General features: G+C 47.2%; 1 long non-coding RNA gene across 1 annotated transcript; it reads right to left on the reverse strand.

Annotated features, from left to right (window-relative positions):
- Positions 1 to 50838: 50838 nt before the first annotated feature.
- On the reverse strand, positions 50839 to 118724 carry LOC140458762 (uncharacterized). Its single transcript, XR_011953663.1, has 3 exons — positions 118642 to 118724; positions 56842 to 57008; positions 50839 to 53625 (listed from the first exon to the last, which is right to left on the reverse strand). It is a non-coding gene; the product is annotated as an uncharacterized lncRNA (long non-coding RNA).
- Positions 118725 to 144179: the final 25455 nt, after the last annotated feature.

Consider the following 144179-nt stretch of genomic DNA (forward strand, 5'->3'; position numbering starts at 1 on the left):
GAGAGTGTCATAGTGTGTCGCAGAGCGTGTCACGGTGTGTCTGAGAGTGTCAGAGAGAGCCAGAGAGTGTCACAGTGTGTCTAAGAGTTTTGGAGAGTCAGAGAGTGTCAGATTGTGCCTCAGTGAGTGTCACAGTGTGTCTCAGAGAGTCAGAGAGAGAGAGACAGAAAGGGTCACAATCTGTCTTGAGAGTGTCTCAGTGTGACACAGTCTGTCAGAGAGTGTCACAGTGTGTCTGAGAGTTTCAGAGAGAGTCAGAGAGTGTCAGATTGTGCCTCAGTGAGTGTCACATTGTGTCTCAGAGAGTCAGAGAGAGAGAGACAGAAAGGGTCACAATCTGTCTTGAGAGTGTCTCAGTGTGACACAGTCTGTCAGAGAGTGTCACAGTGTGTCTGAGAGTTTCAGAGAGAGTCAGAGAGTGTCAGATTGTGCCTCAGTGAGTGTCACATTGTGTCTCAGAGAGTCAGAGAGAGAGAGACAGAAAGGGTCACAATCTGTCTTGAGAGTGTCTCAGTGTGACACAGTCTGTCAGAGAGTGTCACAGTGCATCTAAGAGAGTGTCACAGTGCATCTAAGAGAGGATGACAGTGTGTTTCAGATAGTCAGAGAGAGTCAGAAAGTGTCACAGTTTGCCTCAGAGAGTGTCAAATAGGATCAGAGAGTGTCACAGTGTGTTTGAGAAAGTGCCAGAGTGTCACAGTGTGAGTCAGCGTGTGTCAGAGAGTGTCACAGAGAGTTTCAGAGAGAGTCAGATGGTGTCACAGTGTGTCTCAGAGATTCAGGGAGAGTCAGAAAGTGTCACAGTCTGTCAGCGAGTGTCACATTGTGTTTCAGAGAGAGTCAGAGAGTGTCACAGTGTGTCTCAGAGAGTGTAAGATAGGATCAGAGAGTGTCAAATTGTGTCTCAAAGTGTTAGAGAAAGTCAGAGAGTGTCACGGTGTGTCTGAGAGTGTCACAGTGAGTCAGAGAGTGTCTCAGTGTGTCTGAGAGTTTCAGAGAGTGTCAGAGAGTGTCAGATTGTGTCTCAGTGAGTGTCACAGTGTGTCTCACAGAGTCAGAGAGAGAGAGACAGAAAGGGTCACAATCTGTCTTGAGAGTGTCTCAGTGTGACACGGTCTGTCAGAGTGTGTCACAGTGTGTCTCAGAGAGTGTCACAGTGCATCTAAGAGAGGATGAGAGTGTGTTTCAGAGAGTCAGAGAGAGTCAGAAAGTGTCACAGTTTGTCTCAGAGAGTGTCACATTGTGACAGTCTGTCAGAGAATGTTACATTGTATTTCAGAGTGTGTCAGAACGTGTCACAGTGTGTCATACTGTGTCTCAGAGAGTGCCAGAGAGTGTCAGCATTTGGCTCAGAGAGAGTCACAGTCTATGAGAGAGTGTCACAGTGTGTCTCAGAGAGTGTCACAGTGTCGCAGAAAATGTCACCGTGTGTCAGAGAGTGTCACAGTAGGTCAGTGAGTGTCATCGTGTGTCTCATAAATTGTCACAGTCTGTCACAGTCTGTCAGAGAGTGTCACAGTGTTTCTCAGAGAGAGTCAGAAAGTGACACAGTGTGTCTCAGAGAGTGTGAGAGAGAGTCAAAAATTGTCACAGAGAGAGACAAAGAGGGTCTCAGTGTCTCTCAGAGAGTGTCACAGTGTGTCTTAGAGAGTGTCACAGTGTCACAGAGAATTTCACCATGTGTCAGAGAGTGTTTTTGTGTGTCAGGGAGTGTCACAGTGTGTCACAGTCGGTCAGAGAGTGCCACATTGTGTTTCAGAAAGTGACCGAGAGAGTCACAGAGTGTCACAGTGCATCTCAAAGAGTGTCAGAGAGAGGCACAGAGTGTCACAGCGTGTCTCAGAGTGTCAGAGAGAGAGAGAGACAGAGAGTATCACAGTGTGTCTCAGAGTGTCACAGTGTCACAGAGAATTTCACCATGTGTCAGAGTGTGTCAGAGCCAGTCAGAGAGTGTTACAGTGTGTCAGGGAGTGTCACAGTCTGTCCCTGTCTGTCAGAGAGTGCCACATTGTATTTTGGAGAGTGTCAGAGAGAGAGTCACAGTGTATCACAGTGTGTCTCAGAGTGTCAGAGAGAGACAGAGAGTGTCACAGTGTGTCCCAGTGCATCTCAGAGAGTGTCACAGTGTGTCCCAGAGAGTCAGAGAGAGTCAGAGAGTGTCACATTGTGTTTCAGAGAGTGTCACAATGTCTCAGAGAATGTCATAGTGTGTCCGGGAGTGTCACAGTCAGTCAGTGTCACAATGTGTCAGAGAGTGTCGAAGTGTGTCTCAGGGAATCAGAGAGAGATGGAACGTGTCACAGTGTCACAGAGAGCATCACAGTATCTCAGAATATGTCACCATGTGTCAGAGAGTGTCACAGTGTGTCTCAGAGAGTGTCAGGGAGAGTCAGAGCGTGTCACCGTGTGTCTAAGAGAGTGTCAGAGAGTGTCACAGTGTATTACAGTCTGTCAGAGAGTTTCACAGTGTGTTTCAGAGAGAGTTAGAGAGTGTGACAGTGTGTCTAAGAGAGTGTCAGAGAGTGTCACAGTGTGTCACAGAGAGTCTCACACTGTGTATCAGAGAGCGTCAGAGTGTGTCATTGTGTGTCACAGTCTGTCAGAGAGTGCCACAGTGTGTCATAGTCTGTTAGAGAGAATTATAGGGTGACTCAGAGATAGTCAGAGAGTGTCACAGTGTGTCTTAAAGAGTGTCACAGCGAATTTCACCATGTGTCAGAGTGTGTCACAGTCAGTCAGAGAGTGTTATAGTGTGTCAGGGAGTGCCACAGTCTGTCACAGTCTGTCAGAGAATGTCATATTGTGTTTCGGGGAGTGTCAGAGAGAGTCAGAGAGTGTCACAGTGTGTATCAGAGAGTGTCAGATAGAATCAGAGAGTGTCATAGTGTGTCTATGAGAGTGTCTCAGTGTGTCACAGTCTGGCAGAGATGGTTACAGTATATTTGGGAGTGGGTCAGAGAGTGTCACAGTTTGTCACAATCTGTCAGAGAGGGTCACAGATGTCGTGCTGTGCCTCAGAGAGTGTCAGGGAGAGTCAGAGAGTGTCACAGTCGGTCTCAGAGAGGGTCAGAGTGTGTCACAGTGTGTCATAGTCTGTCAGAGAGTGTCACAGTCTGTGAGAGAGTGCCACAGTGTGTTTCAGAGAGTGTCTCAGTCTGCCTCAGAGAGTGTCAGGGAGAGTCAGAGAGTGCCACAGTGTGTTTCAGAGAGTGTCTCAGTCTGCCTCAGAGAGTGTCAGGGAGAGTCAGAGAGTGTCACAGTCGGTCTCAGAGAGGGTCAGAGAATGTCACAGTGTGTCACAGTCTGTCAGAGCGTGTCACAGTGTGCCGCAGAGAGTGTCAGAGAGAGTCACAGTGTGTTTAAGAGAGACTCACAGCGTGTCTCAGATTCAGAGAGAGTCGGAACGTGTCACAGTCTGTCTCTGAGAGTGTCACAGTGTGTCACAGTCTGTCAGAGAAGGTTACAGTATATTTCAGAGTGAGTCAGAGAGGTTCAGAAGTGTTACAGTCTGTCAGAGAGTGTCACAGTGTGCCTCAGAGACTGCCAGAGAGAGTCAGAGAGTGTCACAGTATGTCATACTGTGCCTCACAGAGTGTCAGAGTGAGTCGACGAGTGTCAAAGTGCGTCTCAGAAAGAGTCAGAGAGTCAGAGCAGATCAGAGAGTGTCACAGTGTGTCTCAAAGAGTGTTACAGTGTGTCTAAGAGAGTGTCAGAGAGAGTCAGAGAGTGTCACAGTCTGTCACAGTCTGTCAGAGAGTGTCACAGTGTACCTCAGAGAGAGTCACAGTGTGTCTCAGAGAGAGAGACAGAGAGTGTCACAGTGTGTCTCAAATAGTGTTACAGTGTGTCTAAGAGAGTGTCAGAGAGAGTCAGAGAGTGTCACAGTCTGTCACAGTCTGTCAGAGAGTGTCACAGTGTGTCTCAGAGAGAGTCAGAGCGGGTCAGAGCGATTCAGAGAGTCTCACAGTATGTCTCAGGGAGTCAGAGAGAGACAGAAAGTGTCACAGTGTGTCTCAAGGAGTGTCACAGTGTCTCAGAAAATGTCACCCCAGTGTCAGAGAGTGTCACCGTCCGTGAGAGAGTGTTATTGTGTGTCACAGAAAGTGTCACAGTCTGTCAGAGTCTGTCAGAGAGCATTACCGTGTTTCTCAGAGAGTGTGAGTGCGCGTCACAGGGTATCACAGAGAGAGTCAGAGAGTGTCACAGTGTGTCTCAGAGAGAGTCAGAGAGTGTCACAGTGTGTCTCAGAGCGAGTCAGTGAGTGTCACAGTGTGTCTCAAAGAGTGTGAGAGCGGGTCAAAAATGTCACAGTGTGTCTCAGAGAGTGTCAGAGAGGGACAGAGAGAGTCACAGAGTGTCACAGTGTGTCTCAGAGAGTCAGAGAGTGTCACAGTGTGTCTACAAAAGTATAAGAGACAGTCATAGAGTGTCACAGTCTGTGAGAGAGTGTCACAGTGTGTCTCAGAGAGTTTCAGTGATGGTTAGAGTTTGTTTCAGAGAGGGTCACAGTCTGTGAGAGAGTGTCACAGTTTGTCTCAGAGAGTGTCAGAGTGAGTCAGAGAGTGTCGTAGTGTGTCATACAGTGCCTCATAGAGTGTCACAGAGAGTCAGACTGTATCACAGTGTATCTCAGGGAGTCAGAGTGTGTCACAGTCTGTCTCAGAGAGTGGCACCGGGGGTCATGCTCTGTCAGAGAAGGCTACAGTATATTTTAGAGTGAGTCAGAGGGAGTCAGAAAGTATCACAGTCTGTCTTTGAGAGTGACACAGTGTGTCACAGTCTGTCAGAGAGTGTCACAGTGTGTCACAGATAGGATCAGAGAGTGTCACAGTGCATCTCAAATTGTCAGAGAGAGTCAGAGAGTGTCCCAGTGTGTCTCAGCGAGTGTCAGAGTGTGTCGCAGTGTGTCACAGTCTGAGAGGGCGTGTCACAGTGTATTTGAGAGAGTGTCACAGTGTGTCTCAAAGTGTCAGAGAGTGTCACAGTGTGTCACAGCCTGTCAGAGAGTGTCACGGTGTGTCTCAGCGAGTGTCAGAGAGAGTCGAAGTGTGTCACAGTGTGTCTCTGGGAATGTCAGATAGGATCAGAGAGTGTCACAGTGTGTCACAGAGAGTCAGAGAGAGTCAGAAAATGTCACAGTCTGTCTCAGAGAGTGTCACAGTGTGTCTCAAAGAGTATCACAGTGTGTCTCAGAGAGTCAGAGGAAGTCAGAAAGTGTCACAGTTTGCCTCAGAGAGAGTCAGAGAGTGTCACAGTGTGTCACAGAGAGTGTCTTTGAGAATCAGAGAGTGCACAGTCTGTCTTAGAGAGTGTCAGTGTGTCAGAGAGTGTCACAGTGTGCCTCAGAGAGTGTCACAGTGTGTCTCAGAGAGAGTCAGAGAGTATCACAGTGTGTCTCAGAGAGTCAGAAAGTATCACAGTCTGTCTTTGAGAGTGTCTAAGTGTGTCACAGTCTATCAGAGAGTATCACAGTGTTCCTTAGAGAGAGTCAGAGAGAGTCAGAGAATGTCACAATGTGTTTAAGAGAGTGTCAGAGAGGGTCACAGTGTGTCTAAGAGAGTGACACAGTGTGTCTCAGAGACTCAGAAAGAGTCCGAAAGTGTCACAGTATTTCTCAGAGAGTGTCACTGTGAGACACAATCTGTCAGAGAATCTTAAAGTGTATTGCAGAGTGTCTCAGAGAGAGTCAGAAAGTGTCACAGTGTGTCATACTGTGTCTCAGAGAGTGTCAGAGAGTGTCAGCATTTGGCTCAGAGAGAGTCACAGTCTGTGAGAGAATGTCACAGTGTGTCTCAGAGAGTGTCAGATAGGATCAGAGAGTGTTGCAGTGCGTCTCAGAAAGTGTTAGATAAGAACAGTACGTGTCAGTGTGTCTAAGAGAGTGTCACAGTGTGTTACAGGCTGTCAGAGAGTGTCACAGTGCACCTCAGAGAGTGTCCGATAGGATCAGAGATTTTCACAATGTGTGTCAGAGACACAGGGAGAGTCAGAGAGTGTCACAGTCTGTCTCTGAGAGTGTCACAGTGTGTCACAGTGTGTCAGAGAGTGTCACAGTTAGTTTCAGAGAGAGTCAGAGAGTGTCACAGCATGTCACAGTCTGTCACAGAATGTTACACTGTGTCTCAGAGAGTGTCAGGCAGTGCCACAGTGGGTCTCAGAGATTCAGAGAGTCAGAAATTGTCACAGTCTGTCCCAGAGAGTGTCACACTCTGTCACAGTGTGTCAGAGAGTGTCATAGTGTGTCTCAGAGAGTGTCACACTCTGTCACAGTGTGTCACCGTCTGTAAGAGCATGGCACAGTGTGCCTCAGAGAGTGTCACAGTGTGTCTAAGATAGTATCAGAGAGAGTCAGAGAGTGTCACAGTGTCTCAGAAAATGTCACCCAGAGTCAGAGAGTGTCACCATCCATCAGAGAGTGTCATTATGAGTCACAGAAAGTGTTACAGTCTGTCACAGTCTGTCAGAGAGTGTTAAAGTGTTTCTCAGAGAGTGTGGGAGAGTGCCGCAGACTATCTCAGAGTGTCAGAGAGTTTCACAGTGTGTCTGAGAGAGTGTGAGAGAGAGAGTCATAAATGTCACAGTGTGTCTCAGAGCGTGTCAGAGTGGGACAGAGAGTGTCACAGAGTTTTCCAGAGTATCAGAGAGAGTCACAGAGTGTCACAGTGTGTCTCAGAGAGTCAGAGAGTGTCACAGTGTTTCTCAGAGAATGTCAAAACGTGTCACAGTATGTCTCAGAGAGTCAGAAAGTGTCACAGTCTGTCTCAGAGAGTGTCAGAGCGTGTCACAGTGAGTCACAGTCTGTCAGAGTGTGTCACAGTGTGTTTCAGAGAGAGTCAGAGTGTGTCGCAGTTTGACTAAGTAAATGTCAGAGAGAGTCGGAGTGTGTCACAGTCTCTCAGAGAGTGTCACAGTGTGTCTTAGAGAGTGTCAGAGTGAGTCAGAGAGTGTCTTAGTGTGTCATACTGTGCCTCATAGAGTGTCAGAGAGAGTCAGACTGTATCACAGTGTATCTCAGAGTGTGTCAAAGTCTGTCTCAGGGAGTGTCATAGTGGGTCACAGTCTGTCAGGGAAGGTTACAGTATATTTCAGAGTGAGTCAGAGGGAGTCAGAAAGTGTCACAGCCTGTTTTTGAGAGTGACACAGTGTGTCACAGTCTGTCAGAGAGTGTTACAGTGTGTCTCAGAGAGTGTCAGATAGGATCAGAGAGTGTCACAGTGTGTCTCAAATTGTCAGAGGGAGTCAGAGAGTGTCCCAGTGTGTCTCAGCGAGTGTCAGTGTGTGTCAGAGTGTGTCACAGTCTGTCAGAGTGTGTCACAGTGTGTTTCAGAGAGTGTCACAGTATGTCTCAGAGAGTGTCAGATAGGCTCAGAGAGTGTCCCAGTGCGTCTCAAAGTGTCAGAGAGAGTCAGAGAGAGTCACAGTGTGTCTCAGAGAGTGTCAGATAGAATCAGAGACTGTCACAGTGTGTCTCAGTGAGTGTCACAGCCTGTCTCAGAAAGTGTCATAATGTGTCTCAGAGAGTGTCACAGTGTGTCTCAGAGGGTCAGAGGGAGTCAGAGAGTGTCACAGTGTGTCTCAGAGAGTGTCAGATAGGATCAGAGACTGTCACAGTGTGTCTCAGAGAGTGTCACAGTCTGTCTCAGAGAGTGTCACAGTCTGTCTCAGAGAGTCAGAGAAGGTTACAGTACATTTCAGCGAGAGTCAGAGAGAGTTAGAACATGTCACAGTCTGTCTTTGAAAGTGCCTCAGTGTGTCACAGTCTGTCAGAGAGTGTCACAGTGTGTCACAGTCAGAGTTAGAACGTGTCACAGCCTGTCTCAGAGAGTGTCACAGTGTTTAGATTACATTACAGATTAGATTACATTACAATGTGGAAACAGGCCCTTCGGCCCAACAAGCCCACACCGACCCGCCGAAGCGCAACCCACCCATACCCCTACATTTACCCCTTAGCTAACACTACGGGCAATTTAGCATGGCCAATTCACCTAACCTGCACATCTTTGGACTGTGGGAGGAAAGCAGAGCACCCGGAGGTAACCCACGCAGACACGGGGAGAATGTGCAAACTCCACACAGTCAGTCGCCTGAGGCGGGAATTGAACCCTGGTCTCAGGCGCTGTGAGGCAGCAGTGCTAACCACTGTGCCACCGTGCCGACCACAGTGAGTCACGGTCTGTCAGAGAAGGCTACAGTATATTTCAGAGTGAGTCAGAGAGAGTCAGAAAGTGTCACAGTCTGTCTTTGAGAGTGTCTCAGTGTGTCACAGTCTGTCAGAGAGAGTCACAGTGTGTCACAGAGAGTGTCAGAGAGAGTCAGAAAGTGTCACAGTCTGTCAGAGAGTGTCACAGTGTAACACAGAGAGTGTCAGAGAGTGTCACAGTGTGACACAGAGAGTGTCACAGTGTGTCACAGAAATTCTCACAGTCTGTCAGAGCGTGACACAGTGTGTCTCAGAGAGTGACACAGTGTGTCTCAGAGAGTGTCAGAGAGAGTCACAGTGTGTCACAGTCTGTCAGAGAGTGTCACAGTGTGACACAGAGAGTGTCAGAGAGTGTCACAGTATGTCACAGAAATTCTCACAGTCTGTCAGAGAGTGACACAGTGTGTCTCAGAGAGTGTCACAGTGTGTCTCAGAGAGTCAGACAGAATCAAAAAGTGTCACAGTCTGTCTCAGAGAGTGTCACAGTGTGTCTCAGAGAGTCAGACAGAATCAGAAAGTGTCTCAGTCGGTCTCAGAGAGTGTCACAGTGTGCCAGAGAGTGTGACAGAGTGTCAGGCAGTGCCACACTGTGTCTCAGAGAGTCAAAGTGGAGTCAGAAAGTGTCACTGTGTGCCTCAGAGAGTCCGAGAGTGTCACAGTGTGTCTTAGAGAGTGTCAGATAGAATCAGAGAGTGTCACAGTGTGTCTATGAGGGTGTCAGAGAGTGTCACAGTCTGTCAGAGAGTGTCACAGTGTGTCTCAGTGAGTGTCACAGCGTGTCTCAGAGAGTCAGAGAGAGTCAGAAAGTGTCACAGACTGTCTCAAAGAGTGTCACAGTGTGTCAGCGTGTTACGGTGTGTCTCAGAGAGTGTCACAGTCTGTCTCAGAGAGTGTCACAGTGTGTCTCAGAGAGTCAGAGAAGGTTACAGTATGTTTCAGCGAGAGTCAGAGAGAGTTAGAACATGTCACAGTCTGTCTTTGAGAGTGCCTCATTGTGTCACAGTCTGTCAGAGAGTGTCACAGTGTGTCTCAAAGAGTGTCAGAGAGAGTCAGAAAATGTCACAGTCTGTCTTTGAGAGTGTCACAGTGTGTCACAGTCTGTCAGAGAGTGTCACAGTGTGTCACAGTCTGTCAGAGAGTGTCACAGTGTGTCTCAGAGAGTGTCAGATAGGATCAGAGAGTGTCGCAGTGCATCTCAGAGAGCGTTAGGTAGGAACAGTGCGTGTCACAGTGTGCCTAAGGAAGTGTCAGAGAGTGTCACAGTGTGTCACAGTCTGTCACAGAGTGTCACAGTGTTTCTCAGAGAATGTCAAAACGTGTCACAGTGTGTCTCAGAGAGTGTCCAATAGGATCAGAGATTTTCACAGTGTGTGTCAGAGTCAGAGTCAGAAAATGTCACAGTCTGTCTCTGAGAGTGTCACAATGTGTCACAGTCTGTCAGAGAGTGTCACAGTGTGTGTAAGAGTCTCAGAGAGAGTCTGAGTGTGTCACAGTCTGTCTCAGAGAGTGTCACAGTGTGTCTCAGAGAGTCAGACAGAATCAAAAAGTGTCACAGTCTGTCTCAGAGAGTGTCACACTGTGTCTCAGAGAGTCAGACAGAATCAGAAAGTGTCTCAGTCGGTCTCAGAGAGTGTCACAGTGTGCCAGAGAGTGTGACAGAGTGTCAGGCAGTGCCACACTGTGTCTCAGAGAGTCAAAGTGGAGTCAGAAAGTGTCACTGTGTGCCTCAGAGAGTCCGAGAGTGTCACAGTGTGTCTTAGAGAGTGTCAGATAGAATCAGAGAGTGTCACAGTGTGTCTATGAGGGTGTCAGAGAGTGTCACAGTCTGTCAGAGAGTGTCACAGTGTGTCTCAGTGAGTGTCACAGCGTGTCTCAGAGAGTCAGAGAGAGTCAGAAAGTGTCACAGACTGTCTCAAAGAGTGTCACAGTGTGTCAGCGTGTTACGGTGTGTCTCAGAGAGTGTCACAGTCTGTCTCAGAGAGTGTCACAGTGTGTCTCAGAGAGTCAGAGAAGGTTACAGTACGTTTCAGCGAGAGTCAGAGAGAGTTAGAACATGTCACAGTCTGTCTTTGAGAGTGCCTCAGTGTGTCACAGTCTGTCAGAGAGTGTCACAGTGTGTCTCAAAGAGTGTCAGAGAGAGTCAGAAAATGTCACAGTCTGTCTTTGAGAGTGTCACAGTGTGTCACAGTCTGTCAGAGAGTGTCACAGTGTGTCACAGTCTGTCAGAGAGTGTCACAGTGTGTCTCAGAGAGTGTCAGATAGGATCAGAGAGTGTCGCAGTGCATCTCAGAGAGCGTTAGGTAGGAACAGTGCGTGTCACAGTGTGCCTAAGGAAGTGTCAGAGAGTGTCACAGTGTGTCACAGTCTGTCACAGAGTGTCACAGTGTTTCTCAGAGAATGTCAAAACGTGTCACAGTGTGTCTCAGAGAGTGTCCAATAGGATCAGAGATTTTCACAGTGTGTGTCAGAGTCAGAGTCAGAAAATGTCACAGTCTGTCTCTGAGAGTGTCACAATGTGTCACAGTCTGTCAGAGAGTGTCACAGTGTGTGTAAGAGTCTCAGAGAGAGTCTGAGTGTGTCACAGTCTGTCTCAGAGAGTGTCACAGTGTGTCACAGTCTGTCAGAGAAGGCTACAGTCTATTTCAGAGTGAGTCAGATAGAGTCAGAAAGTGTCACAGTCTGTCTTTGAGAGTGTCTCAGTGTGTCACAGTCTGTCAGAGAGTGTCACAAAGAGTCACAGTGAGTCTAAGAGAGTTTCACTGTGTGTCCCAGAGTGTCAGAGAGAGTCAGAAAGTGTCATGGTTTTTCTCAGAGATTGTCACAGTGTGACACAATCTGTCAGAGAATTTTACAGTGTATTGCAGAGTGTCTCAGAGAGAGTCAGAAAGTGTCACAGTGTGTGATACTGTGTCTCAGAGAGTGTCAGCATTTGGCTCAGAGACAGTCACAGTCTGTGAGAGAGTGTTACAGTGTGTCTCAGAGAGTGTCAGAGAGTGTCACAGTGTGTCATACTGTGTCTCAGAGAGTGTCAGAGAGTGTCACAGTGTGTCATACTGTGTCTCAGAGAGTGTCAGAGTGTCAGCATTTGGCTCAGAGATGGTCACAGTCTGTGAGAGAGTGTCACAGTGTGTCTCAGAAATGTCAGAGTGAGTCAGAGAGTGTCACAGTATGTCAAACTGTGCCTCAGAGAGTGTCATAGAGAGTCAAACTGTATTCCATTATGTCTGCGAGAGCATCAGATAAAATCAGAGAGTGTCACAGTCCATCTCAGAGAGTGTCACAGTGTGTCACAGTCTGTCAGAGAGTGTCACAGTGCTTCTCAGAGAGTGTCAGAGAGTGTCACAGTGTGTCTGAAATTGTCAGAGAGGGTCCCAGTGTGTCGCAGACAGTGTCAGAGTGTGTCACAGTGTGTCACAGTCTGTCAGAGAGGGTCACAGTGTGTCTCAAATTGTCAGAGAGGGTCCCAGTGTGTCTCAAATTGTCAGAGAGGGTCCCAGTGTGTCTCGGACAGTGTCACAGTGTGTCACAGTGTGTCACAATCTCTCAGAGAGTGTCACAGTGTCTTTCAGAGAGAGTCAGAAAGTGTCACAGTCTTTCAGAGAGTGTCTCAGTGTGCCTCAGAGAGTCCCAGAGAGTCAGAAAGTGTCACAGTCTGTCTTTGAGAGTGTCTCAGTGTGTCACAATCTTTCAGAGAGTGTCACAGAGTGTCACAGTGTGCCTCAGAGAGTGTCAGAGAGAGTCAGAAAATGTCAGTGTGTCTTTGAGAGTGTCTCAGTGTGTCACAGTCTTTCAGAAAGTGTCACAGAGGGTCACAGTGAGTCTAAAAGAGTTTCAAAGTGTGTCTCAGAGTGTTAGAGAGAGTCAGAAAGTGTCACAGTTTTTCTCCGAGAGTGTCACTGTGAGACACAATCTGTTAGAGAATCTTACAGTGTATTGCAGAGTGTCTTAGAGAGAGTCAGAAAGTGTCACAGTGTGTCATACTGTGTCTCAGAGAGTGTCAGAGAGTGTCAGCATTTGCTCAGAGCATGTCACAGTCAGTGAGACAGAGTCACAGTGTGTCTCAGAGAGTGTCAGAGTGAGTCAGATAGTGTCACAGTATGTCATACTGTGCCTCAGAGAGTGTCAGATAGAGTCAGAGTGTATCACAGTGTGTCTCAGAGAAAGTCAGAAAGTGTCACAGTGTGTCTCAGAGAGTGTCAGAGCGGGTCAGAGAGTGTCACAGTCGTTCAGAGAGTGTCATAGTGTGTCACAGAAATTGTCACAGTTTGTCAAGCGTGACACAGTGTTTCTCAGAGAGTGACAGAGAGCGTCAGAGTGTGTCACAGTGTGATGTGCTGTGCTTCAGAGGGTACCAGAGAGAGTCAGAGCGTGTCACAGTCTGTCTTAGAGAGTGTCAGAGAGAGTCAGCGTGTGTCTCAGAGAGTCAGAAAGTGTCACAATGTGTCACAGTCTGTCACAGAGTGTCACAGTGTGTCTCAGAGAGTGACAGAGAGCATCACAGTGTGTCTCAGAGAGTGTCAGGTAGGATCAGAGGGTGTCAGACTGGATAAGAGAGTGTCACAGTGTGTCTCAGAGAGTGTCAGGTAGGATCACAGTGTGTCTCAGAGAGTGTCAGGTAGGATCAGAGAGTGTTACAATGCATCTCAAAATATCAGACAGGATAAGAGAGTGTCACAGTGTGTCTAAGAGAGTTCAGAGAGTGTCACAGTGTGTCTCAGAGATTGTCAGGTAGGATAAGAGAGTGTCACAGTGTGTCTAAGAGAGTTCAGAGAGTGTCACAGTGAGTCACAGTCTTTGAGAGAGTGTCACAGTGTATTTCAGAGAGAGTCAGAGTGTCACAATGTGTCTATGAGATTGTTAGAGAGTGTCACAGTCTGTCAGAGAATGTCACAATTTGTCTCAGTGAGTTTCACCGTGTGTCTCAGAGAGTCAGAGAGAGTCATAAGGTGTCACAGTCTGTCTCAGAGAGTATCACAGTGTGTCACAGTCTGTCAGAAAGTGTTATAGTGTGTCTCAGTGAGTTTCACTGTGTGTCTCAGAGCGACAGAGAGAGTCAGAAAACGTCACAGTCTGTCTCAGAGAGTGTCACAGTGTGTCAGAGGGTGGCACAGTGTGCCTCAGAGAGTGTCAGAGAGTGTCACAGTGTGTCAGAGAGTGTCACAGAGAATCAGAGAGTGGTCAGCGTGTGTCTCAGAGAGTCAGAAAGTGTCACAATGTGTCACAGTCTGTCACAGAGTGTCACAGTGTGTCTCAGAGAGTGTCAGGTAGGATCAGAGAGTGTCACAATGCATCTCAAAGTATCAGACAGGATAAGAGAGTGTCACAGTGTGTCTAAGAGAGTTCAGAGAGTGTCACAGTGAGTCACAGTCTTTCAGAGAGTGTCACAGTGTATTTCAGAGAGAGTCAGCGTGTGTCTCAGAGAGTCAGAAAGTGTCACAATGTGTCACAGTCTGTCACAGAGTGTCACAGTGTGTCTCAGAGAGTGTCAGGTGGGATCAGAGAGTGTCACAATGAATCTCAAAGTGTCAGACAGGATAAGAGAGTGTCACAGTGTGTCTAAGAGAGTTCAGAGAGTGTCACAGTGAGTCACAGTCTTTCAGAGAGTGTCAAAGTGTATTTCAGAGAGAGTCAGAGACTGTCACAGTGTGTCAGAGAATGTCACATTGTGTCTCAGTGAGTTTCACCGTGTGTCTCAGAGTCAGAGAGAGTCATAAGGTGTCACAGTCTGTCTCAGAGAATATCACAGTGTGTCTCAGAGAGTATCACAGTGTGTCACAGTCTGTCAGAGAGTGTCATAGTGTGTCTCAGTGAGTTTCACCGTGTGTCTCAGAGCGACAGAGAGAGTCAGAAAATGTCACAGTCTGTCTCAGAGAGTGTCACAGTGTGTCAGAGCGTGGCACAGTGTGCCTCAGAGTGTGTCACAGTGTGTCACAGTCTGCCAGAGACGTTTACAGTATATGTAAGAGTGAGTCAGAGAGAGTCAGAAAGCGTCACAGTCTGTCTCAGAGAGTGTCTCAGTGTGTCACATTCTGTCAGAGAGCGTCACAGTGTGCGTCAGAGAGTGTCAGAGAGAGTGGGAAAGTGTCACAAACTCTCTAAGAGATGTCACAGTGTGTCTCCGAGAGTCAGAAAGTGTCACAGTGTGTCTATGAAAGTGTCAGAGAGTGTCACAGTGTGTCACAGACTGTCAGAGTGTCACAGTGTGTCTCAGAGATAGTCCGATAGGATCAGAGAGCTTCACAGTGTGTGTCAGAGAGACAGGGAGTGTCAAAAAGTGTCACAGTCTGTCTCTGAGAGTGTCACAGTGTGTTTCAGAGAGAGTCAGCGAGTGTCACAGTGTGTGTCAGAGAGTGGCACAGTGCCATTCAGAGGGAGTCAGAGAGTGTCACAGTGTGTCTCAGAGAGTGTCACAGTGTGTCTCAGAGAGTGTCAGATAGGATCAGAGAGTGTCACAGTGCGTCTCAAGGTGCCACAGTGTGTCACAGTCTGTTAGAGAGTGTGACAGTGTGTCTCAAGTGTGTCTCAGTGTGTCTAAGAGAGTGTCAGAGACTCTCACACTCTCACAGTCTGTCAGAGAATGTCACATTGTGTCTCAGAGAGTGTCGCAGTGTGTCACAGTCCGTCAGAGAGTGTCACAGTGTCTTTCAGAGAGTGTCAGAGAGTGTCACAGTCTGTCAGCGAGTATCACAGTGTTTCTCAAAGAGTGTCAGAGAGAGTCAGAAAATGTCACAGTCTGTCTTTGAGAGTGTCACAGTGTGTCACAGTCTGTCAGAGAGTGTCACAGTGCTTTTCAGAGAGTGTCAGTGAGTGTCACAGTGTGTCTCAGAGAGTGTTGGATAGGATCAGAGAGTGTCCCAGTGCATGTCAAATTGTCAGAGAGGGTCCCAGTGTGTCGCAGAGTGTGTCAGAGTGTGTCACAGTCTCTCAGAGATTGTCACAGTGTGTTTCAAAGAATGTCAGAGAGTGTCACAGTGTGTCTTATGGAGTGTCAGAGTGTCACAGTTCATCTCAAAATCTCAGAGAGTGTCCCAGCATGTCTCAGAGAGTCTCAGAAAGTGTTACAGTGTGTCACAGACTTTCAGAGAGTGTAACAGTGTGTTTCAGAGAGTGTCAGAAAGCATCACAGTGTGTCTCAGAGCGTGTCATAGTGCATCTCAAAGTGTCAGTGAGAGTCAGAGAGTGTCACAGTGCGTCTAAGAGAGTGTCAGAGAGAGTCAGAGAGTGTTACAGTGTGTCTAAGAGAGTGTCCGAGAGTGTCAGAGAGTGTCACAGTGTGTTTCAGTGTGTCACAGTCTGACAGAGAAGTTTACAGTATATTTTAGAGTGAGTCAGAGAGAGTGTGTCACAGTCTGTCTTTGAGACTGTCTCAGTGTGTCACAGTCGGTCATAGAGTGTCATAGTGTGTCTCAGAGAGTGTCACAGTGTGTCTCAGAGAGTGTCAGATAGGATCAGAGAGTGTCACAGTGCGTCTCAAGGTGCCACAGTGTGTCACAGTCTGTTAGAGAGTGTGACAGTGTGTCTCAGAGTGTGTCTCAGTGTGTCTAAGAGAGTGTCAGAGACTCTCACACTCTCACAGTCTGTCAGAGAGTGTCACATTGTGTCTCAGAGAGTGTCACAGTCTGTCAGAGAGTGTCACAGTGCTTTTCAGAGAGTGTTAGAGAGTGTCATAGTGTGTCTCAGAGAGTGTTGGATAGGATCAGAGAGTGTCCCAGTGCATGTCAAATTGTCAGAGAATGTCCCGCTGTGTCACAGAGTTTATCAGAGTGTGTCACAGTCTGTCAGAGATTGTCACAGTGTGTGTCACTTTCTGTCAGAGTGTCACAGTGCATCTCAAAATCTCAGAGTGTCCCAGCATGTCTCAGAGAGTCTCAGAGAGTGTTACAGTGTGTCACAGACTTTCAGAGAGTGTAACAGTGTGTTTCAGAGAGAGTCAGAGAGTGTCACAGTGTGTCTCAGAGAGTGTCAGATTGGATTAGAGAGTACCACAGTGTGTCTCAGAGCATGTCATAGTGCATCTCAAAGTGTCAGCGAGAGTCAGAGAGTGTCACAGTGCGTCTAAGAGAGTGTCAGAGAGAGTCAGAGTGTGTCACAGTGTGTCTAAGAGAGTGTCAGAGAGAGTCACAGTGTGTTTCAGTGTGTCACAGTCTGACAGAGAAGTTTACAGTATATTTTAGAGTGAGTCAGGGAGAGTGTGTCACAGTCTGTCTTTGAGACTGTCTCAGTGTGTCACAGTCGGTCATAGAGTGTCACAGTGTGTCTCAGAGAGTGTCACAGTGTGTCTCAGAGAGTGTCACAGTGTGTCTCAGAGAGTGTCAGAGAGAGTCAGAGAGTGTCACAGTGCGTCTAAGAGAGTGTCAGAGAGAGTCAGAGTGTGTCACAGTGTGTCTAAGAGAGTGTCAGAGAGAGTCACAGTGTGTTTCAGTGTGTCACAGTCTGACAGAGAAGTTTACAGTATATTTTAGAGTGAGTCAGGGAGAGTGTGTCACAGTCTGTCTTTGAGACTGTCTCAGTGTGTCACAGTCGGTCATAGAGTGTCACAGTGTGTCTCAGAGAGTGTCACAGTGTGTCTCAGAGAGTGTCACAGTGTGTCTCAGAGAGTGTCAGAGAGAGTCAGAGAGTGTCACAGTGCGTCTAAGAGAGTGTCAGAGAGAGTCAGAGTGTGTCACAGTGTGTCTAAGAGAGTGTCAGAGAGAGTCAGAGTGTGTTTCAGTGTGTCACAGTCTGACAGAGAAGTTTACAGTATATTTTAGAGTGCGTCAGAGAAAGTGTGTCACAGTCTGTCTTTGAGACTGTCTCAGTGTGTCACAGTCGGTCATAGAGTGTCACAGTGTGCCTCAGAGAGTGTCAGAGAGAGTCAAAAAGTGTCACAAACTGTCTAAGAAAGTATCACAGTGTGTCTCAGAGAGTCAGAGAGAGTCCAAAAGTGTCGCAGTGTGTCTACAAAAGTGTCAGAGAGTGTCACAGTGTGTCACAGTCTGTCAGAGTGTGTCACAGTGTGCCTCAGAGAGTGTGCGATAGGATCAGAGAGTTTCACAAGAGAGACAGGGAGTGTCAGAAAGTGCCACAGTCTGTCTCTGAGAGTGTCACAGTGTGTCACAGTCTGTCAGAGAGTGTAACAGTGTGTCACAGTCTGTCAGAGAGGGTAGCATTGTGTTTTAGAGAAAGTCAGCGAGTGTCATAGTGTGTCTCAGAGACTGTCACAGTGTGTTTCAGAGAGAGTCAGAGAGTGTTACAGTCTGTTTCAGAGAGTGTCACAGTGTGTTTCAGAGAGAGTCAGCAAGTGTCACAGTGAGTCTCAGAGATTGTCAGATAAGATCAGAGAGTGTCACAGTTCGTCTCAGTGAGTGTAACAGAGTCTTAGAGAGAGTCAGAGTGTCACAGTCTGTCACAGAGTATCACATTGTGTCTCAGAGCGTGGCACAATGTGTCACAGTCTGTCAGAGAGTGTCACAGTGTGTTTCAGAGAGTCTCAGAGAGTGTCATAGTGTGTCACAGTCTGTCAGACAGTGTCACAGTGTGTTTCAGAGAGTGTCAAAGAGTGTCATAGTGTGTCTCAGAGAGAGTCAGAGAGTGTCACAGTGTGTCTCAGAGAGTGTCAGAGAGAGTCATAGAGTGTCACAGTGTGCCTCAGAGAGTGTCAGAGAGAGTCAAAAAGTGTCACAAACTGTCTAAGAAAGTATCACAGTGTGTCTCAGAGAGTCAGAGAGAGTCCAAAAGTGTCGCAGTGTGTCTACAAAAGTGTCAGAGAGTGTCACAGTCTGTCAGAGAGTGTCACAGTGTGTCTCAGAGAGTGTCAGATTGGATTAGAGAGTACCACAGTGTGTCTCAGAGCGTGTCATAGTGCATCTAAAAGTGTCAGCGAGAGTCAGAGAGTGTCACAGTGCGTCTAAGAGAGTGTCAGAGAGAGTCACAGTGTGTTTCAGTGTGTCACAGTCTGACAGAGAAGTTTAAAGTATATTTTAGAGTGAGTCAGAGAGAGTGTGTCACAGTCTGTCTTTGAGACTGTCTCAGTGTGTCACAGTCGGTCATAGAGTGTCATAGTGTGCCTCAGAGAGTGTCAGAGAGAGTCAGAGAGTGTCACAGTGCGTCTCAGTGAGTGTAACAGAGTCTTAGAGAGAGTCAGAGTGTCACAGTCTCTCACAGAGTATCACATTGTGTCTCAGAGCGTGTCACAGTGTGTCACAGTCTGTCAGAGAGTGTCACAGTGTGTTTCAGAGAGAGTCTGTCTCAGAGAGTGTCACAGTGTGTTTCAGAGAGAGTCAGAGAGTGTCACAGTGTGTCACAGTCTGTCAGAGAGTGTCACAGTGCTTTTCAGAGTGTGTCAGAGAGTGTCACAGTGTGTCTCAGAGTGTGTTGGATAGGATCAGAGAGTGTCCTAGTGCGTGTCAAATTGTCAGAGAGAGTCCCGCTGTGTCGCAGAGTGTGTCAGAATGTGTGACAGTCTGTCAGAGAGTGTCACAGTGTGTATCAAAGAAGGTCAGAGAGTGTCACAGTGTGTCTTATACAGTGTCAGAGTGTGTCTCAGTGTGTCACTTTCTGTCAGAGAGTGTCACAGTGCATCTCAAAATCTCCGAGAGTGTCCAGCATGTCTCAGAGAGTCTCAGAGAGTGTCACAGTTTGTCACATTTTCTCAGAGACTGTCACAGTGTGTTTCAGAGAGAGCCAGAGAGTGTCACAGTGTGTCTAAGAGAGTGTCAGAGAGAGTCAGAGTGTGTTTCAGTGTGTCACAGTCTGTCAGAGAGTGTCTAGTGTGCCTCAGGGAGAGTCAGAGAGTGTCACAGTGTGTCATTCTGTGTCTCAGAGAGTGGCAGAGAGTGTCAGCATTTGGCTCAGAGATGGCTACTGTCTGAGAGAGTGTCACAGTGTGTCTCAGAGATGTCAGAGTGAGTCAGAGAGTGTCAAAGTACGTCATACTGTGCCTCAGAGAGTGACAGATAGAGTCAGACTGTATCCCAGTGTGTCTCCGAAAGCGTCAGATAGGATCAGAGAGTGTCACAGTGCATCTCAAAGTGCCAGAGAGTGTCAGATAGCGTCACAGTGTGTCACAGTCTGTCAGCGAGTGTCACAGTGTGTGTCAGAGAGTGTCACAGTGTGTCACAGTCTGTCTGAGAGTGTCACAGTGCTTTTCAGAGAGTGTCAGATAAGATCAGAGAGTGTCACAGTGCTTCTCAAAGAGTGTCTCAGAGTGTCACAGTCTGTCAGAGAGTGTCACATTGTGTCTCAGAGAGTGACAGACAGTTTCACAGCATGTGTCAGAGATTCTGAGAGAATCTGAAAGTGTTACTATCTGTGAGAGAGTCACAGTGTGTCACAGTCTGTCAGAGAGTGTCACAGTGCTTTTCAGAGAGTTTTAGAGAGTGTCACAGTGTGTCTCAGAGAGTGTCGGATAGGATCAGAGAGTGTCCCAGTGCGTCTGAAACTGTCAGAGAGGGTCCCAGTGCGTCTGAAACTGTCAGAGAGGGTCCCAGTGTGTCTTAGAGAGTGTCAGAGTGTATCACAGTCTGTCAGAGAGTGTCACAGTGCTTCTCAAATTGTCAGAGAGGGTCCCAGTGTGTCTCTGAGACTCTCACAGAATTTCACAGTGTGTCTCAGACAGTGTCAGTTAGGACCAGAGAGTGTCACAGTGCGTCTCAAAGTGTCAGTGAGAGGCAGAGAGTGTCAAAGTGTGTCTCAGAGTGTGTTGGATAGGATCAGAGAGTATCCCAGTGCGTGTCAAATTGTCAGAGAGGGTCCCGCTGTGTCACACAGTATGTCAGAGTGTGTCACAGTCTGTCAGAGAGTGTCACAGTGTGTTTCAGAGATTTTCAGAGAGTGTCACAGTGTGTTTCAAAGATTGTCAGAGAGTGTCACAGTGTGTGTCAGACTCTGTCAGAGAGTGTCACAGTGTGTGTCAGAGTGTGTCACAGTGTGTCACAGTCTATCAGAGAGTGTCACAGAGCATCTCAAATTGTCAGAGAGGGTCCCAGTGTGTCGCAGATAGTGTCAGAGTGTGTCACAGTCTGTCAGCGATTGTCACAGTGTGTTTCAAATAATGTCAGAGAGTGTCACAGTGTGTGTCAGAGAGTGTCACAGTGCGTGTCAAATTGTCAGAGAGGGTCCCAGCGTGTCACAGAGTGTGTCGGAGTGTGTCACAGTCAGTCAGAGAGCATGACAGTTTGTTTCAAAGAATGTCAGAGAGTGTCACAGTATGTCTTATAGAGTGTCAGAGTGTGTCACAGTGTGTCACTTTCTGTCAGAGAGTGTCACAGTGCATCTCAAAATCTCAGAGAGTGTCACAGCGTGTCTCAGAGAGTCTCAGAGAGTGTTACAGTTTGACACAGTTTCTCAGAGACTGTCACAGTGTGTTTCACCCTCTCTCTCTCAGCCTGTCTCTCTCTCACCCCCCTCTCTTTCTCACCTGCTCACTCTTCCACTCCGATCTCTCTCACACCCTCTCTCTCTCTAACCCCTCTCTCTCTCACCCTTCTCTCTTTCTAACACTCTCTCTCACACCTCTCTCTCACCCCTTCTCTCACACAGTCTGTCAGAGAGTGTCACTGTGTGTCTCAGATAGGATAAGAGAGTGTCACAGTGCATCTCAAATTGTCAGAGGGAGTCAGAGAGTGTCCCAGTGTGTCTCAGCGAGTGTCAGAGTGTGTCGCAGTGTGTCACAGTCTGAGAGGGCATGTCTCAGTGTGTTTGAGAGAGTGTCACAGTGCCTTTCGGAGAGAGTCAGAGAGTGTCACAGTGTGTCTCAAAGTGTCAGAGAGTGTCACAGTGTGTCACAGCCTGTCAGAGAGTGTCACGGTGTGTCTCAGCGAGTGTCAGAGACAGTCGAAGTGTGTCACAGTGTGTCTCTGAGAATGTCAGATAGGATCAGAGAGTGTCACAGTGTGTCACAGAGAGTCAGAGAGAGTCAGAAAATGTCACAGTCTGTCTCAGAGAGTGTCACAGTGTGTCACTGTCTGTCAGAGAGTGTCACAGTGTGTCACTGTCTGTCAGAGAAGGTTACAGTATATTTCAGAGAGAGTCAGAGAGAGTCAGAAAGTGTCACAGTCTGTCTTTGAGAGTGTCTCAGTGTGTCACAGTCTGTCAGAGAGTATCACAGTGTGTTTCAGAGAGTGTCAGAGAATGTCACAGTGTATTTAAGAGAGTGTCAGAGAGGGTCACAGTGTGTCTAAGAGAGTGACACAGTGTGTCTCAGAGAGTCAGAAAGAGTCAACAAGTGTCACAGGATTTCTCAGAGAGTGTCACTGTGAGACACAATCTGTCAGACAATCTTACAGTGTATTGCACAGTGTCTCAGAGAGAGTCAGAAAGTGTCACAGTGTGTCATTCTGTGTCTCAGAGAGTGTCAGAGAGTGTCAACATTTGGCTCAGAGAGTGTCATAGTCTGTGAGAGAATGTCACAGTGTGTCTCAGAGAGTGTCAGAGTGAGTCAGAGAGTGTTGCAGTGCGTCTCAGAGAGTGTTAGATAAGAACAGTGCGTGTCAGTGTGTCTAAGAGAGTGTCAGAGAGTGTCACAGTGTGTAACAGTCTGTCAGAGAGTGTCACAGTGTGCCTCAGAGAGTGCCTCAGCATGTGTCAGAGAGTGTCACAGTGTGTTTTAGAGAGTGTCACAGAGTGTCACAGTGTGTTCCAGAGAGTGTCACAGTCTCTCAGAGAGTGTTTCAGTGTATCACAGTCTGTATGAGAGTTTCACAGTGTGTCTCAACATGTCTCAGTGAGTGTTACAGTGTGTTTCAGAGAGTGTCACAGTGCCTTTCAGTGAGAGTCAGAGAGTGTCACAGTGTGTTACAGTCTGTCAGAGAGTGTCACAGTGTGCCTCAGAGAGTGTCCGATAGGATCAGAGATTTTCACAGTGTGTGTCAGAGACACAGGGAGAGTCAGAAAGTGTCACAGTCTGTCTCTGAGAGTGTCACAGTGTGTCACAGTCGGTCAGAGAGTGCAACAGTTAGTATCAGAGAGAGTCAGAGAGTATCACAGCGTGTCACAGTCTGTCACAGAATGTCACACTGTGTCTCAGAGAGTGTCAGGCTGTGCCAAAGTGTGTCTCAGAGATTCAGAGAGTCAGAAATTGTCACAGTCTGTCCCAGAGAGTGTCACACTCTGTCACAGTGTGTCAGAGAGTGTCATAGTGTGTCTCAAAGTGTCAGAAAGTGTCACAGTGTCTCACCGTCTGTAAGAGCGTGGCACAGTGTGCCTCAGAGAATGTCACAGTGTGTCTCAGAGAGTGTCACAGTGTCTCAGAAAATGTCACCCAGAGTCAGAGAGTGTCACCATCCATCAGAGAGTGTCATTGTGAGACACAGAAAGTGTTACAGTCTGTCACAGTCTGTCAGAGAGTGTTAAAGTGTTTCTCAGAGAGTGTGGGAGAGTGCCGCAGACTATCTCAGAGTGTCAGAGAGTTTCACAGTGTGTCTGAGAGAGTGTGAGAGAGAGAGTCATAAATGTCACAGTGTGTCTCAGAGAGTCAGAGAGTGTCACAGTGTGTCACAGTCTGTCACAGAGTGTCACAGTGTGTCTCAGAGAGTGTCCAATAGGATCAGAGATTTCCACAGCGTGTGTCAGAGTCAGAGTCAGAAAATGCCACAGTCTATCTCTGAGAGTGTCACAATGTGTCACAGTCTGTCAGAGAGTGTAACAGGGTGTTTCAGAGAGAGTACGAGAGTGTCACAGTGTGTCACAGTCTGTCAGAGAGTGTCACAGGGTGTTTCAGAGAGAGTACGAGAGTGTCACAGTGTGTCACAGTCTGTCAGAGAGTGTCACAGAGAGTTTCAGATAGTGTCAGAGAGTGTCATATTGTGTCACAGAAATTGTCTCAGTCTGTCAGAGCGTGACACAGTGTGTCTCAGAGAGTGACCAGAGAGAGTCAGAGAGTGTCACAGTGTGTCTGAGAGATTGTCAGAGAATGTCACTGTTTGTCACAACCTGTCAGTGAGTGTCACAGTGTGTCGTGCTGTGCCTCAGAGAGTATCAGAGAGTGTCACATTCTGTCTCAGAGAGTGTCAGAGAGAATCAGCATGTGTCTCAGAGAGTCAGTGATTGTCGCAGTGTGTCACAGTGCCCCACTGTGTCTCAGCGAGTGTCAGAGTGTGTCCGATAGGATCAGAGATTTTCACAGCGTGTGTCAGAGTCAGAGGCAGAAAATGTCACAGTCTGTCTCTGAGATTGTCACAATGTGTCACAGTCTGTCAGAGAGTGTCGCAGTGTGTTTCAGAGAGAGTAAGAGAGTGTCACTGTGTGTCACAGTCTGTCAGAGAGTGTCACACTGTGTCTCAGAGAGTGTCACGCAGTGTCACAGTGTGTCTCAGAGATTCAGAGAGAGTCAGAAAGTGTTACAGTCTGTCTCAGAGAGTCGCACAGTGTGTCAGAGAGCGTCATAGTGTGTCTCAGAGAATATCAGAAAGTGTCACAGTGTGTCACCGACTGTAAGAGCGTGTCACAGTGTGTCTCAGAGATTTAGAGGGAGTCAGAAAGTGTCACAGTCTGTCTTTGAGAGTGTCACAGCGTGTCACAGCCTGTCAGAGAGTGTCACAGTGTATTTCAGAGAGAGTCAGAGAGAGTCGAAGTGTGTCACAGTGTGTCTCAAAGTGTCAGAGAGTGTCACAGTGTGTCACAGCCTTCTCAGAGAGTGTCACGGTGTGTCTCAGAGAGTGTCAGAGAGAGTCGAAGTGTGTCACAGTGTGTCTCTGAGAATGTCAGATAGGATCAGAGAGTGTCACAGTGTGTCTATGAGGGTATCAAAGTGTGTCACAGAGAGGCGGAGAGAGTCAGAACGTGTCACAGACTGTCTCAGAGAGTGTCACAGTGTGTCACAATCTGTCAGAGAAGGTTACAGTATATTTCAGAGAGAGTTAGAGAGAGTCAGAGAGTGTCAAGTCTGTCTCAGAGGGTGTCACATTGTGTCAGAGAGTGTCACAGTGTGTCTCTGAGAGTTTCACAGTGTGTCTCAGAGAGTCAGAGTGAGTCTGAAAGTGTCACAGTATGCCGCAGAGAGAGTCAGAGAGAGTTATAACGTGTCACAGTCAGTCTCAGAGAGTGTCACGGTGTGTCACAGTCTGTCTGAGAGTGTCACATTGTGCGTCAGAGAGTATCAGAGAGTGTCACAGTGTGTCACAGTCTGTCAGAGAGTGTCACAGTGCTTTTCAGAGAGTGTCAGAGAGTGTCATAGTGTGTCTCAGAGAGTGTTGGATAGGATCAGAGAGTGTCCCAGTGCATGTCAAATTGTCAGAGAGGGTCCCGCTGTGTCACAGAGTGTGTCAGAGTGTGTCACAGTCTGTCAGAGAGTGTCACAGTGTGTTTCAAAGAATGTCAGAGAGTGTCACAGTGTGTCTTATAGAGTGTCAGAGTGTGTCACAGTTCATCTCAAAGTCTCAGAGAGGGTCCCAGTGTGTCTCAGAGAGTGTCACAGTTTGTCACAGTTTCTCAGAGAGTGTCACAGTGTATTTCAGATAGAGTCAGACTGTATCCCAGTGTGTCTCCGAGAGTGTCAGATAGGATTAGAGAGCATCACAGTGTGTCTCAAATTGTCAGAGAGTGTCAGAGAATGTCGCAGTGTGTCACAGTCTGTCAGAGAGTGTCACAGTGTGTCTCAGAGAGTGTCAGATAAGATCAGAGAGTGTCACAGTGTGTCTCAGAGAGTGTCTCAGTGCGTCACAGTCTGTCAGAGAGTGTCACAGTGTGTCACAGTCTGTCAGAGAGTGTCACAGTGCTTTTCAGAGAGTTTCAGACACTGTCACAGTGCATCTCAAATTGTCAGAGAGGGTCCTGGTGTGCCGCAGATAGTGTCAGAGTGTGTCACAGTGTGTTTCAATGAATGTCAGTGAGTGTCACAGTGTGTGTCAGAGTGAATGTCAGAGTGTGTCACAGTGTGTCACAGTCTGTCAGAGAGGGTCACAGTGCATCTAAAAGTGTCATATAGGGTCCCAGTGTGTCTCAGAGAGTCTCAGAGTGTGTCACAATGTATCACAGTCTCTCAGAGAGTGTCGCAGTGGGTTTCAGACAGAGTCACAGAGTCTCACAGTGTGTCTCAGAGAGTGTCACAGTATGTCATACTGTGCCTCAGTGTGTCTCAGAGAGAGTGAGAGAGTGGCACAGTGTGTCTCAGAGAGCGGCACAGTGTGTCCCATTCTCTTAGAGAGTGTAACAGTGTGTTTCAGAGACAGTCAGAGAGTGTCACAGTGTGCCTCAGAGAGTCAGAGAGTGTCACAGTGTGTCTCAGAGAGTGTCATAGTTTGTCTCAGAGAGTCAGAGAGAGTCAGATAGTGTTTCAGTGAGTCAGAGTCTGTCAGAGAGTGTCACAGTGTGCCTCAGAGAGTCAGAGAGTGTCACAGTGAGTGTCACAGTGTGTCTCAGAGAGTCAGGGCGAGTCAGAAAGTGTCACAGTGTGTCTAAGAAAGGATGACAGTGTGTCTCAGAGAGTCAGAGAGAGTCAGAACTTGTCACAGTGTGTCTCAGAGAGTGTCACATTGTGACAATCTGTCAGAGAATGTTACATTGTATTTCAGAGTGTGTCAGAGAGAGTCAGAAAGTGTCACAGTGTGTCATACTGTGTCTCAGAGAGTGTCAGAGAGTGTCGGCATTTGGCTCAGAGAGGGTCACAGTCAGTGAGAGAGTGTCACAGTGTGTCTCAGAGAGTGTCAGAGTGAGTCAGAGAGTGTCACAATATGTCATACTGTGCCTCAGAGAGTGCCATATGGAGTCAGACTGTATCACAGTGTGTCTCAGAGAGTGTCAGAGATTTTCACAGTGTGTCTCAGAGTGTCAGAGTTAGTCAGTGAGTGTCACAGTGTGTCTCAGAGAGTCAGAGAGAGACGGAAAGTGTCACATTGTGTCTCAGAGAGTGTTGCAGTGTCGCAGAAAGTATCACCGTGTGTCAGAGAGTGTCACAGTAGGTCAGAGAGTGTCATCGTGTGTCTCAGAAATTGTCACAGTCTGTCAGAGAGTGTCACAGTGTTTCTCAGAGAGTGTCAGAGAGCATCGCAGTGTATCTCAGTGTGTCAGAGAGAGTCACATTGTGTCTCAGAGAGAGTCAGAGAGTGACACAGTGTGTCTCAGAGCGTGTGAGAGAGAGTCAAAAAATGTTACAGTGTGTCTCAGAGAGTGACCGAGTGTCTCAGAGTCAGAAAGAGACAGCAAGTCTCACAGTGTGTCTCAGAGAGTGTCTCAGTGTCTCAGAAGATGTCACCATCTGTCAGAGAGTGTCACAGTGTGTCAGAGAGTGTCTCAGTGTGTCCCAGAGAGTGTCGCAGTCTGTCAGAGTGTGTCACTGTGTCTCAGAGAGGGACAGAGAGTGTCATAGTGTGTTCCAGTGTGGCAGATAGAGACACAGAGTGTCACTATGTGTCACAGTCTGTCTCAGAGAGAGTCAGAGAGTGTCACAGTGTGTCTCAGACAGTGTCAGAGAGTGTCACAGTGTGTCTAAGAAAGGATGAGAGTGTGTCTCAGAGAGTGAGAGAGAGTCAGAGAGTGTCACAGTGTTTCTCAGAGAGTACAGAGAGCATCACAGTGTATCTCAGTGTGTCAGAGAGAGTCACATTGTGTCTCAGAGAGAGTCAGAGAGTGACACAGTGTGTCTCAGAGAGTGTGAGAGAGAGTCAAAAAATGTTACAGTGTGTCTCAGAGCGTGACCGAGTGTCTCAGAGTCAGAAAGAGACAGCAAGTCTCAGTGTGTCTCAGAGCGGGACAGAGAGTGCCATAGTGTGTTCCAGTGTGGCAGATAGAGTCACAGAGTGTCACTATGTGTCACAGTCTGTCTCAGAGAGAGTCAGAGAGTGTCACAGTGTGTCTCAGACAGTGTCAGAGAGAGTCAGAGAGTGTCACAGTGTGTCATACTGTGTCTCAGAGAGGGTCAGAGAGTGTCAGCATTTGGCTCAGAGAGGGACCCAGTCTGTCAGAGAATGTTACATTGTATTTCAGAGTGTGTCAGAGAGACACAGTAAGTGTCACAGTGCATCATACTGTGTCTCAGAGAGTGTCAGAGAGTGTCAGAGTCATTGAGTGTCACAGTGTGTCTCAGAGAGAGTCAGGGAGTGTCACAGTGTGTTTCAGAGAATGTCAGAGAGTGTCACAGTGTGTCTCAGAGAGAGTCAGGGAGTGTCACAGTGTGTTTCAGAGAATGTCAGAGAGTGTCACAGTGTGTCTCACAGAGTGTCACAGTCTCTCAGAGAGTGCTTCAGTGTATCACAGTCTGTCAGAGAGTGTCACAGTGCGCCTCAGAGAGAGTCAGAGTGTGTCACCGTGTGTCTCAGTGAGTGTCGCAGTGTGTCTCAGAGAGTCAGAGAAAGAGTCAGAAAGTGTCACAATCTGTCTTGAGAGTGTCTCAGTGTGACACGGTCTGTCAGAGAGTGTCACAGTGTGTCTCAGAGAGTCAGAGAGAGTCAGAAAGTGTCACAGTTTATCTCAGAGAGTGCGATATTGTGATAGTCTGTTAGAGAATGTTACATTGTATTTCAGAGTGTGTCAGAGAGAGTCAGAAAGTGTCACAGTGTGTCATACTGTGTCTCAGAGAGTGTCAGAGCATGTCAGCATTTGGTTCAGAGAGAGTCACAGTCAGTGAGAGAGTGCCACAGTGTGTCTCAGAGTGTGTCAGAGTGAGTCAGAAATGTGTCACAGTATGTCATACTGTGCCTCAGAGAGTGCCATAGAGAGTCAGACTATATCACAGTGTGTCTCAGAGCGTGTCAGAGAGTGTCACAGTGTGTCTCAGAGAGTGTCAGAGTGAGTCAGTGAGTGTCACAGTGTATCTCAGAGAGAGTCAGAGATTATCACAGTCTATCTCAGAGAGTGTCTCAGTGTGTCTCAGAGGGTCAGAGAGAGACGGAAAGTGTCACAGTGTGTCTCAGAGTGTGTCGCAATGTCGTAGAAAATGTCACCGTATGTCAGAGAGTGTCACAGTAGGTCAGAGAGTGTCATCGTGTGTCTCATAAATTGTCAGAGTCTGTCAGAGAGTGTCACAGTGTTTCTCAGAGAGTGTCAGAGAGCATAACAGTGTATCTCAGTGTGTCAGAGAGAGTCACATTGTGTCTCAGAGAGAGTCAGAGAGTGACACAGTGTGTCTCAGAGAGTGTGAGAGAGAGTCAAAAAATGTTACAGTGTGTCCCTGAGAGTGACAGAGTGTCTCAGAGTCAGAATGAGACAGCAAGTGTCACAGTGTGTCTCAGAGAGTGTCACAGTTTTTCAGAAAATGTCACCATCTTTCAGAGAGTGTCAGAGAGTGTCACATTGTGTCCCAGAGAGTCAGAGAGTGTCATAGAGTGTCTCAGAGAGTGTCACAGTGTGTGTGAGATTTTCAGAGAGAGTCAGAGAGTGTCACATTGTGTCTCAGTGAGTGTCGCAGTGTGTCTCAGAGGGTCAGAGAGAGAGACAGAAAGTGTCACAATCTGTCTTTGAGAGTGTCTTAGTGTGACACAGTCTGTCAGAGAGTGTCACAGTGTGTCTGAGAGTTTCAGGGAGAGTCAGAAAGTGTCACAGTCTGTCAGAGAGTGTCACAGTGTGTCTCAGATAGGATCAGAGAGTATCAACATGCGTCTCAAAGTATCAGAGAAAGTCAGAGAGCGTCACGGTGTGTCTGAGAGTGTCAGAGAGAGTCAGAGAGTGTCACAGTGTGTCTGAGAGTTTCAGAGAGAGTCAGAGAGAGGCAGAGAGAGTCAGAGAGAGTCAGAGAGTGTCAGATTGTGTCTCAGTGAGTGTCACAGTGTGTCTCAGAGAGTCAGAGAGAGAGAGACAGAAAGGGTCACAATCTGTCTTGAGAGTGTCTCAGTGTGTCACAGTCTGTCAGAGAGTGACAAAGTGTGCCTCAGAGAGTGCCACAGTGCGTCTAAGAGAGGATGATTTTGTGTTTCAGAGAGTCAGAAAGTGTCACAGTTTGTCACAGAGAGTGTCACATTGTGACAGTCTGTCAGACAATGTTACATTGTATTTCAGAGTGTGTCAGAGAGAGTCAGCATTTGTCTCAGAGAGGGTCACAGTCTGTGAGAGAGTGTCACAGTGTGTCTCAGAAAGTTTCAGCGTGAGTCTGAGAATGTCACAGTATGTCATACTGTACCTCAGAGAGAGCCAGAGAGAGTCAGACTGTATCACAGTGTGTCTCAGAGAGTGTCAGAGATTGTCACAGTGTGTAACAGAGAGAGTTAGAGAATGTCAGTGAGTCTCACAGTCTGTCTCAGAGAGTGTCAGAACGGGTCAGAGTGTCACAGTGTTTCTCAGAGAGAGTCAGAGAGAGACAGAAAGTGTCACAGTGTCTTTCAGAGAGTGTCAAATTTTGTCACAGTCTGTCAGAGTGTGTCACAGTGTGTTTCTGTGAGTGTCACAGTGTGTCTCAGAGAGTCAGAAAGTGTCACAGTCTGTCTTTGAGGGTGTCACAGTCTGTCAGAGAGTGTCACATTGTGTCTCAGAGAGTGTCGCAGTATGTTTGAGAGAGTGTCAGAGAGTGTCATAATGTGTCTCAGAGAGTGTCGCAGTGTGTTTGAGAGAGCGTCAGAGAGTGTCACAGTGTGTTTGAGACAGTGTCAGAAAGTGTCACACTGTGTCTCAGCGTGTGTCAGAGAGTGTCGCAGTGTGATTCAGAGAGTATCAGAGAGTGTCACAGCCTATCATGAGAGTGTCACAGTGTGTTTCAGAGTGTGTCACAGTGTGTCTCAGAGTGTCAGAGAGAGTCAGAGAGTGTTTCACTGTGTTACAGTCTGTCAGAGAATGTCACAGTGTGCCTCAGAGAGAGTTAGAGAGTGTCACAGTGTGTCTAAGAGAGTGTCTCAGTGTGTCTCAGAGAGTGTCGCAGTGTGTTTGAGAGAGTGTCAGAGAGTGTCACAATGTGTCACAGAGAGTGTCACAGTGTGTGTGAGAGTTTCAGAGAGAGTCAGAGAGTGTCACAGTGTGTCTCTGTGAGTGTCACAGTGTGTCTCAGAGAGTCAGAAAGTGACACAGTCTGTCTTTGAGGGTGTCACAGTCTGTCACAGTCTGTCAGAGAGTGTCACAATGTGTCTCAAGGAGTGTCACAGTGTGTTTGAGAGAATGTCAGAGAGTGTCACATTGTGTCTCAGAGAGTGTCAGAGAGTGTCATAGTGTGTCTCAGAGAGTGTCACAGTGTGTTTGAGAGAGTGTCAGAAAGTGTCACAGTGTGTCTCAGCATGTGTCAGAGAGTGTCGCAGTGTGATTCAGAGAGTATCAGAGAGTGTCGCAGCCTATCATGAGAGTGTCACAGTGTGTCTCAGAGAATCAGAGAGAGTCAGAGAGTGTTTCACTGTGTTACAGTGTGTCAGAGAGTGTCACAGTGTGCCTCAGAGAGAGTCAGAGAGTGTCACAGTGTGTCTAAGAGAGGATGACAGTGTGTCTCGGAGAGTCAGAGAGAGTCAGAACGTGTCACAGTTTGTCTCAGAGAGTGTCACAGTGTGTCTAAGAGAGGATGACAGTGTGTCTCGGAGAGTCAGAGAGAGTCAGAACATGTCACAGTTTGTCTCAGAGAGAGTCAGAGAGTGTCACAGTGTGTCTAAGAGAGGATGACAGTGTGTCTCGGAGAGTCAGAGAGAGTCAGAACGTGTCACAGTGTGCCTCAGAGAGAGTCAGAGAGTGTCACAGTGTGTCTAAGAGAGGATGACAGTGTGTCTCGGAGAGTCAGAGAGAGTCAGAACGTGTCACAGTTTGTCTCAGAGAGTGTCAGATAGGATCAGAGAGTGTCACAGTGTGTTTGAGAAAGTGGTGTCTCGAACGTATGTGGGGAGTTCCTGGACGAGGGGGGATAGGACAGTGTCAAGGTAGGTAGAGATGAGTTCAGTGGGGCAGGAGCATGCTGAGACAATGGGTCGGCCAGGGTGGTCAGGCTTGTGGATCTTGGGAAGGAGGTAGAACCGGGCAGTGCGGGGTTCCCGGACTATGAGGTTGGAAGCTGTGGGTGGGAGATCTTCTGAGGTGATGAGGTTCTGTATGGTCTGGGAGATGATGGTTTGGTGATGGGGGGTGGGGTCATGGTCGAGGGAGCAGTAGGAAGAGGTGTCCTCGAGTTGGTGTTTGGCTTCAGCGGTGTAGAGGTCAGTGCGCCAGACTACCGCTGCGCCCCCTTTATCCGCTGGCTTGACGGTGAGGTTGGGATTGGAGCAGAGGGATTGGAGGGCTGCGCGTTGTGAGGGTGAGAGGTTGGAGTGGGGGAGGGGGGACGACAGGTTGAGGCGGTTAATGTCCCGGCGGCAGTTGGAAATGAAGAGGTCAAGGGCAGGTAATAGGCCAGCGCGGGGTGTCCAGGTGGATGCAGTGTGTTGGAGGTGGGCGAAGGGGTCCTCGGAAGGTGGGCGGGAGTCCTGATTGTGAAAGTAAGCTCGGAGGCGGAGGCGACGGAAGAATTGTTCGATGTCACGTCGTGTATTAAATTCATTGATGCGTGGACGGAGGGGGATGAAGGTGAGTCCTTTGCTGAGGACTGATCGTTCGTCCTCAGTGAGTGGGAGGTCTGGAGGGATGGTGAAAACTCGGCAGAGCCGGGGGCTGGGATCTGGTGTGGGTGTGGAGCTGGGAGTGGGGTCGGAGCCAGTACCTGCTCCCGCGAGGAGGTTGAGCAATTCATCAACTTCACCAACACATTCCACCCTGACCTTAAATTTACCTGGACTATCTCTGACACCTCGCTCCCCTTCCTGGACCTCTCCATCTCCATTAATGACGACCGACTTGACACGGACATTTTTTACAAACCCACTGACTCCCATAGCTACCTGGATTACACCTCTTCCCACCCAATCTCTTGCAAAAATGCCATCCCGTATTCCCAATTTCTCCGCCTCCGCCGTATCTGCTCCCAGGAGGACCAGTTCCACCATAGGACACACCAGATGGCCTCCTTCTTTAGAGACCGCAATTTCCCTTCCCATGTGGTTAAAGATGCCCTCCAACGCATCTCATCCACATCCCGCACCTCCGCCCTCAGACCCCACCCCTCCAACCGTAACAAGGACAGAACGCCCCTGGTGCTCACCTTCCACCCTACAAACCTTCGCATCAACCAAATCATCCACCGACATTTCCGCCACCTCCAAACAGACCCCACCACCAGGGATATATTTCCCTCCCCACCCCTTTCTGCCTTCCGCAAAGACCGTTCCCTTCGTGACTACCTGGTCAGGTCCACACCCCCCTACGACCCACCCTCCCATTCTGGCACTTTCCCCTGCCACCGCAGGAACTGTAAAACCTGTGCCCATACCTCCTCCCTCACCTCTATCCAAGGCCTTAAAGGAGCCTTCCACATCCATCAAAGTTTCACCTGCGCATCCACCAATATCATTTATTGTATCCGTTGCTCCCGATGTGGTCTCCTCTACATTGGGGAGACTGGACGCCTCCTAGCAGAGCGCTTTAGGGAACATCTCCGAGACACCCGCACCAATCAAACAAACCGCCCCGTGGCCCAACATTTCAACTCCCACTCCCACTCTGCCGAGGACATGGAGGTCCTGGGCCTCCTTCACCGCCGCTCCCTCACCACCAGACGCCTGGAGGAAGAACGCCTCATCTTCCCCCTCGGAACACTTCAACCCCAGGGCATCAATGTGGACTTCAACAGCTTCCTCATTTCCCCTTCCCCCACCTCATCCTAGTTTCAAACTTCCAGCTCAGTTACTGCCTCCTTGACTTGTCCGACCTGCCTATCTTCTTTTCCACCTATCCACTCCACCCTCTCCTCCTTGACCTATCACCTTCATCTCCTCCCCCACTCACCCATTGTACTCTATGCTACTCTCTCCCCACCCCCACCCTCCTCTAGCTTATCTCTCCATGCTTCAGGCTCACTGCCTTTATTCCTGATGAAGGGCTTTTGCCCGAAACGTTGATTTCGCTGCTCGTTGGATGCTGCCTGAACTGCTATGATACTCTCTGACAGACTGTGACACACTGTGACATTCTGACTTTCTCTGACACTCTCTGAGGTACACTGTGACACTCTTTGACAGACTGTGATAAACTGTGACTCTCTCTGACTTTCTCTGACACTCTCTGAGACACATTGTGACATTCTCTGACTTTAACTGACAATCTCTGAGGAACACTGTGACACACTCTGACAGACTGTGACACACTCTGACCCGCTCTGAGACAGACTGTGACACTCGCTGATGCTCTGTGACACTCTCTTAGACATGCCGTGACACTCTGTGACTCTTTCTGACACACTGAGACACACTGTGACACTCTCTGACAGACTTTTACACACTGTGAGACTCTCTGACTCTATCTGACTCACTCTGAGACACACTGTGACACTTGTTGACACACTGTGATGCTCTCCGAGACACACTGTGGACTCTCTGACACTCTCTAAGACAGACTGTGACACTCTCTGACTCTCTCTGACAATCTCTGAAACACACTATGACACACTATGAAACTCTCTGACACACTATGACACACTCCAACACACTGTGACACTCTCAGACACACGGTGACATTCTCTGAGACACTGTGACACTCTTGGAGACATACTGCGACACTTTTGACTCTCTCTGAGACACACAGTAACACCCTCTGACAGACTGTGACCCTCTTTGAGACAAATGCTGACGCTCTCTGACAATGTCTGATACACTCTAAAAATAAACTGTAACCTTCTCGGACAGACTGTGACACACTGTGACACTCTCTGAGACAAACTGTGACACTTTCTAGCACTCTCTGACCCTCTGAGACACACTATGAAACACTCTGACCCTCGCTGACCCTCTCTGAGACACAGTGTAACAGTCTCCGACTCTCTCTGACACTCTCTGAGACACACTGTGACACTCTCTGACCCTCTCTGTCACGCTCTGAGACACAGTGTAACACTCTCAGACTCTCTCTCTGACACTCTCTGAAGCACAATGTGACTCTGAGACACACGGTGATAGTCTCTGACTGGTTCTTAGACACACTGTGACACACTATGACGCTCTCTTAGACATGCTGTGACACTCTCTGACAGACTGTGACAATTTCTGAGACACACGATGACACTCTCTGACCTACTGAGACACTCTCTGACACACGGTGACATTCTCTGAGACACTGTGACACTCTCTGCGACACACTGTGACACTTTCTGTCTCTCTCTGACACTCTCTGAGACAGACTGTGACACTCTCTGACATGAGGCACAATGTGACACTCTCTGACTTTTTCTGTCAATTTCTGAGACACACTGTGAGACTCTCTCATGGACTGTGACACTCTCTGAGACAAACACTGACACTCTGACACTCTCTGAGACACAGTAGGACACACTTTGACACTTTCTGACTCTCTCTGACTCACTCTGAAATACACTGCAACCTTCTCTGACAGACTGTGACATACTGTGACACTCTCGGAGACACACTGCGACACTTTCTGACTCTCTCTGACGCTCTGAGACAAACTGTGACATTTTTTGACAGTCTATGACACACTGTGACATTCGCTGACTTTCTCTGACACTCTCTGAGGCACACTGTGACAATCCCTGACAGACTGTGACACACTGTAAAACTCTCTGACCCTCTCTGCGACACACTATAACACTCTATGACACTCTCTGACAGACTGTGAAACACTGTGACACATTCTGACCATCTCTGAGACACACGGTGACACTCTGTGACTCTCTCTGACGCTCTCTGAGACACACTGTGATACTCACTGACTCTCTCTGACACTCTCTGAGACATACTGTGAAACTCTCTGACAGACTATGACAATCTCTGTGACACTTTCTGTCTCTCTCTGACTCTGAGACACACTGTGACACTCTCTGCCTCTCTCTGAGACACTCAGTCACTCTCTCAGACACACTGTGACACACTATGACATCTTTTGACTCTCTCTCACACTGTCTGAGACACATTGTAACACTCTCAGACAATCTCTGAGACACACCGTGACACTCTCTGAGGCACACTGTGACACTCTCTGACAGATTGTGACAAACTGTCACACTCTCTGACTCTCTCCGACACTCTCTTAGACAAACTGTGACATGCTCGGTCTCTCTCTGACATTCTCTGAAACTCAGTGTGACAGTTGCTGACTCTCTCTGACTCTCCCTGACACCCTATGAGACACACTGTGACACTTTCTGACTCTTTCTGTCACTCCCTGAGACACACTGTAACACAGTCTTACAGACTGCAACTCTCTCTGGGACAAACGCTGACCCTCTCTGACAGTCTCTGAGACACAGTACGACTCAATGTGACACTCACTGACTTTCTCTGACACACTTTGAAATACACTGTAACCTTCTCGGACAGACTGTGACACTCCCTGAGACACACTGTGACACTTTCTGACTCACTCTGCCACTATGAGGCACAACCTAACGCTCTCAGAGACACACTGTGAAACTCACTGCCCTCTCTGACTCTGTCTGAGACACACTATGAGACTCTCTGACTCTCTCTGACACTCTGAGACACACTGTGTCACTCTGTGACTCTCTCTGACACTCTGAGACACACTATAATACTGTTTGACTTGCTTCGACACTCTCTGAGACACACTGTGACACCCTCTGAGACACACTGTGACACTCTCTGGCACACGGTGATGTTCTCTGAGACACTGTGACACTCTCTGAGACACACTGTGACACTCTCTGAGACACACTGTGACACTCTCCGACACACGGTGATGTTCTCTGAGGCACTGTGACACTCTCTGAGACACACTGTGACACTCTCTGAGACACACTGTGACACTCTCTGGCACACGGTGATGTTCTCTGAGACACTGTGACACTCTCTGAGACACACTGTGACACTCTCTGAGACACACTGTGACACTCTCCGACACACGGTGATGTTCTCTGAGGCACTGTGACACTCTCTGAGATGCACTGAGACACATTCTGTCTCTCTCGCTGACCCTCAGAGACACACTGTGACACTCTCTGAGACACACTGTGACACTCCCTGCCTCTCTCTGAGACACTCAGTCACTCTCTGAGACACAGTGTGACACACTGTCACATTTTCTGACTCTCTCTCACACTCTCTGAGATGCACTGTAACTCTCTCTGACAGATTGTGACACACTGTGACACTCTCTGACTCACTCTGAGACACACTGTGACACTTTCTGACTCTCTCTGACACTCTCATACATAGTGAGACACTCTCTGACTCTCTCTAACACTCTCTGAGATATAGTATGACACACTATGACATTCTCAGACTCTCTCTGACACACTCTGAAACACATGTGACACACTACAACACTCTCTGACACACGGTGACATTTTCAGAGACACTATGTCACTCTCTGTCCCTCTCTGACACTCTCTGAGTCACACTATGACACTCTCTGAATCTCTCTGTCATTCTCTGAGACGCACTGCAACACTCTGTGACAAACGGCGACCCTCTCTTAGACAAATGCTGACCCTCTCTGCCACTCTCTGAGACACACTGTAACACTCTCTGACAGACTGTGACATTCTCTGAGACAAACACTGACACTCTCTGAGACTCTCTGAGACACTCTGAAATACACTGTAACCTTCTCTGAAAGACTGTGACACACTGTGAAACTCTCTGAGACACACTGTAACACTTTCTGACTCTCTCTGATTCTCTGAAATACACTGTGACTCTCTCTGAGACATACTATGACACCCTTTGACAGGTTGTGACACACTGTGACACACTCTGACCCGCTTTGAGATAGACTGATACTCTCTGACACTCTCTGATGCACTCTGTAACAAAATGTGACACTCTCTGACAGACTGTGACAAACTGTGACACTCTCTGTCTTTCTCTGACACTCTCTGAGGCAGACTGTGACACTCTTTGACAGGCTGTGACACACTGTGACACTCTCTGACCCTCTCTGAGACCGACTGTGACAATCTCTGACACTCTCTGAAACACACTGTGACACTCTCTGACAGACTGTGACACACTGTGACACTCTCTGAGACACACGGTGACACTCTCTGACTCTCTCTGACACTCTCTGAGACACACTGACTCTCTCTGACAGACTGTGACACACTGAGACACTCTCTGAAAATCTCCGAGTAACACTGTGACACTCTCTGGCAGACTGTGACACTATCTGACTCTCACTGACACTGTCTGAGACACACTGGGATACTCTCTGACTCTCTCTGACACTCTCTGACCGACTGTGAGACACTGTGACAATCTCTGATGCACTGTGACACTCTCTGAAACACACTGTGGTTCTCTCTGACAGACTGAGACACACTGTGACAAGTTTTGACTGTCTCTGACTCTCTCTGACACTCTCTGAAACGTACGGTGACACTCTCGGACAGGCTGTGACACACTGTGACACGTTTTGACTCTCTCTGACACTCTCTGACTATCTCTGACATTCTCTGAAACGTACCGTGACACTCTCTGACAGGCTGTGACACACTGTGACACGTTTTGACTCTCTCTGACACTCTCTGAAACACACTGTGCCACTCTCCAACTCTCTCTGTCACTCTCTGAGAAACACTGTGACATTCTCTGACAGACTGTGACACACTGTGATACTGTTTGACTCTGTATGAAGCACTCTCTGACTCTCTCTGAGACACACTATGACACTCTGACACACTGTGACACTCTCTGACTCTCTCTGAGACACACTATGACACTCTGACACACTGTGACACTCTCTGACTCTCTCTGAGACACACTATGACACTCTGACACACTGTGACACTCTCTGACTCTCTCTCTCTGACACACTGTGACAATCCCTGACACACAGTGACACCCACTGAGACGCTGTGGCACTCTCTGACACACTGTGACACTCTCTGAATCTATCTGACACACTATGACAATCTCTGACACACTGTGACACTCTCTAAGACACTGTGACACTTTCTGACACTCTCAGAGACATACTGTATCCCTCTCTAAGGCACTGTGATAATCTCTGACGGTCTCTGAGACATACTGCGACACTCTCTAACAGACTGTGACACACTGTGACACTCCCTGACTCTCTCTGACACTCCCTGAGACACACTGTGACACTCTCTGGGACACACTGCTACACTGTCTGACCCTCTTTGACACTCTCTGGGACACACTGTGACACTCTCTGACACACGGTGAAGTTCTCCGAGACACTGTGACACTCTCTGAGACGCACTGTGACACATTCTTATCTCTCTGTCTGACCCTCAGAAACACACTGTGACACTCTCTGAGACACACTGTGACACTCCCTGCCTCTCTCTCTGAGACACTCGATCACTTTCTGAGACAGAGTGTGAAACACTATGGCATCTTCTGACTCTCTCTCACACTCTCTGAGACACACTGTGACTCTCTCTGACAGATTGTGACACACTGTGACACTCTCTGACTCACTCTGAGACACACTGTGACACTTTCTGACACACTGTGACATTCTTTGAGACACTGTGACACTCTCTGAGACACACTGTAACACTCTCTGACTCTCTCTGACACACTCTGAGACCTACTATGACACTCTTTGACATGTTGTGACACACTGTGACACATTCTGACCTGCATTGAGATAGACTGTGACACTCTCTGACACTCTCTGATGCACTCTGTAACACACTGTGACACTCTCTGACAGACTGTGACAAACTGTGACACTCTCTGTCTTTCTCTGACACTCTCTGAGGCAGACTGTGACACTCTCTGAAACACACTGTGACATTCTCTGACAGACTGTGACACTGTGACACTTTCTAAGACATACTATGACTCTCTTTGAATAACTGTGACACACTGTGACACACTCTGACCCTCTCTGAGACGACTGCGACACTCTGACACTTTCTGAAACAGACTGTGACACTGTGACTCTCTCTGAGACACATAGTGACACTATCTGACTCTATCTGAGACAGACTGTGACACTCTCTGACTCTCTCTGACCCTCTCTGAGGAACAACACAACACACTGTGACACTCTCTGACAGATTGTGACAAACTGTGACACTTTCTGACACTCTCTGATGCACGCTGTAACACTACCTAACAGACTGGTACACACTGTGACACTCTCTGACTCGCTCTGACACTCTCAGAGACATACTATGCCACTCTCTGACTCTCTCTGACACTCTCTGAGATACACTGACTCTCGCTGACAGACTGTGACACACTGAGACACTCCCTGAAAATCTCCGAGACACACTGTGACACTCTCTGGCAGACTGTGACACTATCTGACTCTCACTGACACTCTCTGAGACACACTGGGATACTCTCTGACTCTCTCTGACACTCTCTGACCGACTGTGAGACACTGTGACAATCTCTGATGCACTGTGACACTCTCTGAAACACACTGTGGCTCTCTCTGACAGACTGAGACACACTGTGACAAGTTTTGACTGTCTCTGACTCTCTCTGACACTCTCTGAAACGTACGGTGACACTCTCAGACAGGCTGTGACACACTGTGACACGTTTTGACTCTCTCTGACACTCTCTGACTATCTCTGACATTCTCTGAAACGTACTGTGACACTCTCTGACAGGCTGTGACACACTGTGACACGTTTTGACTCTCTCTGACACTCTCTGAAACACACTGTGCCACTCTCCAACTCTCTCTGTCACTCTCTGAGAAACACTGTGACATTCTCTGACAGACTGTGACACACTGTGATACTGTTTGACTCTGTATGAAGCACTCTCTGACTCTCTCTGAGACACACTATGACACTCTGACACACTGTGACACTCTCTGACTCTCTCTGAGACACACTATGACACTCTGACACACTGTGACACTCTCTGACTCTCTCTGAGACACACTATGACACTCTGACACACTGTGACACTCTCTGACTCTCTCTCTCTGACACACTGTGACAATCCCTGACACACAGTGACACCCACTGAGACGCTGTGGCACTCTCTGACACACTGTGACACTCTCTGAATCTATCTGACACACTATGACAATCTCTGACACACTGTGACACTCTCTAAGACACTGTGACACTTTCTGACACTCTCAGAGACATCCTGTATCCCTCTCTAAGACACTGTGATAATCTCTGACGGTCTCTGAGACACACTGCGACACTCTCTAACAGACTGTGACACACTGTGACACTCCCTGACTCTCTCTGACACTCCCTGAGACACACTGTGACACTCTCTGGGACACACTGTTACACTGTCTGACCCTCTTTGACACTCTCTATAGCACACTGTGACACTCTCTGGGACACACTGTGGCTCTCTCTGACACACGATGAAGTTCTCTGAGATGCTCTGACACTCTCTGATACACACTGTGACACATTCTGTCTCTCTGTCTGACCCTCAGAAACACACTGTGACACTCTCTGACACACGGTGACGTTCTCTGAGACACTGTGACACTCTCTGAGACACACTGTGACACTCTCTGAAACACACTGTGGCACTCTCTGACTCTCTCTGACACTCTCTGAGACATACTGTGACACTCTCTAACAGACTGTGATACACTGTGACACTCCCTGACTCTCTCTGACACTCCCTAAGACACTCTCTGAGACACACTGTTACACTGTCTGACCCTCTTTGACACTCTCTGTAACGAACTGTGACACTCTCTGACTCTCTCTGACAATCTCTGAGTCCCACTGTGACACTCTCTGGCATTGTCTGGGACATACTGTGCCTCTCTCTGATATACTTTGACACTCTCTGACTGTCTTTGAGACACGCTGTGCCTCTCTCTGATACACTGTGACACTCTCTGAGACACAATGGGACACACTGAGACCCTCTCTAAGACACACCCTGAGACACACTATGACACTCTGACTCACTGTGACTCTCTCTGAGACACATTGTGACACCCTATGACTCTCTGAACACACTGTGACTATAATAGAAAACTCCATTTACTGTGAAATTAATTATCCATTTACTGTAAAGTTTAAAGAGAATGCTTTGTTTAAATCAATGCTGTGTTGAGCTTTGTAAACGATGCTTTGATGATGGGTTGCAGTTAGCTTATCTCTGTTTGATTTCTGTAAGCATTCAACTCGACCTTGCGATAGTCGAACTCAGCGAAAGCTGAATAACTGTTATGTCTAGCACCAGGGGATGAGAGGATAACAACTTGAGTTTCCCCAGTCTCTGCCCTTGAGAGTGTGGTAAGGAACTCTATAAGGCAGGTGTCTGTGTAAATGTTTGGGTACTTATTGCATTGAGGCACCTGACTTAGTGTAATGGGTCAATCTTGTAAAATTTTTAATAAAGACCTTTGCTTTGCTCTTGCTAATTATTGAGACAAGTCGATTTAATTTCCATGCCAGTAAACTTGGGGGCTCGTCCCAGGACTCCGCGACTGGATGAGATTCTGAAGATTCCCAGGAAGCGCAGGTGCCAGCACCTTGAAGGTCTTTCACTTCATCTCGAGCGCTGAATTGGCCCTTTTGAGTGAGAGGATTGGGAATCTGTGGATTGCCCTAGCGCCGGGGTTTCAAATCAAATAAGGTTGGGTAATAGTTGTGGTTTATATAATCCTACATAGAGAGTCATTCTTAGAGAATAAATACAGCAGGAAAAAGGGTTCAGTGAACTCTCACGTGGTATCATAGTAAAACCCCAAGGGGAAGGGGATTGTTGTCTGAAGAGTGTTTAGGAGACAGCAAGGTTAAGGCTGGTTTTAGACTTGGAACCACCACTGGCTGAGTTGGACTCGCCGAAGGCGTACCAGGTACGTGGTTTCTTGGTTTACGAAAACCAAGGCCTTGAGGCGGACGTGCTCAATGTGAGAGGGGACCTCCGGAGGGAAAAGAAAGTATAAAGGGAAAAGATAACTGTACCACGAGAGCGAGAGAGAGAGAGAGAGAGTGAGAGAGAGAGAGCTGAACACTTTTGATGTTACACTAAAAATGGGTTCTGGCAAGAGCGAACAAAGGGGGAGTCCACACAAAATTTGGAATGGCCAACCAAAAATACAATACATGCTAAATAAGTACGGCCCAGAATGTGTAAAGCAGTTAGAATTGTGGATTAAGGAATGTGGTTTTCCGAAGGGAGGAAGTTTTAGTAAAAAACAACTGGAAATATGAAGGTTGAGATAGGAGGAGAGAGAGAAGGAGAAAAGGAACGGAAAGATCGAAGCTATGAATTGGAGTGCTTCTTGTTTGTGGAAGGCTGAGGCTGATATCAGAGAAAGGAATTCTCAAGTAAAGGATCGATCAAATACACGTACAGCCACCAGTGCACATGTGGGAAACAACCTAACGAAGCTGTACAGTGTCTTAAATCTGTTTCAGACCCTGACCTTGATGACTGCCCTCCGAGACCTGCAGCCCCCCTACGGGATCTGCCTGGTGAAAGTTCCACGTCAGCGACCACCACCTCAGGGCCTGCTAGATCACCGATAGCACACCATACCCACAACAGACCGAAGGAAGAAGGCCAAAAGAAGGACGACCACTCCAAGGTGGAAAGGCATCCAAGGCCTGTCCGTGATCACTCCCCGATGGATGATGAGTCACACGGTGAGGGTACTGGTGTACGATCATCTAACCAGGTCGTTCTGCAAGCCCCAATGGTTGAAGTTGCAGGTCCAGAAGGGCGCCCAGTGTTGGCCCACCAGCCATGGACCATGACGGATCTGGAAAGTGCCTTTGGGCAGTTGCCTGACCCACACGAGGTTGGAGCTAATAAGAAGTGACAAAGTTCTGTACTGAGTTCCGTCCCACGTCACAAGAGATGAGAGGTCTCCTGGGATGAAAACTAGGTGCCAATGTCACCAAACACAAGGATACCTGGCCAGCTGCAAACGTCCATGCCAGAGCAGCCAACCCACAAGTGGAAGAGAAGGGAGACTTTAATGCTTTTGTTACAGTGCTGGGAACCGCCTGTAGGGAGGCATTCCCAGTGTGAATGGACATGACCAAAACAGCAATGTGAAAACAATGGGAATGTGAGAGAGTGTCCCAGTACCTCACTGAAGTCCATAACATCCATAGTGCACTGAGACGGCATGAGGACATAACGACGGCAGAAATCACACTGTATGAGGCACACCTGAGGAACAGCTTCATCAATGGAAAGAAGGCAGAAATAGTGAAAAGGGTAAAAGACCTGGGACACGGGAAAGCTGAATGTGATAGAACAACATGCAATACATGCTGAAATATTGCTTACCCAAGAGAAGGATAATCAGAAACTAAAGATGGAACAGCAAACACATAAAGCTCAGCTTACTCTGATGTAAATGGTCACCCAGCTGTTGGAGGGAGGTGCTGCAGGAAGAGAGAGAGGCAGAGGAGGAGGTCACGGAAGAGGAAGACGTCACAAAAGAGGCACTGATAGAGGGAGATCTGGTGGGTAATTTGTTTGCAGAGCAATGGACCACTGGGTGAGACGGTGCCCACACAGACAGCCTCACTCGGCCCTCGAGGTGGGACATGAGGGTGACTAACAGGGGAAGGCTGAGGTGGAGGTGGGTAGACCACAAGGTACAGGTAAGCCTCTTTCCTTTATGCTTGGCAACGAAGACTCACTTTTGCTAATCTCTTCTACTAACCTTTCACACACTGAGACATATCACACCTCAATGTTCAGCACTGAGATTGCAAAGTGTGGACGGTATGTCCAATATCACAATGATGTGTATAAGTTGATGCACACCTCTATATCATATGTGAAAGTACATCAGTTCCCTTTTTGGTAGATACAGGGCCACATACTCAGTCCTTACATTAGGCCCGTTTAGACAATCGACACAAATAAAGATTAGTGAAAGGTTCCTGAACACAATGGGTGCATCAGGAGTCATGGTGCGGGAGAGATTTTCTGCACCTCTACTGAAAGGGAAACATTCCAATTCTCCTTCTTGTTATCGGAATTTTGTCCTTTAAATTTGATGGGCCGGGATCTCATACGGAGACTGGGATTGGATTTGATCAGTACTCCGACGGGCTTGTAGATAATTCAAAGAAACGATTTACCCAGTGCAGGCTGTAAAATATGACCTACGACCCCTGATGTATGTCTATGAGTGGCTATTAATCCAGAGAGAGATAAGTTCAGTCAGCAATTCCCTCGCCCTGGAAGCAAGTAACTATGTTAATCCTACTAACACCGATTTCCTTGCTGGAGACATGCTGCACTGCACAGCACACATACATCACGTTGGCCCTGACGAACCATATGAGAAGGATTGGTTCAGGAGATTGGTGAAACCAGATCAGTTGTTATTGTGTGAATTTTATTGGAACTTATCTAAAGTATCTGTGACGGCAAGTAGACCCTATCTTGTTGATGTGGAAGGTTCTGCTCTCACGTGTCACTGGTGAAGGTGTCTAGTGACAGGTGGTAGGATTTAGGAGCATGGGTGCTAAAGGCACAAAGAATGAAAGGTTGGGTCTTCAGGGATGATGTGGGTATCTGGTTAAATGCAGATAGTGGACATATAAGAAGAAACTAACTTGGCTAACTCAGGCAGATAGGACAGTCTAGGTAATGCCCGCTAGCCCTGAGAAGCCTAGGGGGATAGCCTAACGTTTTCCTAAGATAGAAGTCTTAAACCCAAGATTAAAAATGGTCCCTACTGAGTTGTGGACAAAGGGAAAACATGATGTGGGGCTCATATGGGGCTGTGAGCCCATAAGGATAACCCCGAAGTCTGAGTATCGTCCTTGCAGAGCACAATACCTGTTAAAACCCGAAGCCACAGAAGGAATTACTGCAGTCTTTGAATCCCTCCTAAAGGCTGGAGTGATAATCCCCTGTGAAAACTCACCGGTGAGGACCCCCATTTATCCGTTCAAAAAGACAAACATTCCCGGTGAACCAGAGGAATGGAGGTTTGTTCAAGACCTGTTGTCAATGACACTGTTATTCCTCGTGCCCCAAATGTTCCCAATTCCTATACTATATTGGCTCAAATTCCACCGGACAGGAAATGGTTCTCTGTTGTGGATTTAGCAAATGCCTTCTTTACTGTAATGTTAGGCGACTCCAATAACACAGTATTGTATCAGAGCCAACGTGCTGCTATCTGGTGCACCCAGATCGTCAATTCTGGTTCGCTTTTTCATTCAAAGGGAAATCATATACCTTCATGCGAGGTTACTGTGAGTCTCCCACCATATATAATGGGGCTCTACGCAGGAGTCTGGAGACTCTTGTTCAAACCCCGGGGTCAGTGCTGCTGCAGGATGGAGATGATTGCTTGACCGCGGCACCAACAAAGGAACAATGAGGAAGGAGACCTTTGCATTGCTCTGCCATCTAGTGCGGAAAGGGTACAAAGCCAGTCTCACAAAGCTACAATTTGTGCAACAACAGGTGAAGTTCTTAGGTCACCTAATATCTGAATAAGGGAAGGCTATTGGTCAAGACAGAGTTCAAGCAATCCAGCAAATTCCAAAGCCTCATACGAAGAGACAATTGCTATCCTTTTTGGGTAAGTGCTCCTACTGTAGGATGTTTATCGCACATTACACAACCCTTGAGGCCCCAAAAGTGACATAGCCCATGGAAAAGGGTTGCAGAACCAGAGTCCATTACAGTGGACCCCAGAGGCCGAGAGTGCCTTTGTTGAATTAAAAAGGGGCGCTCCAAACTACACCTACACTGGGGATTCTGAACCCAAACCAGCCTTTTGTACAAACGGTAGATGATTAACGTGGCTGCATGACATCTGTGCTGTTCCAGGATCATTGGGGAAGATTGAGGCCGGTAGCATATTTTTCAGCTAAACCTGACCCCGTAGTGGCAGGATTGTCTCAATGCCTGTGAGCTGTGGCTGTAGCTGAAAAGGCTGTTGGAGCATCCAGGGATATAGTCGGCTGTGGTGAATTAACCCTTCTGGTCCCACATGCAGGATCCTGACTGCTTTATGAGTAAACGACCGCACACATGTCAGCAGCACGTTGGCTCCAATACAATACTGTGTTATTGGAGATGCCTAACATTATAATAAAGCGATGTAACGCCCTTAACCCTGCTAGCCTTCTCCCCACAGAAGGAGACAGAGACCCACACGATTGTGTTGCTGTAACTAATGAAATTTGTAGCCCCAGACCAGATTTGCAGGATTGACCATGTCAGAATCCAGACATGGAGTTTTTTGTGGATGGGTCAGCATTCAGGAGCAAGGGGACAGGCCAGAATTGTGTTGGTTACGATGCAGTGACTATCTACGAGGTAGTCAAAGTGGGATCACTCCCTTCTCATCTGTCAGGGCCAGCAGCGGAGCTGATTGCCTTGACTGAGGCCTATACGTTGGCTGAGGGAAGGACAGTGAATATTTACACCGATAGCAGATATGCCTTTGGGGTTGTACATGATTTTAGAACCCTGTGGAATAACAGGGGATTCTTGGCCTCCACCAGAATGCCCATCACACACCGCGACCTGATTTCCGACCTCCTGGAAGCAGTCCTGTTGCCTAAATCAATCGCTGTGTGTAAGTGTGAAGCTCAGACAAAAAATAATGATCTTATTTCCCAAGGCAATGCAAGGGCAGACTCAGCAGCAAGAACAGCAGCCCAGCAGCCGCCAACTGAACAGATTGACATGTGTATGGCGAAGAGGTGGCTTGGACCGTTTCAAGTGCTCCTCCCAACACAGACAGCAGGTAAGATCGCAGAAAGCCAAGTGGATACACACCAGCCTTTACAAGTGTGTAGCTGAGCCCGAGGAGATATCGGACAGCACCAGAACCAATTAAGTGCAAGTAGTGATTAGAAGCCTCATACGGTTATGGGGCTGCCGCAGCTCACACATGGGCTGTGTACAGGGCACACCAGAGCAAGGGAAGATACCACCACAAAGCTGTGTTTCGGGGAGGTGGTATCTGAGGAATGGCCTGGTGTTTCCTAAACTTTTTTTAATGTATAGCTATTACGGCTCTGTATTTCTTTGTAGTTGTTGCTGTAGTTGGGCTTGATGTCATAAAATGACAAAAAGGGGGAAAATGAAATGGGAAATTATCCATTTACTGTGAAATTTAAAGAGAATGCTTTTCTTTAATTCAATGCTGTACTGATCTTTGTAAACGATGCTTTGATGAAGGGTTGCAGTCAGCTTAACTCTGTGTGAATTCTGTAAACATTCTACTTGACCTTGCGATAGTCGAACTCAGCGAAGGCTGAAGAACCATTATGTCTGAAAGACCAGGGAGTTGCCCTTGAGAGTGTGATAAGGAACACTATATGGCAAGCATCTGTACAATGTTTCAGTGCTCTTTGTATTAAGGCATCTGGCGTAGCGTAGTGAGTCAATCCTGCAGGATTCAAAATAAAGACCTTTCTTTGCTCCTGCTAATAGTTGAGTAGATTTAATTTCCACGACAATGACCCTTGATTTTATTTTAGTTGAGAAAATCTACAGCACCATCTTCATTGATCTGCTCTGATACTAGCTTAATAAACTGTCCTTTCTTGTCGATACATGTGTTTTCCATTTGCGTCGCTATTCTAGTTGCTTCTTGTAAATCCAATGTATCTGAGGAACAAATTATTCTCCCCAAATGGTGGACTCTAGAAGTCTCCTCAATATTTTAATTATATTATATTGGCTTTTCTTTATTACAGGGTTTGCCTCTTCTTTTATGAAAAGAGATGGTAATTGAAAACTCTTCAGTCCTCTGACCACACTTCCATATCTATGGAGCATTAAATAGTTAAGATCAATCACTTTGCTGTTGTGTCCATTCCTCAGAAACACTCAGTCATCCCATCCAGACTGAGCAAATGTATTAATTTACCATGGTATAAAACAAATTGGTTTGAATGGGGTTAAGTGAACCTGCTCGTTCAGTGATTGTAGTTAATGTCAGTCTCCATGCATCAAATTATTTCACTAAAAGGTTTACTTCCTATTAATAAGGGGGGGGGGTCTTACAATATTATCACATAGTATCAGTAGGAACTTCACTTGCAGCACTAACCAGGATCAACAGTTCAAGAGTGAGGGAGAGAAGAGATCAGAGTCTGAGAACAATGCACTGACGTGTTCCAACAATGGACCAGAATATGGGAACAATAGACTGGAATGTTCCAATACTGACCAGGGGTTTACATTTGGGTCTTCACAATCTTCCTCAAGATTGGGTGGATCTTAAGTGTGCTTTGGCTGATTCAAGCTGATTTCTATCCTCTCCTCACTATTATTCCTGGTAAGTCTTTCCATCTGACTATGAATTCAATAAACTTTGTTGAACTAACTTACTGTCCTCATAATTTAAATACTGAAAAAAAAGGAAGCTGTTGCCATGACTTCTGTTCACAAACTCCATTCCTAACCAAACAATTTTAATGCCAATATCTGAAGTGGAATCAAACTGCGTATAACTCCAACATGTACTTCGGCTCTAAGCTGATATCTATTTCCACATTCTCTCCAGCACCAATCCTGTTCACTATCAACTCCGCAATATCTCAGGTCTCCCATTTTGTCTCAGTCTAGCTGCTGAATAAACCATCATCTGCACCTTTGTTATATCCAGATTCAACTGTTCCTATTCTCTTCCTGCCACAAATAATTTGACTAGAAATGTTGAGTGTTCTCCCTGAAAGGTTCTGACTTCAGCAGAGTCAGTGGGATTGTGATAATATCATTACACTTGCAATCAGAGCCCCAGGCTATTACTGTGGATAGTCAGAGCCATTTCCCCAGGATACTAATCTCAATTACAAGGGGACATAGTTTTAAGGTAAGAAGGGAAAGTTTAAAGGAGATGTGAGACAGCTTTTTTACACCGATGGTGACAGCTACCTGAAATGTGCTTCTGAAAGGTAATGGTGGAGGTGGATACAATAGCAATTTCTTGAATAGGTAGGGAATCGAGGGATATGGACTATGAAAAGATAAAAGGTTTTTCATTTGGAAAGGCATCACGTGTGAGCACAGTCTTGGTGGGCCGAAGGGCCTGTTCCTGTGCTGTACTGTTCGTTATTCATTACTCTCTGTTTCCTCTATAGTTTAGATTAGATTAGATTACTTACAGTGTGGAAACAGGCCCTTCGGCCCAACAAGTCCACACTGACCCATTCTCCTACATTTACCCCTTCACCTGTTTGAGGTTTGGGGGTTCTTTAAAGACGAGCAACAACTGCCAATTTCCGAGCACCATCCGACAACTCATCCGCTTTATCCTCAATTACAATGTCTTCACCTTTGACAACAGGTTCTTCATCCAGACACATGGTTCAACCACGGGGACCAAATTTGCACCCCAATATGCCAACATCTTTAGGCACGTGTCTGAACAAGACTTCTTCTCTACGCAGGACCTCCAACCAACACTATACACCAGGTACATCAACGACATTTTCTTCCTCTGGACCCATGGCGAGGAGTCACTGATAAAACTACACAGTGATATCAACAAGTTTTATCCCACCATCACACTCACAATGGACTACTCTCTACTGTCTCATTTTGGACACATGTATCTCCATCAAGGATGGGCACCTCACTCTACCGCAAACCCACAGATAACCTCACAATGCTACACTTCTCCAGCCTCCACCCAAAACATATTAAAACAGCCAGCCCCTATGGACAAGCCCTACACAGACACAGAATCTGGTCAGATGAGGAGGAGTTGTTTAAAAGAGTTAAATCATCTCCTTGGTACACTGTGCAGTACGTTCTAAGTGCTGAATACAAGTTACTATGCAACTCTTTAGAGGGGCTGAATGGTTTATTCCTGTGCCTCAGTAATAGCCCTGAGAAATTCTGTCAGAGACGTGTTGTGTGACATTACACGGGAGGTAGGAGCACCAGTTGGCCATTCGGTCTGTGCTACACCATTCAGACAGATCAGAGCTGGTCTGACTGTGGCTGAACTCCCTGTCCATCTCTGCTCCCAATAAACATGGGCTTCCTCGACCATCAAGGAGCTACTGAGCTCAGCCTTGAATATCTTCACTGCTCCCTGCAGATGAGAATGCCACAGTTAGCACATCCCTCAGGACAAAGGAGCATCCTCATCTCAATCTGAAATGGGAGCACCCTTGCATTTAAAGTGATTGTCCTTGCACCAAATCACCTCCTACTTATGACATGATGCACAACAAATCAGAACATACGTAGACCATTCCACCCCCTCAAACCTGACCCACATAAGCACTGGCTGTCTAGTTGATCAAATATCTATCAGATTCAGCCTTCACTGCTCTCTGCGCAACACATTATCAGATCCATCCTTATCTCAGTCTGAAATGGAAGAGATCACATTTTCAAACATTCTCCAGTTCCCCTAGTTCGACACACCCAACGTGGGGATCCATCCTCTCAGCATCCACCCTGTCAATTCCCCTCAGGGTCAGTTATGTCTCAATATGATCATGCCTATTTCTGCTGAACTTCAAAGGGTATACATCCAAACTGCGCAACATTTCCACATGGGATGAACCGGTCATCCCAGGAATCAACTGTGTGAGCTGTGTCCGTACACCTTCTCATATAATTAAATTCTTTCTGTGGTAAAGAGATTTTAAAAAGCCCGATACAGTCCTCCAGCTGTGATCTCAGTAAAACTGGGAACAGCTGCAGCAACGCTTCCTTCATGGGTGACTCCTTGTAAGAAACATTAAAATTGAGACAAGAGCCGGAAGACACTTGATTTCTTAAGTCTTAAATAAGGCAACTTTGATTGGTTAAGATTCAGAGATGCCGGTGTTGGACTGGGGTGTACAAAGTTAAAAATCACACAATACCACGTTATAGTCTAACAGGTTTAATTGGAAGCACACTAGCTTTCGGAGCGACGCTCCTTCATCAGGTGATTGTGGAGGGCTCGATCGTAACACAGAATTTATAGCAAAAATTTACAGTGTGATGTAACTGAAATTATACATTGAAAAATTGATTGTCTGTTAAGCCTTTCATCTGTTAGAATACAGTGATAGTTTCACTTCTTTCATGGGTAAATCATAAAACCCTTTTTTTAAAAGTTGCATTCTCGGATTAGCTGTTAACAATGGTGATAGCTAGACAATATGTTGAAGGTGTTGTCCCCCTGTGTTCTCTGTCCATGACCTGATGTTTAGATTGATTCTAATCTAAAAAGTGAGATAACAGAGTTTTACATAAATTCATGCAGTTTTGAGCTCAGAGTTCTACATGAATGTATGTAGCTTTTGAGCAAACTACATGTAGTATATGTGTGCATGTGGGTCTTTGTGCGTGTGCCTGTCTGGGGTGGGGGTTGTGAGTGTGAGAAAGTGTGTTGTGTGTGTGTAGTGAGTGCAGAGTGTCTTAAGTCTGTGAGGGTGTGCAGGTTTGGGAGTATGTGTGTCTATTAGGGTGTGTGTGGGTGTCTGTGTGCGCGTCTGTGTGTACGTGTGTCCGTGTGCATGTGAGGGTGTGTGTGTAGGAATATCTGTGTGTGTGTGTGTGTGTGTGTGTGTGTGTGTGTGTGTGTGTCTGTGTGTGTGTGTGTGTACTGTAATGGTGGTCACCTGTAATGTGACATGAACCCAAGGTCCCGGTTGAGGCCCTCCCTATGGGTACCGAACTTAGCTATCAGCCTCTGCTCGGCCACATTCCTCTGCTGCCTGTCCCGAAGTTCACCTTGGAGGATGGTCACCCGAAGGTCCGAGGCTGAATGTCCTGGACCACTGAAGCGTTCCCCAACTGGGAGGGAACCCTCCTGTCTGTTGATTGTTGTGTGGTGCCCATTCATCCGTGAATAAAATTTGATTAATTTTAAAGTAGCAATGGTTTTTTGTGTGGGAAATCATGTCACACGAACTTGACTGATTTTTTTGAAGAAGTAACAAAGAGGATTGATGAGGGCAGAGCGGTGAACGGGATCCGTGTGGACTCCGTACGGGATCCGTAAGGTGCTTGACAAGGTTCCCCATGGAATACTGGTTAGCAAGGTTACATCATATGGAATACAGGGAGAATGAGCCATTTGAATTGACTCAAAGGCAAGAGGTGGTGGTGTAAGGTTGCTTTTCAGACTGGAGGCCTATGCCCAGTGGTGTGCTCCAAGGATCGGTGTTGAGTCCACTGCTTTTCATCATTTATATAAATGATTTGGATGCAAACGTAGGAGGTATAGTTAGTAAGTTTGCAGGGGGCAACAAAATTGGAGGTGCAGTGGACAGTGAAGAAAGTTTCCTCAGAGTATAATGGGATCTTGATCAAATGGGCCAATGGGCCTAGCAGTGGCTGTTGGAGTTTAATTTAGATAAATACGAGGTGCTGCATTTTGGAAAAGCAAATCAGAGCACATCATATCCACTTAATGGTAAGGGTGTGTTGCCGAACAAAGAGACCTTGGAGTGCAGGTTCGTAGTTCTTTGTAAGTAGAGTTGCAGGCAGATAGGATAATGAAGAAGACATTTGGCATGCTTTCCTTCAATGGTCAGATGATTGAGTATCAGAATTAGGAGGTCATGTTGTGACTGTACAGGACATTGGTTAGGCCACGTGCAATTCTGGTCTCCTTCCAATCGAAGAATGTTGTGAATCTTGAAAGCGTTCAAAAAATATTTCCAAAGATATTGCCAGGATGGAGGATTTGAGCTATAGCGAGAGGCTGAAATAGGCTGGGGCTGTTTTCCCTGGAGCATCAGAGGCTTCTCAAGTTTCATAAAATCACGAGGTGCATGGATCGGACGAAGTCTTTTCCCTGGGGTGAGAGAGTCCCAAATTGGAGGGCATAGGCTTAGAGTAAGAGGGAAAGATATAAAATGGACCTAAGGAGACAACTTTTTCACATAGAGGATGGTGTGTGTATGGAATGAGCTACCAGAGGAAGTAGTGGAGATTGGTACAATTACAGCATTTAAAAGGCATCTGGACGGTTATATGAATAGTAAGGTTTAGAGGGATACAGGCCAGGTGCTGGCAATAGAGACGAGATTAGGTTAGGATATCTGGTTGGCATGAATGTGGTGGACCGAAGGGTTTGTATCCATGCTGTACATCTCTATGACTAAGTGCAGTGTAACAGAGCATTTAGGGCTCCCTTAGTGACAACAAGGGTGTGTTTGCACTGTGGTGATATTTACACTCTAAATCTACACATCTGTACATGACAAACACCTCAACATACAGAGACCAGGAGGGCAATCTGTCAAGACTTGAATTCTTTAACCAGAGACTGTGAGAACGAGAACATTTCTGGGGGACATGGTAGATGGATGTAGCTTCACAAATCAAAACACGTGTATCCTTCAGTTCCTTTGTTAAAAAAAAACTTCCTCATTTAAACTGACTAACTGTCCATTGTCGTTTGTGGAAGAGAGTTCCAAACCTCTCCCATCCTTTGTCTGTCGATGTGCATCCTAACATTCCTCCTGAACGCTCTGGCTCTCATTCTCAGACTGTGCCCCCTTGTTAGAGAATTGCCAGCCAATGGAAATCATTTATCTTTTTCTGTTAATGTCTTGGAGGACTTCACTCAGATCAGCCCTTATCCTTCAAGATCCTTGTGAACACAGGCTTCGTTTGTATATCAAAAAACAGAAATTGTTCAGCAGGTCTGGCAAGCATCTGTGAGAGAGAAAGTAGAGTAAATGTTTCAAGTCCGGAGACCCTTCTTCAGAACTAAGTTGCATGATTTCTCTTCATACCTTCAGAATATATGAAACCAGAACAGATGAGAGAATACTTAATTCAGGACATTCTTCAGCAGCAGTGACTTTGGGAGTCTCTGTCAATGGAAAATTGTACCATGAACGCTGCTCACTGGATTGTTATCACTGTTCTTGCGTCTGGATATGGCTGACCAGTCAATGAGATGGTGACGTTGTTGTTCAAAAGGTAAAACCAGAGAGCAGATCAGCAGCAGATTAAACCAAGTCCAAATGTCTTTATGCCACACCAGGAACACCAATAATAACAAGGATGGTGTCGAACACCTTCTCCACCTGCTGAGTTGGTCAATGCATGTTTCCATGTGAGGTGATCTGTCCCTTCAGGCAGCTGACAAGCTCCTTGTTTGAAACTCTGGGCTGATGCATTCCCAGAGATGCTGCCTTATACTGTCTGAAAGCTCCTTTGGGAGACTGACACGACAGCATTGCTCAGCTTTGTGTCAAAACTCTGACAATGAACAAACTCATTACAATAACAAGTTTAATCCCAATTATGAAGGAGCGTTGCTGTTTAGTATATCATAATGAAATAACAAAAAACAGAACCTGGGATCTCTCAGCAATAATGCTGCCCACACAAATACCGTGAGCCCCGTCACAAGATCACAAATAATTTCAACCAATGCTGCATCGAGCCAGTTTATTCCATGTATGAAAATATATCTCAGAGCTGTTCTTCTGTTCTCTAGAGTAGGAGCTGCCCACTTTAAAAAAGAGCGTTTCACTCACTGATTGAAATATGATTCTTCATACACACTGAATGTGTGCATTGCTGCCGAGGTCAGCATTTATTCCACATCACTAATGGCCCAGGTTCCAGAGGCACATGAAGGGCTTTCCTGGAGGAAGGGGACTGAGTGAACAAGTTAGGCTTCCAACAATGGAGGTATCACTGATGTCACTCTTATTGTCATTCTCCATCCTTCCCAAAGGGGCAACTAGGGACGAGTAATAAACACTGGCCCAGCCAGTGATGCCCACATCCCATCAATGGATAAGAATAAAGTGATAACCCTGGAGGTCCCATCTACCTTATAGGCCCTTGTCTGTATTCATCAGGATCATACCCACGTGTGGGGATAGGTGCCTTTTCCAAACTACAATCATAACCACCGGTATCCCGAGATATATCATGGGGAGTGCAGTTAGGATCACAGCTTGATGTGAGAGGAGCCGAATTCATGGGTGACAGGCTATGGGCATGTGATGGCATGGCCTTATCCTTCACATTTACTTAAGGGTGGTCCCTGTCAATGTCCCCTCTATTTCCACATTATGTGGGAGGAAGATATGATAAGCCATCTAAATACATTTTTTAATATAATTCCGTTAATTTGGACATCATCCTAACTTCGTCACTTGGGATAATTGGAGCCCTTATCACTGAGAGTGTCCTTGCAGTTGCCATTAAACCAGACCTTGGTGAGCTGCTGTAATTGGGGTGGATGGTGGCTCAGTGGTCAGCATTGCTGCCTCACAGCACCAGGGACATGGCTTCATTTCCAGTCTTGGGCGACTGTCTGTGTGGAGTTTGCACATTCTCCCCGTGTCTGCGTGGGTTTCCACCCACAGGCCAAAGATGTGCAGGTTCGGTGAATTGGCCATGCTAAATTGCCAAAGTGATAGGTGCTTTGTCAGGGGTAAATATAGGGTGGGGGAATGGGTCTGAGTGGGTTCCTTTTCAGAGGGCCAGTGTGGACTTGTTGGGCTGAAGAGCCTGTTTCCATATTATAGAGAATGTAATTTAAACTGACAGTGAGAGATATTGGGGTGGGTCTTCTCCTGGAACAAATGTTTACACTATTTGTCACAAATTTGCTGTGGTGCTTTCCCTTGGCTGGCCTGTCTGAACTCCTCCCTCATCCTGTTCCTGCAGATACTGCACAGGGTGTCCCAGCAATAATGACGGTGGGCAACAGAACTGCATTCTGTGGAGTATCTACAGCTCAGAGACCCAGAGATGGAGAGCAGGAGGAAGTCTGTGATTTTGCTCCTCACCGTCTCTTGGAGCTTCATCCTCCTGTTGTTCATCTCTGTTTTAAGTTTCTTACATTATGTTAGTCAAGGAGTCCAGCCTGAAGATTACTCGCTTTTCCTGCATAACTTCACAAAACTTGGTTATATGCTGCACACCCTAAGTTGGTGCACAAACAAGTTTATTTGTGCAGCAACATTATCTCGGTTCAGAGTGAAGATCACTAACACAGCAAAGGAACGACTTACACAAATTCCTTGCATAATGAATAAATAAAACTCCTCAGTTAAGCGACAGGAGGGTCCTGTTGTTCCCGACATGAAACAATTTTTCAAATTCATTCATGGGATGTTGGCATCACTGCCCAGGCCCAGCATTTATTACCCATCCCTAGTTGGCCCTTGAGAAGTTGGTGGTGAACTGCCTTCTTGAACCGCTATTGTCCATGTAGGTCAACCCATAACATTGTTCGGGAAGGAATTCCAGGAATTTGACACAGGGATATATTTCCACTTCAAGATGGTGAGAATCTTGGAAGGCAATTTACACGATATTGTGTTCCCATGTATTTGTTGCCATTATCCGAAATGGAAGTGGCTGTGGGTTTGGAAGGTGCTGTCTGAGGATCTTTGGTGTATATCTGCACTGCATTTGTAGGTGGTACACACTGCTGCTACTGAGCATCTTTGGTGGAGGGAGTGGATATTTGTGGTTGAGGTGCCAATCAAGCAGGTTGCTTTGTCCTGGATGGTGTCAAGTTTCTTGAGTGTTTAATGGAGCTGCATTCATACAGGCAAGTGGAGCATATTCCATCACATCCTACAGAGAGTCCTTATCCCAGTGTAGAGGCAGGTTTGAGCTGGGAACCGGCAGATTCCCCAATTTAGCATAATCCAAAGGAATTGTCGAGGAAAGTGGAATTTCCTACTGGGTAAGTCCTATCAGCTTGGAACCCTCTAAGTGTCCATCAAAAATCAAATTCTTCAGCCGGTACTGATACAGTTAAACAGACGAGTTAATCTGTAAATACTCCACGTCAACCAATCCTTTTCTAATGTCCTAAATAGCGATCTATGAGCTGTTTTGAAGTGAGAAATCATGGTAGGTGATTACATGAAATTATCAGAACCCACTCACCAAAGAAATGGCTGGCCTCGGTTTTTCAGCATCAAGCTTTCAGTTTCTTTGGGCTGCTTATCCATTTCAGTCTCATCTGAAATTTCCTGCCATTGATTACGATGCAGAGATCGAACCTCTCTTTTAATTAAACCAAACACCCAGAGAGTCTTGGTTCACTCTGTAATCTGTTAAAGTAATAAGGACAAAGAACTCTAAAATTCCAATACATTAAGAAAATTATAATTATTTACTTAAAATAATAGTGAACACTAAACAACAACTGTTCACAAATCCAAGTCCCCTTCTTTTACCGACTTATTATCTGACTCCAACTCCACAAAAGTACACTGTTCCAATTATTAAACTGGACACTTATTAAGTATTGCTTTAACTTAATCTCAAGACCAAACAGGTTCCTCTGAATTCAATCCTCTGGCTGCTGATCTCGCTGGGCCATCTTGTTTCTTTTTTGTAATGTGAGAAGGTTTCACAAAAAAAGGTACTTTGGTTAAAATTGTTTTCTAATTTCTTTGAGAGGAAGATGTGAGATGGCCATTTAGCTCTTGGGCTCGACAGCAGTTGTTCGCTATTTGATGGCAGTTGCTCTCCCTCATACTTTCAAAACACCGGGTTTATATAACACCCACGACTCAATAAACTCTTATAATCAGTTTCAAGGTGTCAAAACGATCAAACCAAATGCCATTGGTTTCTGGTATCCTGGGCACAACTTAAACTAATTGGGTAAATTGGAATCGTGGTCAAAACAGCAGCCAAACCTCAAGTAATTGGAACATGCATCTATTTTGGAACAGCTGATCTCTCAGATGGCAGGTGTTGCTGTGCTTAAATTCAAAAAGCACTTTCGATCTTCCAGCCAACATACACTCTATTGGCTTTGGAACAATGTGGATTCGTTGGTTACAGTTCCAGATACAGACTGTACATCCAATTGTACTGTTACCAAAAAACCAGATTCACCAACACTGCAGTCACCCCTCTCCCCCCGACTGATCCCTACCCAACACTGCAATCACCCCCTCTCTGACTGATCCCTACCCAACACTGCAATCACACCCTCCTTGACTGATCCCTACCCAACACTGCAAATACCCCCTCCCTGAATGATCCCTACCCAACACTGCAATCTCCCCCTCCCTGACTGATCACTACCCAACACTGCAATCTCCCCCTCCCTGACTGATCCCTATCCAACACTGCAAATACCCCCTCCCTGAATGATCCCTACCCAACACTGCAATCTCCCCCTCCCTGACTGATCCCTACCCAACACTGCAATCTCCCCCTCCCTGACTGATCCCTAACCAACACTGCAATCACTGACTCCCTGGCTGATCCCTACCCTACACTGCAATCTCCCCTTCCCTGCCTGATCCCTACCCAACACTGCAATCACCCCCTCCATGACTGATCCCTCCCCAATACTGCAATCTACCCCTCCCTGACTGATCCTGACCCAACACTGCAATCTCCCCCTCCCTGACTGATCCCTACCCAACACTGCAATCTCCCCTCCCTGACTGATCCCTACCCAACACTGCAATCTCCCCATCCCAAGGAAAAAGGAACACCTAGAGAGAAAATAGGACCCTTCAAGGACCAAAGTTGACATGTGTGCGCAGAATCGCAGGAGATCTTTCTCCTCTGTGTTGACCTTGGAGAAAGACATGAAGGCTTGGGAACTTGGGGAAGTTAGTGATGATCTCTTGGTGTCAGACCATATCACAGGAGAGGATGTGTTGAATGCATTAGAATGTATGAAGGTGGATAAATCTCCTGGACCTGACCAAACATATCCAACGGCACCTCAAGAGGCGAGGGAAGTACTTGTGGGGTCCCTGCTGATCTTTTTGCGGGTGAGGTCCTGGAAGACTGGAAGACAGCATATGTTATTCAAGAATAGCTGCAAAGATAAACCTGGGAAGTATAGATCAGTAAACCTAACATCTGCGGTAAGTAAGTTACTTGAGAAGATGCTGAGAGATTAGATAGACATGCATTTGGAAATACAACATTTGATTGGGAGTAGTCAGCAAAGCCTTGTGCATGGGAGACCATGCCTCACAAATTTGGCAGCATTCTTTATTGAAGTGATCAATAAGTTTGACGAGGACAGGCCAGTCCATGTAGACTCTACAGATTTCAGGAAGGCCTTTGATAAGGTTCAACATGATAACTTGCTCTGGAAGGTTAGATCGCATGGAATCCAGGGAGCGTTGGCAAGCTGAGTACACACTTGGCTTGATGGTAGGAAGCAGAGAGTAACAGTCAGACTGGAGGCCTGTGACTAGTGGTGTGCCTCAGCGGTCATAGAATCATAGAATCCCTCCTCTGTGGAAACAGGCCCTTCGGCCCAACAAGACCACTGGCCCTCTGAAGATTATTTCACTCAAATCCATTCCCCTACTTTATTACTCTCCATTTACCCCTGAGTAATGCAACTTACTTACACATCCATGAACATTCTCGGCAATTGAATATGGCCAATTTACTTGACCTGCAGATCTTTGGATTGTGGGAGGAAACCGGTGCACCCAGAGGAAACCCACGCAGACATGGGGAGAACGTACAAACTCAGTTGGTGTGGCATGGTGGCTCAGTGGTTGGCACTGCTGCCTCACAGCGCCAGGGACCCGGGTTCGACCCCAGCCTCGGGTGACTGTGTGGAGTTTGCACATTCTCCCTGTGTCTGTGTGGGTTTTCTTTGGGTGTTCTGGTTTCCTCCCCATTCCAAAAATGTGCAGGTCAGATGAAGTGGTCAGGCTAAATTGCCTATATTGCTAGGTGCATTCGTTAAGGGTAAATGTTGGGTCGGGAGAATGTCTCTGGATGGGTTACTCTTCAGCAGGTCGGTGTGGACTTGTTGGGCCAAATGACCTGTTTCCATACTGTAGGAAATCTAACCCGAACAGGATCTAACCCACACAGACCATCCTGTGAGGTTGGAATTGAACCCAGATCCACGGTGCTGTGAGGCAGCAGTGCTAACCACTAAGCCACTGTGCCACTGAGCTGGTCAGTGCTAGGCCCATGGCTGTTTGTTATCTATATCAGTGATTTGGATGAGGATGTTTAAGGCATGATTAGAAAGTTTGCAGATTACACTAAAATAAGTGAGAAAGGTTCTCAGAAATTGCAACAGGGCCTTGATCAGCTGGGGAATTGGGCTGAGAAATGGCAAATGGAGTTTAATACAGACATAGGCGAGATCTTGCATTTTGGAAAGTCACATCAAGACTGGGGTTTCATGGTGAATGGTAGGGCGTGAAGGAGTGTAGTGGAACAGAGGGACCTTGGATTCCAGGAGCACGGTTCTCCGAACTCAGGGAGACAGGGCAGTGAAGAAGGCTTTTGGCACACTGGGCCCTTCATCAGCAGGGCATGGAATATCGAAGTTGGGAAGTTCTGTTGTATTTGTGCAGGATGTTGATGAGGCCGCACTTGGAATATTGTGTTCAGTTTTGCCCACCTTGCTATAGGAATGATGTTATTAAACTGGAAAGAGTGCAGAAGAAACTTACAAGGATGTTGCCAGAACTCAACTAGAGTTATAGAGAGAGGTTGGACAAGCAGGGACATTTTCTTTAGTGTGTAGGAGACTGAAGGGTGTCCTTAAAGAGGTGTATAAGATCATGGGAGGCATGGATAGGGTGAATGCACTCAGTCTTTCTCCAAGGCTTGGAGAATCAAGGATGAAAGGGCATCAGTTTAAGGAGAAAGGGGAAGATTAAAAGGGAAGCTGAGGGACAATGCTTTTCCCCAGAGGGTGGTACACATACGGAATGAACTACCAGTGCAAGTGGTCGAGGAGGATGCATTTAATAACATTTAAAATGCACTTGGACAAATACATGGAGAGGAAAGTATTGGAAGGATATGGGCCAAGTGCAGGGAAACGGGGTTAGTGTGGATGGACCAGTTTGGGCCAAAGAGCCTGTCTCCATGCTGTCGAACTCTATGAACATACCGAAGTGTCCCATCATCCAGAAGCGTCCAAAGCAACACGAACACGAGCCGGTACAAATGTGAAACAGTCCTGCAGAATTTCACAGGAAGCCAGCCTGGCCTTGCAGTGAAGGATTCCTGGTCCAGGAGCTGTGGTGAGATGGCCATAGAGAACTGGGGAAGGAAGCTGGAAAGCTCACTCCACTGCCGATAGCCTAGAGGATCCCTGGCTGGGATAAGGCAGCTGGGATCCGGTCACCCCAGGGAAAACTACAGGTTGTGACAGAGCTAGGTCTCCGACACAATGAGCAGGACAGAAGGTTGCAGGATTCGACTCCAGTTCCAATTGGGAAGAGCCCAATCCAGTGAAAGGAGGGTCTCTGGGGATGGGGAGGCAGCCTCAGGTTACATTAACAATCTGGAAGGACAGTGTATGAGCTCCAAGCAGCTGCATGGGTCCTGTACACCTGCAACAGGAGCAAATACAATCCCTAGGGAACCAGGACTCCTTCCAGAATGGGATAATGTGTGGCTTTGGTGTTCTACCTCCCCAGGGAGATAATGACAGGCCCCACTCTGACACATCCACACCCGCTCACAGATGGGGACTCCCACTGCCTGTCTCCCAGGTAACTGCACCTTTTGCCCCCAGCCCTGAGTCACAGCCGAATTCAGATTCCATGAGTCCTGTGGTTACCCAGTGTAAAGCAGCTTATGGTCTCACTCCGTACACAACAGCCATTCCAGGCACCGAGCTGGTGGGCAGCACCAAAAAGGTCCCGTCTCTGGCACGGATACTGACTGACAGTCTGTCATACACAGAGTGGACGCTGAGGAGCAAACCAAATGAATCGCCATGTGCCTTAGTCCAGCAGGCCATTCAGCCCTCCCTGAGGGCCAACAGCAAGGGAGGGGCATCCATGATGAGATGAAGGCAGCGATCCTCACTGCTCGAGGGCAGGATAAGGCATATCCTGCAGAGGCGCTACATAACTGCAGAACAACAACCAGGGGAATGCTCCCCCCTCCCCCCGTCAGCTTCACCCGGAGACTCTGGGTCCAATTTGAATGGATTTTTGGGGATATGATCTGCACCTCTCTTAGCGATGAGAAACTGGGCCCGACCCTTTGTCTCCCATGTCTCAGAAAGGAGGAGGGACACCTGGGATTCGACCCCTCAATCGCGCCCGTAATGAGGCTTGGGTTCTCTGCTAATTAATTGCTGAATACGAAATAGACTTTAGGGATTTCCACATTGTGTTACAGGAGCTCAGGGACCAGAAGCGATTGGTAGTGTTTCCCCGAGAATGGGTGCATGCTAGTAGGATACCAAGATCCCTGCCTGGACTAGGGGTCATTTTCGGACAGTGATATCCCAGGAAGCCCACCAGGGAGGATTCCTCAGAAACAAAATTAAAAACGGGCTGTGACCAGGAGGGAAGGATCCTCCCCCAGCTTGTCCCACACATACCAGGCTCTCACAATGGACTAGTCACTAAACTCACAGGGAATTCCTTGTTCACGAACATTTATCACAAACTGACACTAATCATTATGAATGTATCAGGGATACAGTAATCAGAGTGGTGTCCTTCCCCATTAAAATAATCATGTTCCCAACTGACCCACCGGATAATGGGACAATGGACAGGGAAATTTGAGGGAAAACACAGAACCCAGAAAAGTAATTAAGAGGCAAAAGAAAAGGGAACTCCTTAATGATTTAGCCACAGTATACGAGTCCACTCCCAGGGCAGGAGTGTTACTGGTCAGGACGCTGACTTGGCTAATTTGGAGAATAAATCAGGATCCTGACCCTCTAATGAGCCTGAGAAAGACTGAACACAGAAAACCCAGAGGAGACCGTGGGACAATTCGTGGAGAATTAGGCTAACCATCACTTAGTGACCAGACTGGAGGGTCACGCCAACACGATTAACCAGATCATCCACGGCCCAATCAGAGATTATGGTGAGCAGTAAAACCACACCCTGTGCAGTAACGTGATGATGGAACAGCTGAGGGAGGAGCTCAGGCAGGCCAACCAAGGGAAAGTCCCATCCCGGGTTAGTGACAAACAGCATCAATATTTGTTCCAGGAGAACACCCACACCAACATCTCTCACTGTCAGTGACAGCAGCTCACCAAGGGCTGGGTTAAGAACAGCTGTAAGGACACTCTCAGTGGGACACCTGGGCTTGGTATGAGGGATTCCACTTACCCCAAGTGACCAAAGTTAGGATGAAGTCCAAATTAACGGAGTTGTATAAAAAAGGTATTTGGATGGGCGACCATGATTACCTCCCACTTACTGTGGAGACAGAGGGAACATAGACTGGGACCATACTTACGTAAATGGGAAGGACCAGGTCATACCATGACATTCCCATAGCCTGTTATCCAAGAATTCGGCTCCTCTCACATCGGCTGTGGTCCTAACCGCACTCACCTTGATATATCTCGGGATCCCGGTGGTTAGGATTGCAGGCTGTAACAAATGTGTACGATCATGGTGAATAATGCCTGGACACACCCTCCAGGGGCTGGAAGGTAGATGGAACTCCCCGGGTGATCACCTTAGTTTCATTCATTTGCAGTGTTTGAGTGTTCCTGGCTGGGCCAGTATTGATTGCCTGCCCATAGTTGCCATTACGACAGATTGGCCATATTAAATTTCCCATTGTGTCAAGGGATATTCGGGCCAGTTGGAATAGACATCGGAAATGTAGGGTTTCAGGGATATCATCGAGGGAGTGGGTCTGAGTTGGATTCTCTTCAGAGGGTCATTGTGGACTCAATGGGCCGAACGGTCTGATTCTGTTCTGTCAAGATTTTATGATATCACTTATCAGCTATAAGTCTTAGGGTGTAGGTTTGCTCGGTGATAGGTTTGATATCCAGACGTTTCGTTACCTGGCTGGGTAGCATCATCAGTGGCGACCTCCAAGTGAAGCGATAAGACCATCGGTTTGGAAAACGTACACAATGGCTTTTGCACAGACAGGTGGCTACTCTGACAACAAGCATAACCAGCTTTTAAAGTTAGGTTTGTAATTTATTGCATAAGATTCTTTTCTTTCCTTTCAAGTGGATGAGTTGGGGGAGATGTCACAAACTCCTGGCTAAAACACAGATAGACAGCCAAGGTTTATTGGCCAAGGAAATCTCCCAAATCACACCAGGCACGGTGCAAACACAGCATAATGTAAAAGGCAACGGTTATTCTGGACAGACGTATACCCCAAACAAATGAGGGCCCAGACAGGAAGGCACCGGGTCCTGCTACACAAAGAAACTAACAGCAACAAGCCATCCAAATGATTGGCAATGCTTCAAACTATTAACGGATTCTCCTAATTGGCCAGAAGAATAGAAAGTTCCTGAAAACCATCCAGAAATGAACAAAAACAGGGTTTATCTGCAGACTGATTGCCTGAATCTCTGGAGGCCTTCTGAGGAGACCAGCATGGCAAGAGACAGAGACCATCTGACCATCCAGAGAGAGAGAGGAAGAGAGAAAAGAGTTTCACAGACACAGAAGCAGAACCAGAGAGAGAGAGAGAGAGAGAGACAGGCTGAAGCAAAACACAGGGGCATGGGAGAGAGGGAATGTGAAAATCCATTGAGAGAGAGAGTTGGAACCAACTGGAATAACAAGTGTCACCCCTACAGTCTGTCCATGTTTTAACTCCTCAGTCTTAGTCTGACTTCCCCTTCTCTCCCCCTCTCTGTCCCCTCTCTCTCTGTCCTTCTGTCCCTCTCTCTCACACATACACACTCTTTCTCTCACTCTCTCTCACTCTCCCTGTCTCTCTCTGCCTCTCTTTCTCCCAACCCCCTTCTCCATCCCCACTCTCTCCATTTCTGTCTCTTTTTCTCACCCTCCCTTTCTATTTTTCGCTATGTCAGCCCGGAAAGATCTCACCCAATTTTGTACCCCCTCAAAAACAGTATGCCCTTCATTTTCATTGTCCTCCCCAATTTATTCCCGTTCCCGAATATCTTCCCTCCAAAATAATTGCCTCACCAAAGTAGCCCCCCTCAAATATTTTGCTGCCCCCAACATTGCTGTGAGCCCTGGGGCAGAGGGAAATGAGTGGAAAAGTGTGGAGCTGGAAAAGCCCAGCAGGTCAGTCCTGAACCATCGACTCTCCTGGCTGACCCGCTGTGCTTCCGCAGCTCCACAATTTGTAACTCTGACTTTCCAGCATCTGCAGTCTTCACTTTCTCACACAGGTAAATGAGTCTGGGCTGACTGACTGGCCTGTGGCTGTTTTAATGCACAGCAAGATCCCAGTCCCAGAATTATAGAAGGCATGTATCACAGATGGAGTCCTTTCTGCCCATACACCCCCCCAACCCCCCATTAAATGATCCTGGTCCTGTTCCGGATCCTCAGGATTGTCCCCTGAATGGCCTCATTGACTATCCTTTCTGTGGAGACCTCTTCTTCGTGTTGTGGTTCTGTTCGCCGAGCTGGGAATTTGTGTTGCAGACGTTTCGTCCCCTGTCTAGGTGACATCCTCAGTGTTTGGAAGCCTCCTGTGAAGCACTTCTGTGATCTTTCCTCCAGCATTTATACAGGTTTGTCTCTACCGCTTCCGTTTGTCAGTTCCAGCTGTCCGCTGCAGTGGCTGGTATATTGGGTCCAGGTCGATGTGTTTGTTAATCACATCTGCCTGGACTCAATATACCAGCCATTGCAGCGGACAGCTGGAAATGACAACCAGAAGCAGTAGAGACAAACCACTACAAATGCCGAAGGAACCAACACATAAGCGCTACACAGGAGGCTCCCAGGCACTGAGGATGTCACTGAGATAGGGGACGATACGTCTGCAACACAAATTCCCAGCTCGGCGAACAGAACCATAACAACGAGCACCCGAGCTACAAATCTTCTCACAAACTTTGAACACCTCTTCTCCATCCTGTTTCAGACTTTGCGTCTCATGCTGTCCCTCCCTCAATCTCTCTGTCTCTCACAGCAGCCCCTCCTTTCTCCACCAACCCCAAAACCCCATCAAACAGTCCCCCGTCTCTTTTGTCCCACTCCCCCCCGTCTCCCAATCTCCCCCTTCCCATGTAGACCCACAGCTCCTGGGCTGGAGGACATGATGCAGAGACTAACACACCTTTTGACTGACTGCTGTCATGCACAGAAAGATCCCACTATGCAACCATTCCCCAGCCACACACACTGTCCTTCTCCCTCCATATGTGTCCTTCTTCCTCTCCCTGTTTCTCACTGCCCATCTCTCTCTCTCTCCTCAATTACTCCATCCCCACTCTCTCGATGTCTCTCTTTCTCTTTTTGTCACCCTCCCCTTCTCTTTTTCTTCATTTCAGACTCAATGAGAAAAGTACTTTTATGTCCCTTACACTAACCCCCTCCCCACAGTCGGGGTAACATTCGGGAGAGACCAGGAAAAGGTTGATCCCCCGCATTAACTGTACAGCATCCAGCGACACAGAGACAAACTCTTCCCATGTCCCTTCCCCAGTCACTGGGACAGGGGTCTAGGGAGACAGAGGGAGAGAAACTACAAGAGAGAAAGAGAGATGGGTAGACAGACAGTGAGAGGGAGGGAGAGAACAAGAGAAATACGGGCAGGCAGAGTGTTGGAGAGAAAGTGAGAAGAACTGAAAAAGAGCACGAGAGAGGCAGAGAGAGAAAGGGAGAGAGAGAGAAAAAAACCCCAGGAAGAGAAATACAATGTCAGACAGATACAAGGGGGAAAAGGGGAGGCAAAGACAGGGAGTGAAGGTCAGACAGACAGCAAGAGAGAAATCCCAGGGAGAGATATAGGACAGAGAGAGAGAGAGGAGTCGCAGCAGGAGCATAGAGCTGAGAGAGTGGAGTGGGGGGTGGGGGTGGGGGGCTGCTACGATGCAACGAGAATGATTTACAGACAAGAATAGCAAGATCCCCCAGAGCTGAGAGAAAGATGCAGAGAGAGATGAGCAAGGTGTTGGTTTTGTGGAAGATTGAATGATTAAACATTCCTGAAAAACATGATGGGGTGTGAAAGGGGCAGAGTGTTGGAGGAAGGGAATCTTCAGGGAAATGGCAACAGGGCAGAGATATGAAGGATGTTGTGAGATAGGGATTGAAGGAAAGATGTGGGAGAGATACCTGGGAACACAGAAATATACATAAGAGCTCTCATGGGAGTGGGAAGCAGTGAGATCAGTAGGATCAGACTGTGCAGCTGCCCTCTCTCGCATTTTGCGCCTTTGTCACTCCTCATTGTAGAGCTCGCCCCTTGTGGTAAAATTCCGACAGACAGCCTGAATCCCACAATGTGTGTGTGTGTGCGTGTGTGTCTGTGCGTGTGTGTGTGTTTGTCTGTGTGTGTCTGTGTGTATGTGCGGGTGTGTGTGTGTGTCTATGTGTGTGTCTGTGTGTGTGTGTGTGTGTGTGTGTGTTTGTCTGTGTGTGTCTGTGCGTGTGTGTGTGTTTGTCTGTGTGTGTCTGTGTGTATGTGCGGGTGTGTGTGTGTGTCTATGTGTGTGTCTGTGTGTGTGTGTGTGTGTGTTTGTCTGTGTGTGTCTGTGTGTGTCTGTGCGTGTGTGTGTGTTTGTCTGTGTGTGTCTGTGTGTATGTGCGGGTGTGTGTGTGTGTCTATGTGTGTGTCTGTGTGTGTGTGTGTGTGTGTGTGTGTGTGTCTGTGTGTGTGTGTGTTCACTCTCTCTGGTTCCAGCTTCTGTCTGATGATCCCGTATAGCAGAATAATTTGATTCTCTGTCTCTGTACTGTCCGGGTTTCAGCTCCCAAATTAAATGTTGAATCATCCACGATCCTATTGAATAGCAGAGCAGGCTCAAGGGGCTGAATGGTCTCCTCCTGTTCCTATTTCGGATGGTCTTCTGTCCTTAACACTACCTCCCAGCTCTTGGCCCCCACACTGGAGGTTATGACTCCACAAGGCCCTGATCTGTAGAGTGTTGCACCCTTCCGTGAGTCTCGGAGGGAACCATCCTGATTTGGATTGGAGTTGCAGCCTCTCAGTGAGAAGTGAAATCTCCTTGAGGTTCCCGTCAGTCTCTCACTGTAAGGTGGAGCAGGCCAGTCCCGGGGAAGCAAACAGCAGGCCAGGTCTGCAATGTCCTCCAGCTCCATTTCAGAAGGCCACATGGGAGGGGCTTGTTTCCTTCATCAGCTTCCCGTGCTCTCCCTTCTGGGTTAGGGTGGGGGCCGAATGGCCTTGCTCGTGGCTCCTATTGAGGTTCAGGCTGGCAATGATTGGGTTATACAGGGCATGCCCCTGGAGTGAGGTCGGTCAGCTCAGTTGGCTGGACAGTTGGTTTATAATACAGAGTAAAACCAATACCGTGTGTTCTCTTCCCACACCAGCTGGGGTTACTCTGAAGGACTCTCCTTCCCAACCTCTCCCCTCAGCTGGGCCCTGGTGACCCTCTGATCAAATCCCCACCAGACCCCGCTCTGTAATGAGGAGCTGTCCCATGCTCTGGTAAGACTATGGTGACATTACATTGGTTTGTACCTGGAGCACTGTGTGCAGGACTAGTCACTGCATTGTCAGAGGGATGTTAGTGTGTGGGGAAGGTTTACTGGATGAATCCCCACTGGAATGAACAGCACTCTCTTTACCCCAGTTAAGCCACCCTGACAGATTTTGCGTCTTTGGAGACTGTAAATATATGGCTTACTCGACAAACAGAAGGCTGAGTGCGACTGTGAATGTATTCAGCATTCAGAAGCCTGTGGAGACACTGCGTAACTCATGCAAGGGGGCGGTCACGTGACGTTCCGTTTCGCGGCCGGAAGAGTGCGAGGCGGTCACGTGACATTCCGTTTCGCACCCCGAGGAGGTCACGTGATGCTCCGTTTCGCGGGCAAAAGAAGCTCACGTGGGGTCAGACATCCGGGAATGCGAGGAGGTGGGGAATGGAGTCAGATCAACAGCTAATCAGAAGATAATTCTACCTCAGCATTTGTATGACCTTTTTCATTGTATAAAAGATTGGGTCAGAGACAGAACGGGGTCTTACTTTTTGAACTGGCACACTGGGTAGTTTGTCAGGGACTAAAAGGTTTAGACCCAGAGCTCTGAATGCTTTATCCACTTACTGTTTAAAATAAATTAAGAGTATGAGACTGAATATCTTCTCCTATTGCTTCATTTTAAAGAACACGCAGGACTCGACTCGGTTGGTAAGTTGGTAGATTTAGCCAAAAGTCTTACAAGACACAAGGACCAATTCACCTGCAACAGCAGCTGGATTTTATATTCATGAGCACCCAATAAGATTGGCGAGTTTACACACACACACACACACACACACACACACACACACACACACACACACACACACACTATCTCTCTCACACACACAGAGGTATGGTCTCTCTCTCTCTCTCACACACACACAGAGAGAGTCATTGTCTTATTCTCTCTCTCTCTCTCTCTCTCTCACACACACACACACACACAGAGGCATGGTCTCACTATCTCTCTCTCCCTCACACACACACACACACAAACACACACACACACACAGGCATGGTCTCTCTCTCTCTCTCTCTCTCTCTCACACACACACACACACACACACACACACACAGACAGAGGCATGGTCTCACTATCTCACACACAGAGCAATGGTCTCACTCTCTCTCTCTCTCTCTCTCTCGCTCTCTCTCACACACACACACTCTCACACACACATACACAAAGGACCCTGCCACAAACAGGCTCTCTCATAAACACAGACACACGCTCTCTCAAACACAAACACAGACACACTCTCACACACATATACACACAGGCACAACTCTCTCACACAGAGACACACTCAAGCACACGCTATATCTCTCACACACATACACACAAAGACACACGCTCCCTCAAACCCAAACACAGACACACGCTCACACACACATACACACAGGCACAACTCTCTCTCACACACACACAGACACTCTCTCACGCGCACACAGACACACTCTCTCTCAATCAGACACACTCTCTCTCACACACACATACACACACTCCCTCTCATTTACACACGCACTCTCTCACACACACACACTCTTATTCTCTCTCACACACACTCACTCTCATGCACACAGACACACTCTCTCTCACACACACACTCTCTGTCTCTCACACACTCGCAGACACTCTCTCTCACACACACTCTCTGTCTCTCACCCACACAGACATTCTCTCTCACACACATACTTACAGATGAACATACAGACACACGATCCCTCAAACACACACAGACACACTCTCTCACACACACATAAACACACAGTTACTCTCTCTCTCACACACATACACGCGCAGAGACACACTCCCCCAAACACACTCTCTCTCACACACACACACGGACACACACTCTCTCTCACACACAGACGCTCTCACTCACACAAACATAAACACACAGTTACACTCTCTCTCACACACACATACACACGCAGACACACGCTGCCTCAAATATGCATAGACACACTCTCTCTCACACACACGGACACCCACTCTGTCTCACACACACTGACACACACACTCTCTCTCACACACAGACACACTCACTCTCACACACATATGCACACAGATACACACTCTCTCACACACACATACAAACTCTTTCTCACACAAGACACACTGTCATACACACACAGGGAGACACACAGACACACACACACATAGACACACAGACACATTCTCTCACAAACACAAACACACTCACACACACATACACACAAACACACTCTCTCTCACACACATACACACTCTCTCACACACACCCTCACTCACACACATGCACACAGAGACACACACACCCTCAAACACACACAGCCACACACTCTCACATGAACATTCACATTCTCTCTCATGCACATATACAGACACACAGAGATACACATGCATCCACGCTTTCACACACACAAACACGGGCAGTCTCTCTCTCTCTCTCTCTCTCTCTCTCTCTCTCTCTCTCTCTCTCACACACACACACACACACACACACACACACACAGACACATACACACACACACACACACACACACATACATACACACACACACACACACATACAGCTGTAAAGGCATGGTTGAGGTATTGCTGGAGAAATGATTTCTCCGAGGACTGAACCCTGACCTCACATGATGACTGCTCCAGGGAGACAGACAGCAGCTACAGATGGACTTGTTGGATCTTCCTGTGCACCATCACGTGCATCGACAGCATTAGTCTGTTTGGGTGCCTGCTTTTCTAAAACGTCTCCAAGCAACAAGTAACAATAGATTGATGAAAGTTTTTCCCCAAACCATGTTTCAGACACATGCTGCTGTTATTTTTCACGGATTGTTTAAAATGATCTGAATCTTCTGAAATGGGGAGTGGCTTCCATTTCAAATTACGACACCAGAGTGCCTCGGGGACACTGAGGAAATGATCAGGAAATAACATCTGTTCCTTTCAATTCTCTGCACTCTGTACCACCTCAGACAGTTCTCCCTCAATACTTCAGAAAGTGCTCCCTCAATATCTCAGAATGTGCTCCCTCAGTACCTCAGGCAGTGCTCCCTCAATACCTCAGAAAGTGCCCCCTCAATAGCTCACCTAGCTATCCCTACGTACCTCAGATAGTACTCGCTCAATTCCTGAGATAGTGCTTCCTCAATACCTCAGAAAGGGCTACCTCAGTACCACAGATCGTGCTCCCATAATACCTCAGAAAGTGCTCCCTCAGTACCTCAGAAAGTGCTCCTTCAGTAGCTCAGACAGTGCTCCCTCAGTACCTCAGAAAGTGCTCCCTCAGTACCTCAGAATGTGCTCCCTCAATACCTCAGAAAGTGCTCCCTCAGCACCTCAAAAAGGGCTCATCCAATACCTCAGACAGTGCTCCCCCAATACCTCAGAAAGTACGCTCTCAGTACCTCAGAAAGTGTTCCCTCAGTACCTCAGACAGTGCTCCCTCAATACCTCAGAAAGTGCTCCCTCAGCACCTCAAAAAGGGCTCATCCAATACCTCAGACAGTGCTCCCCCAATACCTCAGAAAGTACGCTCTCAGTACCTCAGAAAGTGTTCCCTCAGTACCTCAGACAGTGCTCCCTCAATACCTCAGAAAGTGCTCCCTCAATGCCACTGAAAGTGCTCCCTCAATACCTCAGAATGTGCGCCCTCTATACCTCACATATTTCTCCCTCAATAACTCAGAAAGTGTTTCCTCAATATCTCAGATAGTGCTCCCTCAATATCTAAGATAGTTCTCCCTCATACCTCAGATAGTGCTTCCTCAGTGCGTCAGAAATTGCTACCTCAATACCTCAGAAAGTGCTCCTTCAATACCTCAGAAAGTGCTCCCCCAATACTTCAGAAAGTGCTCCCCCAATACCTCAGAACTAGCTCCGTGAATACCTCAGAGATTTCTCCCTCAATGCCTCAGAAAGTGCTCCCTCAATATCTCAGACAGCACTCGCTCAATATCTCAGATAGTTCTTCCTCAATACATCAGATAGTGCTCCCTCAATACCTCTGAAAGTGCTCCCTCAATACCTCCGAAAGTGCTACCTCAATACCTCAGAAAGTGCACCCTCAATACCTCAGAAAGTGCTCCCTCAGTACCTCCGAGAGTGCTTCCTCAATACCTCAGATAGTTCTCCCTTAGTACATCAGAAAGTGCTCCCACAATATCTCAGAAAGTGCTCCCTCAGAATCACAGAAATTGCTCCCTCAGTACCTCAGATAGTGCTCCGTCAATACCTCAGATAGTTCTCCCTCTGTACCTCAGATAATGCTCCCTCAGTACCTCAGATAGTGCTTCGTCAGAACCTCAGAAAGTGCTGCCTCAATACCTCAGATTGTGCTTCCTCAATACCTCAGAAAGTGCTTCTTCAGTACCACCGATAATGCTACCTCAATACCTCAGAGTGTGATCCCTCAATACCTCAGTTAGTGCTCCCCGATACCTTAGATAGTTCTCCCTCAATACCTCAGAAAGTGCACCCTCAATACCTCAGATAGTGCTCTCTCAGTTCCTCAGAGAGGGCTCCCTCAATACCTCAGATAGTGTTCCTCAATACCTCACAAAAATCTCCCTCAATACCTCAGAGAATGCTCCCTCAGTACCTCAGGCAAATGCTTGCTCAATACGTCAGAAAGTGCTCCCTCAGTACCTAGAGAGTGCTTCCTCAGTACATCAGAAAGTGCTTCCTCAATACCTCAATAAGTGCTCCCTCAATACGTGAGATATTGCACCCTCAATAACTCAGAAAGTGCTCCCTCAATATCTCAGATAATGCTCCCCAATACCACAAATAGTGCTCCCTCAATACCTCAGATAGTGCTCACTCAATACCTTAGAAGGTGCTCCCTCAATATATCAGACAGTGCACACTCTGTACTTCAGGCAGTGCTTCCTCACTACTCAGACATTGCTCCCTCAATACGTCGGACAGTGCTTCCATAATACGTCAGAAAGTGCTCCCTCAGTACCTCAGATCGTGCTTCCGCAATACCACATTAAATCCTCGCTCAATACCTCAGAAGGAGCTCCCCCAATACCTCAGATAGTGCTCTCTCAATACCTCAGTAATTGTTCCCTCAATACCTCAGAAAGTGCTCCCTCAATACCCCAGAAAGTGCTCCCTCAGTACCTCAGATAATGCTCCATCAGTATGTCAGATAATGCTTTCTCAGTACCTCAGATAGTGCTTCCACAGTACCTCAGACAGTGCTCCCTCAATACCTCAGAAAGTGCTCCCTCAGTACCTCAGATCATGCTCGCTCAGTCCCTTAGAGAGTGCATCATCACCATCTCAAATAGAGCTTCCTTAATACCTCTAAAAGTTCACCCTTAATACCTCAGAAATTGCTCACTCAATACCTCAGAAGGTGCTCCCTCAGTGCCACAGATAATGCTCACTCTATCGCTCAGATAGTGCTTCCTCAATATCTCAGAAGGTGCTCCCTAAATACCTCCGAATGTGCTGCCTCAATACCTCAGATAGTGCTCCCTTTAAACCACAAAAAGTGTTCCCGCAATACCTCCGATAGTGCTTTCTCAATACCTCAGAAAGTGCTCCCTCAGTACCTCAGATAATGCTACCTCAGTATGACAGATAATGCTCCCTCAATACCTCAGATAGTGCTCCCTCAATACCTCAGATAGTTCTCCCTCAGTACCTCAGAAAGTGTTCCCTCAATACCTCAGATAGTGCTCTCTCAGTTCCTCAGAGAGGGCTCCCTCAATACCTCAGAATGTGCTCCCTCAAAACATCAGATAGTGCACACTCTGTACTTCAGGCAGTGCTTCCTCACAACTCAGAAATTGCTCCCTCAATATGTCGGACAGTGCTTCCTTAATACGTCAGAAAGTGCTCCATCAGTACCTCAGATAGTGCTTCCTCAATACCTCAGATAGCACTCGCTCAATAACTCAGAGGGAGCTCCCGCAATACCTCAGATAGTGCTCTCTCAATACCTCAGTAATTGCTCCCTCAATACCTCAGAAAGTGCTCCCTCAATACCTCAGATAGTGCACCCTCAATACCCCAGAGAGTGCTCCCTCAGTACCTCATATAATGCTCCATCAGTGTGTCAGATAATTCTTTCTCAGTACCTCAGATAGTGCTTCCTCAGTACCTCAGAAAATGCTCCCTCAATACCTTAGATAGTGCACCCTCAATATCTCAGAAAGTGCTTCCTCAGTGCCACAAAAAGTGCTCCCTCAGTACCTCAGATAATGCTCCATCAAATGTCAGCTAATGCTTTCTCAGTACCTCAGATAGTGCTTCCACAGTACCTCAGAAAGTGCTCCCTCATACCTCAGAAAGTGATCCCTCAATACCTCAGAAAGTGCTCCCTCAGTACCTCAGATAATGCTCCCTCAGTACCTTAGAGAGTGCATCATCACCATCTCATATCGTGCTTCCTCAATACGTCTAAATGTTCACCCTTCATACCTCAGAAAGTGCTCCCTCAACACCTCAGAAGGTGCTCCCTCAGTGCCACAGATAATGCTCCCTCAATAGCTCAGATAGTGCTTCCTCAATATCTCAGAAGGTGCTCCCTCAATACCTCAGAATGTGCTCCCTCAATACCTCAGATAGTGCTCCCTTTAAACCACAAAAAGTGTTCACACAATACCTCAGAAAGTGTTCCCGCAATACCTCCGATAGTGCACCCTCAATACCTCAGAAAGTGCTCCCTCAGTACCTCAGATAATGCTCCCTCAGTACCTCAGATAGTGCTTCCTCAATACCTCAGAAAGTGCTCCCTCAGTACCTCATGGATTTATGGAGCAGCTGGTGCTGGAGCCGACCAGGGATAAGGCGATTCTGGATCTGGTATTGTGTAACGAGCCAGAATTGGTCAGTGACCTCGAAGTGAAGGAGCAATTGGGAAGTAGTGACCATAATACAATAAGCTTCAATCTGCAATTTGAGAGGGAATGGGTACAATCGGAAGTGACAATATTTCAGTTGAATAAAGGGAGATATGGAGCTATGAGGGAGCAACTGGCCAAAGTTCAATGGTGCAATACCTTAACAGGGAAGACCGTGGAGGAACAATGGCGGATATTTCTGTGTATAATGCAGAAGTTGCAGGATCAGTTCATTCCTAAAAGGAAGAAAGATCCCAGGAGGAGACATGGGCGGCCGTGGCTGACGAGGGAAGTAAAGAAACATATAAAGTTAAAAGAGAAAAAGTATAACTTAGCGAAGATAAGTGGGAAAACTGAGGACTGGGAAGCTTTCAAAGAACAACAGAGGATTAGTAAGAAGGAAATACGCAGAGAAAAAATGAGGTACGAAGGTAAACTGGCCAAGAATATAAAGGAGGATAGTAAAAGCTTTTTTAGGTATGTCCAAGGCAAAAAAATGGTTAGGACAAAAATTGGGCCCTTGAAGACAGAAACAGGGGAATATATTACTGGGAACAAAGAAATGGCAGAGGAATTAAATGGGTACTTCAGATCTGTGTTCACTGGGGAAGACACAAGCAACCTCCCTGAGGTAACAGTGGCTGAAGGATCTGAACTGAAGGGAATTTATATTTGCCAGGATTTGGTGTTGGAGAGGCTGTTAGGTCTGACGGTTGATAAGTCTCCGGGACCTGATGGCCTGCATCCCAGGGTACTGAAGGAGGTGGCTCGGGAAATCGTGGATGCGCTGGTGATTATTTTCCAGACTTCAATAGAATCGGGGTCGGTTCCTGAGGATTGGAGGGCGGCTAATGTTGTGCCACTTTTTAAGAAGGGTGGGCGGGAGAAAGCAGGAAATTATAGACCAGTTAGTCTGACCTCAGTGGTGGGAAAGATGCTGGAGTCTATTATAAAGGATGAAATTACGGCACATCTGGATAATAGTAACAGGATAGGACAGAGTCAGCATGGATTTATGAAGGGGAAATCATGCTTGACTAATCTTCTTGAATTTTTTGAGGATGTAACTCAGAAGATGGACGAGGGAGATCCAGTGGATGTAGTGTACCTGGACTTTCAGAAAGCTTTTGATAAAGTCCCACACAAGAGGTTAGTGAGTAAAATTAGGGCGCACGGTATTGGGGGCAAAGTACTAGATTGGATAGAGAATTGGTTGGCTAATAGGAAACAAAGGGTAGTGATTAACGGCTCCATTTCGGAATGGCAGGCAGTGAACAGTGGGGTACCGCAGGGATCCGTGCTGGGACCGCAGCTTTTTACAATATATGTAAATGATATAGAAGATGGTATCAGCAATAACATTAGCAAATTTGCTGATGATACAAAGCTGGGTGGTAGGGTGAAATGTGATGAGGATGTTAGGAGATGACAGGGTGACCTGGACAAGTTGGGTGAGTGGGCAGATGCATGGCAGATGCAGTTTAATGTGGATAAATGTATGGTTATCCACTTTGGTGGCAAGAACAGGAAGGCAGATTACTACCTCAATGGTATCAAATTAGGTAAAGGGGCTGTTCAGAGAGATCTGGGTGTTCTTGTCCACCAGTCAATGAAGGCAAGCATGCAGGTACAGCAGGTCGTGAAGAAGGCTAATAGTATGCTGGCCTTCATAGTATAGAAGCAAAGAGGTGCTTCTGCAGCTGCACAGGGCCCTGGTGAGACCACACCTGGAGTACTGTGTACAGTTCTGGTCTCCAAATTTGAGGAAAGACATTCTGGCTATTGAGGGAGTGCAGCGTAGGTTCACGAGGTCAATTCCTGGAATGGCAGGATTGCCTTACACGGAAAGACTGAAGCAACTGGGCTTGTATACCCTTGAGTTTAGAAGACTGAGAGGGGATCTGATTGAAACGTATTGGATTATGAAAGGATTGGACACTCTGGCAGGAGGAAACATATTTCCACTGATGGGGGAGTGCCGAACCAGAGGACACAACTTAAAAATACGGGGTAGACCATTTAGGACAGAGATGAGGAGAAACTACTTCACCCATTGAGTGTTGGCTGTGTGGAATGCTCTGCCCCAGAGGGCAGTGGAGGACCAGTCTCTGGATTCATTTAAGAAAGAATTGGATAGAGCTCTTAAAGATAGTGGAGTCAAGGGTTATGGAGATAAGGCTGGAACAGGATACTGATTGGGAATGATCAGCCATGATCATATTGAATGGCGTTGCAGGCTCGAAGGGCTGAATGGCCTACTCCTGCATCTATTGTCTATTGTCTATTGTCTCAGAAAGTGCACCCTCAATACCTCAGATAGTACTCCCTCAATACCTCAAATAGTTCTCCCTTAGTACATCAGAAAGTGCTCCCTCAATATCTCAGAAAGTGCTCCCTCAGAACCTCAGAAAGTACTTCCTCAATACCTCAGATATTTTTCCCTCAGTACCTCAGAAAGTGCTCATTCAATACCTCAGATAGTGCTCCCTCAATACTTCAGATATTTCTCCCTCAATACCTCAGAAAGTGCTCCCTCAAAACATCAGATAGTGCACACTCTGTACTTCAGGCAGTGCTTCCTCACAACTCAGAAATTGCTCCCTCAATATGTCGGACAGTGCTTCCTTAATACGTCAGAAAGTGCTCCCACAGTACCTCAGATAGTGCTTGCTCAATACATCAGATAGCACTCGCTCAATATCTCAGAGGGAGCTCCCCCAATACCTCAGGTAGTCCTTCCTCAATACCGCAGTAATTGCTGCCTCAATACTTCTGAAAGTGCTCCCTCAGTACCTCAGAAAGTGCTCCCTCAGTACCTCAGATAGTTCTTCCTTTAAACCACAAAAAGTGTTCACGCAATACCTCAGAAAGTGTTCCCGCAATACCTCCGACAGTGCACCCTCAATTCCTCAGAAAGTGCTCCCTCAGTACCTCAGATAATGCTCTCTCAGTATGACAGATAATGCTCCCTCAGTACCTCAGATAGTGCTTCCTCAATACCTCAGAAAGTGCTCCCTCAATACCTCAGATAGTTCTCCCTTAGTACATCAGAAAGTGCTCCCTCAATATCTCAGAAAGTGCTCCCTCAGTACCTCAGAAAGTACTTCCTCAATTCCTCAGATAGTTCTCCGTCAGTACCTCAGAAAGTGCTCCAACAGTACCTCAGATAGCGGTCCCTCAATACCTCAGACAGTTCTCCCTCAGTACCTCAGATAGTGCTTCGTCAGAACCTCAGAAAGTGCTGCCTCAATACCTCAGAATGTGCTCCCTCAATACCTCAGATAGTTCTCCGTTTAAACCACAAAAAGTGTTTACGCAATACCTCAGAAATTGTTCCCTCAATACCTCCGATAGTGCACCCTTAATTCCTCAGAAAGTGCTCCCTCAGTACGTCAGATAATGCTCCCTAGGTACGACAGATAATGCTCCCTCTGTACCTCAGATAGTGCTTCCTCAATACCTCAGAAAGTGCTCCCTCAATACATCAGATAGTGCACACTCGGTACTTCAGGCAGTGCTTCCTCACAACTCAGAAATTGCTCCCTCAATATATCGGACAGTGCTTCCTTAATACGTCAGAAAGTGCTCCCTCAGTACCTCAGATAGTGCTTCCTCAATACCTCAGTAATTGCTCCCTCACTACCTCAGAAAGTGATCCCTCAATTCCTCAGATAGTGCTCCTTCAATACCTCATATAGTGCTCCCTCAACACCGTAGCCAGCGCACCTTCTGTACCTCAGAAAATGCTCCATCAATACCTCAGATAGTACACCCTCACTACCTCAGAAGGTGCTCCCTGAATAACTCAAAAAGTGCTACCTCCATACCACAGAAAGTGCTCCCTCAATTCCTCGGAAAGTGCTCCCCCAATACCTCAGAAAGTGCTCCCCCAACACCTCAGAACTAGCTCCGTGAATACCTCAGAGATTTCTCCCTCAATGCCTCCGAAAGTGCTCCCTCAATATCTCAGATAGCACTCGCTCAATATCTCAGATAGTTCTTCCTCAATACATCAGATAGTGCTCCCTCAATACCTCTGAAAGTGCTCCCTCAATATCTCCGAAAGTGCTCCCTCAGTACCTCAGAATGTGCACCCTCAATACGTCAGAAAGTGCTCCCTCAATACCTCCGAGAGTGCTCCCTCAATGCCTCAGATAGTTCTCCCTTAGTACATCAGAAATTGCTCCCTCAATATCTCAGAAAGTGCTCCCGCAGAACCTCAGAAATTGCTCCCTCAGTACCTCAGATAGTGCTCCGTCAATACCTAAGATAGTTCTCCCTTAGTACTCAGATAATGATCCCTCATTACCTCAGATAGTACACCCTCACTACCTCAGAAGGTGCTCCCTGAATACCACAGAAAGTGCTCCCTCAATACCTCAGAAAGTGCTCCCTCAATACCTCAGAACTAGCTCCGTGAATACCTCAGAGATTTCTCCCTCAATGCCTCAGAAAGTGCTCCCTCAATATCTCAGATAGCACTCGCTCAATATCTCAGATAGTTCTTCCTCAATACATCAGATAGTGCTCCCTCAATACCTCTGAACTTGCTCCCTCAGTACCTCAGAAAGTGCACCCTCAATACCTCAGAAAGTGCTCCCTCAGTGCCTCCGAGAGTGCTCCCTCAATACCTCGGATAGTTCTCCCTTATTACATCAGAACGTGCTCCCTCAATATCTCAGAAAGTGCTCCCTCAGAACCTCAGAAAGTACTTCCTCAATACCTCAGATAGTTCTCCCTCAGTACCTCAGATAGTGCTCCCTCAATACCTCAGAAAGTGCTCCCTCAATACCTCAGATATTTCTCCCTCAATACCTTAGAAAGTGCTCCCTCAAAACATCAGATAGTGCACACTCTGTACTTCAGGCAGTGCTTCCTCACAACTCAGAAATTGCTCCCTCAATATGTCGGACAGTGCTTCCTTAATACGTCAGAAAGTGCTCCCACAGTACCTCAGATAGTGCTTGCTCAATACATCAGATAGCACTCGCTCAATAACTCAGAGGGAGCTCCCCCAATACCTCAGGTAGTCCTTCCTCAATACCGCAGTAATTGCTGCCTCAATACATCTGAAAGTGCTCCCTCAGTACCTCAGAAAGTGCTCCCTCAGTACCTCAGATAGTTCTTCCTTTAAACCACAAAAAGTGTTCCCGCAATACCTCCGAAAGTGTTCCCGCAATACCTCCGACAGTGCACCCTCAATTCCTCAGAAAGTGCTCCCTCAGTACCTCAGATAATGCTCTCTCAGTATGACAGATAATGCTCCCTCAGTACCTCAGATAGTGCTTCCTCAATACCTCAGAAAGTGCTCCCTCAATACCTCAGATAGTTCTCCCTTAGTACATCAGAAAGTGCTCCCTCAATATCTCAGAAAGTGCTCCCTCAGTACCTCAGAAAATACTTCCTCAATTCCTCAGATAGTTCTCCGTCAGTACCTCAGAAAGTGCTCCAACAGTACCTCAGATAGCGGTCCCTCAATACCTCAGACAGTTCTCCCTCAGTACCTCAGATAGTGCTTCGTCAGAACCTCAGAAAGTGCTGCCTCAATACCTCAGAATGTGCTCCCTCAATACCTCAGATAGTTCTCCCTTTAAACCACAAAAAGTGTTTACGCAATACCTCAGAAATTGTTCCCTCAATACCTCCGATAGTGCACCCTTAATTCCTCAGAAAGTGCTCCCTCAGTACGTCAGATAATGCTCCCTCAGTATGACAGATAATGCTCCCTCTGTACCTCAGATAGTGCTTCCTCAATACCTCAGAAAGTGCTCCCTCAATACATCAGATAGTGCACACTCTGTACTTCAGGCAGTGCTTCCTCACAACTCAGAAATTGCTCCCTCAATATATCGGACAGTGCTTCCTTAATACGTCAGAAAGTGCTCCCTCAGTACCTCAGATAGTGCTTCCTCAATACCTCAGTAATTGCTCCCTCACTACCTCAGAAAGTGATCCCTCAATTCCTCAGATAGTGCTCCTTCAATACCTCATATAGTGCTCCCTCAACACCTTAGCCAGCGCACCTTCAGTACCTCAGAAAATGCTCCATCAATACCTCAGATAGTACACCCTCACTACCTCAGAAGGTGCTCCCTGAATAACTCAAAAAGTGCTACCTCCATACCACAGAAAGTGCTCCCTCAATTCCTCGGAAAGTGCTCCCCCAATACCTCAGAAAGTGCTCCCCCAATACCTCAGAAAGTGCTCCCCCAATACCTCAGAACTAGCTCCGTGAATACCTCAGAGATTTCTCCCTTAATGCCTCCGAAAGTGCTCCCTCAATATCTCAGATAGCACTCGCTCAATATCTCAGATAGTTCTTCCTCAATAAATCAGATAGTGCTCCCTCAATACCTCTGAACTTGCTCCCTCAGTACCTCAGAAAGTGCACCCTCAATACCTCAGAAAGTGCTCCCTCAGTACCTCCGAGAGTGCTCCCTCAATACCTCAGATTGTTCTCCCTTATTACATCAGAACGTGCTCCCTCAATATCTCAGAAAGTGCTCCCTCAGAACCTCAGAAAGTACTTCCTCAATACCTCAGATAGTTCTCCCTCAGTACCTCAGATAGTGCTCCCTCAATATCTCAGAAAGTGCTCCTTCAATACCTCAGATATTTCTCCCTCAATACCTTAGAAAGTGCACCCTCAAAACATCAGATAGTGCACACTCTGTACTTCAGGCAGTGCTTCCTCACAACTCAGAAATTGCTCCCTCAATATGTCGGACAGTGCTTCCTTCATACATCAGAAAGTGCTCCATCAGTACCTCAGATAGTGCTTCCTCAATACCTCAGATAGCACTCGCTCAATATCTCAGAGGGAGCTCCCCCAATACCTCATGTAGTCCTTCCTCAATACCGCAGTAATTGCTCCCTCAATACCTCTGAAAATGCTCCCTCAGTACCTCAGAAAGTGCACCCTCAATACCTCAGAAAGTGATCCCTCAGTACGTCCGAGAGTGCACCCTCAATACGTCAGAAAGTGCTCCCTCAGTACCTCCGAGAGTGCTCCGTCAATACCTCAGATAGTTCTCCCTCAGTACCTCGGATAGTGCTTCGTCAGAACCTCAGAAACTGCTGCCTCAATACCTCAGATAGTGCTTCCTCAATACCTCAGAAAGTGCTTCTTCAGTACCACCGATAATGCTACCTCAATTCCTCAGAGTGTGATCCCTCAATACCTCAGATAGTGCTCCGTCAATACCTCAGATAGTTCTCACTCAGTACCTCAGATAGTGCTTCGTCAGAACCTCCGAGAGTTCTCCCTCAATGCCTCAGATAGTTCTCCCTTAGTACATCAGAAATTGCTCCCTCAATATCTCAGAAAGTGCTCCCGCAGAACCTCAGAAATTGCTCCCTCAGTACCTCAGATAGTGCTCCGTCAATACCTCAGATAGTTCTCCCTCAGTACTCAGATAATGATCCCTCATTACCTCAGATAGTACACCCTCACTACCTCAGAAGGTGCTCCCTGAATACCACAGAAAGTGCTCCCTCAATACCTCAGAACTAGCTCCGTGAATACCTCAGAGATTTCTCCCTCAATGCCTCAGAAAGTGCTCCCTCAATATCTCAGATAGCACTCGCTCAATATCTCAGATAGTTCTTCCTCAATAAATCAGATAGTGCTCCCTCAATACCTCTGAACTTGCTCCCTCAGTACCTCAGAACATGCACCCTCAATACCTCAGAAAGTGCTCCCTCAGTACCTCCGAGAGTGCTCCCTCAATACCTCAGATTGTTCTCCCTTATTACATCAGAACGTGCTCCCTCAATATCTCAGAAAGTGCTCCCTCAGAACCTCAGAAAGTACTTCCTCAATACCTCAGATAGTTCTCCCTCAGTACCTCAGATAGTGCTCCCTCAATATCTCAGAAAGTGCTCCTTCAATACCTCAGATATTTCTCCCTCAATACCTTAGAAAGTGCACCCTCAAAACATCAGATAGTGCACACTCTGTACTTCAGGCAGTGCTTCCTCACAACTCAGAAATTGCTCCCTCAATATGTCAGACAGTGCTTCCTTCATACATCAGAAAGTGCTCCATCAGTACCTCAGATAGTGCTTCCTCAATACCTCAGATAGCACTCGCTCAATATCTCAGAGGGAGCTCCCCCATACCTCATGTAGTCCTTCCTCAATACCGCAGTAATTGCTCCCTCAATACCTCTGAAAATGCTCCCTCAGTACCTCAGAAAGTGCACCCTCAATACGTCAGAAAGTGCTCCCTCAGTACCTCCGAGAGTGCTCCGTCAATACCTCAGATAGTTCTCCCTCAGTACCTCGGATAGTGCTTCGTCAGAACCTCAGAAAGTGCTGCCTCAATACCTCAGATAGTGCTTCCTCAATACCTCAGAAAGTGCTTCTTCAGTACCACCGATAATGCTACCTCAATTCCTCAGAGTGTGATCCCTCAATACCTCAGATAGTGCTCCGTCAATACCTCAGATAGTTCTCCCTCAGTACCTCAGATAGTGCTTCGTCAGAACCTCCGAGAGTTCTCCTTCAATGCCTCAGATAGTTCTCCCTTAGTACATCAGAAATTGCTCCCTCAATATCTCAGAAAGTGCTCCCGCAGAACCTCAGAAATTGCTCCCTCAGTACCTCAGATAGTGCTCCGTCAATACCTCAAATAGTTCTCCCTCAGTACTCAGATAATGATCCCTCATTACCTCAGATAGTACACCCTCACTACCTCAGAAGGTGCTCCCTGAATACCACAGAAGGTGCTCCCTCAATACCTCAGAACTAGCTCCGTGAATACCTCAGAGATTTCTCCCTCAATGCCTCAGAAAGTGCTCCCTCAATATCTCAGATAGCACTCGCTCAATATCTCAGATAGTTCTTCCTCAATACATCAGATAGTGCTCCCACAATACCTCTGAACTTGCTCCCTCAGTACCTCAGAAAGTGCACCCTCAATACCTCAGAAAGTGCTCCCTCAGTACCTCCGAGAGTGCTCCCTCAATACCTCAGATAGTTCTCCCTTATTACATCAGAACGTGCTCCCTCAATATCTCAGAAAGTGCTCCCTCAGAACCTCAGAAAGTACTTCCTCAATACCTCAGATAGTTCTCCCTCAGTACCTCAGATAGTGCTCCCTCAATATCTCAGAAAGTGCTCCCTCAATACCTCAGATATTTCTCCCTCAATACCTTAGAAAGTGCTCCCTCAAATCATCAGATAGTGCACACTCTGTACTTCAGGCAGTGCTTCCTCACAACTCAGAAATTGCTCCCTCAATATGTCGGACAGTGCTTCCTTCATACATCAGAAAGTGCTCCATCAGTACCTCAGATAGTGCTTCCTCAATACCTCAGATAGCACTCGCTCAATATCTCAGAGGGAGCTCCCCCAATACCTCATGTAGTCCTTCCTCAATACTGCAGTAATTGCTCCCTCAATACCTCTGAAAGTGCTCCCTCAGTACCTCAGAAAGTGCACCCTCAATACCTCAGAAAGTGATCCCTCAGTACCTCCGAGAGTGCACCCTCAATACGTCAGAAAGTGCTCCCTCAGTACCTCCGAGAGTGCTCCCTCAATACCTCAGGTAGTTCTCCCTTAGTACATCAGAAAGTGCCCCCTCAATATCTCAGAAAGTGCTTCCTCAGAACCTCAGAAATTGCTCCCTCAGTACCTCAGATAGTGCTCCGTCAATACCTCTGATAGTTCTCCCTCAGTACCTCGGATAGTGCTTCGTCAGAACCTCCAGAAAGTGCTGCCTCAATACCTCAGATAGTGCTTCCTCAATACCTCAGAAAGTGCATCTTCAGTACCACCGATAATGCTACCTCAATTCCTCAGAGTGTGATCCCTCAATACCTCAGATAGTGCTCCGTCAATACCTCAGATAGTTCTCCCTCAATACCTCAGATAGTGCTTCCTCAATACCTCAGAAAGTGCTTCTTCAGTACCACCGATAATGCTACCTGAAATCCTCAGAGTGAGATCCCTCAATACCTCAGTCAGTCCTCCCCATACCTTAGATAGTTCTCCCTCAATACCTCAGAAAGTGCACCCTCAATACCTCAGATAGTGCTCTCTCAGTTCCTCAGAGAGGGCTCCCTCAGTACCTCAGGTAGTGTTCCTCAATACCTCACAAAAATCTCCCTCAATACCTCAGAGATTGCTCCCTGAGTACCTCAGGCAATGCTTGCTCAATACGTCAGAAAGTTCTCCCTCAGTACCTCAGAGAATGCTTCCTCAGTACATCAGAAAGTGCTTCCTCAATACCTCAATAAGTGCTCCCTCAATACGTGAGATATTGCACCCTCAGTACCTCAGATAGTGCACCCTCAATACCTCAGACAGTACTCCCTCAGTATCTCAGATAGTGCTTCCTCAATACTTCAGAAAGTGCTCCCTCAGTACCTCAGAGATTGCTTCCTCAACAAATCAAATAGTGCTTCCTCAATACCTCAGAAAGTGCTCTCTCAGTAATTCAGATCGTATTCCCTCCATACCTCAGATAATGCTTCCTCAGTTCCTCAGATACTGCACACTTAATACCTCAGAAAGTCCTCCCTCAGTACTTCAGAGCGTAGTCCCTCAATACCACAGATAGTGCTTCCTCAGTTCCTCAGTTCCTCAGATTGTGCACACCCAATACCTCAGAAAGGGCTCCCTCTGTACCTCAGATTGTCCGTCCCTCAGTGCCTCAGTAAGTGCTCCCTCAATACCTCAGATAATGCTCCCTGAATACCTTAGACAGCGCACCTTCAGTATCTCAGAAAATGCTCCATCAATACCTCAGATAGTACACCCTCAGTACCTCAGAAAGTGCTCCCTCAATACCTCAGATAGTGTTCCTCAATACCTTCAGATAGTGTTCCTCAATACCTCAGTGAGATCTCTCTCAATACCTTAGAGAGGCTCCCTCAGTACCTCAGATGGTGCTTCTTCAATACCTCAGAAAGTGCTCCCTCAGTACCTCAGAGAGTGCTCCCTCAATACCTCAGACAGGATACCCCAATACCTCAAATAGTGCTCCCTCAATACCTCAGAAAGTGTTACCTCAGTACTCATATAATGCTCACTCAATAGCTCAGAAAGTAGTCACTCAATTCCTCAGAAAGTGCTCCCCCAGTACATCAGAAAATTGCTTCCTCAATACCTGAGACATTGCTCCCTCAGTACCTCAGATAGTGTTTCCTCAATACGTCAGAAAGTTCTCTCTCAGTTACTCAGAGAGTGCTTCCTGAGTAAATAAAATAGTGCTCCCCCAATTCTTCAGAAAGTGCTCCCTCAATACCTCAGATATTATTCCTCAGAACCTCAGATAGTGCTTGCTCAATACCTCGGAAAGAACTCCCTCAATACCTCAGAAAGGTCTCCCTCAGTACCTCAGATCCTGCTGCCTCAATACCTCTGATAGTGCATCATCAAGTATCTCAGAAAATGCTCCTTAAAAACCTCAGATAGTGCACCCTCAGTACAATAGACAATAGACAATAGACAATAGATGCAGGAGTAGGCCATTCAGCCCTTCGGGCCTGCACCGCCATTCAATATGATCATGGCTGATCATTCCCAATCAGTATCCTGTTCCAGCCTTATCTCCATAACCCTTGACTCCACTATCTTTAAGAGCTCTATCCAATTCTTTCTTAAATGAATCAAGAGACTGGGCCTCCACTGCCCTCTGGGGCAGAGCATTCCACACAGCCAACACTCAATGGGTGAAGTAGTTTCTCCTCATCTCTGTCCTAAATGGTCTACCCCGTATTTTTAAGTTGTGTCCTCTGGTTCGGCACTCCCCCATCAGCGGAAATATGTTTCCTCCTGGCAGAGTGTCCCATCCTTTCATAATCCAATACGTTTCAATCAGATCCCCTCTCAGTCTTCTAAACTCAAGGGTATACAAGCCCAGTTGCTTCAGTCTTTCCGTGTAAGGCAATCCTGCCATTCCAGGAATTGACCTCGTGAACCTACGCTGCACTCCCTCAATAGCCAGAATGTCTTTCCTCAAATTTGGAGACCAGAACTGTACACAGTACTCCAGGTGTGGTCTCACCAGGGCCCTGTGCAGCTGCAGAAGCACCTCTTTGCTTCTATACTATGAAGGCCAGCATACTATTAGCCTTCTTCATGACCTGCTGTACCTGCATGCTTGCCTTCATTGACTGGTGGACAAGAACACCCAGATCTCTCTGAACAGCCCCTTTACCTAATTTGATACCATTGAGGTAGTAATCTGCCTTCCTGTTCTTGCCACCAAAGTGGATAACCATACATTTATCCACATTAAACTGCATCTGCCATGCACCTGCCCACTCACCCAACTTGTCCAGGTCACCCTGTAATCTCCTAACATCCTCATCACATTTCACCCTACCACCCAGCTTTGTATCATCAGCAAATTTGCTAATGTTATTGCTGATACCATCTTCTATATCATTTACATATATTGTAAAAAGCTGCGGTCCCAGCACGGATTCCTGCGGTACCCCACTGGTCACTGCCTGCCATTCTGAAATGGAGGTGTTAATCACTACCCGTTAATCAGTACCTCAGAAAATGCTCCCTCAATACCTCAGAAAATATTCTCTCAATACCTCACATAGTGCACCGTCACTACCTCAGATAGTGCTTCCTAAGTACCTCAGAAGGTGCTCCCGCAGTACTGCAGAATGTGCTCCCTCAATACCTCTGATAATGCTCCCTCATTGCCTCAGAAAGTGCTCACTCAATACCTCAGACTCTGCTCCCTGAGTCCCTAGATAGTGCTCCATCAATACCTCAGATTGTACTCACTCAATACCTCAGATAGTGCTCACTCAATACCTTAGAAAGTGCACGCTCTATATGTCAGAAAGTGCTCCCTCAGTACCTCAGATAGTGCTAACTCAGTACATCAGACATTGCTTCCTCAATACTTCAGATAGTGCACCCTCAATACGTCAGAAAGTGCCCCCTCAGTACGTCAGATACTGCTCCCTCAATACCTCAGAAATTACTCGCTCAATACCTCAGAAAGTGCCCCCTCAATATCTCAGAAAGTGCTCCCTCAATACATCAGATAGTGCTAACTCAGTACATCAGACATTGCTTCCTCAATACTTCAGGTAGTGCACCCTCAATACGTCAGAAAGTGCCCCCTCAGTACGTCAGATACTGCTCCCTCAATACCTCAGAAATTACTCGCTCAATACCTCAGAAAGTGCCCCCTCAATATCTCAGAAAGTGCTCCCTCAATACATCAGAAAGATCTCCCTCAATACCTCAGATAGTGCTTCCGCAGTACCTCAGAAAGTGCTCCCTCAGTACCTCAGATAATGCTCCCTCAATACCTCAGATAGTGCTCCCCCATACCTAAGATAGTGTTCACTCAATACCTCAGAAAGTGTTCACTCAATACCTCAGCAACGGCTCCCTCAGTACCTCATATAATGATCCCTCAATATCTCAGAAAGTGCTCACTCAATACCTCAGAAAGTGCTTCCTCAATACCTCAGATAGTGGGCCTCAATATCTCAAAAAGAGGTCCTTCCATACCACAGAAAGCGCTCCCTTAATACCTCAGAAACTGTCCCCTCAATACCTCAGAAAGTGTTCCTCAATACCTCAGATAGATCTCCCTCAATACCTCAGAGAGTGCTCCCTCAGTACCTCAGGCAATGCTTCCGCAATACCTCAGAAAGTGCTCCCTCAGTACCTCAGAGAGCGCTTCGAAAGTACCTCAGATAGTGCCTCCTCAATACCTCAGAAAATGGTACCTCAAAACTTGAGAGATTGCTCCCTCAGTAGCTCAAATAGTGCTTGCTCAATACCTCAGATAGTGCTCCCTCAATAGCTCAAAAAGAGCTCCTTCCATACCTCAGAAAGTGCTCTCTCAATACCTCAGATAGTGTTCCTCAATACCTCAGATAGTGCACACTCAGCACCTCAGAGGGTGCTCCCTCAGTGCCACAGATAGTGCTTCCTCAGTACCACAGATAATGCTCCCTCAATAACTCAGATAGTGCTTCCTCAATACCTCAGAAGGTGCTCCCTCAATACCTCAGATAGTGCTCCCTCAATATCCCAGATTGTGCTCCCTTTATTCCACAAAACGTGTTCACCCAATACCTTAGAAAGTGTTCCCGCAATACCTCACATAGTGCACCCTCAAAACCTCAGAAAGTGCTTCCTCATTACCTCAGTAATTGCTCCCTCACTACTTCAGAAATTGCTCCCTCAATTCCTCAGATAGTGCTTCCTCAATACCTCAGATAGTGCTCCCTCAATACCTTAGCCAGCGCACCTTCAGTACCTCAGAAAATGCTACGTCAATAGCTCAGATAGTACACCCTCAGTACCTCAGATTGTGCTCCCTCACTACCTCGGAAAGTGCTCCCTCAATACCTCAGGTAGTGCAGCCTCAATACCTCAGAAAAGGCTCCCTAAATACCTCAGATAGTGCACACTCAATAACTCAGATAGTACTTCCTAAGTACCTCAGAAGGTTCTCCCTCAATCCCACAGAAAGTGCTCCCTCAATACTTCTGAAAATGTTCCCACAATACCTCAGTAAGTACTCCCTCAATACCTCAGACAGTGCTCACTCAATACCTCAGAAGGTTCTCCCTCAATACTTCAGATAGTGCACACTCTGTACTTCAGGCAGTGATTCCTCAGTACTCAGACTGTGCTACCTCAATACCTCAGAAAGTGCTTCCTCAGTACCACACAAAGTGCTCCCTCAGTACATCAGATAATGCTCCCTCAGTATGTCAGATAATGCTCCCTCAGTCCCTCAGATATTGCTTCCTCAATACCTCAGAAAGTGCTCCCTTTATACTTCAGATAGTACTTCCTCAGTACCTCAGATAGTGCTTGCTCAATACCACAGAAAGTACTCCTTCAGCACCTCAGAAAGTACTCCCAAAATACCTCATTTAGAGCTTCGTCAGTTCTTGAGATAGTACACACAAAATACCTCAGAAATGGCTCCCTCAGTACCTCAGATATTGCACCGTCATTACCTCAGAAAGTGCTCCCTCAATACCTGAGAAAGTGCTCCCTCAATAACTCAGATAGTACATCCTCAGTACGTCACATAGTGCTTGCTCAATACCACAGAAAGTACTCCCTCAGTGCCTCAGAAAGTACTCCGTCAATACCTCATTTATAGCTTCCTCACTTCCTCAGATAGTGCACACTCAATCCCTCAGAAATGGCTCCCTCAGTACCTCAGATAGAGCACTGTCAGTAACTCAGAAAATGCTCCCTCAATACCTCAGACAGTGCACCCTCAATAACTCAGATAGTGCTTCCTCAGTAACTCAGATAGTGCACCCTAAGTACTCTTATTGTGCTTCCTCAATACATCAGAAAGTGCTTCCTCCGTACCCCAGATAGTGCACCCTAAATAATGCTCAGATAATGCTCTCTCAATACCTCAGAAAGCACTTGCTCAATACCTCAGATAATGCTCCCCAATACCTCAAATAGTGCTTACACAATACCTCAGTAATTGCTCCCTGACTACCTCAGAAAGTCCTTCCTCAATACCTCAGATAGTGCTCCCTGAATACCTTAGCCAGCGCACCTTCAGTACCTCAGAAAATGCTCCATCAATACCTCAGATAGTACAATACCTTAGAATATGCTTCCTCAGTACCACAGAAAGTGCACCCTCAGTTCATCAGATAATGCTCCCTCAGTATGTCAGATAATGCTCCCTCAGTACTTCAGATTTTGCTTCCTGAATACCTCAGAAAGTGCTCCCTCAATACCTCAGTAATTGCTCCGTCAATACCTCAGAAAGTGCTCCCTCAATACCTCAGATAGTCCTCACTCAATACCTTAGAAAGTGCTCCCTCAATACGTCAGATAGTGCACACTCTGTACTTCAGGCAGTGCTTCCTCACAACTCAGAAATTGCTCCCTCAATACGTCGGACAGTGCGACCTTAATACGTCAGAAAATGCTCCCTCAGTACCTCAGAAGGAGCTCCCCAATACCTCAGATAGTGCTCTCTCAATACTTCAAACAGTGCACCCTCAATACCTCAGAAAGTGCTTCCTCAGTACCACATAAAGTGCTCCCTCAGTACCTCAAATAACGCACCCTCAGTATGTCAGATAATGCTTCATCACTACCTCAGATAGCGCTTCTGCAATACCTCAAAAAGTGCACCCTTAATACCGCAGAATGTGCTCCCTCAGTACCTCAGAAAGTGCTCCCTCAGTACCAAAGATAATGCACCCTCAATAGCTCAGATAGTGCTTCCACAATACCTCAGAAGGTGCTCCCTCAATACCTCAGAAGGTGCTCCCTCAATACCTCAGATAGTGCTCCCTTTATACCACAAAAGGTGTTCACGCAATAACTCAAAAATTGTTCCAGCAATAACTCCGATAGTGCACCCTCAATACCTCAGAAAGTGCTAATTCAGTAGTTCAGATAATGCTCCCTCAGTATGTCAGATAATGCTCCCTCAGTACCTCAGATAGTGCTTCCTCAATACCTCAGAAAGTGCTCCTTCAGTACCTCAGATAGTGCTTCCTCAATACCTCAGAAAATACTCTGTCAATACATCAGAAGGAGCTCCCCCAATACCTCAGATAGCGCTTCCTCAATATGTCAGTAATTGCTCCCTCACTACCTCAGAAAGTGCTCCCTCAATACCTCAGATAGTGCTCACTCAATACCTTAGAAAGTGCTTCCTCAATACTTCAGACAGTGCACACTCTGTACTTCAGGCAGTGCTTCCTCACAAATCAGAAATTGCTCCCTCAATACGTCGGACAGTGCTTCCTTAATACGTCAGAAAGTGCTCCCTCAGTACCTCAGAGAGTGCTTCCTCAGACCTTCAAAAATTGCTCCCTGAATACCACAGAGAGTGCTTAATCAATAACTCAGAAAGTGCACACTTAATACCTCAGAAAGTGCTTCTTCAGTACCACAGATAATGTTCCCTCAAAACCTCAGAGTGTGATCCCTCAATACCTCAGATAGTTCTCCCACATACCTTAGATAGTGCTCCCTCAATACCTCAGAAAGTGCAACCTCAATAACTCAGATAGTGCTCTCTCAGTTCCTCAGAGAGTAGTCCCTTATTACCTCAGATGGAGTTCCTCAATACCTGACATAGATCTCCCTCAATACCTCAGAGAGTGCTCCCTCAGTACCTCAGGCAGTGCTTCCTCATTACCTCAGAAAACGCTCTCTCAATACTTGAGTTATTGCACACTCAGTACCTCTCATAGTACTTCCACAATACCTCAGAAAGTGCTACTCCAGTATCTCATATATTTCTCACTCAAGAGCTCAGAAAGTGCTCACTCAATACCTCAGAAAGTGCTACCTCAGTACATCAGATAGTGCTCCCTCAGTTCCTCAGATAGTGCTCCCTCAATACTTCAGATATTATGCCTCAATACCTCCGATAAATCTCCCTCAATACCTCAGAGAGTGCACCCTCAATACCTCAGGAAATGCTTGCTCAATACCTCAGAAAATGCTCCAGCAGTACCTCAGAGAGTGCTTCCTCAGTACATCAGATAGTGCTTCCTTACTACCTCAGAAAGTGCTCCCTCAATACGTGAGATATTGCACCCGCAGTACCTCAGATAGTGCTTGCTCAATACCTCAGAAAGTGCTCCCTCAGTACCTCAGAGAGTGCTTCCTCAGCAAATCAAATAGTGCTTCCTCAATATCTCAAAAAGTGCTCTCTCAATACCTCAGATAGTGCTTCCTCAGTACCTCAGATACTGCACACTCAATACCTCAGAAAAGGCTACCTGAGTACCTCAGATAGTCTGTGCCTCATTACCTCAGAAAGTGCTCCCTCAATTCCTTAGATAGTGCCCCCTCAATAACTTAGCCAGCGCACCATCAGTACCTCAGAAAATGCTCCATCAATACCTCAGATAGTACGCCCTCAGTTCCTCAGAAAGTGCTCCCTCACTACCTCAGAAAGTGCTCCCTCAATACCTCAGGTAGTGCACCCACAATACCTCAGAAAAGGCTCCCTCAATACATCAGATAGTGAACCCTCAATAACTCAGTCAGTGCTTCATAAGTCCCTCAGAAGGTTCTCCCTCAATACCTCAGAAAGTGCTCCCTCAATACTTTAGAAAAACCTCCCACAATACCTCAGTAAGTGCTCCCTCAATACCTCCGATAGTGCTCACTCAATACCTCAGAAAATGCACTTTAATACTGCAGGTAGTGCACTCTCAGTACCGCAGGCAGTGCTTCCTCAGTACCTCAGATTGTGCACACTGAATACCTCAGAAAGTGCACCATTTATACCTCAGATAGTACTTCCTTAGTACCTCAGATAGTGCATGCTCAATACCACAGTAGGTACTCCCTCAGTACGTCAGAAAGTACTCCCACAATACCTCAGATAGTGCTTCCTCAGATCCTCGGATAGTGTACACACAATACCTCAGAAATGGCTCCCTCAGTACCTCTGATAGTGCACCAACAGTACCTCAAAAAGTGCTCCCTCAATACCTCAAATAGTGCACCGTCAGTATCCTCAGAAAATGCTCCCTCAATACCTCAGATAGTGCACCGTCAGTATCCACAGAAAGTGCTCCCTCAATACCTAAGACAGTGCACCCTCAATAACTCAGATAGTGCTCCCTCAGTAACACAGATAGTGCTCTATCAACACTCTTATTGTGCTTCCTCAATACTTCAGAAAGTGTTTCCTCGGTACCACAGGTCGTGAACTCTAAATAGCTCAGATTGTGCTCCCTCAATACCTCAGAAAGCACTCGCTCAATACCTCAAAAGGAGCACCGTCAATACCTCAGAAAGTGCTCCCTCAATTCCTCAGATAATGCTCCCTCAGTACCTCAAATAGTGCACCCTAAGTACCTCAGATAGCGCTCCCTCAATACCTCAAGTAGTCCTCACTCAATACCTTAGAAAGTGCTCCTTCAATACGTCAGATAGTGCACACTCTGTACTTCATGCAGTGCTTCCTCACAACTCAGAAATAGCTCCCTCAATACATCGGACAGTGCTTCCTTAATACGTTAGAAAATGCTCCCTCAGTACCTCAGATCGTGCTTCCTCAATACCTCAGAAAATACTCGCTGAATACCTCAGAAGGAGCTCCCCCAATACCTCAGATAGGGCTCTCTCAATACCTCAGTAATTGCTCTGTCAATACCTCAGAAAGTGCTCCCTCAATACCTCAGATAGTGCTCCCTCAATAACTCAGATAGTGCACCCTCAATACCTCAGATAGTTCACCCTCAATCCCTCAGAACGTGCTTCTTCAGTACCACAGAAAGTGATCCCTTAGTACCTCAGATAATTCTCCATCAGTATGTCAGATAATGCTTTCTCAGTACCTCAGATAGTGCTTCCTCAGTACCTCAGAAAGTGCTCCCTCAATACCTCAGATAGTGCACCCTCAATACCTCAGAAAGTGCTTCCTCAGTACCACAGAAAGTGATCCCTCAGTATCTCAGTTAATGCTCCCTCAGTATGTCAGATAATGCTCCCTCAGTCCCTCAGATATTGCTTCCTCAATACCTCAGAAAGTGCTCGCTTTATCCCTCAGATAGTACTTCCTCAGTACCTCAGATATGGCTTGCTCAATACCACAGAAAGTACACCCTCCGTACCTCAGAACGTACTCCCTCAATAGCTCATTTAGAGCTTCCTCAGTTCCTCAGATAGTGCACAAACAATACCTCAGAAATGGCTCCCTCAGTACCACAGATATTGCGCCGTCAGTACCTCAGAAAATGCTCCCTCAATACCTCACACAGTGCACCCTCAATAACTCAGGTAGTGCTTCCTCAGTACTCAGATAGTGCTCCCTCAGTACTCTTATTGTGCTTCCTCAATACATCAGAAAGTGCTTCCTCGGTACCCCAGATAGTGCACCCTCAATAGCTCAGATTGTGCTCCCTCAATAACTCAGAAGGAGCACCCTCAATACCTCAGAAATTGCTCCCTCAATACCTCTGGTAATGCTCCCTCAGTACCTTAGAGAGTCTTCATTACTACCTCAGATAGCGCTTCCTCAATACCTCTGAAAGTGCACGCTTAATACCTCAGAAAGTGTTCCCACAGTACCTCAGATAGTGCTCCCTCAGTACCACAGATAATGCTCCCACAATAACTCAGAAGGTGCTCACTCAATACCTCAGATAGTGCTCCCTTTATACCGCAAAAGGTTTTCACGCCATACCTCAGATATTGTTCCCGCAATACCTCCGATAGTGCATCCTCAATACCTCAGAAAGTGCTCCCCCAATACCTCAGATATATCTCAATCAATACCTTAGAAAGTGCTCCCTCAATACGTCAGATAGTGCACTCTCTGGACTTCAGGCAGTGCTTCCTCAAAACTCAGAAATTGCTCCCTCAATATGTCGGACAGTGCTTCCTTAATACGTCAGAAAGTGCTCCCCCAGTACCTCAGATAGTGCTTCCTCAATACCTCAGAAAATACTCGGTCAATACCTCAGAAGGAGCTCCCCCAATACCTCAGATAGGGCTTCCTTAATATCGCAGTAATTGCTCCCTCACTACCTCAGAAACCGCTCCCTCAATACCTCAGATAGTGCTCCCTCAATACCACAGTAATTGCTCCCTCAATACCTCAGAAAGTGCTCCCTCAATACCTCAGATAGTGCTCACTCAATACCTTAGAAAGTGCTCCCTCAATACTTCAGACAGTGCACACTCTGTATTTCAGGCAGTGCTTCCTCACAACTCAGAAATTGCTCCCTCAATACGTCGGACAGTGCTTCCATAATAAGTCAAAAAGTGCTCCTTCTGTACCTCAGATAATGCTCCCTCAGTACCTCAGAGAGTGCTTGCTCAGATCCTCAAAAATTGCTCCCTGAATACCACAGAGAGTTCTTCCTCAATAACTCAGAAAGTGCACCCTTAATACCTCAGAAAGTGCTTCTTCAGTACCACAGATAATGCTCCCTCAATACCTCAGAGTGTGATCCCACAATACCTCAGATGGTGCTCCCCCATACCTTAGATAGTGCTCCCTCAATACCTCAGAAAGTGCAGCCTCAATAACTCAGATAGATCTCTCGCAGTTCCCCCGAGAGTAGTCCCTCAATATCTCAGATAGTGCTTCCTCAATACCTCAGAAAATACTCGGTCAATACCTCAGAAGGAGCTCCCACAATACCTCAGATAGGGCTTCCTTAATATCTCAGTAATTGCTCCCTCACTACCTCAGAAAGTGCTCCCTCAATACCTCAGTAATTGCTCCCTGAATACCTCAGAAAGTGCTCCCTCAATACCTCAGATAGTGCTCACTCAATACCTTAGAAAGTGCTCCCACAATACTTCAGACAGTGCACATTCTGTACTTCAGGCAGTGCTTCCTCACAACTCAGAAATTGCTCCCTCAATACGTCGGACAGTGCTTCCATAATACGTCAGAAAGCGCACCTTCTGTACCTCAGATAATGCTCCCTCAGTACCTCAGAGAGTGCTTGTTCAGATCCTCAAAAATTGCTCCCTGAATACCACAGAGATTTCTTCCTCAATAACTCAGAATGTGCACCCTTAATACCTCAGAAAGTGTTTCTTCTGTACCACAGATAATGCTCCCTCAATACCTCAGAGTGTGATCCCACAATACCTCAGATATTACTCCCCCATACCTTAGATAGTGCTCCCTCAATACATCTGAAAATGCAACCTCAATAACTCAGATAGTGCACCCTCAGTACCTCAGATAGCGCTCCCTCAATACCTCAGATAGTGCTCATTCAAAACCTTAGAAAGTGCTCCCTCAATACGTCAGATTGTGCACACTCTGTACTTCAGGCAGTGCTTCCTCACAACTCAGAAATAGCTCCTTCATTACGTCGGACAGTGTTTCCTTAATACGTCAGAAAGTGCTCCCTCACTACCTCAGATCGTGCTTCGTCAATACCTCAGAAAATACTCGCTCAATACCTCAGAAGAAGCTCCCTCAATACCTCAGATAGTGCTCTGTCAGTACCTCAGGCAGTGCGTCCTCAATACCTCAGAATGTGCTCCCTCAGTACCTCAGGCAGTGTTTCCTCAGTACCTCAGAAAGCGCTCTCTCAATACTTGAGTTATTGCACACTCAGTACCTCACATAGTGCTTCCGCAATACCTCAGAAAGTGCTACATCCGTACTTTAAACAATGCTCACTCAATAGCTCCGAAAGTGCTCACTCAATACCTCAGAAAGTGCTGCCTCAGTTCCTCAGATAGTGCTCCCTCAATACTTCAGATATTGTTCCTCAATACCTCAGATAAATCTCCCTCAATACCTCAGAGATTGCTCCGTTAGTACCTCAGGAAATGCTTGCTCAATACCTCAGAAAATGGTCCATCAGTACCTCAGAGAGTGCAACCTCAGTACATCAGATAGTGCTTCCTTACTACCTCAGAATGTGCTCCCTCAATGCGTGAGATATTGCACCCTCAGTACCTCAGACAGTACTCCTTCAGTATCTCAGATAATGCTTCCTCAATACCTCAGATAGTGCTCCCTCATTACCTCAGAAATTGCTCCCTCAATTCCTCAGATAATGCTCCCTCCATACCTTAGCCAGCGCATTATCATTACCTCAGAAATGGCTCCATCAATACCTCAGATAGTACGCCCTCAGTACTTCAGAAAGTGCTCCCTCACGACCTCAGAAAGTGCTCCCTCAATACCTCAGGTAGTGCACCCACAATATCTCAGAAAAGGCTCCCTCAATACATCAGATAGTGCACCCTCAATAACTCAGACAGTGCTTCCTAAGTCCCTCAGAAGGTTCTCCCTCAGTACCTCAGAAAGTGCTCCCTCAATACTTTAGAAAAACCTCCCACAATACCTTAGTAAGTGCTCCCTCAATACCTCCGATAGTGCTCACTCAATACCTCAGAAAATGCACTTTAATACTTCAGGTAGTGCACTCTCAGTACCGCAGGCAGTGCTTCCTCGGTACCTCAGATAGTGCAAACTGATTAGCTCAGAAAGTGCACCATTTGTACCTCAGATAGTACTTCCTTAGTACCTCAGATAGTGCATGCTCAATACCACAGAATGTAATCCCTCAGTACCTCAGAAAGCACTCGCACAATACCTCAGATAGTGCTCCCTCAGTACATCAGATAGTGCACCGTCATTACCTCAGAAAGTGCTCCCTCAGAACCACAGAATGTACTCCCTCAGTACCTCAGAACGTAATCCCTCAATACCTCATTGAGAGCTTCCTCAGTTCCTCAGATAGTGCACACACAATACATCAGAAAATGCTCCCTCAATACCTCAGACAGTGCACGCTCAATAACTCAGGTAGTGCTTACTCAGTTACTCAGATAGTGCTCCCTCTGTACTCGTATTGTGCTTCCTCAAGACATCAGAAAGTGTTTCCTCAGTACCACAGATAGTGCACCCTCAATAGCCTAGATAGTGCTCCCTCAATACCTCAGAAAGCACTCGCTCAATACCTCAGAACGAGCACCCTCAATACCTCAGAAGGTGCTCCCTCAGTACCTCAGATAATGGTCCACAATACGTCAAATAGTGCTCCCTCATTACCTCAGAAAGTGCTTCCTCCGTACGACAGAAAGTGCTTCCTCAGTACATTAATTAATGCTGCCTCAGTATCCAGATAATGCTCCCTCAGTACCTCAGATAGTGCTTCCTCAATACCTCAGAAAATGCTCCCTTTATACTCCAGCTAGTACTTCCTCAGTACCTCAGGTAGTGCTCGCTCAATACCACAGAAAGTACTCCCTCAGTACCTCAGAAAGTACTCCCACAATAGTTGAGATAGTGCTTTCTCAGATCCTCGGATAGTGTACACACAATACCTCAGAAATGGCTCCCTCAGTACCTCAGATAGTGCACCAACAGTACCTCAAAAAGTGCTCCCTCGATACCTCAAATAGTGCACCGTCAATATCCTCAGAAAGTGCTCCCTCAATACCTCAGATAGTGCTCCCTCAATAACTCAGATAGTTCACCCTCAATACCTCAGATAGTTCTCCATCAATCCCTCAGAAAGTGCTGCCTCAGTACCACAGAAAGTGATCCCTTAGTACCTCAGATAATTCTGCATCAGTATGTAAGATAATGCTTTCTCAGTACCTCAGATAGTGCTTCCTCAGTACCTGAGAAAGAGCTCCCTCAATACCTCAGATAGTGCACCCTCAATACCTCAGAAAGTGCTTCCTCAGTACCACAGAAAGTGATCCCTCAGTACCTCAGTTAATGCTCCCTCAGTATGTCAGATAATGCTCCCACAGTCCCTCAGATATTGCTTCCTCAATACCTCAGAAAGTGCTCGCTTTATCCCTCAGATAGTACTTCCTCAGTACCTCAGATAGTGCTTGCTCAATACCACAGAAAGTACACCCTCCTTACCTCAGAACGTACTCACTCAATACCTCATTTTGAACTTCCTCAGTTCCTCATTTAATGCACAAACAATACCTCAGAAATGGCTCCCTCAGTACCACAGATAGTGCGCCGTCAGTACCTCAGAAAATGCTCCCTCAATACTCAGACAGTGCACCCTCAATAACTCAGGCAGTGCTTCCTCAGTAACTCAGACAGTGCTCCCTCAGTACTCTTATTGTGCTTCCTCAATACATCAGAAAGTGCTTCCTCGGTACCCCAGATAGTGCACCCTCAATAGCTCAGATTGTGCTCCCTCAATAACTCAGAAAGCACTCGCTCAATACCTCAGAAGGAGCAGACGACAAACATCAGAAAGTGCTCCTCAACACCTCAGGTAATGCTCCTTCGGTACCTTAGAGAGTGCTTCATCACGACCTCAGATAGTGCTTCCTCAATACCTCTGAAAGTGCACCCTTAATACCTCAGGAAGTGTTCCCTCAGTACCTCAGATAGTGCTCCCTCAGTACCACAGAAAGTGCTCCCTTCGTACCAAAGATAATGCTCCCTCAATAGATCAGATAGTGCTTCCTCAATACCTCAGAAGGTGCTCCCTCAATACCACAGAAGGTGCTCCCTCAATACCTCAGATAGTGCTCCCCCATACCTAAGATACTGCTCCCTTTATATCACAAAAGGAGTTCATGCCAGACCTCAGAAATTGTTCCCGCAATACCTCCGATAGTGCAACCTCAATACCTCAGGAAGTGCTCCCTCAGTACCTCAGATAATGCTCCCTCAGTACGTCAGATAATGCTCCCTCAGTACCTCAGACAGTGCTTCCTCAATACCTCAGAAAGTGCTCCCTCAATGCCTCAGATATTTCTCACTCAATACCTTAGAAAGTGCTCCATCAATACGTCAGATAGTGCACACTCTGTACTTCAGACAGTGCTTCCTCACAACACAGAAATAGCACCCTCAATATGTCGAACAGTGCTTCCTTAACACGTCAGAAAGTGCTCCCTCAGTACCACAGATAATGCTTCCTCAATACATCAGACAATACTCGGTCAATACCTCAGAAGGAGCTCCTCCAATACCTGAGATAGTGCTTCCTCAACATCTCAGTAATTGCTCCCTCTATACGTCAGATAGTGCTCCCTCAATACCTCAGTAATTGCTCCCTCAATACCGCAGGAAGTGCTCCCTCAATACCTCAGATAGTGCTCACTCAATACCTTAGAAAGTGCTCCCTCAATACTTCAGACAGTGCACACTCTGTACTTCAGGCAGTGCTTCCTCACAACTCAGAAATTGCTCCCTCAATACCTCAGAGTTTGATTCCACAATACCTCAGATAGTGCTCCCCCATAACTTATATAGTGCTCCCTCAATACCTGAGAAAGTGCAACCTCAATAACTCAGATAGTTCTCTTTCAGTTCCTCAGAGAGTAGTCCCTGAATACCTCATATAGAGTTCCACAATACCTCACATTGATCTCCCTCAATACCTCAGAGAGTGCTCCATCAGTACCTCAGGCAGTGCTTCCTCAATACCTCAGATAGTGCTCCCTCAGTACCTCAGGCAGTGCTTCCTAAATACCTCAGAAAGTGCTCCCTCTAGACCTCAGAAAGTGCTACTTCAGTATCTCATATCATGCTCACTCAATACCTCAGAAAGTGCTCCCTCAATACCTCAGATATATCTCACTCAATACCTTAGAAAGTGCTCCCTCAATACGTCAGATAGTGCACTCTCTGTACTTCAGGCAGTGCTTCCTCAAAACTCAGAAATTTCTCCCTCAATATGTCGGACAGTGCTTCCTTAATACGTCAGAAAGTGCTCCCTCAGTACCTCAGATAGTGCTTCCTCAATACCTCAGAAAATACTCGGTCAATACCTCAGGAGGAGCTCCGCCAATTCCTCAGATAGGGCTTCCTTAATATCTCAGTAATTGCTTCCTCACTAGCTCAGAAAGTGCTCCGTCAATACCTCAGAAAGTGCTCCCTCAATACCTCAGATAGTGCTCACTCAATACCTTAGAAAGTGCTCCCTCAATACTTCAGACAGTGCACAATCTGTACTTCAGGCAGTGCTTCCTCACAACTCAGAAATTGCTCCCTCAATACGTCGGATAGTGCTTCCATAATACGACAGAAAGTGCTCCCTCTGTACCTCAGATAATGCTCCCTCTGTACCTCAGAGAGTGCTTGCTCAGATCCTCAAAAATTGCTCCCTGAATACCACAGAGAGTTCTTCCTCAATAACTCAGAAAGTGCACCCTTAATACCTCAGAAAGTGCTTCTTCAGTACCACAGATAATGCTCCCTCAATACCTCAGAGTGTGATCCCACAATACCTCAGATAGTGCTCCCCCATACCTTAGATAGTGCTCCCTCAATACCTCAGAAAGTGCAGCCTCAATAACTCAGATAGATCTCTCTCAGTTCCCCCGAGAGTAGTCCCCCAATATCTCAGATAGAGTTCCTTAATACTTCACATCGATCTCCCACAATACCTTAGAGAGTGCTCCATCAGTACCTCAGGCAGTGCTTCCTCAATACCTCAGAAAGTGCTCCCTCAATACCTCAGATATATCTCACTCAATACCTTAGAAAGTGCTCTCTCAATACGTCAGATAGTGCACTCTCTGTACTTCAGGCAGTGCTTCCTCACAACTCAGAAATAGCTCCTTCATTACGTCGGACAGTGCTTCCTTAATACGTCAGAAAATGGTCCCTCACTACCTCAGATCGTGCTTCGTCAATACCTCAGAAAATACTCGCTCAATACCTCAGAAGGAGCTCCCTCAATACCTCAGATAGTGCTCTGTCAGTACCTCAGGCAGTGCTTCCTCAATACCTCAGAATGTGCTCCCTCAGTACCTCAGGCAGTGTTTCCTCAGTACCTCAGAAAGCGCTCTCTCAATACTTGAGTTATTGCACACTCAGTACCTCACATAGTGCTTCCGCAATACCTCAGAAAGTGCTCCCAATAGACCTCAGAAAGTGCTACTTCAGTACTTTAAACAATGCTCACTCAATAGCTCCGAAAGTGCTCACTCAATACCTCAGAAAGTGCTGCCTCAGTTCCTCAGATAGTGCTCCCTCAATACTTCAGATATTGTTCCTCAATACCTCAGATAAATCTCCCTCAATACCTCAGAGATTGCTCCCTTAGTACCTCAGGAAATGCTTGCTCAATACCTCAGAAAATGGTCCATCAGTACCTCAGAGAGTGCAACCTCAGTACATCAGATAGTGCTTCCTTACTACCTCAGAAGGTGCTCCCTCAATACGTGAGATATTGCACCCTCAGTTCCTCAGACAGTACTCCTTCAGTATCTCAGATAATGCTTCCTCAATACCTCAGAAAGTGCTCCCTCAGTACCTCAGATACTGCACATCCAATACCTCAAAAAAGGCTACCTCAGTACCTCAGACTGTCTGTGCCTCATTACCTCAGAAAGTGCTCCCTCCATTTCTCAGATAGTGCTCCCTCATTACCTCAGAAAGTGCTCCCTCAATTGCTCAGATAATGCTCCCTCCATACCTTAGCCAGCGCACCATCAGTACCTCAGAAAATGCTCCATCAATACCTCAGATAGTACGCCCTCAGTTCCTCAGAAAGTGCTCCCTCACGACCTCAGAAAGTGCTCCCTCAATACCTCAGGTAGTGCACCCACAATATCTCAGAAAAGGCTCCCTCAATACATCAGATAGTGCACCCTCAATAACTCAGACAGTGCTGCCTAAGTCCCTCAGAAGGTTCTCCCTCAGTACCTCAGAAAGTGCTCCCTCAATACTTTAGAAAAACCTCCCACAATACCTCAGTAAGTGCTCCCTCAATACCTCCGATAGTGCTCACTCAATACCTCAGAAAATGCACTTTAATACTTCAGGTAGTGCACTCTCAGTACCGCAGGCAGTGCTTCCTCGGTACCTCAGATAGTGCAAACTGATTAGCTCAGAAAGTGCACCATTTATACCTCAGATAGTACTTCCTTAGTACCTCAGATAGTGCATGCTCAATACCACAGAAAGTAATCCCTCAGTACCTCAGAAAGCACTCCCACAATACCTCAGATAGTGCTCCCTCAGTACATCAGATAGTGCACACACAATGCCTCAGAAATGGCTCCCTCAGTACCTCAGATAGTGCACCGTCATTACCTCAGAAAGTGCTCCCTCAGTACCTCAGAACGCAATCCCTCAATACCTCATTGAGAGCTTCCTCAGTTCCTCAGATAGTGCACACACAATACATCAGAAAATGCTCCCTCAATACCTCAGACAGTGCACGCTCAATAACTCAGGTAGTGCTTACTCAGTTACTCAGATAGTGCTCCCTCTGTACTCGTATTGTGCTTCCTCAAGACATCAGAAAGTGTTTCCTCAGTACCACAGATAGTGCACCCTCAATATTTCAGATAGTGCTCCCTCAATACCTCAGAAAGCACTCGCTCAATACCTCAGAAGGAGCACCCTCAATACCTCAGAAGGTGCTCCCTCAGTACCTCAGAAAATGGTCCACAATACGTCAAATAGTGCTCCCTCAATACCTCAGAAAGTGCTTCCTCCGTACGACAGAGAGTGCTTCCTCAGTACATTAATTAATGCTGCCTCAGTATCCAGATAATGCTCCCTCAGTACCTCAGATAGTGCTTCCTCAATACCTCAGAAAATGCTCCCTTTATTCTTCAGCTAGTACTTCCTCAGTACCTCAGGTAGTGCTCGCTCAATACCACAGAAAGTACTCCCTCAGTACCTCAGAAAGTACTCCCACAATAGTTCAGATAGTGCTTCCTCAGATCCTCGGAAGTGTACACACAATACCTCAGAAATGGCTCCCTCAGTACCTCAGATAGTGCACCAACAGTACCTCAAAAAGTGCTCCCTCAATACATCAAAAAGTGCACCGTCAATATCCTCAGAAAGTGCTCCCTCAATACCTCAGATAGTGCTCCCACAATAACTCAGATAGTTCACCCTCAATACCTCAGATCGTTCTCCCTCAATCCCTCAGACAGTGCTCCCTCAGTACCACAGAAAGTGATCCCTTAGTACCTCAGATAATTCTGCATCAGTATGTAAGATAATGCTTTCTCAGTACCTCAGATAGTGCTTCCTCAGTACCTCAGAAAGTGCTCCCTCAATACCTCAGATAGTGCACCCTCAATACCTCAGAAAGTGCTTCCTCAGTACCACAGAAAGTGATCCCTCAGTACCTCAGATAATGCTCCCTCAGTATGTCAGATAATGCTCCCACAGTCCCTCAGATATTGCTTCCTCAATAACTCAGAAAGTGCTCGCTTTATCCCTCAGATAGTACTTCCTCAGTACCTCAGATAGTGCTTGCTCAATACCACAGAAAGTACACCCTCCGTACCTCAGAACGTACTCACTCAATACCTCATTTAGAACTTCCTCAGTTCCTCAGATAATGCACAAAAAATACCTCAGAAATGGCTCCCTCAGTACCACAGATAGTGCACCCTCAATAACTCAGGTAGTACTTCCTCAGTAACTCAGACAGTGCTCCCTCAGTACTCTTATTGTGTTTCCTCAATACATCAGAAAGTGCTTCCTCGGTACCCCAGATAGTGCACCCTCAATAGCTCAGATTGTGCTCCCTCAATAACTCAGAAAGCACTCGCTCAATACCTCAGAGGGAGCAGACGACAAACATCAGAAAGTGCTCCTCAACACCTCAGGTAATGCTCCCTGAGTACCTTAGAGAGTGCTTCATCACAACCTCAGATAGCGCTTCCTCAATACCTCTGAAAGTGCAAACTTAATACCTCAGGAAGTGTTCCCTCAGTACCTCAGATAGTGCTCCCTCAGTACCACAGAAAGTGCTCCCTTAGTACCAAAGATAATGCTCCCTCAATAGATCAGATAGTGCTTCCTCAATACCTCAGAAGGTGCTCCCTCAATACCACAGAAGGTGCTCCCTCAATACCTCAGATAGTGCTCCCCCATATCTAAGATACTGCTCCCTTTATATCACAAAAGGAGTTCATGCCAGACCTCAGAAATTGTTCCCGCAATACCTCCGATAGTGCAACCTCAATACCTCAGGAAGTGCTCCCTCAGTACCTCAGATAATGCTCCCTCAGTACGTCAGATAATACTCCCTCAGTACCTCAGACAGTGCTTCCTCAATACCTCAGAAAGTGCTCCCTCAATGCCTCAGATATTTCTCACTCAATACCTTAGAAAGTGCTCCATCAATATGTCAGATAGTGCACACTCTGTACTTCAGGCAGTGCTTCCTCACAACACAGAAATTTCTCCCTCAATATGTCGAACAGTGCTTCCTTAACACGTCAGAATGTGCTCCCTCAGTACCACAGATAATGCTTCCTCAATACATCAGACAATACTCGGTCAATACCTCAGAAGGAGCTCCTCCAATACCTGAGATAGTGCTTCCTCAACATCTCAGTAATTGCACCCTCTATACGTCAGATAGTGCTCCCTCAATAACTCAGTAATTGCTCCCTCAATACCGCAGGAAGTGCTCCCTCAATACCTCAGATAGTGCTCACTCAATACCTTAGAAAGTGCTCCCTCAATACTTCAGACAGTGCACACTCTGTACTTCAGGCAGTGCTTCCTCACAACTCAGAAATTGCTCCCTCAATACGTCGGACAGTGCTTCCATAATACGTCAAAATGTGCTCCATCTGTACCTCAGATAATGCTCCCTCAGTACATCAGAGAGTGCTTGCTCAGATCCTCAAAAATTGCTCCCTGAATACCACAGAGAGTTCTTCCTCAATAACTCAGAATGTGCACCCTTAATACCTCAGAAAGTGCTTCTTCAGTACCACAGATAATGCTCCCTCAATACCTCAGAGTGTGATCCCACAATACCTCAGATAGTGCTCCCCCATAACTTATATAGTGCTCCCTCAATACCTCAGAAAGTGCAACCTCAACAACTCAGATAGTTCTCTCTCAGTTCATCACAGTGTAGTCCCTCAATACCTCAGATAGAATTCCTCAATACCTCACATAGATCTCCCTCAATACCTCAGAGAGTGCTCCATCAGTACCTCAGGCAGTGCTTCCTCAATACCTCAGAATGTGCTCCCTCAATACCTCAGATATATGTCACTCAATACCTTAGAAAGTGCTCCCTCAATACGTCAGATAGTGCACTCCCTGTACTTCAGGCAGTGCTTCCTCAAAACTCAGAAATTGCTCCCTCAATATGTCGGACAGTGCTTCCTTAATACGTCAAAAAGTGCTCCCTCACTACCTCAGATAGTGCTCCCTCAATACCTCAGATAGTGCTCACTCAATACCTTAGAAAGTGCTCCCTCAATACTTCAGACAGTGCACACTCTGTACTTCAGGCAGTGCTTTCTCACAACTCAGAAATTGCTCCCTCAATACTTCGGACAGTGCTTCCATAATACCACAGAGATTTCTTCCTCAATAACTCAGAAAGTGCACCCTTAATACCTCAGAAAGCGCTTCTTCAGTACCATAGATAATGCTCCCTCAATACCTCAGAGTGTTATCCCACAATACCTCAGATAGTGCTCCCCCATACCTTAGATAGTGCTCCCTCAATATCTCAGAAAGTGCAACCTCAATAACTCAGATAGTTCTCTTTCAGTTCCTCAGAGAGTAGTCCCTGAATACCTCAGATAGAGTTCCTCAATACCTCACATAGATCTCCCTCAATACCACAGAGAGTGCTCCATCAGTACCTCAGGCAGTGCTTCCTCAATACCTCAGGTAGTGCTCCCTCAGTACCTCAGGCAGTGCTTCCTCAGTACCTCAGAAAGCGCTCTCTCAATACTTGAGTTATTGCACACTCAGCCCCTCACATAGTACCTCCTCCATACCTCAGAAAGTGCTCCCTCCAGACCTCAGAAAGTGCTACTTCAGTATCTCATATCATGCTCACTCAATAGCTCAGAAAGTGCTCAGTCAATACCTCAGAAAGTGCTACCTCAGGACATCAGAGAGTGCTCCTTCAATTCCTCAGATAGTGCTCCCTCAATACTTCAAATATTGTTCATCAATACCTCAGATAAATCTCCCTCAATACTTCAGAGAGTGCTCCCCCATACCTAAGATAGTGCTCCCTTTATACCACAAAAGATGTTCACGCCATACCTCAGATATTGTTCCCGCAATACCTCTGATAGTGCACCCTCAATACCTCAGAAGGTGCTCCCTCAGTACCTCAGATAATGCTCCCTCAGTATGTCAGATAATGCTCCCTCAATACCTCAGAAAGTGCTCCCTCAATACCTCAGATATATCTCACTCAATACCTTAGAAAGTGCTCCCTCAATACGTCAGATAGTGCACTCTCTGTACTTCAGGCAGTGCTTCCTCAAAACTCAGAAATTGCTCCCTCAATCTGTCGGACAGTGCTTCCTTAATACGTCAGAAAGCGCTCCCTCAGAACCTCAGATAATGCTTCCTCAATACCTCAGAAAATACTCGGTCAATACCTCAGAAGGAGCTCCGCCAATACCTCAGATAGGGCTTCCTTAATATCTCAGTAATTGCTTCCTCACTAGCTCAGAAAGTGCTCCGTCAATACCTCAGAAAGTGCTCCCTCAATACCTCAGATAGTGCTCACTCAATACCTTAGAAATTGCTCCCTCAATACTTCAGACAGTGCACAATCTGTACTTCAGGCAGTGATTCCTCACAACTCAGAAATTGCTCCCTCAATACGTCGGATAGTGCTTCCATAATACGACAGAAAGTGCTCCCTCTGTACCTCAGATAATGCTCCCTCAGTACCTCAGAGAGTGCTTGCTCAGTTCCTCAAAAATTGCTCCCTGAATACCACAGAGAGTTCTTCCTCAATAACTCAGAAAGTGCACCCTTAATACCTCAGAAAGTGCTTCTTCAGTACCACAGATAATGCTCCCTCAATATCTCAGAGTGTGATCCCACAATACCTCAGATAGTGCTCCCCCATACCTTAGATAGTGCTCCCTCAATACCTCAGAAAGTGCAGCCTCAATAACTCAGATAGATCTCTCGCAGTTTCCCCGAGAGTAGTCCGTCAATACCTCAGATAGAATTCCTCAATACTTCACATAGATCTCCCTCAATACCTTAGAGAGTGCTCCATCAGGACCTCAGGCAGTGCTTCCTCAATAACTCAGAAAGTGCTCCCTCAATACCTCAGATAGTGCTCACTCAATACCTTAGAAAGTGCTCCCTCAATACTTCAGACAGTGCACAATCTGTACTTCAGGCAGTGCTTCCTCACAACTCAGAAATTGCTCCCTCAATACGTCGGATAGTGCTTCCATAATACGACAGAAAGTGCTCCCTCTGTACCTCAGATAATGCTCCCTCAGTACCTCAGAGAGTGCTTGCTCAGATACTCAAAAATTGCTCCCTGAATACCACAGAGAGTTCTTCAATAACTCAGAAAGTGCACCCTTAATACCTCAGAAAGTGCTTCTTCAGTACCACAGATAATGCTCCCTCAATACCTCAGAGTGTGATCCCACAATACCTCAGATAGTGCTCCCCCATTCCTTAGATAGTGCTCCCTCAATACCTCAGAAAGTGCTTCCTCAAAACCTCAGAAAATACTCGGTCAATACCTGAGAAGGAACTACCCAATACCTCAGATAGGGCTTCCTTAATATCTCAGTAATTGCTCCCTCACTACCTCAGAAAGTGCTCCCTCAATACCTCAGAATGTGCTCCCTCAATACCTCAGATAGTGCTCACTCAATACCTTAGAAAGTGCTCCCTCAATACTTCAGACAGTGCACACTCTGTATTTCAGGCAGTGCTTCCTCACAACTCCGAAATTGCTCCCTCAATACGTCGGATAGTGCTTCCATAATACGACAGAAAGTGCTCCCTCTGTTCCTCAGATAATGCTCCCTCAGTACCTCAGAGAGTCCTTGGTCAGATCCTCAAAAATTGCTCCAAGAATACCACAGAGAGTTCTCCCTCAATAACTCAGAAAGTGCACCCTTAAATCCTCAGAAAGTGCTTCTTCAGTACCACAGATATTGCTCCCTCAATACCTCAGTGTGATCCCACAATACCTCAGATAGTGCACCCCCATACCTTAGATAGTGCTCCCTCAATACCTCAGAAAGTGCAACCTCAATAACTCAGATAGTTCTCTCTCAGTTCCTCAGAGAGTAGTCCCTCAATACCTCAGATAGAGTTCCTCAATACTTCACATAGATCTCCCTCAATACCTTAGAGAGTGCTCCATCAGTACCTCAGGCAGTGCTTCCTCAATACCTCAGAAAGTGCTCCCTTAGTACCTCAGGCAGTGCTTCCTCAGTACCTCAGAATACTTGAGTTATTGCACACTCACTCCTTCGCATAGTACCTCCGCAATACCTCAGAAAGTGCTCCCTCTAGAGCTCAGAAAGTGCTACTTCAGTATCTCATATCATGCTCACTCAATAGTTCAGAAAGTGCTCAGTCAATTCCTCAGAAAGTGCTACCTCAGTAAATCAGAGAGTGCTCCTTCAATTCCTCAGACAGTACTCCCTCAATACATCACATATTGTTCATCAATACCTCAGATAAATCTCCCTCAATACCTCAGAGAGTGCTCCCTCAGTACATAAGGAAATGCTTGCTCAATACCTCAGAAAATGCTCCATCAGTACCTCAGAGAGTGCTTCCTCAATACATCAGATAGTGCTTCCTTACGAGCTCAGAAAGTGCTCCCTCAATACGTGAGATATTGCACGCTCAGTACCTCAGATAGTGCTTGCTCAATTCCTCAGACAGTACTCCCTCAGTATCTCAGATAGTGCTTCCTCAATACCTCAGAAAGTGCTCCCCCAGGACCTCAGAGAGTGCTTCCTCAGCAAACCAAATAGTGCTTCCTCAATACCTTAGAAAGTGCTCCCTCAATGCCTCAAATAGTGCTTCCTCATTACCTCAGATACTGCACACCCAATATCTCAGGAAAGGCTACCTCAATACCTCAGATAGTCCGTACCTCATTACCTCAGAAAGTGCTCCCTGAATTCCTCAGATAGTGCTCCCTCTATACCTCGGATAGTGCACCCTCTATACCTCAGAAATTGCTACCTCAGTAACACAGAAAGTGCTCCCTGAGTACCTCAGATAATGCACCCACAGTCCCTCAGATATTGCTTCCTGAATACCTCAGAACGTGCTCCCTCAATAATTCAGGTAGTGCACCCTCAATACTTTAGAAAAAAATTCCCACAATACCACAGTAAGTGCTCCCTCAATACCTCAGATAATGCTCACTCAATACCTCAGAAAGTGAACCTTCAATAGTTCAGGTAGTGTACTCTCTGTACCTCAGGTAGTGCTTCCTCAGTACTCAGACAGTGCTCCCTCAATTCCTCAGATAGTGCACCCTCAATAACTCAGAAAGTGCTTCCTCAGTATCACAGAAAGTGCTCCCTCAGTACCTCAGATAATGCTCCCTCAGTATGTCAGAAAATGCTCCCTCAGTCCCTCAGATATTGCTTCCTCAATACGTCAGAAAGTGCTCCCTTTATACCACAGATAGTACTTCCTCAGTACCTTAGTTAGTGCTTGCTCAATACCACAGAAATTAATCCCTCAGTACCTCAGAAAGTACTCCCACAATACCTCAGATAGTGCTCCCTCAATACCTCAGATAGTGCTCCCTCAATACCTTAGCCAGCGCACCATCAGTACCTCAGAAAATGCTCCATCAATACCTCAGATAGTACACCCTCAGTACCTCAGAAAGTGCTCCCTCACTACTTCAGAAACTGCTCCCTCAATACCTCACGTAGTGCACCCTCAATACCTCAGAAAAGGCTCCCTCAATACCTCAGACAGTGCACCCTCAATAACTCAGGTAGTGCTTCCTCAGTAACTCAGATAGTGCTCCCTCAGGACTCTTATTGCGCTTCCTCAATACATCAGAAAGTGCTTCGTCGGTACCCCAGATAGTGCACGCTCAATAGCTCAGATAGTGCTCCCTCAATACCTCAGAAAGCACTCGCTCAATACTTCAGAAGGAGCACCCGCAATACCTCAGAAAGTGCTCAATCAATACCTCAGATAATGCTCCCTCAGAACCTCAGATAGCGCTCCCTCAATACCTCAGATAGTGCTCATTCAATACCTTAGAAAGTGCTCCCTCAATACGTCTGATAGTGCACACTCAATACCTTAGATAGTGCTTGCTCAATACCTCGGAAAGTAATCACTCAACACCTCAGAAAGTTCTCCCTCAGTACCTCAGATATTGTACCATCAGTATCTCAGAAACTGCTCCCTCAATACCTCAGAAAATGCTCCCTCAATACCTGAGAAAATGCTACATCAATATCTCAGATAGTGCACACTCAGCACCTCAGAGGGTGCTCCCTCAGTGCCTCAGACAGTGCATCCTCATTACCTCAGAAAGTACTTCCTCAATACCTGAGATATTGCTCCCTCAGTAGTTCAGATAGTGTTTCCTCAATACCTCAGAAAGTGCTCCCTCAGTACCTCAGATAATGCTCCCTCAGCATGTCAGATAATGCTTCCTCAGTACCTCAGATAGTGCTTCCTCAGTACCTCAGATAATGCTCCCTCAGAATCTCAGCTAATGCTCCCTCCGTACCTCAGATAGTGCTTCCTCAGTACCTTAGAAGGCATTCCCTCAGTATCTCAGATAATGTACACTCAGTCCCTCCGATAGTGCTTCCTCACGACCTCAGAAAGCGCTCCCTCAATATCTCAGATCACGCTTCTTCAGATCCTCAAAAATTGCACCCTCAATACCTCAGATAGCGCTTCCTCAATACCTCAGAAAGTGCACCATTAATACCTCAGAAAGTGCTCCCTCAGTACCTCAGAAAGTCCTCCCTCAGTACCACAGATCATGCTCCCTCCAAACCTCAGATAGTGCTTCCTCAATATCTCAGAAAGTACTCCCTCAATATCTCAGAATGTGTTCCCTCAATACCTCCTTGCTCCCCATACCTTAGATAGCACTCCCTCAATACCTCAGCTCGTGCTCCCTCAATACGTCAGAAGGTGTTCACTCAATACCTCAGAAAGTGCCAATTCTGTACTTCTGAAAATTGCTTCCTCAATACCTCAGAATGTGTTCCCTCCATCCCTCAGATAATGCCTCCACAATACCTCAGAAAGTGCTCCCTCAAAACCTGAGATATTGTTCCCTCAGTAGCTCAAATAGTGCTTGCTCAATACTTCAGCGAGTGCTCCCTACGTACCTCAGATAGTGCTCCTTCAATACCTCAAAAAGAGCTCCTTTCATACCTCGGAAAGTGCTCCCTCAATACCTCAGAAAGTGTTTCCTCAATACCTCAGATAGTGTTCCTCAATACCTCAGATAGATCTCCCTCAATACCACAGAGGGTGCACCCTCAGTACCTCATGTCGTGCTTCCTCAATACCTTAGTATGTGCTCCGTCAGTACCTCAGAGAGTGCTTCCTCAGTACATCAGGCAGTACTTCCTCAATACCTCAGGACGTGCTCCCTCAATACCTGAAATATTGCTTCCTCAGTAGCTCAGATAGTGCGTCCTCAATACCTCAGAAAGTGCTCCCTCCATACCTGAGACATTGCTCCCTCAGTACCTCATATAGCGCTTTCTGAATACCTCAGAACGTCCTCCCTCAGTACCTCAGAGAGTGCTTCCTCAGTAAATCAAATAGTGCTTCCTCAAACCTAAGAAAGTGCTCCCTCAATACCTCAGTTCATCAGATAGTGCTTGCTCAATACCTCAGAAAGTACTCCCGCAGTACCTCAGAAAGTACTCCCACAATACCTCAGAAAAGGCTCCCTCAGTACCTCAGATAGTGCACCCTTAGTACCTCAGAAAATGCTCCCTCAATACCTCAGAAAAGCCTCTCTCAATACCTCACATTGTGCACCGTCAGTACCTCAGATAGTGCTTCCTAAGTACCTCAGAATGTGCTCCCGCAGTACTGCAGAAAGTGCTCCCTCAATACCTCTGATAATGCTCCCTCAGTACCTCAGGTAGTGCTTCCTCAATACCTCAGAAAGTGCTCCCTCAGTATCCTAGATAGCGCTACAAAGTACCTCAAATAGTGCCTCCTCAATACCTCAGAAAATGCACCCACAAAACTTGCGAGATTGCTACCTCAGTAGCTCAAATAGTGCTTGCTCAATACCTCAGATAGTGCTCCCTCAATAGCTCAAAAAGAGCTCCTTCCATACCTCAGAAAGTGCTCTCTCAATACCTCAGAAACTTCTTCCTGAGTACCGAGATAGTGCTCCATCAATACCGCACTAAGTACTCCCTCAATGCCTCAGAAAGTGCTCCCTCAATACCTGAGATATTGCTTCCACAGTAGCTCAGATAGTGTTTGCTCAATACCTCAGAAAGTCCTCCCTCTGTAACTCAGATAGACCTCCCTCGGTACCTCAGATAGTGCTTTCTCAATGCCTCAGAAAGTGCTCCCTCAGTACCTCAGAGAATGCTTTCTCAGTTAATCAAATAGTGCTCCCTCAATACCTCAGAAAGTGCTTTCTGAATACCTCAGATATTATTCCTCAGTACCTCAGATAGTGCTTGCTCAATACCTCGAAAAGTACTCCCTCAACACCTCAGAAAGGTCTCCATCAGTACTTCAGATAGTGCACAATCAGTATCTCAGAAAATGCTCCCTCAATACCTCAGAAAATGCTCCCTCAATACCTCAGAAACTGTCCCCTCAGTACCTCAGAGAGCGCTTCCAAAGTACCTCAGATAGTGCCTCCTCAAAAACTCAGAAAATGCACCCTCAAAACTTGAGAGATTGTTCCCTCCGTAGCTCAAGTAGTGCTTGCTCAATACCGCAGATCGTGCTCCCTCAATAGCACAAAAAAGAGCTCCTTCCATACCTCAGAAAGTGCTCCCTCAATACCTCAGATAGTGTTCCTCAATGCCTCAGATAGTGCACACTCAGCAGCTCAGAGGGTGCTCCCTCAGTGCCTCAGACAGTGCGTCCTCATTACCTCAGAAAGTACTTCCTCAATACCTGAGATATTGCTCCCTCAGTAGTTCAGATAGTGCTTCCTCAATACCTCAGAAAGTGCTTCCTCAGTACCACAGAAAGTGCTCCCTCAGTACCTCAGATAATGCTCCCTCTGTATGTCAGATAATGCTTCCTCAGTACCTCAGATAGTGCTTCCTCAGTTCCTCAGATAATGCTCCCTCAGTATCTCAGCTAATGCTCCCTCCGTACCTCAGATAGTGCTTCCTCAGTACCTTAGAAAGCATTCCCTCATTATCTCAGATAGTGCTTCCTCACTACCTCAGAATGCGCTCTCTCAATACCTCAGAGAGTGTTCCCTCAATATCTCAGATCACGCTTCTTCAGATCCTCAAAAATTGCTCCCTCAATAACTTAGATAGCGCTTCCTCAATACCTCAGAAAGTGCACCATTAATACCTCAGAATGTGCTCCCTCAGTGCCTCAGAAAGTGCTCCCTCAGTTCCACAGATAATGCTCCCTCAAAACCTCAGATAGTGCTTCCTCACTACCTCAGAAATTACTCCCTCAATACCTCAGAATGTGCTCCCTCAATACCTCCTTGCCCCCATACCTTAGATAGCACTCCCTCAATACCTCAGAAAGTGCTCCCTCAATACCTCAGCTAGTGCTCCCTCTATACGTCAGAAGGTGCTCCCTTAGTACCTCTTATAATGCTCCATCAATATCTCAGAAAGTGTTCACTCAATACCTCAGAAAGTGCACATTCTGTACTTCAGACAATTGCTTCCTCAATACCTCAGAAAGTGTTCACTCAATACCTCAGAATGAGTTCCCTCCATCCCTCAGATAATGCCTCCTCAATACCTCAGATAGTGCTCCCTCAAAACCTGAGATATTCTTCCCTCAGTAGCTCAAATACTGCTTGCTCAATACTTCAGCGAGTGCTTCCTCCGTACCTCAGACAGTGCTCCCTCAATACCACAAAAAGAGCTCCTTTCATACCTCAGAAAGTGCTCCCTCCATACCTGAGACATTGCTCCCTCAGTACCTCACATAGCGCTTTCTGAATACCTCAGAACGTGCTCCCTCAGAACCTCAGAGAGTGCTTCCTCAGTAAATCAAATAGTGCTTCCTCAAACCTAAGAAAGTGCTCCCTCAATACCTCAGTTCATCAAATAGTGCTTGCTCAATACCTCAGAAAGTACTCCCGCAGTACCTCAGAAAGTACTCCCACAATACCTCAGAAAAGGCTCCCTCAGTACCTCAGATAGTGCACCCTCAGTACCTCAGAAAACGCTCCCTCAATACCTCAGAAAAGGCTCTCTCAATACCTCAAATTGTGCACCGTCAGTACCTCAGATAGTGCTTCCTAAGTACCTCAGAATGTGCTCCCGCAGTACTGCAGAAAGTGCTCCCTCAATACCTCTGATAATGCTCCCTCATTACCTCAGAAAGTGCTCACTCAATACCTCAGAAACTGCTTCCTGAGTACTGAGATAGTGCTTCATCAATACCGCACTAAGTACTCCCTCAATGCCTCAGAAAGTGCTCCCTCAATACCTGAGATATTGCTTCCACAGTAGCTCAGATAGTGTTGGCTCAATACCTCAGAAAGTGCTCCTTCCATACCTCAGATAGTGCTCCCTCAGTACCTCAGATTGTGCTTTCTCAATGCCTCAGAAAGTGCTACCTCAGTACCTCAGAGAATGCTTTCTCAGTTAATCAAATAGTGCTCCCTCAATACCTCAGAAAGTGCTCCCTCAGTACCTTAGAAAATACTCCCGCAATACCTCAGAAAATGCTCCCTCAATACGTCACATAGGGCACAGTCAGTACGTCAGATCGTGCTTCCTAAGTACCTCAGAAGGTGCTCCCGCAGTACTGAGAAAGTGCTCCCTCAATACCTCAGAAAATGCTCCCTCAATACCTCAGGTAGTGCTCACTCAATACCTCAGAAAGTGCACCCTCTATATGTCAGAAAGTGCTCCCTCAGTACCTCAGATAGTGCTAACTCAGCATCTCAGACAATGCTTCCTCAATACATCAGAAAGTGCTCCCTCAGTACGTCTGATACTGCTCCCTCAACACCTCAGAAATTACTGGCTCAATACCTCATAAAGTGCCCCCTCAATACGTCAGATAGTGCACACTCATAACCTCATACAGTGCTTCCTCAGTACATCTGACAGTGGTCCCTCAATAGCTCAGATAGTGCTTCCTCAATACCTCAAACAGTGCTCCCTCAGTACCTCAGAATGCGCTCCCTCAGTACCTGAAATAATGCTCCTTCGGAACTCACATGGTGCTTCCTCGTTACCTCAGATAGTACTCCCTCAATACCTCAGAAAGCACTCGTTCAATACCTCAGAAGGAGCACCCTCATTATCTCAGAAAGTGCTCCCTCAATACCTCACATAGTGCACACTCAGTACCTCAGACAGTGGTCCCTCAATACCTCAGATAGTGCGCAATCAGTACCTCAGAAAGTGCTCCCTCAGTACATCAGACAGTGCTTCCTCAATAACTCAGAATGTGCACCCTCACTACGTCAGAAAGTGGCCCCTCAGTACATCAAATACCTCAGTACTCAATACCTCAGAAAGTACTCGCTCAATTCCTCAGATAGTGCACACTCAGGACCACAGAAAGTGCTCTCTCAAACTTCAGAAAGTGCTCCCTCAGTACCTCAGGTAGTGCTTCCTTAATACCTCAGAAAGTGCTCCTTCAGTACCTCAGAGAGTTCTTCCTCGGTACATCAGATAGTGCTCGCTCAATACCTCAGAAAGTACTTCCTCAGTACCTCAGATAGTGCTTTTTCAATACCTCAGAAAATGCTCCCTCAGTACCTCATATAATGCTCCCTCAATATCTCAGAAAGTGCTCACTCAATACCTCAGAAAGTGCTCGCTCAATAAGTAGGATAATGCTCCCTCAATACCTCAGTAGGTGCTCTCTCAATACCTCAGATAGTTTCACACTCAGTACCTCAGACAGTGCTTCCTCAGTACCTCAAATAATACTCTCTCTGACCTCACATGGTGCTTTCTCAATACATCAGAAAGTGCTCCCTCAGTATCTCAGCTAGTGCTCCCTCAATGCCTCAGAAAGTGCTCCCTCAATACCTCAGATAGTGCTCGCCAATACCTCAAATAGTGCTCCCTCAACACTTCAGATAGTTCTCCCTCAGTATCTCATATAATGCTCCCTCAATATCTCAGAATGTGCTCACTTAATACCTCAGTGCTTCCTCAGATCCTCAGAACATGCTCCCTCAGTTCCTCAGATAGTGCTCCCCAATGCTTCAAATAGTGCTCCCTCAATACCTCAGAAAGGTCTCCCTCAGTCCCTCATATAATGCTACCTCAATATCTCAGAAAGTGCTCACTCAATCGCTCAGAAAGTGCTCTCTCAGTAACTCAGAAAATTGCTTCCTCTATTCCTCAGGAAGTGCTTCCTCAATACCTCAGAAAGTTGTCCCTCAGTACCTCAGAGACTGCTTCCTCAATACGTCAGAAATTGCCCCCTCAATACCTGAGATTTTGCTCCCTCAGTACCTCAGAAGTGCTTGCTCAATACCTCAGAAAGTACTCCCTCAGTACCTCAGACAGTGCTTCCTCAATGCCTCAGAGAGTGCTTCCTCAATAAATCAAATAGTGCTTCCTCAATACCTCAGATAGTGCACCCTCAGTACCTCAGAAAGTACTCCGTCAATACCTCAGAAAGTGCTTCCTCAGTCCCTCAGAAAGTACTCCCTCAATACCTCAGAAAGTGCTTCCTCAGTACCAGAGAACGTGCTCCCTCATTATCTCAAATATTGCTCCCTCAATACCTCAGATAGTGCTTCCTCAGTACCTCAGAAAGTGCTCCCTCAATATCTCAAAAAGTGCTTCCTCTGTACCTCAGAAAGTGCTCGCTTTTTACCTTAGATAATGCTCCCTCAGAACGTCAGATAGTGCTTCCTCAATACCTCAGATTGTGCTCCCTGAATGCCTCAGATAGTGCTTCCTGAAATCCTCAGAAATTGCTCCCTCAAAGCCTCAGATTGTGCTTCCTCAATACCTCAGAAAGTGCTCCCTTAATATCTCAGAAAGTGCAACCTCAGTAGCTGAGAAAGTGCTCCCTCAGTACCTCAGAAAGTGCTCCCTCAGTACCACAGATAATGCTCCCTCAGTACCTCAGAATGTGCCTCCTCATTACCTCAGATAGTGCCTCTTTGAAGGGAGGGGGAGAAAGAGACAGAGAGTTCACCTTTCAATCCAGTGATTTCAGCGGGAAAGTTCCTTCAGAACAGACCGTTTTGAGGAAGAGTCACTTGGAATGCGAATTGTTCCTCTCTCTCTTCACCGTTGCTTCCTGCTAAATTGTGCTGAATTTCCCCACCATCTGTTGACTTGAGAACTTGACCTGATCCAAGTGTCACTGAGTAATTCAGTCTGTGTTCAATGCCCTGAGGCTGCTACTGTTGAAAGTTGACAAACAGGTTTAAGGCTGTGTAAGGTATTGTATTCGGTGGGCGGGCTACATGGGAGAACAGATACAGAACACAGGCACACTGCAATGTTAGGTCTGAGCTGTTCCTTCTGAACTAACATCACAAAGTTACATTGATCAGGATCTTTGTGAAGTGCCTTTTTCAAGTGACCCTTCCTCAAAACGGTCTGTTCTGAAAGAAATTTCCCGCAGAAATCACTGGATTGAAAGGTGAACTCTCTCTCTGTCTCTTTCTCCTACTCCCTTCAGAAATGCTGCTGGGCATGTTTAGCCTCTTCAGCAATCTCTGTATTGATGTTTCAGGTCTCTAGTGCGTCCGTAAAGATTGATTTTAGTGTTGAATTCTCAAACTTGCTCTATTAAAGGGATTGAATCCCTCTGCTACAAAGGGGGTCAGTTACCTCAGCTAACAGGTTCGTGATGCCAACATTGTTGGTTCAATCTCTATCATGTCTGAAATTACCATGAAGGCCCCAGCTTCTCAACCTCGCCCCTTACCAGAGGTGTGTGACCCACCAGACCTCTCTCTCTGACAAGACAGCAGCTCTCGTGTCCTCCTGGTCTATAATAACTTCCCAACTTTAAAAAGGCACTCCAGTAAGAGAGCTCTTTACACGGTTCAGGTCAAACTCCTGGAGCTCCCTCCCTAACATCACTGTGGGACACCAAAGGACTGCAGCAGGAGAGTACACCCCACCCCCACCTTCCAGGCAACTATTAGAGTGTGTGGGAATCACATGCAAGCCATATTTGAAAATAAGTTTTATAACAGGGTCACTGTTTATGGTTATTAACTCTGTTTCTTTACCCGTGTTGAAATCAGCGTAATGACGAAGCTAAGGGTCAGTTGAAAATGACAATGATAGCCTTTTGTAGGTTGGTGTTTATTAGAGTTTGTATCGACTGTATGAATGTTTGAGCACTTATTCAAGGGCATGCAGGGAGCAGCCAGAGGAAGTGATGGGGGCTGGTATAATTGCGACACTTAAAAGGTATCAGGATGAGTATGTGAATAGGAAGGGTTTAGAGGGCTATCAGCCAAGTGCTAGCAAATGGAATGAAATGAGATGAGAATATCTGGTTGGTATGGACGAGTTGGACAGGAGGGTCTGTTTCCAAGCAGTGAACCTCTATGACTCTGTGCCTTTGAATAGTCAATTGCAGAGAGTTTCAGACAGGGTTTGGTTTGTGTGTCTCTCTCATGCTTCCTCAGAATCTGCAAACCCTATGTCTCCAAATTTACACAAGACTCTATGAAATAGGAAAAAAGAGGGTCAGTGCTGAGGGAGTGCTGCACTGTCAGAGGGTCAGTACTGAGGGAGTGCAGCTCTGTCAGAGGGTCAGTACTGAGGGAGTGCTGACTGTCGGAGGGTCAACACTGAGGGAGTGCTGCACTGTCAGAGGGTCAGTACTGAGGGAGTGCAACACTGTCAGAGGGTCAGTACTGAGGGAGTGCTGCACTGTCGGACGGTTAGTACTGTGGGAGTGTTGCACTGCAAGATGGTCAGTTATGAGAGGGCTTCACTGTCAGAGGGATTGAATCACTCTGCTACAAAGGGGGGTCAGTTACCTCAGCTAACAGGTTCATGATGCCAACATTGTTGGTTCTAACTCTATCATATCTGAAATTATCAGGAAGACCTGAGGGAGTGCTGCACTGTCAGAGGGTCAGTACTGAGGGAGTGCTGCACTGTCAGAGGGTCAGTACTGAGGGAGTGTTGCACTGTAAGATGTTCAGTTATGATGGAGTGCTGTACTGTCAGAGGTTTTGACCTGAGATTGGGCCCCACTGTCGGAGGGTCAGTATAGGGCCACTTCCACAGTGTCAGAGAGTCAGTACTGAGGGAGTGCATCACTATCAGAGGATCAGTATGGAGGGAGTGCAGCATTGTCAGACAATCAGTGTGGAGGGAGTGCAGCATTGTCAGAGGATCAGTACGGAGGGAGTGCAGCATTGTCAGAGGATCAGTGTGGAGGGAGTGCAGCATTGTCAGAGGATCAGTATGGAGGGAGTGCATCATTGTCAGAGAGTCAGTGTGGTGGGAGTGCAGCATTGTCAGAGAGTCAGTGTGGAGGGAGTGCAGCATTGTCAGAGGGTCAGTGTGGAGGGAGTGCAGCATTGTCAGAGGATCAGTGTGGAGGGAGTGCAGCATTGTCAGAGGATCAGTGTGGAGGGAGTGCAGTATTGTCAGAGGGTCAGTGTGGAGGGAGTGTAGCATTGTCAGAGGATCAGTATGGAGGGAGTGCATCATTGTCAGAGAGTCAGTGTGGTGGGAGTGCAGCATTGTCAGAGGATCAGTGTGGAGGGAGTTCAGCCTTGTCAGAGGTTCAGTGTGGAGGGAGTGCAGCATTGTCAGAGGATCAGTGTGGAGGCAGTGCAGCATTGTCAGAGTATCAGTACGGAGGGAGTGCAGCATTGCCAGAGGTTCAGGACGGAGGGATTGCTGTGCAGTGAGAGTCAGTAATTATGAAGTGCGCACTCTCTGAGGTTTAGTACTAATGGATGGCCATGCTGTCAGAGTGTCGCACTGTGAGAGGGTTACTACTGAGGGAGCGCTGCACTGTGAAAGGGTTAGAACTGAGGGAGCACCGCACTCTGAGGGGATTAGTAGTGAGGGATCACCGCACTGTGAGGGGGTCAGTGCTGAGGGATCACCGCGCAGTGAGGGGGTCAGTACTGAGGGATCACCGCGCTGTGAGGGGGTCAGTACTGAGGGGCCACCACACTATGTGTCAGACAGTCAGTCCTGAGTGATTGCTGCATTGCCAGAGGGTCAGTACTGAGAGAGTGATATACACTCAAAGGGTCATAACTGAGGGAGCGCTACATGGTCAGTGTGTCAGTTCTGAGGGAGTGTTGTTTCAGAGGGTCAGTACTGAGGGAGAGCTGCACCGCCAAAGGGTCAGCACTGAGGGAGTGCTACACTGCCAAAGGGTCAGTACTGAGGCATTGCTGGTTATCAGAAGTGCAGGAAGGAGGCAGTGCTGCACTGTCAGAGTGTCAGATCTGAGGGAGTTCTGCTCTGTCGGAGAGTCAGTACTGAGAAAATGCCACGTTTTCGGAGGGTCAGTACCGAGGGAGTGCTACACTGTAAGAGCATCTGTATTGAGGGAGTGCTACACCGTCGGAGGGTCTGTACTGAGGGAATGCCACACTGTATGAGTATCAGTACTGAGGGAATGCCACACTGTAGAAATGTCAGTACAAAGAGAGTGCTGTACTGTCAGAGAATCAGTACTGAGGGAGTGCTGCACTGTCAGAGAATCAGTACTGAGGGAGTGCTGCACTGTCAGAGGGTCAGTACTGAGGGATTGCAGCTCCGTCAGGGGCGCAGGGCCAAGGGGCTGTTGCAGTGTCAGAGGGTCAGTCCTGAGGAAGTTCAGAATGATGAGAGAATGCGCCGCATTATCTGAAAGTCAGTATGAAGGTGTGGCACACTGTGGGAGGGTCAGTATACGTGCAATGCCTCACTGTCAGAGGGTCAGTACTGAGGGAGTGCTGCAGTGTCTTAGGAACAGTACTGAGGGAGAGTTGCACTGAAAGAGGGTCAGTACTGAGGGAGTGCTGCACTGTCAGAGGGTCAGTACCAAGGGAGTGCTGCACTGAAAGAGGGTCAGTACTGAGGGAGTGCTGCACTGTCAGAGGGTCTGTACGGAGGGAGTGCTGCACTGTCAGATGGTCAGTACTGAGGGTAGTGCTGCACTGTCAGGGGTCAGTACTGAGGAAGTGCTGCACTGTCAGAGGGTCTGTACTGTTGAGAGCTGCATTGTTGGAGGGTTAGTCCTGAGGGAGCACCGCGCTGTCAGAGGGTCAGTGTTGAGGGAGAGCTGCACTGTGAGAGGCTCAGTACTCATGGATTGCTACACTGTGAGAGGGTCAGTACTGAGGGAGAGCTGCACTGTCAGAGGGTCAGTACTGAGGGAGCACTGCACTGTCAGAGGGTCAGTCCTGAGGAATCGCCGCACTGTGAGAGGGTCAGTACTCAGGGATTGCTACACTTTGGAGGGTCATTACTGAGGGAGTGCCGCACTGTCAGAGGGTCATTACTGAGGGAGAGCTGGACTATCAGAGGGTCAGTTTGAGGGAGGGCTGCACTGTCAGAGAGTCAGTACTGTGGAAATGCTGCACTGTCATATGGTCATTACTGAGGGAGTGCTGCACTGTCAGAGGGTTATTACTGAGGGAGTGCTGCACTGTCAGAGGGTTATTACTGAGGGAGTGCTGAACTGTCAGAGGATACTACTGAGGGAGTGCTGCACTATCAGGGGGTCAGTAATGGGGGATTGCCGCAATGTCAGAGGATCAATCTGGGGGCAGTGCTGCACTGTGAGAAGGTCAGTACTGAGGGAGCGCTGCACTTTCAGAGAGTCAGTACTGAGGGAGTGCCACACTGTCAGAGGATCATTACTGAGGGAGTGCTGCACTGTCAGAGGATCATTACTGAGGGAGTGCTGCACTGTCAGCGCATCAGTCTGGGGGATACCTGCATTGTAAGAGAGTCAGGACTGAGTGAGTGCCACACTATCAGATGGGCTGAATTACCTAATTTCTGCTCACATATCTTGTGATCTCCGAGGAATATCTGAAATTGTTCAGTACATTTCTGCCTCTGCTTCCTACATACCTTGCTCAGCAATGATTCCCACGTCCAGATTCCAGAGACTGTGTTCAAACAGACCGTCTTCATTTGGTTACCACCCTCTTTTCCCAGGGATCAAGTTTTCGTTTCGTGTGACTGACCTGCCAGCTCAAAGGGATATTTTCATACTGCAGGGCTGAGGTTTATTCCTCAGCTTCAATGTGCTCATCCCAAATGAATCCCACTGTCCCACACTCAGCACAGTTGGGTGTTCCTTATTTCTGAGCTTCCCAATGCTACTCCACATCCAGAATGACATCCCACACTCCTCCAAATCATATCGCAGGCTAATTGCCTGGGAGAGAGCAGTGCTAAGAGGGGAAATAAAAATCTGAAAGTACCTTACAGTCACATTACGGGTGAATTGATAATGAGAGAAAGAGTAGGTTGTGGAACACAGTGAAAATTTGTGCTTGGACCCAGAGGCTACAGTGAATAGATACATTTTGTCAATGTTCATTGGGACAGTGTTGATATGAAATCGTGGAGATGCTCTGTGATACAATTAAATGAATTAGCATAGAGAGAGAGAGAGAGAGAGAGAGAAAAGGTTCTGGGTGGTCTGGCCTTCTTACAACCCAATAAATCCCCAAAGACGGTGGAAATGTATCTCAGTTTACCGAATGAGGTGATGGAGGAAGGAGCAGGTACACTTGCAAACATTTTCAAATCCCCTCTGGCTACAGGACAGGTGTCGTCGGACTGACCATGTGGTACTGTTATTCAAAAAGGAGCAGGAGATATATCAGGCAGCTACAAGCCAGTCAGGCTAATATCGTTGGTGGGACGTCTATTAGAACCATTTTGGGAGATAGAATTAATCAGCATTTAAAGAGACTGATGTCCATGAAGAACAGTCAGAATGGTTGTGTTAAGGGGAGGTCAGGTCTGACCAATGGGTTTGCACTTTTTAAGCAGGTGACCAGCTATGTAAATAAAGGCAATGCTTTCCTGTCGCCTGCTTGGAGGTCAGTAAGGCTTTTATCAGGATCCATACTGGAAACTGATAGTGAACATAAAAACTCAAGATCCAAGGAATTTGGCGCAGAATGCTGAGTGGCAGGAAGCAGACAGTGATGGCCCAGTTAGAAATCTCTGTCTGTTCATGTCTCGCTGTTGGGGTCTTGCTGATGTGGTTGATAGAAAAGATTTAGATTTGAATTTTGGAGGGTTAATCAGTGGGTTCATGAATGATATGAAGATTGGTTGGGTGATAAATACTGAGGATGATAGCCTTAGATTACAGAAGGATGGAGATGGCCTTGTCAGATTGACCGATCAGTGGAAACGGGTGAGCTGCCTGAAGACTGGAGGGTGATTAATGATGTGTCATTATTGAAGTAAGGCTGCAAGGAACAGCCATTGAACTATGGAGCTGTGAGCCTGATGGCAGTGGGGGGGTAAGCTGTTGGAGGGCATTCTGAGACACAATTTACATGCATTTGGAAAAGCAAGAATTGATTAGGGATGGTCAGCTTGGCTTTGTTTGTGGAAATAATGTGTCCAACTTGATAAAGCTTTTGAAAGGATGACCAAGGAGACAGATGTGAAGGTTTCACATGGGAGACTGCTTAGTAAAAGGTTGGATGACATGGCATCCAAGGAGAGAGGACAGCACGGTGTCTCAGTGGTTTGATTCTAACTCCCGGTGACTGTCTGTGTGGAGTTTACACATTCTCTCTGTATCTGTGCGGGTTTCCTCCGGGTGCTCCAGTTTCCTCCCACCGCCCAAAGTTGCCATGGGAAATGCAGCATTACAGGGATTGAGTAGAGGATGTGAGTCTGGGTGGGATGCTGTTCAGACAGTCAGTGTGGAGCCAATGGACCGAATGGCTTGCTTCTACACTGTAGGAATTCTAAAATTAATCCAGAGAGATTAGTAATGTTCTGGGGATCTGGGCTCCAATCTTGGACAGGGGTGGATGTGGGTCCTTCCAGTCTGAAGGGGTTTGAACGCAATCTGAGAGGGGGAGCTGGGCTGCATCCTGAAATGTTGAGGATGTGAATGTTTTGTGGAGCTACTGTCTGAGGGGTTTTGGGTGTTAAACACAACAAAGTGATGCTTTCTTAGGTATTGAGGGAGCACTTTCTGAGGTATTGAGAGAACACTTTCTGAGGTACTGAGGGAGAACTATCTGGCGGTACAGAGTGCAGAGGGTAGAAAGGAACAGATGCAATTCCCCGAGGCACTCTGGTGTTGTAATTTGAAATGGAAACCACTCTCCATTTCAGAAGATTCAGATCATTTTAAACAATCCGTGAAAAATAACAGCAGCATGTGTCTGAAACATGGTTTGGGGGAAAACTTTCCTCAATCTATTCTTACTTGTCGCTTGGAGACGTTTTAGAAAAGCAGGCACCCAAACAGAATAATCCTGTCGATGCAAGAGGTGGTGCACAGGAAGATCCAACAAGTCATCTGTCGCTGCTGTCTGTCTCCCTGGAGCAGTCATCATGTGAGATCAGGGTTCAGTCCTCGGAGAAATCATTTCTCCAGCAATACCTCAAGCATGCCTTCACAGCTGTGTGTGTGTGTGTGTGTGTGTGTGTGTGTGTGTGTGTGTGTGTGTGTGTGTGTGTGTGTGTGTGTGTGTGTGAGAGAGAGAGAGAGAGAGAGAGAGAGAGACAGAGAGAGATACTGCCCGTGTTTGTGTGTGCGACAGAGTAGATGCATGTGTATCTCTGTGTGTCTGTATATGTGCGTGAGAGAGAAAGTGCATGTTCATGTGAGAGTGTGAATCTGTGTGTGTGTTTGAGGGTGTGTGTGTGTATGTGTGAGAGAGTGTGTTTGTCTGTGTGTGAGAGAGGTCGGTGTGAGAGATTGTGTCTGTGTGTCTATGTGTGTGACAATGTGTCTCTGTGTGAGAAGGACTGTGTATGTGCGTGAGAGAGAGAGTGTGTATGCGTGTGTGAGAGAGTGTGTCTATGTGCATGTGTATGGAGAATGAGTGTGTCTGTGTGTGAGAGAGTGTGTGAAAGAGTGTGTGTGTGAGAGAATGCGTAAGAGAGAGAGTGTGCATGTCTGAGTGTGTAAGAGACGGTGTTTGAGAGTGTGTGAGTGAGAGTGTGTGTGAGAGAGAGTGTGTCTGTGTGTGTGAGTGTGTAAGAGAGAGTGTGTGTCCACGTGTGTGTGTGAGAAAGAGTGTGTATGTGTGTGTGAGAGAGTGTGTGAGAGTGTGTCTGTGTATGTTTTAGGGAGCGTGTGTCTGTGTTCATGTGTGTGTGTGTGAGAGAGTGTGTGCCTGTGTGTGCATGTGTGTGAGATAGTGTCTGTGTATGTGAGAGAGTGAAAGTGTGTGCATGTGAGAATGTGTGTGAGAGAGAGTGTGTGTGTATGTGTTTGTGAGAGAGATAGTGTGCCTGTGTGTCTGAAAGGGAGAGTGTCTGTGTGTGTGAGTGTGTGTCGATGTGTGTTTGTGAGAGAGAAATAGTGTGCATATGTGTGTCTGAAAGAGAGAGTGTGTCTGTGTGTGATAGTGTGTCTGTGTGTGTGTGTGTGTCTGTGCTTGTGCGAGAGAGTGCATCTGTGTATGTGTGTGAGAGAGACAGTGTGCCTATGTGTGTATGTGTGTGAGAGAGAGTTGTGCCTATGGGTATGTGCGTCTGAGAGTGTGTCTGTGTGTGTTTGAGGGAGCATGTGTCTGTGTGAGAGTGTGCCTGTGTGTGTGAGAGAGAGTTGTGCCTATGTGTATGTGTCTGTGAGAGTGTGTCTGTGTGTGTTTGAGGGAGCGTGTGTCTGTGTGCGTATGTGTGTGTGAGAGAGAGTGTGTGTAAACTCGCCAATCTTATCAGGTGCCCATGAATATAAAATCCAGCTGCTGTTTCAGGTGAATTGGTCCTTGTGTCTCCAAAGACACAAAAGCTGCAAGAGTGACTTAACTGGGGGAAAGAGAGTGCTGTTCATTCCGGTGGGGATTCATCCAGTAAACCTCCCCACACACTAACATCCCTCTGGCAATGCAGTAACTAGTCCTGCACACAGTGCCCCAGGTACAAACCAATGTAATGTCACCCTAGTCTTACCAGAGCATGGGACAGCTCCTCACTAGAGACCGGTGTCTGGTGGGGATTTAATCAGAGGGTCACCATGGCCCAGCTGAGGGGAGAAGTTGTGAAGGAGAGTCCTTCAGAATAACTTCAGCTAGTGTGGTAAACCAACTGAGCTAACCGACCTCACTCAGGGGCATGCACTGTATAACCCAATCATTGCCAGCCTGCACCTCAATAGGAGCCACGAGCAAGGCCATTCAGCCCCCACCCTAACCCAGAAGGGAGAGCACGGGAAGCTGATGAAGGAAACAAGCCCCTCCCATGTGGCCTTCTGAAATGGAGCTGGAGGACAGGGCAGACCTGGCCTGCTGTTTGCTTCCCCGGGACTGTCCTGCTCCACCTTACAGTGAGAGACTGAGGGGAACCTCAAGGAGATTTCACTTCTCACTGAGAGGCTGCAACTCCAATCCAAATCAGGCTGGTTCCCTCCGAGACTCACGGAAGGGTGCAACACTCTACAGATCAGGGCCTTGTGGAGTCATAACCTCCAGTGTGGGGGCCAAGAGCTGGGAGGTAGTGTTAAGGACAGAAGACCATCCGAAATAGGAACAGGAGGAGACCATTCAGACCCTCGAGCCTGCTCTACTATTCAATAGGATCGTGAATGATTTAGCATTTGATTTGGGAGCTGAAACCAGGAGAGTGCAAAGACAGAGAGAATCAAATTATTCTGCTATAAGGAATCATCAGACAGAAGCTGGAACCAGAGATAGTGAACACACGCACACGCACACACAGACACAGACACGCAAATGCACACACACACGAGTTCAGGCTGTTTCTGGGAATTTTACCACAAGGGGCGAGCTCTATACTAAGGAGAGACAAAGGCGCAAAATGCTAGAGAGAGGGAAGCTCCACAGTCTGATCCCACCGATCTCACTGCTTCCCACTCCCATGAGACCTCTCATGTCTATTTCTGTGTTCCCAGTTCTCTCTCCCACATCTTTCCTTCAATTCCTATCTCTCAAAATTCTTCACATCTCTGCCCTGTTGATATTTCCCTGTAGATTCCCTTCCTTCAACACTCTACCACTTTGTCACCGCACCATGTTTTTCAGGAATGCTGAATCATTCAATCTTTTACAAAACAAACATCTTGCTCATCTCTCTCTGCAACTTTCTCTCACCTCTGTGGGATCTTGCCAATCTTGTCTGTACATCATTCTCGCTGCATCGCAGCAGAACCCCACCACCACCAAACTCTCTCAGCTCTATCTCTCTGCTGCTGCAAATCCTCTCTCTCTGTGTCCTATATCTCTCCCTGGTTTTTCTCTCTTGCTGTCTATCTGACCTTCTCTCCATGTCTTCGCCTTCCCTTTTTCACCTTGTATCTGTCTGACATTGTATTTCTCTTCCTGGGGTTTTACTCTCTCTCTCTCTCTCTCTCTCCCCCCTTTCTCTCTCTGCCTCTACCCTGCTCTCTTTCAGTTCTTCTCACTTTCTCTCCCTCCCAATGTCTGCCTGTCTTTCTCTTGTTCTCTCCCTCCCTTTCACTGTCTGTCTGTTCATCTCTCTTTATCTCTTGTAGTTTCTCTTCCTCTTTCTCCCTGGACCTCTCTGCTCTGTCCCAGTGACTGGGGAAGGTACATTGAGAAGAGTTTGTCTCTTTGTCACTGGATTCAGTACAGTTAATGCAGGGGGATCAACCTTTTCCTAGTCTCTTCCGGGTTTTACCCACACCGTGGGGAGGGGGTGAGTGTAAGGGACATAAATTACTTTCCTCATTGAGTCTGAAATCAAGCAAAAGAGAAGGGAAGAGTGATAAAAAGAGAGAAAGAGACATGAAGAGAGTGGGGATGGAGAAAGTGAGGACAGAGAGAGGTGGGCAATGAGAGACAGGGAGACGGAGAGAGTGAGAGAAGGACAGAGTGAGAGAGACAGGGAGAAGAAGAAGGACACATATGGAAGGAGAAGGGCAGTGTGTGTGGCTAGAGAATGGTTGCAGAGTGGGATCTTGCTGTGTTAGTCTCTGCACCATGTCCTCCAGCCCAGGAGCTGTGGGTCTACATGGGAAGGGGGAGAGTGGGAGACAAGGAGGGAGTGGGACAGCCAGAGACAGGAGGAGTGTTTGATGGGATTTTGGGGTTGGTGGAGAAAGGAGGGTCTGTTGTCAGAGAGAGAGAGAGAGAAATTGAGGGAGGGATAGCATGAGATGCAAAGTCTGAGACAGGACAGAGAAGAGGTCTCCACAGAAAGGATAGTCAGTGAGGCCATTCAGGGGCCAATCCTGAGGATCCTGAACAGGACCAGATTCATTTAATGGGGGAGGGGAGGGGAATGGGCAGAAAAGACTCCATATGTGATGCAAACCTGTAATTCTGGCACTGGGAAATTGCTGTGCAATAAAACAGCCACAGGCGAGGCAGTCAACCCAGACTCATTTACCTGTGTGAGAAAGTGAGGACTGCAGATGCTGGAAAGTCAGAGTTACAAAGTGTGGAGCTGGAGAAGCACAGCGGGTCAGCCAGGAGAGTCGATGGTTCAGGCCTGACCTGCTGGGCTTTTCCAGCTCCACACTTTTCCACTCATTTCCCGCTGCCCCAAGGAGTGGGGCTCACAGCAATGTTGGGGGCAGCGAAATATTTGGTGGGGCAATTATTTGGGAGGGGATATTTGGGAGGAGAGTGAAAATGGGGGCATTGTATTTTTGAGGAGGTTCAAAATTAGGTGAGATCTTTCAGGTTTGAAATAGTGAATAACAGAAATGGAGGGTGAGAAAAAGGGAGAGAGAGATCGAGAGTGTGGGGATGGAGAAGGGGGTAGGAGAAAGATGGGCAGAGAGAGACAGGGAAAGAGAGAGAGTGAGAGAAAGACAGACAGAGAGAGAGAGAGACAGAAGAGCAGAGGGAGAGAGGACAGAGAGAGGGAGAGAAGGGGAAGTCAGACTGAGACAAACAGGAGTTAAAACATGGACAGACTGAAGGGGTGACACTCGTTATTCCAGTTGGTTTCCACTCTCTCTCGATGGTTTTTCACATTCCCTCTCTCCCATGCTCCTGGGTTTTGCTTCAGCCTCTCTCTCTCTCTCTCTCTCCACCTGGTTTTGCCTCTTGGTCTGCCAAACTCTTTTCTCTCTTCCTCTGTCTCTCTGGATAGTCAGATGGTCTGTGTCTCTTGCCATGCTGGTCTCCTCAGAAGGACTCCAGAGATTCAGGCAATCAGTTTACAGATAAACCCTGTTTTTGTTCATTTCTGGATGGTTTTCCGGCACTTTTATCGTTCTGGCCAATTAGGAGAATCCGTTACTAGTTTGAAGCATTGCCAATCATTTGGATGGCTTGTTGCTGTTAGTTTCTTTGTGTAGCAGGACCCAGTGCCTTCCTGTCTGGGCCCACATTGTTTGGTAGATACCTCTGTCCAGAATAACTGTTGCCTTTTACATTATGCTGTGTTTGCGCTGTGCCTGGTGTGCGGGTTTTGTGATTTGGGAGATTTCCTTGGCCAATAAACCTTCGCTGTCTATCTGTGTTTTAGACAGGAGGTTGTGACATCTCCCCCCAACTCATCCACTTGAAAGGAAAGAAAAGAAGCTTATGCAATAAATTACAAACCTAATTTTATTAGCTGGTTATGCTTGTTGTCAGAGTAGCCAGCTGTCTGTGCAAAAGCCATTGTGTACATTGGTCAAACTGATGGTCTTATGGCTGATAAGTGATATCAAAAAATCTTGACAAAACAGAATCAGGCCGTTCGGCCCACTGAGTCCACAATGACCCTCTGAAGAGAATCCAAGTCAGTCCCACTCCCCCGATGATATCCCTGAAACCCCGCATTTCCTATGGCTATTCCAGCTAGCCCGAATATCCCTTGACACAATGGGCAATTTAACATGGCCAATCTGTCGTAATGGCAACTATGGGCAGGAAATCAATACTGCTCCAGCCAGGAACACTCAAACACTGCAAATGAATGAAACTAAAGTGATCACCCGGGGAGTTCCATCTACCTTCCAGTCCCTGGGGGTGTGTCCAGGCATTATTCACCATGATCGTACCCATCTGTCACAGCCTGCAATCCTAACCACCAGTATCCCGAGATATATCAAGGTGAGTGCGGTTAGGACCACAGCCGATGTGAGAAGAGCCGAATTCTTGGATAACGGGCTATAGGAATGTCATGGTATGACCTGGTCCTTCACATTATGTAAGTATGGTCCCTGTCAATGTTCCCTCTATCTCCACAGAAAGTGGGAGGTAATCATGGTCGCCCATCCAAATACGTTTTTTTATACAACTCCGATAATTTGGACTTCGTCCTAACTTTGTCACTTGAGTTAATTGGAATCCCTCGTACCAAGCCCAGGTGTCCCAACGAGAGTGTCCTGACAGCTGTTATTAACCCAGCCGTTGGTCACTCACAGTGAGAGATGTTCGTGTAGGTGTTCTCCTGGAACAAATATTTACGCTCTTTGTCACGAATCCAGGATGGGATATTCCCTTGGCTGGCCCACCTGAGTTCCTCCTTCAGCTGTTCCATCATTCTGTTACCGTAGATTCTGCACAGGGTGTGGTTTTACTGCTCACCGTCACCTCTGCTTGGGCCCTGGATGATCTGGATAATTGTTTTGGTGTGACCCTCCAGTTTGGTCTCTAAGTGATGGTTAATCTGATGTTCCACTAGTTGTCCCATGGTCTGAAGATAAGACCATAAGACTTAGGAGTGGAAGTAAGGCCATTCGGGCCATCGAGTCCACTCCACCATTCAATCATGGCGGATGGGCATTTCAACTCCACTTACCTGCATTCTCCCCTGGGGTTCCTTTATTCAGTCATTCTCAAGCTCATTAGAGAGTTGTTGGGTCAGGATCCTGAGTTTATTCTCCAAATTAGCAAAGTCAACGTACTGACCGGTAACACTCCTGCCCTGTATACCGTGGCTACATCATTAAGGAGTTCTCTTTTCATTCATCTGTTAATTACTGTTCTGGGTTTTTCCTCATATTTCCCTGCCCTTCATCCCATTATCCTGTGGGCCAATTGGGAACATAATAATTTTAATGAGGAAGGACGCCATTCTGGTTACTGTACCCCTGATGTATTTATTATGATGAGTGTCAGTTTGTGGTAAATGTTAGTGAACAAGGAATTCCCTGTGAGTTTAATGACTAGCCCATTACAAGAGCCTGATGTGTATGGGACAAGCTGTGGGAGGTGCCTTCCCTCCTGGTCTCAGCCCGTTTTTAATTTTGTTTCTGAGAATTTTCCCTGATGGGCTTCCTGAGGTATCACTGTCTGAACTCTGACCCCTTCTCCGGGCTGTGTGCTCAGTATCTCACGACCATAAACCCGTTCTCGGGGAAACCCGACCAATCGCCTGTGATCCCTGAGCTCCTGTAACACAATGTGGAAATCCCTAAAGTTTATTTCGTATTCAGCGATTAATTAGCAGAGGGCCCAAGCCTCCTGCAACCACACCTCCTCCCTCACCTCCATCCAAGTTCCTAAAGGAGCCTTTCACATCCATCAAAGTTTTACCTGCACACCAACCAATATCATTTATTGTATCCGTTGCTCCCGATGCGGTCTCCTCTGCATTGGGGAGACTGGACGCCTCCTAGCTGAGCACTTTAGGGGACATCTCTGGGACACCCGCACCAATCAACCCCACCACCCCGTGGCCCAACGTTTCAACTCCCCCACCCACTCTGCCGAGGACATGAAGGTCCTGGGCCTCTTTCACCGCCGCACCCTCACCACCAGACGCCTGGAGGAAGAACGCCTCATCTTCCTCCTCGGAACACTTCAGCCCCAGGGCATCAATGTCGACTTCCCCTTCCCCCACCTTACCCCAGTTCCAAACTTCCAGCTCAGCACTGTCCCATGACCTGTCCTACCTGCCTATCTTCTTTTCCACCTATCCACTCCACCCTCCCCCCATCCTAACACCTTCATCCCCATCCCCACTCATCTATTGTATTCTATGCTACTTTCTCCCCACCCCGACTCTCCTCTCATTTATCTCTCCAACCTTCAGGCTCTCTGCCTGTATTCCTGATGAAGGGCTTTGGGCCGAAACGTCGATTTTACTGCTCCTCGGATGCTGCCTGAACTGCTGTGCTTTTCCAGCACCACTCTAATCTAGAATCTCATTACAGAGGGCAACTTAGGGGTCGAATCCCAGGTGTCCCTCCTTCTTTCTGAGACACGGGAGACAAAGGCTCGGGCCCAGTTTCTCATTGCGAAGAGAGGTTCAGGTCATATCCCTGAAAGCCCAGAAAAAGGACCCAGAGTCTCCGGGGGAAGCTGACGGGGGGGAGGGGGAGGGACAATCCGCTGGTTGTTGTTCTGCATCTATGTAGCGCCTCTAAAGAATCTGCCTTATCCTGCCCTCGAGCAGTGAGGACGGCTGATTTCATCACATCACAGATGCCCCTCCCGAGCTGTTGGCCCTCAGTGAGAGCTGAATGGCCTGTTGGACTTAGGCACATGTCGATTAATTTGGTTTGCTCCTCAGCATCCACTCTGTGTATGACAGACTGTCGGTCAATCTCATCCAAACATGTATCTGGGACGGAGACGGGATCGTTTTGGTGCTGCCCACCAGCTGGGTACCTGGAATGGTTGTATAGGAGTAAGTCCATCAGCTGTTTGACACTGGGTAACCACAGGGTTCATGGAATCTGAGTTCGGCTGTGTCTCAGGGCTGGGGGCAAAAGGTGCAGTTACCAGGGAGACAGGCAGTGGGAGTTTTCATCTGTGGGAGGGTGTGGATGTGTCAGTGTGGGGCCTGTTGTTATCTCTCTGGGGAGGTAGAACCCCAAAGGCACACACTATCCCATTCTGGGAGGAGTCCTGGTTCCCTAGGGATTGTATTTGCTCCTCTCACCTCCTACTAGGGCCTGATGTGTGTTGCTCCGTGTTGCAGGTATACATGACCCATACAGCTGCTTGGAGCTCATACACTGTCCTCTCAGATTGTCAATGTATCCTGAGGCTGCCTCCCCATCCCCAGAGACCCTCCTTTCACTGGATTGGGCTCTTCCCAATTGGAACTGGAGTAGTCCCATGTGGGTGAGATTTTCCTGCAACGTTCTGTCCTGCTCATTGTGTCAGAGACCTAGCTCGGTCACAGCCTGTAGGTTTCCCTGGGGTGACCGGATCCCAGCTGCCTTATCCCAGCCGGGGGTCCTCCAGGCTATCGGCAGTGGAGTGAGCATTCCAGCATCTTTCCCCAGTTCTCTATGGGCATCTCACCACAGCTCCTGGGCCAGGAATCCTTCACTGCAAGGCCAGGCTGGCTTCCTGTGAAATTCTGCAGGACTGTTTCACATTTGTCCCGGCTCGTGTTCATGTTGCTTTAGCCGCTTCTGTATTATGGGACAGGCGAGTATGTTCATAGAGACATAGAGTTCTACAGCATGGAGACAGGCTCTTTGGCCCAAACTGGCCCATCCACACTAACCCCGTTTCCCTGCACTTAGCCCATATCCTTCCAATACGTTCCTATCCATGTATTTGTCCAAGTGCATTTTAAATGTTATTAAATGTATCCCCCTCGAATACTTCCACTGGTAGTTCATTCGGTATGGGTAAAACACTCAGGTTCCCTTTTAATCTTTCCCCTTTCACCTGAAACTGATGCCCTTTCGTCCTCGATTCCCAAACCTTGGATAAAGACTGAATGCATTCACCTCATCCATGCCTCCCATGATCTTATACACCTCTATAAGGACATTCCTCCCCCCCCCCCCCCCACACCCCCACCGTCAGTCTCTTACACACGAAAGAAAATGTCCTAACTTGTCTCTCTATAACTGTCTAGTTGAGTTCTGGCAACATCCTTGTAAATTTCTTCTGTCCTCTTTCCAGTATAATAACATCCTTCCTATAGCAAGGTTGGTAAAACTGACCACAATACTCCAAGTGCGGCCTCACCAACATCCTGCACAACTACAACAGAACTTCCCAACTTCGATATTCCATGCCCTGACTGGTGAAGGGCCCAGTGTGCCAAAAGCCTTCTTCACTGCCCTGTCTCCTTGAGTTCAGAGAACCGTGCTCCTGGAATCCAAGGTCCCTCTGTTCCACGACACTCCTTCAGGCCCTACCATTCACCATGAAACCCCTGTCTTGATTTGTCTTTCCAAAATACAAGATCTTGCCCTTGTCTGTATTAAACTCCATTTGCCATTTCTCAGCCCAATTCCCCAGCTGATCAAGGCCCTGTTGCAATTGATGCAAACCTTCCTCACTTAATTTAGTGTAATCTGAAAACTTTCTAATCATGCCTTAAACATCCTCATCCAAATCATTTATATAGATAACAAACAGCAATGGGCCTAGCACTGACCAGCCCAGTGGCACAGTGGCTTAGTGGTTAGCACTGCTGTCTCACAGCACTGTGGTCCTGGGTTTAATTCCAACCTCACAGGATGGTCTGTGTGGGTTCGATCCTGTTAGGGTTAGATTTCCTACAGTTTGGAAACAGGCCATTTGGCCCAACAAGTCCACACCGACCTGCTGAAGAGTAACCCACCTAGAGCCATTCTCCTTACCCAATATTTACCCTTGATGAATGCACCTAGCATTATGGACAATTTAGCACGGCCGATTCATCTGACCTGCACATTTTTGGATTGTGGGAGGAAATCGGAGCACCCAAATGAAACCCTCGCAGACACAGGGAGAATGTGGAAACTCCACACAGTCACCCGAGACTGGGGTCCAAATCGGGTCCTTGGCACTTTGCGGCAGCAGTGACAATAACTGAGACATCATGCAACACCAACTGAGTTTGTACATTCTCCCCGTGGCTGCGTGGGTTTCCTCTGGGTGCTCCGGTTTCCTCCCACAACCCAAAGATGTGCAGGTCAGGTAAACTGGCAATGCTCAGTTGCCTATAGTGTTCATGGACGTGTAAGTAAGTTGCATTAGTCAGGGGTAAATGTAGATTAACAGGGTAGGGGAATGGGTTTGTGAGGAATAATCTTCAGAGGGCCATTAGACTTGTTGGGCTGAAGGGCCTGTTTCCACAGAGGAGGGATTCTATGATTCTATGACCACTGAAGCACACCACTCGTCACAGGCCTCCAGTCTGACTGTTACCCTCTGCTTCCTGCTATCAGGCAGTTGTATACCCAGTTTGCCAACGCCTCCTGGATTTCATGCGATCTAACCTTCCAGAGCAAGGTACCATGTGGAACCTTATCAAACACCTCACTGAAATCTGTAGAGTCTACATGTCTACACATCTGTAGAGTCTGCTCGTCAAACTTCCTGATCACTTCATCAAAGAACACTAACAAATTTGTGAGGCATGGTCTCCCACGCACGAGGCTATGCTGACTACTCCCAATCAAAATCTGTATTTCCAAATGCATGTACATCTAATCTCTCAGAATCTTCTCAAGTAACTTACTGACCACACACGTTCAGCTGTCTGATTTCTTGTTCCAGCTTTTTCTTTGCAGCCCTTCTCGAATAAGGGCACAACATTTGCTGCCCTCCAATCTTTGAGACCTCACCCGTGGCTAACGATGATGCAAAAAGCTCAGCCAGGGACCCCACAATTTCTTCTCTTGCCTCTTGCAGTGTTGTTTTAATATGTTTGGTCAGGATCAGGACATTTATCCATATTCATACATTCTAATGCATTCAACATTTCCTCTCCTGTGATATGGACTATCCCCAAGAGATCATCACTAACTTCCCCAATTTCCCAAGCCTTCATGTCCTTCTCCACGCTCAAAACAGAGGAGAAATAACTCCTGCGATTCTGCACAAACATGTCCACTTTGGTCCTTGAATGGTCCTGGTCTCTCTCTAGTTATTCTTTGTCCTTTAATATAATTCAAGAATCTCTTTGGATTTACCCAAATCTTCTCAGCCAAGGTCATCTGCCCTCCTGATTCCCTTCTTCAGTAAACTCTTGTATCCCCTATGTATCCCCAGGTGTTCCCTTGACCCCAGCTGCCTGTACCTGAGCCATGCTTACTTTTTTTCTGGTTAAAGCCTCAATGTCTCTTGTCATCCAGGGTTCCTTATTCCTGTCAACCTTGCTTTTCACACTCACAGGAACGGACAGATCTTGAACTGTAGCTGTCCCACATTTAAAGAACTTCCACCTACCAGAGGTCCAGTTGCCTGCAAACAAACTTCTCAAACCAACCCCTGCAAGCTGCTGGCTAATTCCGTCAAAATGTGCTTTGTCCCAATGTCGAATTAGCACCTGGGGAACATTCTGTCTCACTCCACAATGATTACAATATTAATATAACTGTGATCACTGGTTCCAAGTGCTCCCCCACTGTCACCTCAGTCCGAACATTCTGGTTCGGTTGTTTACCTTGTTTTTAGAAATAACTGGACTTCACCCTCAGCATCTCAATGTGCACTTGTGGGACTTTATCTCTTCCATATGAAGGAATGGGACCCAGAAATCTCTATTTAATCTGGCTCCCATCAAACTTCCCAGGAACAGTGCTGCCCAGGTTATCAGTGTTCCCAGCTAACTACAGCAAGGCACAGAAAGGATTCAAAGTGAATCATCACTGAAACGGTTCTCATGTAAATATTCCAGATTAGTTTGAAAATGAACTTAGATCTGGAGGAAAGCTTCCTCGAAGTGCCCCATCGAACACTCTGGAGATTGACAGCACATAATGTTATGTCAATGTTGCCACAGTCAAATACACAAAGGAGAAAGTGAGAACTGCAGATGCTGGAGATCAGAGCTAAGAACGTGTTGCTGGAAAAGTGCAGCAGGTCAGGCAGCATCCACGGAACAGGAGAATCGACGTTTCGTGCATCAGCCCTTCTTCAGGAATTTTCTGAAGAAAGGCTGATGCCCACAACGTCAATTCTCCTGTTCCTTGGATGCTGCCTGACCTCCTGCGCTTTTCCAGCAACACATTTTCAGCTCAAATACACAAAGGAGAGGATTAATTATTAATACCTGCATCTCTCTGACCTGATCTGGGAGATATGGGTCAGGAGGGGGAGATTACTTTGTTGGGTGGGGGTCAGTAGGGAGGGGGAGATTGCAGTGTTGGGTAGGGGTCAGTCAGGGAGCGGGAGATTGGAGTGTTGGATAGGGATCAGTCAGGGAGGGGTAGGTTGCAGTGTTGTGTAGGGATCAGTCAGGGATGGGGTGAGTGCAGTGTTGGGTAGGGATCAGTCAGGGAGGGGGAGATTACAGTGTTGGGTAGGGATCAGTCAGGGAAGGGGGAGATTACAGTGTTGGGTAGGGATCAGTCATGGAGGGGGTGGTTGCTGTGTTGGGTAAGGATCAGTAAGGGAGGGGGAGATTGGAGTGTTGGGTAGGGATCAGTTAATGAGGGGTTGAGTGCAGTGTTGGGTAGGGATCAGTCAGGGAGGGGGAGATTGCAGTGTTGGGTAGGGATCAGTCAGTGAGGGGGTGATTTAAGTCTAGTTAGGGATCAGTCAGGGAGGGGGAGATTGCAGTGTTGTGTCAGCATCAGTCAGGGAGAGTGTGAGTGCAGTGTTGGATAGGGATCAGTCAGGGAGGAGGTGATTGCAATGTTGGTTTGAGTTCAGTCAGCGAGGGGGAGATTACAGTGTTGAGTAGGGATCAGTCAGGGAGGTGAGATTGCAGTGTTGGCTAGGGATCAGTCAGGGAGGTGAGATTGCAGTGTTGGGTAGGGATCAGTCAGGGAGGGGGTGATTACAGTGTTGGGTAGTGATTATTCAGGGAGAGGAGATTGCAGTGTTAGTTACTGATCCGTCAGGGAGGGGGAGATTGCAGTGTTGGGTTAGGATCGGTCAGGGAGGGGGAGATTGCAGTGTTGGGTAGGGATCAGTCAGGGAGGGTGAGATTGCAGTGTTGGGTAGGGATCAGTCAGGGAGGTGAGATTGCAGTGTTGGGTAGGGATCAGTCAGGGAGGTGAGATTGCAGTGTTGGGTAGGGATCAGTCAGGGAGGGGGAGATTGCAGGGTTGGGTAGGGATCAGTCAGGGAGGGGGTGATTGCAGTGTTGGGTAGGGATCAGTCAGGGAGGGGGAGATTGCAGGGTTGGGTAGGGATCAGTCAGGGAGGGGGAGATTGCAGGGTTGGTTAGGGATCAGTCAGGGAGAGGAGATTGCAGTGTTAGTTACTGATCCGTCAGGGAGGGGGGGGGTTGCAGTGTTGGGTAGGGATCAGTCAGGGAGGTGAGATTGCAGCGTTGGATAGGGATCAGTCAGGAAGGGGATGAGTGCAGTATTGGTTTAGGATCAGTCAGGAAGGGGTAGGTTACAATGTTGTGTCAGGATCAGTCAGGGAGGGGGAGATTGCAGGGTTGGGTTGGGATCAGTCCGCGGGAGATTGAAGTGTTGGGTTGGGATCAGTCAGGGAGGCGAGATTGCAGTGTTGGGTAGGGATCAGTCAGGGAGGGGGAGATTGCAGGGTTGGGTAGGGATCAGTCAGGGAGGGGGTGATTACAGTGTTGGGTAGGGATCAGTCAGGGAGGGGGAGAGTGCAGTGTTGGGCAGGGATCAGTCAGGGAGGGGGAGATTACAGTGTTGGATAGGGATCAGTCAGGAAGGGGATGAGTGCAGTATTGGTTTAGGATCAGTCAGGAAGGGGTAGGTTACAATGTTGTGTCAGGATCAGTCAGGGAGGGGGAGATTGCAGGGTTGGGTTGGGATCAGTCGGGGGGAGATTGAAGTGTTGGGTAGGGATCAGTCAGGGAGGTGGGGTTAAGTCTTGGTTAGGGATCAGTCAGGGAGTGGTGATTGCAGTGTTGAGTAGTGATCATTCATGGCGGGGGTGATTGCAATGCTGGATAAGGATCAGTCAGAAAGGGGGAGGTTACAATGTTGTGACAGGATCAGTCAGAGAGGGGGAGATGGCAGGGTTGGGTAGTGATCATTTAGGGAAAGGAGATTGCATTGTTAGTTACTGATCCGTCAGGGAGGGGGAGATTGCAGTGTTGGGGAGGGATCAGTCAGGGAGGTGAGATTGCAGTGTTGGGTTGGGATCAGTCAGGGAGGGGGAGATTGCAGTGTTGGGTGGGGATCAGTCAGGGAGGGGGAGATTGCAGTGTTGGGTCGGGATCAGTCAGGGAGGGGGAGATTGCAGTGTTGGGTCGGGATCAGTCAGGGAGGGGGAGATTGCAGTGTTGGGTCGGGATCAGTCAGGGAGGGGGAGATTGCAGTGTTGGGTAGGGATCAGTCAGGGAGGGGGAGATTGCAGTGTTGGGTCGGGATCAGTCAGGGAGGGGGAGATTGCAGTGTTGGGTCGGGATCAGTCAGGGAGGGGGAGATTGCAGTGTTGGGTCGGGATCAGTCAGGGAGGGGGAGATTGCAGTGTTGGGTAGGGATCAGTCAGGGAGGGGGAGATTGCAGTGTTGGGTCGGGATCAGTCAGGGAGGGGGAGATTGCAGTGTTGGGTCGGGATCAGTCAGGGAGGGGGAGATTGCAGTGTTGGGTCGGGATCAGTCAGGGAGGGGGAGATTGCAGTGTTGGGTCGGGATCAGTCAGGGAGGGGGAGATTGCAGTGTTGGGTAGGGATCAGATAGGGAGGGGGATATTGGAGTGTTGGGTAGGGATCAGTTAATGAGGGGGTGAGATTTCAGTGTTGGGAAAGGATCAGTCTGGGGGAAGATTGCAGTGTTTGGTAGTGATCAGTCAGTGAGGGGGTGATTTAAGTCTAGTTAGAGATCAGTCAGGGAGGGGGAGATTGCAGTGTTGTGTCGGCATCAGTCAGGGAGAGTGTGAGTGCAGTGTTAGATAGGGAACAGTCAGGGAGGGGGTAATTGTAGTCTTTGGTAGGCATCAGTCAGGTAGTGGACAGTGAAGAATGTTACTTCACATTACAATGGGATGGTGAACTGATGGGCCAATGGGCTGAAGAGTGGGAGATGGAGCTTAATTCAGATAAATAAGAAGCGCTGCATTTTGGGAAAGCAACTCTTCGCAGGACTGATACACTTAATGTTAATGTCCCAGGGAGTGTTTCTGAACAAAGAGACCTTGGAGTGCAGGTTCATTGTTCCTTGAAAGGAGAAATGTGGGTCGATAGGATACCGAAGAAGGTGTTTGGTATGGTTGTGTTTACTGTTCAGTGCATTGAGTAGAGGAGTTGGGAGGGCATGTTGTAGCTATACAGGATATTGGATAAGCCAGCTTTGGAATATTGTATGAAATTCTTGTCTCCTCCCTCTCGGAAGAATATTGTGTAATTTGAAAGGGCTTAGAAAAGATTTGCAAAGATGCTGCCAGGGTTGGAGGATTTGAGCTACAAGGAGAGGTTAAATGGGCTGGGCCTGCTTTCCCTGGAATGTCTGAAGCTGCGGGGTAACCCATATGGAAGTTTATAAAACCATGAAAGGCATGGATAGGATTAACAGACAAGATCTTTTCCCTGGGGTGGGATAGTCCAGAACTGGAGGGCCTAGGTTCAGGATGAGAGGGGAAAGATATAAAAGGAATCTAAGGGACAACGTTTTGATGTGGAGGGTGTTGCGTGTATGGAATGACCTGCCAGATGAAGTGGTGGAGACTGGTACAATTACTGCATTTAAAAGGCATCTGGATGGGTATACGAACAGGAAGGGTTGAGAGGGATTTGGGCCAAGTGCTGGCAAATGTGACGAGATTATGTTAGGATATGTGGGTGACGTGGATGAGTTGGACCGAAGGCCCTGTTTCTGTGCTGTCCATCTCAATGACTGTAAATGTTTTGCACTGTCCATTACCAGCCATACACTTCACTGTTTCCCCTGTTAACCTTGGTCAGGTTGTGATTGTAGGGTGTGCTTTATGGTCACTTTAAAAATCCATCATCTCGCTTAATTCCACTACGCTACAATTTCCCAGGGGATATCTCAGTGTGACATTACTCCTTCCCTCAGCGTCCTCACCCAACGGTCGATCTGAGATAGTCACCTCCCTGGCCGTTTGCACAATGTGTTATTCAAAGAAACACTGACACAAACATTCAAAGAGGAGTTCGGAGAACATCACTTTTGCCGATGTGACTGTCCCAGATTACACAAAGACTGAAGTCACCCAGAATTATCACAGTGCCTTTGCAGTACACAGGAATTCATTGGAATGTGTGACAGGTCTGAGCAATGAAATGCTGTTCGGCAGCCTCTAAACTGTTCTCCTGCTTGTGTTTTTGACACGTGTTACCCAGAATCTGCATTCAGACTGATTCAGCTTCATCATCTGAGGCCAAATGCTTTCTCTGTACTGCCTTTGTTACCCATTACTGTCAGGGTTACCCATCCTGCTCTCCCAGAGATCCCTCAAGGAGGTGTACAATAGAATATTCATGTTCCACCTTTTGTTCACCCTGTCACCACTAAATCTCATTTATCTCTGTGCCCCAGTCCATCCACCTTATTGCAGAGACTTTATCCAGTCCAAAAAAGAACATTACAATTGACTCTTTCCACAATTTCTTGTCACAGTCCAATTCACTGATGTACAGTTTCAATTAAACTCTGTCTCTTCCTGTTCCTTTCTGCTTGTCTTCAGCTACATTGCCATTTCTCTTTGGATTTGGAAAGCTCCTTTCACCTGAATCCTCTGCATCCTATCTGTCAGGTTAAAGTCCTGCCCATAAGCCTACCGACATGATTGGCCAGGACACTGCTCCCAGGGGTGGGGTAGTCCAGAACTGAAGGGCCTAGGTTCAGGATGAGAGGGGAAAGATATAAAAGGAACCTAAGGGACAACTCCCAGCGGTGTTGTGTTTAATTCACTCATGGGATGTTGCTGTCTCTGGCTGGCCAGCATCGCATGCCCACCCTGAGCTGCCCTTGAGCTGAGTGCCTTGCTGGATGATTACAGAGAGCAGTTTAGAGTCAACCCCATCGCTCTGGGTCTGGATCATGTGTAGGCCAGACCCGCTGTCTATAATAGATTTCCTTCCTAAAAGGATATTAAGCAGTTAGATGGGTTATACTGGACACCGGCATTAACATCTGGATGAACAGTCGAGTGAGAATAGCACGAGGCCATCACTTGTCCCACTCGTAGCTCACCTGTCACTGAGTACTGATCCCCGTGCACCATGAATCACAACCCTTTCATCATGACCATTGTGTGATCCTGATACCTTCCTGCACTCCAGTGATACCACTCAGTCTCTCTCCATGTGGTATCCCTCACTGTGTGGGTCTGATTGCTGCCTCTGTCAGTGTCTCTCACTCTTGCAGTTACTCCAGATCCTGAGCCAATGGAATTCCTCACTCCAGAGAGACGCAACTGCACAGGCTAGGGTTGGAGACTGGGATTTTCCAGATCTCTGTGGGACTCAGGGCCATTCTCCATGTGTAAACCTCACTGCATCAGTCTAATTTCCCATTCTGTCTATTTCTCCGTCTCCTGTAGGTCATCAGGATGTTCCTGTCTTCGCCGAATTCCGAACTCCTGTCTCGTCCATAACCACATCAAAGACGCTTGGTCAGTCAGAGAGACATGGAGAGGGAGGTCTGGAGCCTTCAGTAAATCTTGCAGCCGGTAAGATCACTCACAGTAAACAGCACAGTGAGGGGTTAGTGACCTTCTGTATTCAGACCTGGAAGACAGGACATAGACACAGAGCTGGGCAAGGAACAGCTTCATTCTAGGCTTCATTCACATCATCTTGTGAGGGACCTGCTTTCACCTCTGCTGTACTGGTCCTCCCTGGGACATCTCTCTCTGACTTTCTG

This window comes from Chiloscyllium punctatum, chromosome 34 (genome assembly GCF_047496795.1).
Source record: "Chiloscyllium punctatum isolate Juve2018m chromosome 34, sChiPun1.3, whole genome shotgun sequence".
In the NCBI taxonomy this organism is placed as follows: domain Eukaryota; kingdom Metazoa; phylum Chordata; class Chondrichthyes; order Orectolobiformes; family Hemiscylliidae; genus Chiloscyllium; species Chiloscyllium punctatum.